Source organism: Canis lupus, chromosome 35 (assembly GCF_011100685.1).
Source record: "Canis lupus familiaris isolate Mischka breed German Shepherd chromosome 35, alternate assembly UU_Cfam_GSD_1.0, whole genome shotgun sequence".
NCBI lineage: Eukaryota > Metazoa > Chordata > Mammalia > Carnivora > Canidae > Canis > Canis lupus.
Genome location: NC_049256.1, coordinates 13,145,907 through 13,279,629, shown reverse-complemented (window position 1 = coordinate 13,279,629; position 133,723 = coordinate 13,145,907). Strand labels below are relative to the sequence as shown.

The window sequence follows — 133,723 nt, the reverse complement described above, 5'->3', positions numbered from 1 at the left end:
ATAGCAGGAAATGGTCACCACAAAGGATCAAGGTCTACAGGACACTGGGCAAACCACTTTCAGATTTTGGGTTTTATTCTTCATGCAGTGGAGAGACACAGCAAATAGTTGAGGAAAGGAATGATGTGTAACCTCACATTTTAACAGATCATTCTGGCTCCCACAAAGGATCAAGAGTGGAATTCAGGAAGCTATGATGATGAACTTGATGATAGATGAGGGAGTTCAAACCAGCATGGCAGCAGGAGAGGCAGTGAGGAGTCACATGCTCTCAAAGGTTGAGACGGGATATCCTGAAGGACCAGATGTGAAGTGTGAGACAGTAAAGAGTGAAGATGATCCAAAGTTTTGGCTTTGAGCAATTGGAAAAATGAATTACCATGTCCTGTGATGAAGAGGCTGCAGATAAAGCTGATTTCTTCAGATGGGGTGAGGGTGGCTTCAAAATTTTAATTTTAGAGATGGTTGAGCATGAAACGCCGATTACACATCCAAGGGGAGATGTCAGTTGGCTCAGTGAAGCTGGGGCTTAGGAGAAAGTTGGGTCTGGGCTTATATAATTGAAGTTGTCATCATAATAATGACATTTGGGATCCCTGGGTGGCGCAGCGGTTTGGCGCCTGCCTTTGGCCCAGGGCACGATCCCGGAGAACCAGGATCGAATCCCACATCGGGCTCCCGGTGCATGGAGCCTGCTTCTCCCTCTGCCTGTGTCTCTGCCTCCCTCTCTCTCTCTCTGTAACTATCATAAATTTAAAAAAAATTTAAAAAAAATTATAAAAATGACATTTAAATCGGTGATCACCATGGATTTAATACACAGAGGGGCAAAAATGACTGATGCCCTGACTGGTCCAAAATTTGGTGTCTGGGAAGAAGAGGAGGGACCAGCAAAAGAGATAGAGAAACAGTGGCCAGTTGGGTAGGAAAAAAAGCCAAGAGATTGGAATGTCTTATAAACTAAGTAAAAAATGAATCAAGAAGAAAGAAATGCTGATTGTGTCACTGGTAGGTCAGGCATGATCATGATGGAGAACTGGCCATTGGATTGAGCCAGACTGCAGTTTCAATGAAGTGATGGCATGTAAACCTGCCTGGAGCTGGTTTAAGAAAGAATAGGAGTGGAGGAACCGGAGACCAGGAGAATGGATGACTGTTTTAAGGAGATTTCCTGGTAAAAGGGACCAAAAAATGGCTCAGTAGCTGTGAACGAATGGGGCCAAGAAAAGGTTTTCAATTTTGTTTTGCTTTGTTTTCAGAACAAAGATTTAGTAGAGAGTGAAAAATAGATTCTGTTCAGACAGAGGGCTGGCTGGAGGCAAAATTTTGAGGTAAACAAAGATTATGTTTTGTGCTCCACAGTCTTCTTTTTTCCTTTCTTCACAACAACACAAGAAGGTAGGAATTTCTATGTTTACAAATGAGGAGAATATGATGTCAAAAGAGGCTACATAACTTGCCTAGGACACACACTATCCTTGTGCCCTTTGGCAATGCTGTCAATGCCCTCCTTCCCCCAAATGCACAACCACTTCTTCAAGCTCTATCCTTTCTACCATCAACTTAGATTTGCTGCTGCTACTTCTAGGTTCGTCTTTCCATTTGCCATCAATATTTAATGGTCAAATGTCTTTGCAATTTCAGCCAGGAAAACAATATCTGTAGATGGTGTGAATATGTTGCTCTTTGAGGGGAATTTAAATTTGAACAGTTATTCCTAGAAAAAAAAGTGTGAGAGAGAAAGCTGCTTCTAGAGCTCTGGGTGTAATTGCATGCCAGGTGTACCATTTCTAACCGTGGGTCTTATGGCAAGTTATTTAATTGCTCTGAGCCACACATTTTCTGTACACTATAAATTAGAAAAAAAGAATCTCAAGAAGAAACTAAATTAGACAGAATCTCTACCTATAAATTAGAAGGCTACAGATAGCACATAAAAATACCATTGTGAATTGTTCACAAATTCAACTTTTTTCTTATTATCAGAATTGGTTAAACTGTTGTGGAAGAATGGCACGGTATCATGACATGCACGTGAAGAAGATTCTTTGGACAAGGAAATATTCCAGTTTTTTTCAATTCCTGCCACACAGCAGGGTTTCTTGAAAGTAAATCTAAGATCTGGAGTCCAATTGTTAGGTGAAGGACCCTGGATAAGTTACATACTCTCTTTGAGCCTCGTTGATAGAAACTGATGTTACAGAAGTGCTTTGTACACAATAAAGTGGAGTGAGGAAGGAGAATGGAAGAGGAGTATGGCAGGCTAAGTAAGAATTAGAGACTAGGCTTCAAGCACCACCTCTCTCCCTCTGGGGTCCCAAAGCACTTAGCAATTGACTTTGTGCAAAGTGGATTTTTTTGGACAGAAGATGGGGTCATCCCTGAAAAGGTCCTTTAAATCAATCCATCTGATCATTCAGGGGAGGCTCTATGTATTTTTTTTTAATTTATGTAGGGTCCATGCTCAGTGTGGAACCCAACACAAGGCTCCAACTCAAGGCCCTGGGATCAAGACCTGAGGTGAGATAAAAAGTTCCACCCTTAACCAACTGAGCCCCACAGGTGCCCCCTTCAGGTCTCTGGCTGTGATCAGTTAGCCAATCGTTCCTACCTAAAGAGGATACTCACTTTCCTTTTGCTACTGGTGAACAGCTTTTTTTTTTTTAACTAAAGAGAATACTGCATCTATTTCAAATTCAGATCCTCTCATTGTTGTAGTTGTGAGACATTAGACTAATGTTTCACAGCACTTTTTATGGTATATGAGCAATTTGACTTGCTCTTATCTTTTGAGCCTTCATAACAAACACCAAGTAGTTAAAATATTGCATTTTTCATTGAAATTTTTCCTTGCCAACACTTAATATCAAACCTTTTCTGTTAATAGAAGTTTCTATGTCTGCATCTGTATCTGTAGAGCTCAAAACTAATTCATCTAGCCTGGACAATATAAAAGCAAACACTACACCTTTTCCAGTAAGCTGAATTTTATGTTTCAAATCATCTTTAGTTCCCTGTAATCTGAGATTTGTGGTCTACTCTGGCTTGAATTGCTAACAGAAAATACTCCTTTAAAAAGGAGCACTTAGCAGTCAAGTTCTGGTTTTCCCACGCATCTTGTGTACAGTAGAAATATAAGGGGGTCTTGGAGAATGGGGAGGTTAAGTCAAGTGGGAAAGAGAATTTGGAGAATGGAATGATAAACTCGGTGAACAACATCACTAAGCATTTGCTGAGTAAGATAGACATGTATATTCTTCGAGATTATTTACTTCCCAGTAAAAAGTGAACTCTTATACTCCTTTTGCTTAGTCAGATAAATTTGTAGGAACCTCTAATGTAGTTGTTTTATGCTTTTCACTGCTTACATATGTGTGAAATCTTTGGCTCGCTTTCAAGAATACTGCAAATATGAAGCTGTTCCTTGTGTTAAATATTACAACAAAAAGAACCTGGTAGAAAGAAAATTAAATGCATGATGGTTTTTTTGCTAAAACAGAAGGTTATGCCTGGTAATGTAAAATTATGTTTACAAAAACTCAGTGATTATGTCCAAAAACATATATTAAATGAAAATAGATGAAATGATTCTAAAATATAAAATTATCTAAACTTTTTCACATTTATAGGTATAGCTCTGTACACATATAAACATTTGTATAAAAAATTGTATATAAATGTGTACATATAATAGGAACACATATAAAGGAAAACAGTTTGGAGGGCAATCAACATAAATAACTTTATTGCCATTTTTGTTGGGTTGTGGTATTAGAACTGTGTTCATAAATATACATTTCTGGATGGATATGTCAATTTAAAAAGGTTATTAATGTGTATTTCCACTCATTTATGTATGAGTATATATTTACTCGTGTATATTATGAAAAGGATTTAAAGTAGCTAGTTTTGGTCGCTAGAAAAATCTAAATTGAACACAAAAAGAGTAAAATATTTCATAAGTTAAAAAAAAAAATGTTTCCAGGCTTTCAAAGACCATCATCCCAATCCCCTCCTCCTCCAACACACACACACACACACATACACACACACACACACACACACACACACACCCAGAACACACATAATTAGAAGTATCCTCAAAAAACAAGCAATCCCCTCTTCCTGGGGTATTGCAAACTACTGCCTGTGGGCCAAATCCAGCCCGTGTCTGCCTGCTTTTTAAAGTGCTGCTGAGATGCAGTGAAGAAGCAAAGCAATGAGGAAGACACAGGAGACGGTATATGGGCCTCATAGCCTGAAATATTTACTCTAAGGTATTTTGCAGAAAAAGTTTGCCAACTTCTGCCCTATTTTCCAGCACATTTCTGGAATCTCTGCTGCAAACCCTAGAAAAGTTTTTTGTTCCAGGGATTGTTTCAAAAGAAGGAAGGAAGGAAGGAAGGAAGGAAGGAAGGAAGGAAGGAAGGGAGGGAGGAAGGAGGAAAGAAGGAAGAAGAAAAGAAAGAAAGGAAAGAAAGAAAGAAAGAAAAAGAAAGAAAGAAAGAAAGAAAAAGAAAGAAAGAAAGAAAGAAAGAAAGAAAAGGAAGAAGGGAAGGGAGTCAAAGAAAGAAAGAGAGAAAGAAGGAAGAAGGAAGGAAGGAAAGAAGAAGAGAAAGAATAGAACAAAGGGGGATCCCTGGGTGGCGCAGCAGTTTGGCGCCTGCCTTTGGCCCAGGGCGCGATCCTGGAGACCCGGGATCGAATCCCACATCGGGCTCCCGGTGCATGGAGCCTGCTTCTCCCTCTGCCTGTGTCTCTGCTTCTCTCTGTGTCTCTCATGAATAAATAAATAAAATCTTAAAAAAAAAAAGAATAGAACAAAAGAAGGAAAGGAGAAAAAAGGAAAGAAAAAGAAAGAAAGAAAGAAAGAAAGAAAGAAAGAAAGAAAGAAAGAGAAAGAAAAAGAAAGAAAGAAAAAAAGAAAGTCATTGAGACCTGCAGAGTTCCCAGTATAAGTGGCTACAGCTTTTCCATTGTCCCTGTATCGTGGTCTTTCCATTCCCTTCTATAGACTGTAGAAGCTGTGGAAATTAATAAAGGGAAACCTCACTAACAGAGGAGGGAGGCTGGAAGGTAAGCCAGAAGTGGGGAGCTGCTCAGCCCCAAGGCAGTAGCTAGAGGAAGTGTCTGTCCATCACAGACCCCACCAGAGAATCCTCCACAGGAAAGAATCATCAAAGACAGGTCCCCACAGGGAAAGGAGTACCTTGCCTCCCCTACAAGACATTGACCACCCCTGCAACTCAGCCAGTAAGAAACTGTCATCGCCCCAAACTCTTGCTCTTCTCCAAAGGACTTTTGTCCAAAACAACCCCTCCCAGCTTCCTCCTCCATAAAATAATGGTCCTCTTTGTTTGCTGGACTTGCCTATAGTTTGGCTATAGCTTGCACATCCCAAATTGCAATTCTATATTACTCCTAAATAAACCCATTTTTTTTTTGTAAAATAGCTGACTTTTATTTTTAAGGTTAACAAGGCTCTCACTTAGATTAATAAAAGGAGAAAAAATCCATAAGTTCAAATATTCATCATAGAAACATAAAGATGCATATTTATTATTTTCACACATACAAAGGTCTGCAGACAAATGTAGCAAAAATGCTTCCAGATAGAAGTCCTGTTCATGATTGAAGAGAACACCTGGTTAACAGGATTCATTTGCTTTCAAACAATGATTATATCTTCTTCCCTTAAGTGGATTCCCTATTTCTTTGAACTATTTTATTCTTAATGTTTATTTAGAAAACTTCATATTCATGGAAGGCAATGGTAGACTTCAGCCAGACCTGAACTTTCTTAATCACCAAGCAAATGGAATTCCACACAGAGGCCCACATCACTCATATTATACAAAGAAACAGACAACATGATCATAGCACTAAGTGGAGAGAAAGAAAACGCACATGTGGCACAAAGTGCCAGGAGTGACAATTAGAATTACAAACCGATGCTATATATAGGAATAAAGTTAATAGTCAAATAGACAAACACACATCATTCTTTTCAGTGTGAGCAACATTTGTCTCCAAGCTAGAGGCAGAAAAACAGGCACACACAGATTATCTGTCACTTATTAAGAAGACTAAGATGTCTTTATTGACTCCTCCACTAAAATGATGGAAGAGAGCATAGTCTAGTACAGGGGACTAAATGTTCTTAATCCATGTCTCTCGTAAACAATCACCTCACCAGAACCCCCACACTGACAGATCAGGCCTTACATCTCCCTTTGAAAGAAAGTCCCCAAGTTGCAGAGGGAAAGAAAACTGTAGATGAGGCCACCAAGCTCGCCACAGAAAACTTTTTGGAAAACGTAAAAGACAACAGAGACAAATTAATTAATCAGACCTAACAGTATCCAGGAATATGTCAGCAGGGTTAAGCAACCGTGTTGGAAAAAGCAAAATCGTGCCCTGAGAAAAGCAAGTGATCGTCCTGGAAAGATTCTACCCACAGAGACCCTTAGGCTAGGTCTACACTCACTGCCATTTATTACTTTGAGTTTTGACTCACACTGTTGTTGAATGTATGAATGCATGACTGAAGTGACAAATCAGTTGGAGATTTTTTTTAAAGATTTTATTTATTTATTTGAGAGAGAGAGCTAGAGTGAGAGCACGAGAGGGGTGAAGGGCAGAGGCAGAGGGAGAAGCAAGCTCCACGCTGGGCATGGAACCCGATGTGGGGCCTGATCTGAGGATGCTGGGATCATGAACTGAGCCATAGTCAGATGCTTACCTGTCTGAGCCACCCAGGCACCCCACATTGTTTAATGTTTTGAGGACCCCCTACTGTTTTCCAAAATGGTGCACCACTTTACATTCCCACCCACAGTTGTGTAAGGGTTCCTTTTTCTCCATATCCTCACCAACACTCATTATTTCTTATTTCTTTTTTTTTTTTAAGATTTTATGTATTTATTTATGAGAAACACAGAGAGTGAGAGAGAGAGGCAGAGACATAGGCAGAGGAAGAAACAGGTCCTATGCAGGGAGCCCGATGTGGGACTCGATACTGGGTCCCCAGGATCACATCCTGGGTGGAAGGCAGGCGCTAAATCACTGAGCCACCCAGGGATCCCCTATTTCTTATCTTCTTGATGATGGTCATCCTAACAGGTGTGAAGAGATATGTCATTGTGTTTTTGACTTGCATTTTCCTGATGATTAGTGATGTTTAACACTTTTTTAATATACCTGTTGACAATTTGTATGTCAGTGGAAACTTATTAAGAGTTAACCATGTCCCCGTGGGCACCATGTTAAATGCTGGGACCCACAGAGATGACAAAGGACAACACCTTCATCTGAGCAGCTCACACTATAATACACGGTTATGTTATACAAAAAGCTATAACCCTATATCAAAATATTACAGAAAGTACAAAGTGTTATGGGATTATAGAACAAGGACCCAGAACCTCTTGTTTGGGGTGGGAATCTAAGGGAAGTCTTCCTGGACTAGCTTAGTAAGTTGAGTTGTGATTAAGGTTTCCCAGGTGAACAAGTGTGGACTGAAATAGCATAGAAAGTAAAGAAAGTCATGTGTTTCTAGAATAAATAGTTGGGGTCATATATACTTTATGAAGACCTGAAACAAGTCTGTCTATGCAGGGAATTTTGTACAAGTGTGACAAAGCATCATTTAAAACTTAAAATTCAATTTTCAAAAAGAAATTTGGCTGAATTCAAAATGGCTGCTTGGAGAAGAATCCTAATATTTCACTGCTGCAGGCACATTGGTGCATGTGTGAATGAGTATAGCAGGGTGTGTGTCCAATCTTTATGGTGCTAGAGATTGTGTGTGTATGTGTTTTACTGCAGGTGTTCATAAGAACATGAATGTGCAGGAAGTAAGGATTACATCTTGTCCTAGGATTTGGGACAATGTTTTACCTTATGAGAGACTGCTATTTGTGCTCATCCCAATGAGTTTCCAGATTAGACTGAATTAAAATTCATCAAAATAAGGACCTATGCATGAGTCTGGCTCATACAGCAGGCAAGAAAGAGCTAATGCTCTCTGCTAATAGACGAGGCCCAGCTAATAGACGAGGTTCCTGAGAGGAGGCTGCGTGTCTGCCAGTAGAGGAGTTTTTGAAATTGGGAGCAAGGAAAGGCTATATAAGGAGTGAGAATCTATGCTTCCCAGGAGAGCAAGCCTTCATGGTGCCTGACCGCCAAGAGGCTATTTCTTTCAGCTCAAAGCTGCAGGACAAGACAAACTGCTGTCCAGCCTGCTGAGAGCTGCCAATGGAGCCACAAAAGGCCCACAGAGATCTGAGACTCAGTATGTGGCTGTCAGGGTCCCAATGCCAAGCTGCACAGTAGGGACTCTGGTAAGGCAGGCTGCAGAGCCAGGGTCTGCTCAGTCGGACCGGGTGTCAGAAAAACCCCTAAAAGCCACCAGGATGGACCAGAGAGAATTAGGAATGTGATGAGTGAAGACCCTGGCGTGTGGCACAGGGTGGAATCGCTCAGAGGCTGTGACTTAGGGACCTTCTCTTACAGTGCCAACAAGAAAGTGTAGCCCTCAAGGCCCAGAGGAGTGCCGGGCAAGGCGGAATCAGGTGTGATGCAGAACAACACAGAGCACCACTCAATTCAGGCAACAACTAGCACATTTCACAGAAATGAGAGCCCATAATTATAGTGAAAATATCAGGTTTCCAGCAAATTCAAAAGGTGCAGAGTTCTGACATCAAAACAGTAAGAACTACAGAAGTACCCAAGAAGGTGGCAAGGCAAAATCAGGGTGCTGTCATCAAAGAAGTAGGTCAGAGACTCAGTACCCCTGTGGCCTGGCTTGAATGACCCCATTTCTTAATGAGGAGAGATGGGCTGAGGGAAGGAGGAAGGAGAGGGAGGGAGAGAGACAGAGGAGAAGACAGAGGTAAAAGTCACAAATAATTGGTCAGCATTATATAGAAGAGATGAATATAATCCTGCAGAGTAAGAAAAAAATACCTGAAGTGAGAAGCCCATATGCAGGTATGGAGTCAGGGCCTTGATACTCACTGGGAAATTGTTGTAGACATGGCACCTGACTAGCAGGACAAGACAGATGGAGCCTGAGCAGATGCTACCTTTGATCTGGGATTTCTGGTTCTACATGTTGGAAGCTCCAAATGCCATTTCAGATCTCACCATATCCTGAAATTACAATAAGTGCTTAACATCTAAAGATCTCAATTTATTCTTTATGAAAAATGAAGGGAAATGATAAAGCAAACAGTGGGGTCTAATCAGGAGAAAAATAAAAATGTACTACTTTTATGACCATGCTAGCATTTAACTAAAACCCCTTAAAATGGACCAACATATGCATGGATCAATTATAATCTGGGGAGTCCAAAATCATTTCATTCTCATAGCTCCATATGATTTTTTTCAGGTTTCACATGCAGAGATTCTGATGTAAGAATTTCCTTATTTTTTTAACTAATTTACTCTGAAGACAGAATATTATTTTTTTTTCATTCTTAATCTGCAGTTCACTTAGGCTCCTCGTTACATCTAGTCATGCAATGGAATTAAGTAGGAAAAGGAGTCTCCAAGCACGGACAGCAGCTGATAGGAAGAATAATAGAATAAGAGACCAGAAAGACAGCTTTGGTTAGGGTAGGAGTTCCAGTATTTTCCAAATCTGTCAGCCTCACAATGTGGTGTTTCGGTTAAGGGTTGAGTCATGACTCCATTTCAATTACTCCACAAAAGAAAGAAAACTGTACGTGACAATAGACATGAACACTCTGTAGCCACTAAATCTACGAAAAGAGAGAGCAAGAGTTTCGCACTTTGTCAGTAATGTGGTAAAGAGTGTCCCCAGTGTTTGAAAGCCAGGTATGAGATGTGGTCTCTCTGTGCATTTATGTGTGTGTGTGTGAGAAATGGGGTGCATGGAAAGAAAGAGGAAAAGGAGATGAAGAGTAGAAGGAGAAAAGGTAAAGCAAAGAGACACAGAAGCAAAAGCAGTTCTAATGACATCATACAAGTCACGTTGTCTCTAATGATCTCCAGGCCCCCCTTCTAATGCAGGGGGAAAGGATACTGATTAGTAGTAGCAGTAGTAGTAGTAGTAGTAGTAGTAGTAGTAGTAGTAGTAGTAGATGAATAAGACAAATGACTGGACAGAGGGTAAACATTATGAGACACTGAATGTAAGTTGATGTGGATATTCATGAGGAGAATTAAGTGCTAAAGGAATCAGTGTACCCAGTCTGCAAACTATGGAACAGTTAGTTTTCCTTCTGAAAGGAGAGTCTACTTCATGCAAACTCAGTGATGCAAGCAAGAGTTTCCATTTCTATAACTATGCCTGGTGCAACCTTGGTGCTCAATAAATAATTGGTTTTTCATGAATTCCTAAACTGGAGGGAAGCATCATCCTGATTCTCCCCAACCTGGTAAGAATACACATGTCCAGGTAACATGCTTCATGCTGCCTTGCTTCCACATTCTTTCTTTAACATCGAACTTAAAATCACCCAAGGGCAGATCTGCTCTTCCCAAGCCAGGAGTGATAGAGCTCATGTTGGCTAGATGACGTGAAATGTGGCAAAAGACACCCCAAGTGTTTATTCAGGCCCCAAGGAAATCCCTGGAGAGCCTCTCAAACTTTGGAGCAAAATGCTCTTCCCTGGCTTGGGACATTCACAGGGAGCAAGAGAGAGAGAGCTTTTCCCTTGACCACTGAGCTTTTCCAAGAGCTTTTTTTTTTCTCTCTGCTCTGGGAATCTGACATTGAGCTGCCATGGTGAAAAAGAACAAATCCCCACCTATTCACTGGATGTTCTTTCTTTCCACTTACTACTTTATGTTTTTTGTTTGTTTGTTTACAACTCCTAATTCTGCTGACTCTCAGCCAAAAATCTAAGGAATGTATATGAGAAAGTTGAATATTCAAGGACAGGAAAAATAAACAGGTTGAAATACTTGGCTATAGTTTGAGGTCTGGGCTCTGTGTCTATTCCACACTCTTCAAACATATAATTTAGTGTCGTGCAGGTCAGATCTCAACACTCAGTTGTAGACTTGGCTGATTAGGACATTGATGAGCATTACAATAGAAAAGAGGATCATAAATTAGGAAAGTCTTAGAAATGGTGGCAGCTTAACATGAAGAAAAGACCCAGCTGTAATACCCTTCTAAAGGAAGGACTTCCTGTGCATAAAAACAATGGGAAAAGTCACAAAGAAGGATGCAATTTGACAACATGAACAATTAAAACCAAAAAGGTCATTACAAAATCAATGAGCAAACAGTAGACTGTACAGTGTAACATCATGACAATCGGCCAATACCAATATCTTCAATACATACGGTGTGCTTACAAATCAGTTTTAATAAGTAACTCTGAGAAAGCTCAGAGGTGTGCCTGTGTGTGTGCATGTGCAACTATCATGGGCTCAAATCATGGAACCCAAACTAGAAGCTGTCCTACTTCAATCCTAGTACATGTCCTTAGTATTGTCACTTTCCCACTCTTCAAAAGGCCTTTTGCACTCTCCACCCTCCTCCCTTTGTGTCACCTACATTTCCTCTTCCTGACTCACTCTCAACTAATGGCTTTGCCTCACTCGCTACAGAGGAAATTGGAAGACTCCAAAAACAAAACAAAACAAAACAAAACAAAACAAAAAACCATCACTCCTTTTCATTGTCATATCTCAAGCTTCCTGCCTGTGGATCTAGCAAGTCTGCCTGTTTTCTGGTCTAAGATCAGAGATGTGTCCAAGGATGTGCTACAGTGGACAGTGTGCTCCTGTTCCAGTCAAAGGTCAGTTGTAGCCCTTCTTGTCTTCCAGAGGGTGTAGCTCCTGCACTTGACTTCTCTCTGTTGTAAAATCAACCTCTGTGAAAGATCTAAATGTGAGACAAGATTCCATCAAAATCCTAGAGAAGAATACAGGCAACACCCTTTTTGAACTCAGCCACAGTAACTTCTTGCAAGATACATCCACGAAGGCAAAAGAAACAAAAGCAAAAATGAACTATTGGGACTTCATCAAGATAAGAAGCTTTTGCACAGCAAAGGATACAGTCAACAAAACTAAAAGACAACCTACAGAATGGGAGAAGATATTTGCAAATGACATATCAGATAAAGGGCTAGTTTCCAAGATCTATAAAGAACTTATTAAACTCAACACCAAAGAAACAAACAATCCAATCATGAAATGGGCAAAAGACATGAAGAGAAATCTCACAGAGGAAGACATAGACATGGCCAACATGCACATGAGAAAATGCTCTGCATCACTTGCCATCAGGGAAATACAAATCAAAACCACAATGAGATACCACCTCACACCAGTGAGAATGGGGAAAATTAACAAGGCAGGAAACCACAAATGTTGGAGAGGATGCGGAGAAAAGGGAACCCTCTTACACTGTTGGTGGGAATGTGAACTGGTGCAGCCATTCTGGAAAACTGTGTGGAGGTTCCTCAAAGAGTTAAAAATAGACCTGCCCTATGACCCAGCAATTGCACTGTTGGGGATTTACTCCAAAGATTCAGATGCAATGAAACCTGCACCCTGATGTTTATAGCAGCAATGTCCACAATAGCCAAACTGTGGAAGGAGCCTCGGTGTCCATCGAAAGATGAATGGATAAAGAAGATGTGGTCTATGTATACAATGGAATATTCCTCAGCCATTAGAAATGACAAATACCCACCATTTGCTTCAACGTGGATGGAACTGGAGGGTATTATGCTGAGTGAAGTAAGTCAATCGGAGAAGGACAAACATTATATGTTCTCATTCATTTGGGGAATATAAATAATAGTGAAAGGGAATATAAGGGAAGGGAGAAGAAATGTGTGGGAAATATCAGAAAGGGAGACAGAACGTAAAGACTGCTAACTCTGGGAAACGAACCAGGGGTGGTAGAAGGGGAGGAGGGCGGGGGGTGGGAGTGAATGGGTGACGGGCACTGGGGGTTATTCTGTATGTTGGTAAATTGAACACCAATAAAAAATAAATAAAAAAATAAAAAAATAAAATAAAATGAAATAAAATAAAAAGACATTTTCTGAAAAAAAAAAAAAATCAACCTCTGGTGGCATAGAATGTCCCATGCCTTAGTGTTTGTGAATAGCAAAGATCTTTCACTGCTATCCCCTTAAAACACTCATCTCTCATCTTTTAGGACACCAGACTCTCCTGGTTTCTCTTTGCCTTTATCCAGGCTTCTCCCTTCTCTGTTTAGTCTCTAAATGTTGGAGCACCCCAGGGCCAGATGTGCGGGCCTTTTTTCTATCTAACTTTCTCTCAAGGAGTATCATTCAGGCTCAAAATGCAAGGACCATTTATTTGCTGTGGGTTGAATTATGCCCTCCCCCCAAAGATTTGGAAGCCCTAAACCCTAGTCCCTGTGAATGTGATCTTATTTGGGAGTAGGGTCTTTGCAGATGTAATCAAGTTAAGATGAGGTCATTACTGTGGGCTTTAATCCATTGACTGGTGCCCTTATAAGAGGGTGCTTTGGACATGGATGAGTAGGGAGAAGAGTGCCAGGTGATAACGGAGGCAAAGGCTGGGTTTATACAGCTTCAAGTCAAGGAATGCCAGTAGTGAAGGGAAAGGCACAGAATAGATTCTCCTCTAGAGCCTTGAGAGAAGATGGCCCTACCAGCAATAGTTGATCTGCTTTCTAGAGTCCAGAACTGTGAGACAATAAACTTTCTATTGTTTTAAGCCATTTAGTTTGGGATAATTTGTTACTGAAGCTCTGGGAATCTAAATTTTCCATCTATTGGGTATTCTGATTCTAAACCCCACATTACATATTTGACTGCCCAATTGACGTATCATTAAATATTGGACAGGAATCTCAATACAGAAATCATGATTCCCACCCTGCACCCTGACTTTCCTCTTATTTTCTCTCATATTAGTAAATTTCCTGTGATTCACCCAGTTGCTGGATATAAAAATCAAAGAGTTGTTCTTGAATCCTTTTTCTTTCATCCCTATGTCCAATAAGCAGAGAAGAAAGTCCTGTCAACTCAGTTACCAAGAGAGATTTCAGATTTGTCCAGTTCTTGCCATCTGACTGCTCTCACCCTAATGCAAGCCATCATCATCCTTTCCCATCTGGACTTTTGCAATGGCGTACCATCCGGTGTTTTGCTTTCATTGCAACCCATCCCCCCAAAATGTGATTCTAAAAAATAAATAGCCCAAGCAAAGTTGGTCCCCTTTTTAAATCCTTCAATGCTTGAGAGATCAAAAATTCTGTAAGTTCTCTATGTTGCTTTTTATGAACCTGCAGGTCTGGCTCCTCTGAGCCGCTCTGTTGTCATCTTGTACTCTGCTTGTCTCTGTCTCAAGCCTCCAGCCACTCTTACTTTCTTTCCACTATGCAAGCAAGGCTTTTTGCCATCTTAAAGCCTGTGCACTGGTTTCTCCCCCTGCCTGAAACCATTTCCCCCAGATCTTTGCATTGCTCTCACTTCCTTCCTATTTAGGATTTAGTTAAAAGTCTATCATACTCTCCTGCTAATTAATTGTCAGATCACTAGCACTACCTAACATGTTTGTGTTTATCTACTGTCTCTCCCTACTGTATTTAAGTTCCATGAAATAAAAGATCTTATTGTTTTCATAGTTATAGTCCCAGGTCCTTGAATAGCATCTGGCCAAAGTATTCAATAAACAGCTTTTCTATGACTAAACTGTTTAACCCACTACAACCCCTTATTTTATTTTATCGGATCCTTATTAGAGAAGAAAATAGAAATAGGGGATTCAGTGCCTTCCCCAGGCCACACAGGAGTCTGGTTGTGGTCTTCCCTACACATGTCTATGGTCCTTCCCAAAAGATACTCACTGTTACATCTGCTTGTCATCCTCTTCCTCCACCCTGGACCACTATTTAATGAAGTGAACCGGGAAGTATGAATCTGTTCATTCAGTCAGCCCATCAATTCATTATTCACAGTGAAGTACCTTCTGCCTGCCAGACACTCTGTTCTGTTCTGGAAATACAGAGCCAGATTTCAGAGGCCCCCCATCCTTAGTGATTCAGACATGTAAACCTAAATAGATTGAAATATAAATATAAGCATTGTAGCAAAGACTGGAATAAAATGCTGAAAGAGCAAAAATAATGTCATAGAGAATATTTTCTCCTTATAACTACATAGCTAACAAAACCCTCCAGCACATTTTGCACACAACAAATTCTAAATGACTGTCATTCGCTAGTAAGCGGAAGGTTTGGTTAAACTCTTCTCTCTGAGGAGCAAAAGCATCTTCTTTTGGAGGAGATCATTTATTTTTTTTTTTTTTTTTTTTTTTTTTTTTAAATTTTTTATTTATTTATGATAGGCACACAGTGAGAGAGAGAGGGGCAGAGACACAGGCAGAGGGAGAAGCAGGCTCCATGCACCAGGAGTCCGACGTGGGATTCGATCCCAGGTCTCCAGGATCGCGCCCTGGGCCAAAGGTAGGCACTAAACCGCTGCGCCACCCAGGGATCCCTGGAGGAGATCATTTAAAGTAGAACAGATTCCCACTAACTTAGATGGTTTAGATAATAATGGTAATGAATAAAAACAGAATATTCCAAGCTCCATGCCTGCTTTTGGCATGCCCTGTGACATGGAACTGTATGAGCTTTCTGAGGCTGTTGTGACAAATTATCACAAATTTAAAACAATGCAAATGCATTAAATCATAATTTTAGAGGCCTGAAATATGAAATATGTTTCATTTGGCCGAAATCAAGGAGACAGGGGGTCCGTGCTCCTTGCAGAGGTTCTGGGGGAGAATCGGTTCCTTGCCTCTTCTCTCATCTGGTGACTCCAGGCCTCCTTTGCTGAGAGCAACCCAACTCTGCCTCCATGGCCACACTGCCTCCTTCTTCTCTGACTACAGTTTTCCTCTGCCTTCTTCTGATAAGGATGCTCATGTTTGCATTTAGGGCCTATCTGGATAACTCTGGACAATCTCAAAATCTTCAACTCAATTATATTTGCAAAGTCTTTACCATATAGTATTCACTGATTCTGGGCATTAGGACATGGACATCTTGAAGGGCCATTATTCAGCCCATCACAGATACTATTACTAATACTGGACTATATCAGGTTAACTCCATAATAGATTTTCATAGCACCCTGTTCTGTTCTGCTAATTCATAGTTCTAATCACAGCTATAGTACATACATTTTTTCTTGATTATCCATTTAATATTTCCCACCACTAAACTAAGTTTCTGGGAAACAGGAAACATATTTGTCTGCCTTTCTGTTTTTTTTTTATTTTATTTTGTTTTTGTTCTTGTTTTTATCATTATCTCTTCATAGCCATGCTTCGTCCCAATCTAAGACAGTTGCTGACACATAATAAATGCTCAATGAATGGTTGTTGAATTACAAATAGATCTCCATTTTACAGGTGAGGAAAGAGGTGAAAATGAGTTAATTTCTAGGAAGTGATCAATTGTCTACAAAGTGGCAAAGCAGGACTTTGAGTTCCAAACCTATGAATTCTGTTGTACTTTCCTCAGCCTGGGTCTGACAATATTCATTTTATATCTTTCTGGTTCAATGATTTTGATTCTCAAATCTCATGACTTTTCCTTTAAAAGAAAAAAAAAATTCCTCCTGCCTTATTTTGAATACAAACTTTGTTATGCAATAATGTAGGACTATATTTAACAACCCATAGATAAGAAGTAGGTTTAATGAGGACTTTGTCAGAGATATTGTTGGATATAAAATATCTACAAAATCTTTTTTTTCACTTTGTGATTACTGTCAATTCCCAGAACTGCAAGACTTTGCCTGAAAACCTTGATACAAATCCATGTTCAGCCTTGTTTTTCATTCTCAGAAGCTGGCCTTTTTGCTATTTATGTCTGGATACTATAAATGCAAGCCATCCTTGAAACAGAATTGCAATAATTTAAAAAGCTCTCCTTCTAAGGTGTCACAGGTATTCTAAGTCTGTTTATAAAGTTAGCTCAGGTAATGCAGAGTGAGGACTGATGTCTGATGAGAGGCAAAAGACCATTAGGTCTTTCTATCAAGTCTCAGATCAGCAACTAGGATTCTAGATCTCTTCCTCCCAAGAAGCCATGACTTTAGGAGGGAAAACTTGGCTATTATCAGGAGTGTGTGATATCCATTTGCCATGCACACTGCTGTCTGTAAGCATGAAATGTTGGCTGAAGGACTGAGTGTTGATGCGGGAAAGAAAAAATTTGGGTGATATTTTCAAAACCTTGATTATACTATATTAGTCCTGTGGAAAAATCTTGGGACCTAAAACAGCTAATATATCTCTTCTTTTTCTCCCTTCTCTAGAATAAAAGAATTTCATTCTGTAATATTTTTAAAATAAGGGAAACCCTGAAATAAAGTGTTTTCACGTGTCTGGTTATATAAAATATGTTCATATGTAAACCACAATAATAAAAACACAGTCCCTAGAGAACCAGGATTTGAGGACTGGCTAGACAAAAAAGAGAGGCTGTTAGAGGAATAATTGAGCAAAAACCCAAATGAGGATTAGAAGGACTTCTGGAAAACACAATATGTGTCACATAGGGAAAGGAGGCAAAGAGGCATCGAGATAAGGAAAAAACTCTTAAACTGTTTTTGCCTTCATAAAATTAAAGACAGTTCAAAATTTGTCAAGGCAAGGAAAGCAAGTTCTTACAGAAATGAGCAAATACATAATTATAGTTTTCCAAAGAACAAGAAGTAAAACCCATTACACTTATTTTAAATGATGATATTAAATCAACTTGGCTTTTCTGATTCAGGAAACTTTTTTTTTTTTTTTGGTCCTCATTGCCAGGAGATAGAGAGAAGGAAGGTACCTGAAGTATATTTAGAAAATATTTCAACAGAACATAGTTAGGAGGTAGTTGTGGGTGACAAAGGCAAATCAATGTTATGGGGAAAAATGCATGGGTGGAAGTACCACTTATTGGGATGGAGAAATTAGAGATGGTTCATTTTGGATTGTGGAGAAGGCAAGCTTTTGAAATTTTAAGTATGAGTTGACTATAAGACATTTGGGTGTATAAATCTAGAACTCAGAAGAGATATTTTTAGCTAGAGATGGAAATTGGGAATTGTCAATATTTGGGTGGTATTTGTGCATGTGGGAACAGATGAGGTTGTCTAGGTAAAGAATATACTGAAAGAAGGCCTGGTCCAGGGACCCAAATAACTCTGATGTTTAGTAGTGAAAGGGAGGGAATGAGGTCAGCAAATGGGATGGAAAGGTTTTCCCAGAACAGAGAGTGCTGTCTTGAGAAAACCAAAGTTGGTATTTTTAAACAATCTCACATGAGTTTGAGTCCCAGCTCTGTCACTTATCATCTTTGTATATTTGGGGAAACTATTTAGCTTTCTTAAATTCAAGATCGCTTTTGAATTTCGAAGAGTATCACATACATTCAAAAGGCTCAAAATGAGCCACTTGTAGTTCCCTAAGGCACTTATGAAAGCAAGAGCAAATTCTTCTTTTGATTTGATTAAAATAACTTTTATTAAAGTGTGAGGAAGTCGATGAGACAAATAATACATGGATATGGATCTAATAGATTTACATAATGCTCACAGGAATTTTTATTCCTATTTCAAATGCTTTCTTTCTCAGGAAATGATTGACATATTTGCATGGTAGGTTGGACAGGTTAATACGTAAGTTGTTTTATCTGTTCATACCTAAGAATGATTCTTCTTACCTGAGGCACTTGAGATACCTCGCTCACTAAATCTTGAAGAATTTTAAAAATGACTTTGGAAAAGCCAACTTGTCAGCGGAGGGATGTCTGAAAAGATTTTTCAATCAATTCCTATTTGAACATAAAATATGATAAATGTCTCCGTTATGGAGAAAATTCATCTAATTATACCCATCCCATGTAATTTATAACAAAACACATTAATGAATTTATCTTGATTTCTGGATAAGGTTTTCAAACCTTTTAAAATACGTATTGTGTATGGAGATCAAATTTGTTGTCCAGAAAGAAAGTTACAACATCCATTCCTTTAGATTTGAATGACTCTTAACTTCAGCCATGTTTTAGAATCTTCTTTCTTACTGAATTTAACAAAGTCAATTAAAAAAAAAAACTTAAAAAAATGTTGTCTCTCTTTAGTCTATTAGGTTCATGTGGCTTTAATTTATTAATATATGTTGCACTGAACAATAATGTGAGCTGCCTACAGTGAGTGATACATGGACATTAATTTTATACACAGGATCTCAATTCCCATGAGAGTTCCCATTATGGGCCCAGAATAGTTTTCAAAAGCCACCAAAGAAATATAGTTTATCCACACAGAGATAGTGACAATTTATTTTAATATTAATGAAATTCATATAAGTATCATTAGTGGCATATAAATTACACTAACATGCCTTCACGGTGCCATAAGTTAGATCCAGTTATCCACCGGGACTCCCTGTGCTTTACAGAGGGTCATTTATCTATTTCTTGCAGGGAATATATGTAAGTCAAGTTTTCATCTTGTCTCTGAAAATAGAAAAGATGCATTCTTGCATTTTAGTTTTATTCTCTTTAGAGACTATAATTCTCCATTTGAAAACAGAGTATGTTTGGTTTGGAGCAATTAAAACTCATTCCTGAGTTCCAACTTTAACAGAATGAGCACTCTTCTTAAGTCTATAGCCATGTGATTGGGTGGCAGTAACTGATATGATGTTAAAAGATATAATTTGCAGGTACAACTGTCTGAAATAAATGAACACATCCAAATTAGAAATAAATGAACAAATTCTTTCAAGAAATTGAATTACAAACCCATGAGGTAAATCAGAATTAGATATACTCTTCTTTAAATTAGCCTTCCCTTTATATGATTTCTCACTTGCTTGTGCCTCTCTAACATATAGCAAAAGGCAAGCCAGTAGAAGAAAGTGGAAGAAAGGTTACACAGATCGGTCAGGTTATCATATAGACTCTGAACACTCCAGCAAAAAGGAATTCACTTCCCTACTTTCTTCTTAGAATGCATTCAATACAAGAAAGCCCTTCTTTATCGTGAAGCAAAACTACTTCCCAGGACCTTCTAGATACTAGTTCTAATTCTTTGAAATAATACCATCTACTTTCTTAGCTCAGGCTGCTATAACAAAATACCATAGACTGGGTAGTTTAAACCACAAACACATTTTCTCATAGTTCTAGAGTCTAGGAAGTTCAAGATCAAGGCACCAGCAAATTCAGTTCTCAATGAGGGGTTTTTTCCTGGTTTGCAGATGTCCACCTTCTTGCTGTGTCCTCATATGGCCTCTCCTTGGTGAGTGCTCTTGGGGTAAAAGGGAACTCTCATATCTCTTTCTCTTTTTATTAAAACACTAATCCTTGGATGCCTAGGTGGCTCGGTCAGGTAAGTTTCTAAGTGTCTGCCTTCAGCTCAGGTTATGATCCCAAGGTCCTGGGATCGAGCCCCGCATCCAGCTCCTTGCTCAGCAGGGAGATTACTTCTCCCTCTGCTTCTGCCTGCTACTTCCCCTGTTCATGCACTCTCTCTGTCAAATAACGAAGTAAAATGAAATGAAAATAAAAACGCTAATCCTATCATGAGAGTGTAACTCTCAGAACCTCATCTAGACTTTATCACCTCCCAAAGATTCCACCTCCAAATGCCACAATGTCACACTTGGGTTCCAACGTATGATTTTGGGATGACAGGGAGACACAAGCATCCAATCCATAGCATCTTATAGTCCAGGCAATTTATTAATATCTGTCTTATAATCCTCTCAAAGTCAGCACGTTCATATAGGAAAAAAAATGTGTTCAGCTCCACATAGCTAGAAAGTGGTGTGATAAACACAGTTCTGACTTCTAAGTACTTGATCTTTCCTTTTTATCCCCTGCTGCCTCTCTAAATCAAAGAGCCCCATAGAATAAGTCCTTCTTTGATATACTAGCCCACCATATTGTTCACCATTTCATACCCTTCCGAGCTCTTATCCAAGCTAAATATTTTTTAATTTATTCAGTTTTTCCTTCAAATGACTCAATTTTTTTTTTTTTTTTACTCTTGTGACCATGTTAACCTCTCTTCTCTGGATATACTCTACATAGTCACTGCCTTCATAAAGCCCAGCACCCAGAACTGAGCCCATAACTTCACAGGAGTCCTGACTAACACAGATCTGGGTGAGACCCATAGGTACCTTACCAGGAGTTTTCTATTTCTTTTAACATGTTTTAACCATAAAGTAGTTTGTGCACCAGTCACTAAGCATCTTGTTCATAAGCATAAGATTTTGTCAAATGTCCTGCTAAAATTCAATATCCAAATCGTATGAGAACTTCTAAATATCTACCCCAAGCTAAGCTTATTAGCTAGCTCTATCATTACTAAATAAAGGAAGTTAGTTTTCAACTTTTCTGGAACTCAGGCAGGCTTCATTTTCTTATTTGTCTCCTCCCAGAGCATAGGCCATGTCACTGCATACAAATTGTTTTCATCCTGGAAAGAGTCATCTTTTTAACATAAGACACGCTGTGCATCCTGCTGCTCATTTGAAAAAAGGGAACAATCAAACAGAGGGAGATGTAAGTGACAAAGTATTTCAATAGTTGAATCAATAATACAAAGGTTTTTGAGCAGAAAAATGCCATATAAAGGTTTTTATGGGTATTTTTTTTTGGTTGTTTTAGACAAATAACTGATAAGAACAGAATTTACTGCTTTTAAGTCATCGGGATTTTTTGGCTTAATCCAAAAGACATAATCCTACAATGGTCAAGAGTAATACCACACTTAAACAAGAACCACAGGAATAGTTTTATTAAATAATCATTAGTTTACCTGGCAAACAGTTTTGGCAAGAAAATAATAATTATTTCACTTATTCTCAGAAGCCTAAAAAAAGGGCAAGATTCTGGACTAACATCTTAAAAGTTAAAACCAATTACCTTCAACATACTGGTTATCTCAATTAACACCAATGAAAATAATCTTGAAATAAAGTTCTTAGTTTCACTGTATCCATTTGATCCAAATGATTGAAATAAAATAAATGAATCCCACAGGAGTTCTAATTGTCTGTTAAATTCTAATAAACCAGTGCTGCAACCTGAAAGCAACTCCAATGAGGTCAATTTGTCTAATATATTACCTACTGAGGTGACAGTCCCAAAATTCACCCCAGAAAATCCATTTTTGGAAGCCATCCCCCAGAGTCGTGTTTACACTGGGATAGACAGTGTGTTTCAAAATCTATAGGAAGATTATGATAAGAAAAGATCACTCCTTTGAACAGAAAGAAAACAATCTAAGAATTAGATGTCATGTTGCCAGTCATGCCAAAGGCTCTTTCTGAGTTAACGTGCAGCCTGTCAGCATCATCCACCCAGAGTACATTGTCTGAAAACTCAATCTGGCCATTCTGTTCTGCAGGAACAGGAAACTCTTCAACAGTATGCCCTATAGGATATCTTGATAACATCAGCAGGCAGAGTATTGAGCACACGCCCCCTGGTCACATACACATACCCCAGATGAGAAAGTAAGGAAGACAGGAATTCTTCTGTATTCTCATCAACAGCAACAAAAAAAATGGCATTTATAGGCAGAAGAATAATAAAGATACCCTTGTAGGTCACTGAGCGTATGCATGGGGAGAAAATAACTTGGATCACTGTAGTCAGGAGGAAGCAAGTCACAAGGAACGTTTACAGCTTGCAAAGCATGCGGTGTCCACTGTGCCATCCTCTCTGTCCAGCCATTTCTGCACTAGTGTGTCCTCTTGTGCAAAAGAGACTTAAGAAAGTAGACATTTTGATGGATAATTCCCATTTTCTTTTACCTCACAATGTCTTAAAACAGTAAGTAGACCTATTAATCACTGTAAATGCTCAGAAAGACACATAAGTAGTAAAGATCTGAAAGAGAAAAGTAGAGAAGCCAAATCTCCAAAAACTGCCCCTGGATTACCACTAACATTGAATTATATGGAACTGTTTTGTTCCTGTAAGTGAAAGATATACTTGCCCTGCCACCTGAACTGAAGCAGAAAAAAAGAAGTACCATGGAATTCAGACCCTAAGCCTAATTTAGTGTTGACAGTGGGATCTTCCCTCACTTATAGGCATTATCATATTATAGTCCTGAATACTATCCTTTATACAGACTAAGGAGACCACCAAACTTATAACTTGAAGAAAGATAATTAGCTAAGACTTGGGAATGTCAAGTAACAGCAAAATAAATTAAAAAAAACTCAAAGGAGTATTTATAGGGTACTTTTATTAGTTCCCCAGGGCTTCCCTAACAAATGACCACTGACTGGTGGCATAAAATGATGGAAATGTATTCTCTCACAGTTCTGGAGGCTAGAAGTCTGAAATCAAGTCATTGGAATGGTCATGCTCTCTTTGATGGCTCTGGCAGAGGAATCCTTCCTCATCTCTTCTAGTTTCTGGTTGCCAGCTAGATTGCCAGCAATATTTGGTGCTTCTTAATTTGCAGATGCATCCCTCCAGTCTCCACTTCTGTCTTTACATGGCCTTCCCCACTGCGTATCTATGTCCAAATTTTTCTCTTGTTATAACAGCACTAGTTAACCCAGTTTGACCTCATGTTAACTTGATTACATCGGCAAGTACCTTATTTCCAAATAAGGTTACATTCGCAGGTTCTGGGGGTTAGAACTTCAGCATATCCTTTAGAGGGACACAATCTATAATGGTGCTCATTTAAAGCACTGACTCATTTGAAAAAACTACAACTAGCAGTATTGATATAATTCTTGGATGCTGGAGGATGGTAGATGTGGGGGAGAAGGGATATGGCCCACAGAGAACAACCAAGTCATGGTGTGTATTTTCGTATCAGGACCATGGACAGTAGCTCATGTTCCTCCCACCCCCGCCCTTATCCCACCCCAGTATCAGTTTATGCCCATGGGGAGAAATGCCTTGCACTGAACAAGGCTTATCAAAATACCGTTATTAGATTTTCTCTCTGCTATTTCTAAATTTGTATTCTTTAAACTAATTTATCTTACTATAATTTTGCCTGGTATAGAGGAAAGATTATAGTAGTAGAGAACAGTTTGTTGGCTTATGAAGACTGTCATTATATTTTTTAAATATGGGGTTTTATCCTCATTGTAAAGTCCTGAAACCTAGGTGGTTAGCTTAGCGAATGATGATCCAGTGGAACAACACAGCTCTTACCACTTAAACTTATTCAGAACTTGTCTGTTTCAGAGAACCCATAAATTATTTTAAGGTACCTATACTATAAAATGATCAGCATTTATGTTGCTTTTCTAAGATGAAGTGTATTAAAGCAATGTGTAAGAAAATACAAATGAATTGGATTTGATATGTTCTAAAGGAAGTGAGTAAAGTGGCCATATCAGAGGGGGTTAGATGACATAAGGCTTTATATACCCTTCTGAGGAGGCTGGACTTCTATGGAAGAAAGAGAGGAGCTATTTAGGGCTTTAGGCAAAAGGATGATACAGTTGAATTTGTATTTTATTTAGATAATCTGTTGGTTGTGTAAAGGATGATTTACAGGTTGGTACGACAAGAGGCAGGCAGAGACATTTAACTAGGGTAGTAGTAATAAAAACAGGAGAACAGAATGGATTTCAGAAATATTTAGGAGATAGAATCAGTAGGTCCTAGTTACTCATTAGGGATGGGAGGGGAGGTTATATTCTTGCTTGGGTGACTTAGAAGAATTGGTTTGAAGGGATGGTGGATAATGAGTTTGGTTGCTGGTATATTCAATTTGAATTGTCTTTGGAGTTCAAAGTCTGTATCCCTGCATGCTCTACTGCAGAAGCATTGCCCTATTTCCTAAGTCCTTGGTATTAGCACTTCAAACTGTTCTTTCTTTCTTAGATCATGAGCTCAGTGAAGTTGATCTTCTCATGTGCAACCTTGTATCACTTACAGCCTGAGAAAGTGCTTGCTTGATAACCATTTCTGGTGCCATCCTCAAATCCTTAACTGCTTTGGGTAGAAGAATTGAAGAATTTTTCTTTCTTTCTTTCTTTCTTTCTTTCTTTCTTTCTTTCTTTCTTTCTTTCTTTCTTTCTTCTTCTTCTTCTTCTTCCTTCCTTCCTTCCTTCCTTCCTTCCTTCCTTCCTTCCTTCCTTCCTTCTTCTTTCTTTCTTTCTTTCTTTCTTTCTTTCTTTCTTTCTTTCTTTCTTCTTTCTTTCTTCTTTCTTTCGAGTTTATCTATTTGAGAGAGACAGAGAGAGCACAAGTGGGGGGAAGGGCAGAGGGAGAGGGAGAAGCAAACTCCCCCCTGAGCAGGGAGTAGGACCCTGAGATCATGACCTAAGTGAAAGGCAAATGCTTAACCCACTGAGCCACCCAGATGCCCCTGAAGAATTTATTTTTAACGTGGTGGATACTTAGTGTCTTCAAGCAAAGAGGGACTCTTAGATGTGCTTCCATCTAAGATAAGGGCTTTCTTCTTAGGACTTTAGGCAGAGAAATCTGAGAGCACTAGCTTCCTATAGTGACTAAATTATTGACAGCATTTAAAGGCACATTTGATTTGACACAATGTGCATACATGCTGTCCCCTGTCAGCTTATTTGGTTTCTTCTGAATGGCAGAGATTAAAACACTTCTGACAGAGTAGGGCCTGGTGGTACCTTGCTAAGGAGGACTTAGCACCTTAAAACAGCAACCTACCCATTGTGAGATTTAGACATAACAATCCTGTGTTGTTCTGGAAGTCCCTACACAAGGAACAGCCTTCTTACACTCATTCAAAGAGTCAAGGTTGCCATGACAGGTGGCTGAGGAGATAGAGACCAGGTTTCCTGGTCATTCATATTCTCTTCATATCTCCACAAATTGTAGGTAGAGGTGGGTAAGGGAATTAATTGGTAAGTAAGTAGAGACCATCTCCTTTTTACATCTTCCCCAATTCTATGAAATGAGAACAAAGGAAGTGGAAATGGCTCTTCATAAATTTTACTGTTGGAAGACACCACAAAACCCCTCTGGTTCTATTCTTTTATTTTAAATAAGTGGAAACTAACCCAGAAAAACACATGGAGCTTAAGGTCTTTGAAAGTTCTAATCAGAATCCAATTTCTTTTATTTACAGAGCAGAACTCTCTCTTATATCATGTTACTTCTTATGGCTATCATTTATTGAATTTGAATACAGGGCAATATAGTCAGAAGGACCTCATCTGGTTATTTTAGTAATGCTTTGTCTTAAGAAAGTTCATTGCAATAAATCCTGAAAGAACTCTTAGAAATTGACTTAGCTTTTTTATTATTTAAAATCAGTTTTCTGGATGACTAAGGCTATGCTTCATTAAAAATTCAACAGTTCCCTCCTTGATCCTTTTGATATGTAAATCTAGATCCTATTTACGCGCAACACAAATTTTTATGTCTTCTTATTGGATCTAAGAACTTATTCCTGGTAGAATGCTTATCAGTTTCTGAAACACTTACCCACACATGGCTTTCTTATCTCTGGCATTTGCACAAATAATTTTATTCTCATGATACTAATGAGAAAACAAATACTTTGAGAGTTTAAGTGGGTTGTTCAAGTGATGCTGTTAAGACTTACGCTCTCATCTGTCATTCTATAACAAATCACTGCTTCTATTTGATGAACACTCCACTTTTCACTCAGTTATAATTCTATGGTTATATCAAGATGATCCAGGACCTGTTGAGAGATGAAGGATGTTTGCATCAGACTTTTGTGCTTTTCAATAGACCTACATGAGCTTTTAAAATAAATTTGCAATCCTGTTTCTTGTCTTTGGATTTTTGCTTATTGCTACTCTTGGTACACCTGATTAATGTCATATCTTTCTATAGTTACTATTTCAGGTTTCTGTTTCAGAGCTAATAATATTATGGGATGAATTGTATCCCCCCAAATTCATACGTTGAAATCCTAATCCCCACCCACTACCTCAGAATGTAACTGTATTTGGAAATAAGGTTTTTAAGGAGAGAATTAAGTGAAATGAGATCTTAAGGGTGAGCCCTAATCTCATATGACTGGTATTCTTATAAAAACAGGAAGTTTAGACACAGATTATACACACGCCTAAAGGACAACTATGTGCAGACACAGGGAGAAGACTGCCACCTGCAAATCACAGAGAGAGACCTCGATATGGAACCAACACTGCCCTACTCCCTGATCTTGGACTTCCAGCTTCGAGACCTGAGAAAACAAATTTCTTTTGTTTAATCCATCTTTTGTTTCATAAGCCTGTGGCACTTGTTATGATGGCCGTAGCCAAGTTTTACAAACAAAAAATGAATAGGAGATAGCTTTTAGAATTGTGCATGAACTACAGATGAATAGGTCTTGACCTGGGGCTTGCTTCCGACTTAAGGTCCTGGGCTTTAGTGCATGGACACGGAGATGTTGATTTTAGCTTGCAGCACTACCTTTGGCTAATTTTGTGATTCTGGGTTATGTTCTGAATGGGAGGAGTTATAGGATGCATGATTTTCAGAGAGGTGAGGTCAGAGTTCCAAAAAACAAGGGATTATAAAACAGACACCAAATGGTCTTTTAGCTATAGAAGATTTTTTTACTGACTTAGAATGCTGTTTTCATATGCTCCCCTATTGCCTTTAAAATGTAATTTAATTCCCCAAACCTTAATCTATAGGTTTTGATTTAGAATTTACCAGCTGTAAACATCATAGCATATGCATATGTATATTCACTTCTTATTTTCTTCTCCTAGGCTGCCTGGGTAGCTATAGGCATTGCTAATGTCTGAAGTTCCCAATAAACGTTGAAACGGAATCTGTGGAAGTTCAGAAATGCTGACTAAAGTTCACTTACAAATGAGTTTGCTCTCCCTTTCCTCCCCAGGTCAGCTTCAGTGTTTTGGATGGAAACTAGAGCCCTCTGTGCAACAAGGGAAGAACAAATGCACTAAGTATATTTCTGTAGTAGTGATGTAGACCATTAAATAGACCCTAGCAGACAGGAAAGCCCATATGGATTTCAAAAATAGCACCCATCTGTCTGAGAGCTGCTAAAAAATGAATTTTAGGACTTGGAACGTAGCCTGGAAGTGAAACCTGACTTAGGTTCTGGAAAAGCTATAGAGGAGTTCCTTAGAGAATTACAAAAACATGTACCTTTTGCATTCCAAGAATAATAACCAGGCACAGGAGGACACTCAGTGCCAAGTTTCACATTTAAATCAAGCAGCACACTGAATTGAGAGCTGAACTTTGGCCCTTCCACAGTTGAGTGCTGGTAAAACAGAACTCCTAGGTTCAAAGGTCAGCACTTAAACCGTTGTCTTGACAAGACACCTCAGGCACAGAAACATTTAATCAGGACATATAATTAAGCACAAATGAATAAAGAACACAGTTTAAATCGTGTATGTAGGTATATTGGTATATACATATATGCATTTATAGAATTTAAAAGTCCATGGGTAAGCTCTAAGAAAACCTCCTGACTGGGGCAGCCTGGATGGCTCAGCGATTTAGCGCAGGTTTAGTGCCGCCTTCAGCCCACGGTGTGATCCTGGAGACCCGGGATCAAGTCTCACATCTCCCTGCATGGAGCCTGCTTCTCCCTTTGCCTGTATCTCTCTGTCTCTCTCTCTCTTTCTCTGTGTCTCTCATGAATAAATAAATAAAATCTTGAAAGAAAGAAAGAAGAAAGAAAGAAAGAAAGGAAAGAAAGAAAGAAGAAAGAAAGAAAGAAAGAAAGAAAGAAAGAAAGAAAGAAAGAAAGAAAGAAAGAAAGAACCTACTGGCTGGTTTTTACTAAGTCCAAGGCATTATTTGGGGGAAAATAGGTAAACCTGTGATGTTTTCTCAGAAATGAAATGCCATCATCTTCCTATTCCTGGCAGTTGAAGACAAAGAAAAAAAAGATTACATTTTATATCTGTTTTGAAAAGGACATGTGCTAAAAAATAGCGTTCAAGATGTGGTTCCAAGTCATTTGCAAATCCAAACTTCCTTCAATTTTATCTTTCACCTTCATGTACAGAAATAGGAAGCACCATATCTGTTTTATGAAGTGTAAAGGTTGCTGGTGATAAAATATCAGAATTTACATGCTATGCCTAATGATTCAAAGCTTTCTGATGTGGCAAACATCCAGGTAAAAATTGTGTGGATATTTTCCCATGTTATTGAAAAGCAAGATGGGGGTGCCTGAGTGTCTCAGTTTGTTAAGCATCTGCCTTTGGCTTAGGTAATGATCTCAGGGTCTTGGGATGGAGCCCTGTCTCAGGCTCTCCACTCAGCAGGGAGTCTGCTTCTCCCTCTCCCTCTGCCCACCCCCCTGATCCTGCTCCACCACTCTTGCTCTCTCTATCTTTCAAATAAATAAATGAAGTCCTTTTTCTTTTTTTTTTAAAGCAGGATGAAGTATCATTTTCTAACGAAATAACATGTGAGGCTTAGGAAACACCTTTAAAGGCAAGTTTGCACAGAAAGTTCTTGTGTCTCCTATGTGGTAATAAAGTCTATGAGAAATTACAACAAAGCACTGCATAATAAAATGCAGCTCTTGCTTTTAAAAACTGCACAGTGTGATATTAAAGTTCCTATGGGGATGTGCATAATGGAAAAGGAATTGTGACAAAGTTAGAGATGTAAGTGGCATTCATGTGAAATTATGGTCTGAATATTGAACTCTTTCATCCCTGGTAGTTTAGCCCATTAGGACTTTGTATGGCTTTCAGGATTTTAAAACCCTGAAAGACTCCAGTTATCCTATTTATCAGCTTGGAGAAATAGAGACTATATTTATTTTCTCCACTCTAATATCTTCAGCTACCTGGCACATTTGCTGGTACATGAGAGATCCCCAATAAATATCATTGAAATGAATGGAAATTGATTCTCTGTGAGACGAAATACAGAATTGAGTTATGGATACAATTGGATTGAGAATGTGGATTGAGAAAACAGATCAGCTCAAGAGATGCTATCTCTTTGGGGAGAAATTTCCCCATAAGTCTCTTGCATTTTTGTGTCTTTTGGGAGCAGAAGTGATGATTCCCTTTGTTTTGGACTCTCTTCAATTATATTTGTACAGCAAACAAGGGATAAATAGTGTGTTCATCACAGCAAAGGGCACACCTACCTAATGCCAATTATAAAATGTTTGGTTTCCTTAAAATCAGGGCTTCCCTGTAACACAACCCACTGCATATGCAGGGATCATCTGGCCTTCTGCTTATTGCCCTCTGGGATTTAATGCTTGGGAAATGGGCAGAATGATATTCTGCTTACCCTAATTGCTATGAATAATAAACTAACCTTTGTCTTATTCAGGAGCCCTATGTCTTTGGCCAGCATGCCTGAAGCAGAGGCAGACTACTTTAGTTAACTTGCAAGTAGGGTAAAATCTCAAACCCTTCATAGGTTTGACAGCTTCATATACCAAAGAGATACTTATTTGAAGTGTCCAATAAAGAGAGTTCCACTTCCTTCTAGGAAACAGTGCTGCTTCTACTCTGATAATAGAAACAACCTAGGTAAACTATGATACCAGAATTTTCCTTGAGTGCCCTAGGGAGCTGAGATTTCAATGCAACCAGCAGGTATAAAATGTAAGGAGAAATAAGCTCTTCCAAAGAGACGAAATGTGGACATTGGCTGAAAAATAATGGCTGAAATTTTTGCAAAAAAAAAAAAAAAAAAAGACACAAAACCACAAATCCAAGAATCCTAACGAACTCCAAGTAGAATAATCCTGAAGCATCACAGACACACATAGCTAAACACATCGATACAAATTTCTGAAAACTGAAGATGAAAAGCACATCTGAAGGCAGTAAGAGAAAAAAAGACACATTGCAAACATAGGAACAAAGATTAGAATTACCAGAGATTTCTTGTCAGAAACCATGCAAGCCAAGAAACAGTGAAGTGACATCTTTAAAAACTTCAAAGGAAAAAAAGTCAATCTAAAATTCTTCAGTCAGTGAAAATACCTTTCAAAACTAAAGACAAAATAAGGGCACCTGGGTGGTCAGTCCGTTAAGTGTCTGACTCTGCTCAGGTCATGATCTCAGGGTCATGAGACTGAGCCCTGCATTGGACTCTCCACTCAGTTGGAAGACTGCTTGAGATTTTCTCTCTCCAACTCCCTCTGGCCCTCCCCTCCTCATGCTCTCCTCTATCAAAAAAAAAAAAAAAAGGCAAAATAGACTTTTTCAGGCAAAAAGAAAAAGATTGAGAGAATTCATCTTCAACAAACCTGGATTATGGATTACAAGAAATGTTAACATTATTTAAGCAGAATGAATATGATAGCAGAAATTTGGATCTAAACAAGAAAATGAAGATTTCTAGGAATGGTTAAAATGAAGATATTAATGTAAAATACATCTTTTCTTATTTTTCATCACTGTAAAAGATTTTACTGTCTAAATGAAAAGTAGTAGCAATCTACTGTGGGTTTATATCATATAGGATATAAAATGTATGACAATAATAACACAAAAATGAGAGGCAGAACTAGCAATATACTGGTTTAAGGATTTTACACCTTACCTTTAGCAGTACTATATTATTTGAGAATAACCTATAATTGATTAAATATGTATAATATAAATGCTTGGACCGACATTATTTTTTAAAAGATCTAGAAGTGATAAACCAATAACAAACTTTAATCATAAAAATACTCAATTCAAAAGCAGTCTGAAAAACAGGGCAAAAGGTATAAAGAATAGATAAGGCATTAAGGAAACAAATGTTAATGTTGCAGATTTAAACCTGATCATATTAGTAATCACATTAAATGTAAATGCTCTAAATATACCAATGAAAAGACAGACATTGTCAGATTAGATAATAAAGTGAGACTCAACTATGTACTGCCTATAACAAACTCACTTTAAATATAAAAACAAAAAAAGGTGAGAGGTGGCAAAAGATATACTATGAAAATACTAATCTAAAGAAAGCTAGATTGGCTATCCTGATATCAGACAAAGTAGATTTCTGAGCAAAGAATATCACCAGGAATAAAGGCCACTTCTTAATGACAAAGAGCTAGAATAATCAGGAAGACATAATAATTTTATATACTTATTAGCAGGTCTTCAAGTAAATGAATAAAAACTGGTAGAACTACAAGAGGAAAAAGACAAGTACATAATTTTAATTGGAGACTTCAATAGTTCTCTCAGTAATTGATAAAAACAAGTAGGAAGAAATTCAGTAAGGATGTAAAAGACTGGTAAAATGCTGTCAACAATTTGAACTAATTGACATTTGCAGAATATTCTATCCAACAAAAGTAGAATATACATTCTTTGCAGGCACATATAATATAGACCACATTCTGTACCATACAACACATTTTAAGGAATTGAAAGCATACAGAGTATACTTTTTAACCACAATGGAATTAAACTAGAAATTAAAAATAGAAAAATTCCCAAGTGTTGGAAAGTTAAATAACACTACTAACTAGATCATGGGCCAATTAAGAATTCATAAGGAAAAATAGAAAATATTTTGAATTGAATGAGCATAACATAATATAGCAAAATGTAGAAAATACAGCTGAATTAGTGCTTAAGAAAAATTTGTAGCATAAAACACTCATATTAGAAAAGAAGAAAGGTCTTATAGCAATGATCTAAGTGTCTACTAAATAACAATAAGGCCAGAATATGCTAAGGCATTTTAATTTTTAAAAGTATTGAGATATAACTTACAAATGTGGTGTACCAATCTTAAGCATATACGTCAAAAATTTTTTACATAGGCGTGCACCCATGTAAACGCTGATAAGGAGATTAAACATTTCCAACTCTCTGTGCCCCTTACTAGTCAATAACTGCCTGCCACCAAATACACACATAGAAAGGTAATCAGTATAGTCAGGGCATTCTAAAATCAGTTTCAAATATTTATACACTCATTCCACCATGTGGTGAAATTCTCCATTGTTACTGGTCTTATTAAAATATCTTCTTCAAATAAACACATTTTTCAAACGTATGGATTCATTTTCCCTCAATAAGTCGGACTTAGCCACCAAAACATTTACAATGTCAGGAAATGTCCTCATTTGGCAATATAATATTGGCTTAAGAAACTTTGTATCTAGCTAGATCTAGGTTCAAATAATATCCCTGACATTTTAATTCTAGGTCGCTTACCTGACTTCAGTCTTCTACCTACCTCGTAGGGACTGCTATGACAGTATAATGAGATAGCGTATATAAAATGCTCAGTAGACTGATTTGTAAATCAGCATGAACACTATTGTTTTAAGATCTTTTCTGTTTGTTTATTTGTTTGTTTAGACAGAGCATACAAGTGTCAGCGAGGGGCAAAGGGAGAGGGAGACTCTCAAGCTAACTCCACACTGAGGGGAAGCCCAACACGGGCATCCATCTCACAACCCTGAGATCAAGACCTGAGCTGAAATCCAGAGCCACCTAGGTACCCCAGCATGAGCATGATTATGATAGAGTTACTGATCCACCAATGTTAGGCTTATTACCTCTCTTAAAAACCAGCAGGTAATTGCTAAGCCCTCAACTTACAGGTCAGCATGTGAGGCTATGCCAGAAATCTAATGTTTGCTCAGGCTGAGTAACAAAACATTGGAAGCAGAGGTTCTCCTCAAGTTCCTCAGTCTGTGGATCCAAATTCCCTCACATAGCCTTAGGCTCTCTGAAATGGCCGTTGAACCTCATTCCAGAATAAATCTCCAAAGCATGTCAAGAATGGTCTATTTTCCTCCTTAATGGACTATGCTGGGACTGTGGCCCACAGCAGCAATGTCAGCATTTAAGCATTTGTTGAATAAAGGATTGAAAAAGGGGTAATGTATTTTGTAATGTATTTGGACTGAAAGCCTGAGTTAGCTTAGGCCACCACCTAAACATTATAATAGGCTGACTTATAATACATCAAAATCTATGTGGTCTGCACTTTGAAATAAATAACAAGGCAAGTTAAGAGTCTATGAATACATCTCATTTTAAACCATAAAATTTGTATTTTGGTTATAAGGCCTTTAGGATTACCAATTACAGGGCCTTTAGAAAACTCAAATCAAAATTGCCAGATGAGGAAAGAGCTAGCTGTTTCTAGGGATTGTTTAAAAAATGCTTTATGCATAACTTATTGTAAGACTTGCCCTTGCTGGATCTTATTTTCTTCAGAGCCCACTAGAATGTTCCCACCAAAGAGAAAGCAGTTGCAATTAGTGTATAGAACAACCAGATTTCACATATTGGGCATCAGTCTACAGCATATTTATATAGAAGAGCATGGTGCTGGAAGTGGTGTGAGTGAAGCTTTTGCCATGTGGCTTCAAAAGGCCCAGCAAGCCTGAGGGTAGTTAATGCTTCCTCTACAAAGGAGGAGAGACATCCTGAGTCTATGGCATTCATATAACATGACAAGTCAGCATGGCAAATGTTCCTTTTTACACAGAATATTAAATTAAAAACACAAAAAACGGCTGCTATTTGCAGAGGTCGGTTCTATATGTAGAGGGAATATGAAGACCTAATTTCTGTGCTGAACTGAATAAATATGCAAACACAAAAATGTAACTAACAATGCAGGGCAGTTCATAGTAAACCCTGAATTAACAATATACATTATAGATATTATAAAGAAGAAAGAAAACTCTGAGTTGAAAAGAGATATCTCACAAATGTAGGGAGCACAGTTGGCCTTTTAAGATGGGAAGGCAGGTTCCAAGAGGGAAGCTGGGTGTGGGCTGGGGAAATAGGTGGAGGGGATTAAGGGCATAACCATTGTGAGGAGCCCTGAGCATTGTTGAATCACTCTATTGTACACCTGATACTAATATAACACTGAGCATTAACTATACTTGAATTAATTTTTTAAAAAAAGATGGGAGGATAGAGTGAGTTAAGATAAGCATATGCAAGTAGCAGTTTTAACTAAGCCAAAGGATGAGAATGAGCAAGTCTGATTTAGGACAACTACTAACATATATTCCTTAACTGCATACTTTCCATGTGCACCCATTCATTCGCTCTTTTTACATTCCATTTATGATACTTCATTTAAATAAGGTATTTTCTTTATATGCAGACTAATTCAAATGAGGACTTAAACAATTAACACATATACTTACATTTCATATTTATAATGCTATTACTTTCCAGCTTTTACAGATAAAGAAAGTGAGGTTCAGAGACATTAAGCTACTTGTTCCAAGTCACACAGAGATGAGATTGGAAACTAGATCTGAAGCTAAACTGGGTTGGTAAAAAACAAGACATGCTTCTCTCTCTCTCACTCCTCCAAATCTCTCCATTACTATGCTTGAAATGAAAGCTGAATGAAGTTCAGCTGATGTGATAGGACTATTCTAAGTATGTGACATACGTCAAATAATTTAATCCTCTGACAAATGTATAGGATGGATGCTATAATTATGTCCATTTGGTGGATAAGGAACGGAGGCACACAGAGATGATCTGACTTGTCCAAAATGACATAATAAAGAGTAGAGCTGGAAATCCACATAAATGGCCCAGCTCCAGAGCCTGCACTCTTGCTCTCTACCCTATACTGATTAGCATGGGTTATTCATGGCCAAAGTGATAGCAATGAGAGAAAAAGGGGAAGATGGACATAAGAGCCATTGAAAGGAAGAATGTATGTGGTTGAGTGGCTGGTTAGTTAAATAGGTGAGAGATAGTGAAATATTAAAGATAATTTTTCACTTCAGCACCTTGATTTCCCAAGAATGAAAATAAGCATGTCAAGAAAAGGAGGCAGTGTTGTAGGCTAAGATGGTGAGTTCAGTTTCAGAATATGTTGATGCCATGGTGATGAAGTATGACACCTGATGGCACTGTTCAGAAGGCTGTTGGAAACAGAAAGCTCCTGATAAGGCATGTGGGGGTTGTGGGGTCAGAGATGGAGTGACAATTTTGGGGATTGTGAAGCTGTGGGATGTTTGACTGAGATCCCAGAGAGAAAGCATAAAACAAAACAAGGGAAGGCCAAGTTCTGCAATTTGGAAAAAGCCCATTGGGAAAGATATAGAACGAGGGGAGGAGAAAGAATGACCATAGTTAACTTCCCAGAGACAAGAGAGGTCTTCACAACAAAGGATGTTATCAACAGTGTCAAATGTCAGACATAGCAGAAGGAAAGTGACCGTGGAATGTACATTACAGATATTATGTCTATGTTATTACAGGACTTCTGAAAATAGCTTCTGTAGAGTTTAGACTCTGGAGCCACGTGGGAGGGGTTGCAGAGATGAATGGGTTATGATGAGACAGAGACATTACCGTGATACTAAGGAGTGATTGTTGTGTTATACATCACAATATAAAGAAGCACAGATGTCATTTCAGGTGGGTAGAAGCATAAATGGAGCATTTTCTGGAGTATACAGAGGATTCAAGGTAATTCTAAAGGCCCTGTAACCACCATCAGCTAATTCAGGCTCAATCTACATTCATTGCTCTGAGAGTGACATTCATGTGGCTGTTGAGCAGCAGGGAGGGGTGATACTTCAAGACTCTGCAATAGCTGGCTGCATTTTCTTGCTCAAAATGGCTGCAGGCTCAGCTCCTGATAGTCCACATAGACTGACTTTGACTGGTGCCATTGGAGTCATGCTATTCAAGGTTCTGCATCCACATGACCATCTGCAACTTCAGCAGAGAGACTATGACTCATTCATCTTTATATGCTTATCACTAGGACAATGCAGGAACCTAGGAGAAAATTTGTACATAACTGTTAAAAGAATTATTAAACAAATTTGTCACAGTCCATATTTTCTCTGCATCCCCATCAACATCCTCTAAATGTGGATCCACCAAGATACAAACAATAATAATATTCATGAGGCAAAAATATGATATCATTTGTTTTTGCATACCACTCTATTATAGGCACCATGTGCTTTCACATATTTTATTCAGCAAACTTTACAAGTTGGAATGGAACTTGAGGATCAATAAGATCTCAGAAATTCAGTTACAAATTTTAGTCCAAATCTAACCAGAGACAACAAACAATAGTGAAATATCCACTGGTGCTCTAAGTGGATGCATCCAAATGTACTCACTATCGAGCCATATCAGTAGACCAACTTACACTTTTGAGTAATAAAGTGGGGAAAGGAATGTGCATTTTCGTTTACTGAAATTCTTCAGGCACCGCAAGCAAGATCCAAAAGAGATGGCAATGTGTGGAATTTAAGAAACAAAACAGATGAACATAGGGGAAGGGAAGGAAAAATAAAAGAAGATGAAAATTGAAAGGGATACAAATCATAAGAAATGAACTCTAGGGAACAAACTGAGGGTTGCTGAGGATAGATGGGTGTAGAGAAGGAATAAGTGGGTGATGGACCTTAAGAAGAGAACTAGATGGAATAAGTACTGGGAGTTATATGCAGCTGATGAATCACTAAATTCTACCTCTAAAACTAACTTAAAAAATACTAAAAGAGAAAGAGAAAGAGAAAGATGACAAAAATGCATGCTCTGGCAAAACCTGGCTCTTGGTCACCCGTAATGTAGGCATCTCTATGATAGGTGGCTCTTCACAGGACTCTTCCGAAACTTCAGCATGCCTACACATTTGTTAACATTTAGACCTTCATTCAGTAGGACTGAGGTAGAATCTGAGATTTTGCATTTTTAACAAGCTCCAAGGTAGCGTGATGATGCTGGTCCAGAGGCCATGCCTGGAGCAGCAAGACTTCATAGGGGAGATATTAGGTAGAGTAACTTCTTAGCTCCCTATTGACCCTGGATTGCCATGTTTTATTCATAGAATGCATTTCAACAAACTGGTGTTTGCTTTTTCATTTCGTATCACTTTACAGTCACCAACTTGGTTGGGGAAGTGGTCTGTGTGCAAGGGGCAGATTTTACCAGGTTAGCTTGAATGAGGCAAAGAGGTTCCTGTACACACACAGGCTTGGTAGGAAAAAAAAAAAAAAGTGGGCTGCAGTTCCTCCAAAATTGGAGGCATCACCTTTATATAAAAGTCACCTCAGGCCAGAACTGGCTCTAATCACATTTCGTGCCTAATACTATAAGCATTTCTTTTTTAATAAGTGAATTTGGCAATGTGGACACCCTCTTTAGTGAGATTTCCAGAGCTCGTTGGCCTCAGCCACGCCGATGTCTGCACTGATGTTGTGGTTACATAACCTGCTGAATTGAAATAGAATTTTACAAGGGATGTGTAGAGATAGACCAAGGCAGGAACACAAGGCAAAGAAAGAGCTTGAACCCACTGAGGGAAAAAGGACAGTATGTGGGAACTGTTCAGTGTGATAGGAGAATTGCTGAGCTGAGCAGTGAAGAAAAATATTGACATTAATGATGTAACCCAGGGATATTAATACTATCTCCTTTGCAGGGTTGTTCTGAGAATCAAACTTGTTGAAATTTTTGAAAATGCACTGAACATGTTAAAGGACTAGACCAATGTTTAGAGATGTTATAAGAGCATCACCATTTACAAAATGCTTTCACTTACTCTGCATGCTTCAAAAGGATGTGCGGCATAGCATGATCATAAGACATGCGGTTAGAGATGATTCATTGGTTAGTTCACAGACTAAATAGGTCAGCATAACAACCCAAGCCTTTTATATATAAATACCAGTTTTATCTGAGATGAAGAACCTGAGCAATGTATTGGAATAATAAGAATTTTCAAACTCTTCAAAATATTAATAATCAGGTAAGTATGTTAGGTTTCTGACCCATGAAATGGTGAGCTGTCTTCACTCTCCATCTTGTTCTACAAGTACACTAGTTCAGCTATCTAAACGCAAAGCAAAAGTAATAGAATAAAATTTGTTTGGGGGATCCCTGGGTGGCGCAGCGGTTTGGCGCCTGCCTTTGGCCCAGGGCGTGATCCTGGAGACCGGGGATCGAGTCCCACGTCCGGCTCCCGGTGCATGGAGCCTGCTTCTCCCTCTGCCTGTGTCTCTGCCTCTCTCTCTCTCTCTGTCTGTGACTATAATAAATAAATAAATAATAAATAAATAAAATATTTAAAAAAAATTTGTTTGGGGATGGGGAGTGGATTTGTGTTAACAAGGCTCTTCCTCTATCTTGAGAGTATTTTGTTTATGTGGTTCCAGTCACAATAAAGGCTAGTGCCAAAGAAGAAGGAGAAGGAGAAGGAGGAGGAGAAGGAGAAAAGTAGGTGAAGGAGAAGGAGGAGAAGAAGGAGAAGAAGAAGGAGAAGGAGGAGAAGAAGAAGAAGGAAGGAAGTAGGGGTGGGGGTGGGGGAGAGAAAGGAGAAAAAGGAGAAGTGCAGCTTGAGGACCCAGGTTAAGGTTGCTCTGTTATTTGTCCTTCTGAGCCCCAGTTTCTTCATATACAAAATGAGAATATGAAATCAATAATGTAAAATAAACAATTGATGTCATGTCTGTGTGAAATCCTGATAGTAAGCTTAGGTGGAAAGAGTCACCACATAGCAATGCATTTGGCCGCAAGAAAAAGAATCTCTGACTAACGCAGGCTTAAATACATTGAGGGTGCATGGTGTCTTCCTTACAGAAAGGGGAAAGGAGAAAAAATGAGTGGGAAATATCAGAAAGGGAGACAGAACATGAAAGACTCCTAACTCTGGGAAACGAACTAGGGGTGGTGGAAGGGGAGGTGGGAGGGGGTGGGGGTGACTGGGTGTCGGACACTGAGGTGGGCACTTGACGGGATGAGCCCTGGATGTTATTCTGTATGTTGGCAAATTGAACACCAATAAAAAATAAATTAAAAAAAATAAAAAATAAAATAAAATAAAATAAAATAAATAAATAAATAAATAAATAAATAAATAAATAAATAAAATCTTAAAAAAAAAAAAAAAAAAAGAACAGGAAATCAGGTTAGCTCTCGCTGAAGTCAGCTCAGTGCCTCAGTAATATCTTCCAGGATTCAGATTCTCTTTTTCATTCAGCTATCTTTAGCACATTGGATTTTGTCCTCTGCTGGTCACCTCATCACTATAGCGTGATTGTGACACTTTAGCTATCACAACTTCATTCAAGGAAGAGAGGAGAAAATGAGGATGAGAAGTGGCCCCAGCTGAGTCTGTGCCATTCTATCTGGAAAGTTAATGTTTTCCAGAATTTTCCACCTTACCTCAACATGCATCTACTCGTGTCTTATTGGATACTTACATCTCTACTTACATCAGCTTGCTTCATGACACAGCCATCTCTAGTTGCAAGACTTGCTGGAAAATTCGTATTTAGCTTTGAAAGACTATACAAGAGGCAAGCAAGGGTAAAAGAGAATGAGAATGTTAAGTCAACACTGCCTGCCACAGAAGGGTGGGAATTAGCAGCATTTTACTTCAAGTGAAGGCTCGGTGGTTTTAAATGATCCACATAAATTCACTCGGTAAAGCTAGAAATTGAGTCTTGCTTTGGGACCACTATAAACTCAAAATACTACTGGCCTGGTTTAAAACATGGCTTTCACTTTAACTTATAATTCATGAGAGTGCTTTGCAACATGTCTCCTATTATATGATGATTTTATGTGTCATTTCTACAAGGAAATAGAGCAATTGAAATATTCTAGACTTAGCCAAAATTATTGTTAGGATTTTGATGTGGTGCATTATTTCTCCAATACCTACCTGATTAAGGAAACACTAAGTAAATAATTTCATTCCCTTGGGAATGAAACTTTGCCACCAAAGGGCCCTTAGCATCTGGGATAGTACTTGGCACCTGGTATATGTTGAATAAGTATTTGCTGATTACTTGAATGGATATAAACCAAACCTGTAATTCGATGCATTATTTTTCTTTTCCTGATGATTTTTTCTTTTTTCTTTTTTTTTTTTTTTTTTGGAAGTACATGCTGAAATCCCTCTACATCCAAGGCTCTGGATATAAGAACATGGTGCCCCACTCCAACAAGCAGGTCCTAATGTACTGCTGGTCATATAAGATTACATAATGCCTCTCATCTAATATGTGGCTGACACCAAGGAGTGATGGTAGGTAATAGGAGGCTGAGAGAAACCAAGCAACTCTCAGATGACATTTGACACTACTCAGTGTTTTAAACCAAATGCATCTACTTCTCTGGTCTTGCCCAGAAATGCAGAATTAAAATGGTAACCAGGACACCTGGGTGGCTCAGCAGTTGAGGTCTGCCTTCCGCCCAGGGTGTGATCCTGGAGTCCCAGGATCGAGTCCCACATCGAGCTCCCTGCATGGAGCCTGCTTCTCTCTCTGCCTAGATCTCTGGCTCTCTCTCTCTGTGTCTCTCATGAATAAATAAATAAAATCTTTAAAAAAAAAAGAATTTAAATGATAACCAATTATTTAAAACCAATTATTCTGGGCAGCCCTGGTGGCTCAGCAGTTTAGCACTGCCTTCAGCCCAGGGAGTGATCCTGGAGACCCAGGATCGAGTCTCATGTCCGGCTCCCTGCATGGAGCCTGCTTCACCCTCTGCCTATGTCTCTGCCTCTCTGTCTCTCATGAATAAATAAATAGATAATCTTTTAAAAAAAGAAATAATTATTCTTTTTTATTCCATTTTTTATTATGGCAAAATATACATAGCATAAAATTTACCACCTTAACCATTGCTAAGTATACAGTCCAGTGGTATTAAAATCATTCTTAATTTTGTACCATCATTACCACCAACCATCTCCAGAACTCTTCTTATCCTGTAAAACTGAAATTCAATACTCATTAAACAATAACTCCTTATTCAGTCTCCTCTCCCCAACTTCTGGCAATCACCATTCTACTCTCTGTCTCTATGATTGATTAATTACCTTACATAAGTGGAATCATACAGTATTTGTCTTTTTGTAACTGATCTATTTATCCATTCAGCCAATCTCTGTCTTTTGTTTAGGGAGTTTAATTCACTTACATTTAAAGTAATTACTGATAAGAACAGGCTTATTTCTGTTATTTTGCTATTTGTTTTCCACATCTTATAGCTTTTTTCACCTCTCTTGTCCTGCATTACTGTCTTCTGTGTTCATTCGATTTTTTTTTTTTAATAGTGAAACATTCAAATTCCCTCCTTATTTCCCTTTGTGTATATATTATACTGATTTTCTTTGTGGTTACTATGGGCAATCCAAAGTTACTTACACTCTGGTTTGAATTTATGCCGGTTTAATTTCAATAAACCACAAAAACTCTGCTCCATTACAGCTCTGCCCCCTCTTTAAATTGCCAATGCCACAAAATTACATCTTTACACGTTGTATAGCCCAAAACGTAAATTCTTTTAAATGCATTAATCTCTTAAATTACATAGAAGACAAAAAGTATAGTTACAAACCAAAGTGACAATAATATGAACTTCCAGATAATGATTTTAAAAATGTATTAGTCTCTTAAATCATGTAGAAATAAAAACTGGGAGTTATAAATTAGTGCTGCAATGTTATGAGCTTTTAGAACTGCTGGTATATTGACTTTCAGTCTTATATTTCTTTATATAGCTCTGAGTTTCTTTATTTCTTCATGTAGCTCTGAGTTTCTTTCACTGTAACTTGCAGGGTTCCCTCAAGCATTCCTTCCAGGGCTGGTCTAGTGGTAAGAAACTACCTCAGATATTAGTGACCTGGAAATGTTTTAATTCTCCCTCATTTTTGAAGGACTGTTTTGCCAGATACAGGATTCTTGGTTTACAGGGTTTATTTGTTTGTTTGTTTTTCCTTTCAGCACTTTGAATATATCTGCTCATTCTTCTGGCCTCCAAAATTTCTGTTGGGAAATCTGCTGACCAACTTACAAAGGATCACTTATAGGTGGTGATTCACTTTCCTATTGTCTATTGTCTATTGACTTTTCTATTGTCAAATTTCTCTATCTTTTGAAACTTTGATTATAATGTCCTATTGGTTCTGTTTTTCTGGAGAACTCTGATCAGTATGCCCACCCTGGCTCCTACAAGCTGCATATTACCTGCCCCTGGAACACATGGACAACTGCCAAACATGGAGCTGGAGATAGGGGAGGGGTAGAGGCTACTGTGCTAAGGGCTGAAATTGATCAAAATTAACCACAATTTACCATCTAAGTCTTCCCCTGAAAGTTGAAAGTTGCATGCCTTCAAAAGATTCCAGAGTTCCAAAATAGTTACATCAGACAGACTCCCCCAGTACAATATTTTTTTAGGTGGGGGGACAGATTCCTCATGCTTACGACTCCACTTCTTTCCCAGAAACCAAGGAACGGTTACTATAACTATGGAGTCCAACTGTCCTTTTCAAGCACTCACCCTTGACTCATCCCATATTTCTTTTTCTGGGAAATAATGATAGCTCTACTTTGTTAAATAAATAAATAAATAAATAAATAAATAAATAAATAAATAAATAAATAAATAAAAGGTGGGAGTCACTGAGAGACAGACTGAATTAAGGCCAGCCACTCAAAGAAAACAAATTGAAATCTTCCCTTAAAAATGTCTGCTTTTTCTTCCTGATTAATAACAAAATTATTGTATAATCTTCAAGAGGAAACTTCAGTTTACATTACTCATTGTCAATTAAGAGCCCAGCACTGAGATAAAATGTCTGCACAAAGTATAATAAATACAATAAGGAAATGTGCTTATATATTATATCAAATATATAACCATCTTGAAAAATGGTCTTCATAACATTCACTTTAAAAATTGATTACTATAATAACAAATGCTTTGATCCAATTGGTAATATTAAAAAGATATAATAGATGTGAACCTTGTTACAGAAAATAAACTCAAGCTGCCAATAGTAATTACTAAGGTATATCCCTCTCCATTGCAATATTCCATTTTGTGTTCTTTTTAAATATCAAACTTGAAACTATTTGTATAAAATGGAATGATTTCAATTATATTTTTTTTTCCAAAAATAAATTTTTATTGTGTGGAAAATCATGCTTACTACTTCCTGTGGTGTCCTGACATTCAAAGTCCTGTGAGTCTCCCTAATTTGGTCACTCAAGTCTGTCTGCTGACATTCTATCCTCTTCACCTCCCCAAATACTAAGTTGCTTAGTACATCTGTCATTGCTGTGAATTAATCCTTTATTTCTGTGGTTTATATTTGATAATGAAATTTTATAAACTCTTCTAATTGTAAGTTCTTCAAGGGCAAGAACTATGACTTTCATTTCCTGTACAAATGTCCCACATTACCAAATAACAATCAATAAAAAAGATGGTGTTGATCCAAATTACTCATCTGGGGGTTAAATTAGATATCAGTTTACAGCATCTATAAAAATAATATTTATCCCAGTTTCTTGACAATAGTTGATTACAACTTTCTTTTTTTTTAAGGTTTTATTTATTCATGAGAGAGACAGAGGCAGAGACATAGACAGAGGGAAAGCAGGCTCCCCACGGGGAGCTCAATGCGGGACTCCATCCTGGGACCAGGACACACCCTGAGCCGAAGGCAGATGCCAACCGCTGAGCCACCCAGGGATCCCATGATTACAACTTTCTTGAGCTTTATTTCCTCCCTCTTTCTGATTGCCTGAACCAAGCATGTATAACTAAAAGTTTAATAAAGAAAAAGAAAGATATTATAAATAACAGATCATACAGCATTGCACAGATCTAAATATATCTGAATAGATAACTAACATTTATTTAGTTTTTATTAGGTGATTTGCAGTATTTCAACCCAACTTTGGCTGAGTCTGATTAACATGGTCACTTCTCTTTACCTCTCATTCTAAGAAACAGAGGTTATGAAACCGATACCTTTCTTTCTTTCTTTCTTTCTTTCTTTCTTTCTTTCTTTCTTTCTTTCTTTCTTTCTTCTTTCTTTCTTATTGAAGTATAATTGACATACAATGTTATATTACTTTCAGGTGTACAACATAGTGATTCCACATTTCTTTTTTTTTTTTTTAAGATTTATTTATTTATGATAGACAGAGAGAGAGAGAAAGGCAGAGACACAGGAGGAGGGAGAAGCAGGCTCCATGCCGGGAGCCCGATGTGGAACTCGATCCCGGGACTTCAGGATCGTGCCTTGGGCCAAAGGCAGGTGCTAAACCGCTGAGCCACCTGGGGATCCCCTAGTGATTCCACATTTCTATGTATTACTCAATGCTCACCACTAGCGTAGTCACTCTCTGCCACCACACAGTTATTACAATATTATTGATTATATTCCCTATGCTGTACTTTTCATTCAGTGACTTATTTTGTAACAGGAAATTTGTATCTCTTAATCCCTTTTACCTGTTTCATTTTACCCACTCGCCTTCACCATGGCAATCGCCAGTTTGCTCCCTGTATTTAAGAATCTGGCTTTTGTATTTGTTCATTTATTTCTTAGATTCCACATATAAGTGAAATAATACGTTATTTGTCCTTCTCTGACTTATTTCACTTGGCATAATACCTTCTAGTTCCACTCATATTATCATAAATGGCAAGATTTCATTCTCTTTATGGCTGAGTAATATTTCATTTTATATATATATACACATATATACATAATGGAATATTATTTATGTTATATACACACATACATGCCACATATTCTTTTTTCATTCATCTACTGATGGACGTGGGTTTCGTTCGTATCTTGGCTATTGTAAATAATACTATAATAAACATAAATGTGCATATACCTTTACAAATTAGTGGGGGGTTTGTTTTTCTTTAAGATTTTTTATTTATTTATTCATAGAGACAAAGGCCGGGGTGGGGGGCAGAGACACAGGCAGAGGGAGAGGCAGGCTCCACGCAGGGATCCCGACTTGGGACTCGATCTCGTATCTCCGGGACCATACCTCGGGCTGCAAGCAGCGCTAAACCGCTGCGCCACCGGGGCTGCCCACAAATTAGTGTTTTTATTTTCCTTGGGTAAATATCCAGTGATTTCTCAAAAATTTAAAAATAAGAACACCTAACTAGTTTTCTTAGGTGATGTATGATAAAATAGTTATTGGGGTCCAAAAGGCCCATTTGCCTTCCTTTCCATCCGTACACTCTTCTTTTATATTCTTACTTCTCATTTTCTTATTCCTTCAAATCAGGAGTTCATCCATCATGGGGTATTTGGCCAAAGTTGTCATAGCTCTGTGTCCATGTTTGCAAGCCAGCTTTGAGATTCCTGATAAAAGGTGCTATCAAAAGTTCAACGTGTTTTTCTTATATTAATAGGCAACACAAACAAAAATTGTCCCCAAGGCTCAGAAAGATTGTAATATAAATGCATCAATAAGCTCCACAGTAGGGGGAGATAAATAATCTATGGATGGACAAATCTACTATATTCAGTTCATTAAGAGTCTCAAACTCAATTTTAAAAAGGGGATTTGAATATTAAAAACAAACAGGAAGTCACATTTTTGGCAAATGTGGAGAAATTCAAATCCTGAACAGTAGCAAAATTCTGCATTCACAAAAGTTGAGTGGGTTCTAAACTTGGCAGACATGCTATTTGAACCCCTTTTCAAAGAGGGAAAAATGCTTTAAAAGGCTAAAAAGCAAAGGCATCTTGGACATTAAAAAGTTTTTTTTTTCTTTTCAGAATAAAGACTCTGATGAGTTATGTATAAAGGAATCAGAAACACATGGATTAAGCTTTACTTAAAACAAACATAGGTTTAAATGTGGGGAGAAAGCTATGAGCACAGTTTGTTAAGAGCTTCCCTCAATCCCAAATATTTGCAAAAAGAGTTGATTTTTCCAGAACGCAAGCTTTCTGTGTCTAGTTTGAGGGTATCATTCACTGGAAATTGCCATTCACCTAGTATTCTTCTGGCTCAACTACAGCTGCCATTTGCTCTTTCTTGCTTATCTGCCTCAAATTGTAATTGACTGTTTTCTATGCCATGTTAATGCTCATTTACAAAAGCAGACTCATAGAGCAGCAAATAGGCAGCTCTGTGTTCTTGAATTGGAGCATGTTCTCTGCCTGAACAGCGCCTATAAACATTACCAGGTGCATCTTTTAGGCATTGTTTCCAGAGTGGCCATCTCACAATGCTTCTGATGCCTCTCCAACCACTTTGGCTAAATTGGTTTCATGTGCCATTCACTCTAATTTCGTGGAAGGCTGGTTTTTCTCTGGCAATGGGTGACATTTTCCTGGCCCGGCAATCACATGCCTAGGAGGTTTCTACTCTTGCATGAAGGCAATTTCTGGCCAAAGGAGCCTGGCTGACATGCTGGAGGCTCAAATCCTCCAGACACAGCACAGTCAGAGAGCAACTGGCGCCATGCTGCACATTCCCACCCATCTTCAGCATTCCCAGCACATTAGGGTGAGTCAAAGGTCTTCCCTTTGTTTTCAACAAGTGAAATTAGGTCTCCAGGATTTAAATGCTGAGTTAGAGTTCAGCTCATAGAGTAAATAGGGAAATTGGAATATAATCATCTAAGTTAAATAATTGAAACAGTGGGTATCTAACTTGACTAGGAAGCTTCAAAAAAATATTGATGCCTGAGTCCCGTGCCCCAGAGATTCTGACATAATTGGACCACTATGTAGTCCAGGTATTTAGATTTGTTAAAGCTCTCCAGATTGGGCAGCCAAGGTAAAAAACCTCTCCTCTAGGGCTTCAGGGTTGATGATCATAATGAAGCTAAGTATGGGGATACAGTTTTGATACTCAAAGCTGGCTGCATATTAGAATCAGCTGAGGTGATTTTTAACCTACTATTACTAAAGCCTAGACTCACCCTCAGATTTCTGATTTAGTTATATATTTACTATGGTCTAAGCTTTGTTCTAAATGTGAAGTGTATATATACACACATATAATATATTATATAAGCCCTGGTCTAAGTGTGTTCTAAGTTATTGGTCTAAGCTCTATTCTAAGGATATATATATATATATATATATATATATAAAACAGATAATATATAAAGCCTATAAACTAGTTACTTATAGCAGCAAAAAGCCTATAAACTAGTTACTTAAAGTAGCTATACCATAATAATGGCCCCAAATGATCCTTGCTTCCTGGTACAAGGGTGTTGTCTTCTCCCACATTGAATCAGGGCTCATATGTGTGACCAATGAAATACTGCAGAAGTGATAGTGTATGATCAAAGCTAAGTTAAAAAATGCATTACAAGTTGCACCCTGGTATCTTGGGTATCTTTATTTTGGAGGAAGTCAGATGGCATGCCACATGACTCCCAAGCAGTCCAGTAGGGAGGCCTTTGGGGACAGAAAACAAAGATTTCCACCAAGATTAAGCACCATATTGTCATTCATGTGAGCAAGCCACCTTGGAAATGGATCCTCTACTCCTAATCAAGCCATCAGATGACTGCAGCCCTCATTTAGAGAAACCCTGAGCTTGCCAATCCAAGTTGATCCTGCATTCCTACCCGGAAAACCTGTAAAAAATCTTTTTTTTTTTTTTTTAAATCTTAATCTAGTATGTCAGCTTAATTTTTTGTAGCATTAAGATGATACTATTATTATTCCTATTTTACAGTTGGGGAAACTGAGTCATGGAGAAGTTAAGTTGACAAATGTAAAATTGCAGAGCTATGGAGAGTATATTTGGGGACTAAATGAGGTGATTTGTTTTCAAAATCTGTGCTCTTAAAAGTGGTGCAGTGACGTGGCTCATGCATGTTGTTATGTATTGCTTGAAGGAGAAGGTACAATGGCAATAATACACCAAAGAAGGTAGATTCACATGGACATCTTACCTGTTGGGCATGCATTGCCAATTGTTTCAAAATTATTAGACCATCAAAATGCTATCATTCCCCTAGTCATTTTCTATACCTTCCGTTCTTTCCTGTAGCACATTTCCTATAGCACACAGCTTTGAAGGAGTTTTCAGAGGATCATCCATTCCAGCCATATGGTTATTGTTTTTCTTTTGTTTTGTTTTTGTTTTACCAGTACCCCAAAACATAGTTAGAAAGTCCATGTTGCAGATGGATCAACAAATATATCCTCATATCTAAAATTTTTTCTGCCTTAAGTTAAGCCTTCATTTAGATTTTACAATCTTTGAGAACTAGGCAGCTGTTTATATTTTAAAGAATCCTTCTATGTAGTGTAAAAAAAAGTCCAGATGTTTAAGAAGCAGAAACACCTTGGCTCTGTCTCTGTTGTGTAACTGGACAAAGCACTGGATGCCCATTTGCTACTCTCAGGGATTCTAATTAAACTGTCCTTGAATGGGGTCTACCCATGGGGTTTTGTAAAGCCCTCTATATAATCCAATGTGCATCCAGAATTGTAAACTATTGATACCATTTCTTGTATTCTGACTTTCCTCACTTGTTAAGTGCAGGTAATAATACTAGGCCCTAGGTGTTGTTTTGTGAGGATTAATGATAAGTAATTAAGATGAAGCTCCAAGAATGGTATTTAGCACATAGCTGGCACACAATGAATGCTACCCATTAGTATTTGGGGTTTGTTTTAAAATTTTTATTGTATTATACAAAGGTTTAATACTTGCTTAGATACATCCATTCATTTATTTTTCCCTAGTGAGTCCTAATGCTTTCATATTTAGAAATCCCTTTCCATCCATACAGCAAGTAAATATGCATCTCATTTCCTTCAAGTCTTTTATGATTCCACTTTTACGTTTATCCCACCTATCTGGAATTTATTTTAGCATATAATGCAAAATGAGGCTAGGACTTAAATTTTTTCCCAGAGTGTCCATTTTTCCCCAACATGCACTGAATCCACTTCTTGCCCCACTCATTGGTAATGCCTTCTTAGTTACATATTAGATTTTTAGGCATAAACCAGCAGCTATTTCTGGAAAAGTTACTTTTGTAAATGGATCGTTTTGTTATTCTTGTCCTAGTTTTTTCAATGTTTAATTATTAAGGCTTTGTAACACCATTTTTTTTGGAACACCTATAATATCTGTTGGATTAATGGAAACATTTACCACTTTTCTTTTTTTTAATATTATTTATTTATTTGACAGAAAGAACACAGCACAAGCAGGTAGACCAACAGGTAGATGGAAAGGGAGAAGCAGACTCCCCATTGAGCAGAGAGTCAGACATGGGGCTTGATCCCAGGACTCTGGGATCACGACCTGAGCCAAAGGCAGATGCTTTACTGACTGAGCCACCCAGGCACCTCACTACCTTTCTTTTATTAAAAATTTTTTCAGTATTCTTGACTGAAGTACCTTTAGAAAATGTCAAATTCTTACCTTGCCTAAGATCCTTCAGTGATTCCTCATTAGCTAACAGAGTCCCTTAATTTCTCCCTTAAGTTACCCCAAATGGAAAGATAAGTAAATTATTTACTCAGGATCAGGGGGCGTAAAGAAGCCTATCAGAAGGCCAATATTCCACTTGCCTAATGTTCCATTTTTAAAATAGCAACTTTACAATCTATTTTCCAACACATCTACTTTTTTCCCAAGTACACTTTATTTTTAGAGCTATTTTAGATTCATAGCAAAATTGAACAGAAAGTAAAGAAATTCACCATATACTGCCCCGAGATCTCCCCCATTATCAATATTCCCCACCAGAGTGTAACACTTCTTAGCATTCATGGACCTGCACTGACACATCGTTATCACCCACAGTCCATAGGCTACATGAAGGGTCACTCTTGGCGAACCCTCATTCTATAGGCTTTGACAAATATGTCATAACCTATACCCACCATTATAGTATCATACAGAATAGTTTCACTGCCCTAAACATCCTCTGTGCTCTGCTTATTCCTCCCTCCCTTCCTCCTTCCTAACCCCTGGCAACCACTGACCTTTTTACTGTCTCCATAGTTTTGCCTTTTCCAGGATGTCATCTAGATGGAATCATACAGTATGGAGCCTTTTGACATTGGCTTTTTCACTTAGTAACATGCATTTAAGTTACCTTCATGTTTTTTCATGGCTCGATGGCACATTTCTTTTTTGTGTGTTACTTTTTTTGTTTCTTCCAATAAAGTAGCACTTTAGTAGCATATCTAAAGTAGGTATGATATGTGTTTATCCTATTACTTTAAATAGCACTTGTCCCTTGTGCCTACCTAGTGTGCCCTGGGGGTAGCCCAGTTTGAAAACCAAGGACTTATTGGAAAAATGCAAGTGCTGTATTATGACATACTAAACCCATTTTTAAATCTATCTCCTGTGTGTCTTACAGACTCAATTTCTACCACGCCTCACCTGAACTCAAAAGGCACCACCATAAAACAATTTGCAGTTCCTTAATGACAGTGCTATGGACAATAATGATGATTGTGATGATACATTGGCTAGTAGCTTTTGTGTTCTTCTTCTTTGATGTCCCAGTTACGTGTAGGACATACATTAAGACATGTGATTGTTTTAAAATAAGTCCGCAAATTCTTTGTTACTTTTCTTTTCCAAAGGCAGGGACTGATTTTCCTTCCCTTGACTGTAGGTTACATTAGAGACTGGCAGAAATGGCAGTGTGAGACCTTAACAATTTGGCCAAATGGCATTACAACTTTCTCCTTGCATTTTTTTTTTTTGGATCATTTGGAGACCATGTTATTAGGACACTCAAGCAGACTTGGAAAGAGATTCACGTGGTGAGGCACCTAGACTTCCTGCCAGGGTCTAGCAATGACTTGCCAGCCACATGAATGATCATTCTGGAATCAGATCCTCCAGCCCTAGTCAAGCTTACATGACCACCACCCCAGAGGACATGTGGACCACAACTTCCTGGGAGACCTTAAACTGGAAGCACCCAGCTAAATCACCCCTGAATTCCTGACCCAGAAACTGTATGGGATAGTAAGTGTTTAGTATTGTTTTAAGCAGCTGAATATGGGGTAAGGTGGTGTGCAGCAATCCATAACTAATAGAGCTATTAAACCTCCATAATAATCTGAGATAGTTTACATTATTAATCTCCATATTTCAGAAGAGGAAACTGAGGTATAGATAGGTTAATTTACTTGTCCAAAGACACCTTACCAACACACAAAGTCAGGTGGTCCAAGTGCAGACCTTACTTCATACATGCATTTCATGTTTCTGTGCTTTTCCCCACAGTGAGTCTTCAGACCAGCTTATTCCTCCACCTTGGTTCAACCTTAATAAAGACTATAGACTGAAATAGAAAATTACTAAAGTCACTACACAAAGGGGAATAAATTTATTGGCAAAGTCAAAGTAACCATGCTACTAAGTCTGAGAGAACAAGTGACAGTATATGCAGGTCATTTCATTTTACCTTCATATGAAATTATAGTAAATAATCCTCATTTTTAAGACTCTATTGGGTGCCTGGTGCTTGGTATATTCTGTATATCTCATTTTTACCGCAACTCTAGAGAATGCTTATTCTTACCTTCATGTTACAAATGAGAACACTAAAAAATGTTAATATATTCCACATACTGAGGAAGAAATAGATTTCACACAAAGGCCCTATTTAAAAAAAAGACTAAAGAACAAAAGTAAAAAGTGTCATAGAAGTACTAAGAGTTAATAATTATTGGGAGAGGAGAGTTCTATTCCAGTATTCAAGATAATGAAATTTAAAGCAACAGATTCCTTACTAGTCCAATTAGCAGAAAATATTTTTAGCGAAAATTCTGAGTCCTGGGATACAGCGCTGATTTTTTAATATCAGGTGAAACTAATAAATTGCTACAACATTTATGGGAAGCAGTTTGATGACATATATTAAGAATATCAAAAAGTTAATGCCCTTTGATCCAGTAACTCTATTTCTACATATATGTCCTAAAATAATTGTCAAACAAGTAGACAAATACCTCCATAGCAAGATGTTTATGATAACTCTATCTAGAAGAGAAAGGGAAAGGGATAAAAATGAAATAAGTTGAATACCTCACAGAGAAATAATAAAATAAATGACTGAGTCCACAAGGCAGAAGATTATGTGGCCCTTAAGGAAGATATTTACCAAAAAATATATTTTTACTAAAAATACTTGACAGATATTGAGACCAAAATAGTCATTATGATGAGATTACTGCATTTAATTGAGAGATTAATTTTTATATTCCAGTGTATCTGCATTTAGGGATCTAGAGTGGTGTATTAGTTTCCTACGGGTGTTCTAAAAAGTACAACAACCTGATGGCTTAAAACAACATAAACCTATGGTCTCACAGTTCTGGTGGCAGGAAGTCTAAAATCAAGGTGACAACTGAGTCATGCTATTTGACTTCTTCCAGCATTTGGTAGCACCAGGCATTCCTTGGCTTGCAGCTGCATCACTCCAATCTCTGTGTTTGTCTTTTCACGGCTTTTTCTCTGTGTCCTGTCTCCTCATAAGAACACCAGTCATACTAAGTAGGACCCAATATACTCCAGTGTGATCTCATTGTAACTAATAACATCTGCAAAAACTCTGTTTCCAAACAAGATCAGGTTCTGAAGTACTAGAGGTTGAGATTTTAACATATCTTTATTTTTTAAGGGGGATGGGCATAATTCAACCCATAACAAAAATTAAGATATATGAGACAAGACATACTCACAGATTTTGGTTCACTTAAGAGATGTGATAATAGATGGGTATCTGTCCAGAGATGTCCCCAATCGTCTCCCTTTATTGTCCTGAATGAATTTGGGAGGCAGCTAGCCCAGCTACTAAAAGGCATCCACCCTTTCATAAGAGTGTGGTATCAACAGTTGTTGTGCAACTAGCCTAGCATCTGTGTCCTCGCTTTGCCTTACTTTGGATTCTTGGGATCTTTGTTTATAAGCCTTTGAACTCTCGGTTAATTACATGAGAACGTAGGACCACACATCCACTGTCATTGCAAATCAAGAAGAGGACTCATACACACCCCTGCCTCTCACCCTTTCAAAACATGAGATTTACACACATTGCTAGTATCTCCAACAATTTGCAAACTTCCCCTCTGCATTTCACAAACTCTTAATAAATCAAAAAGTTTTGTACACATGAAACTATTTTGGTAAATTAATATCCTATTCTAAAAGAGGGCTTTTAAATACATAAGTCCTTCACTAGTTTCCCTTCCTGAGAATAGAGAATATCTGAAGTTATTTATAATCTGAAGGATCCATCAGATCTGCCCAGAGTTTACTAGGATCAAGATGAATATTATTTTTTTGCTACTATGGTATGGATCTTTATTTATGCAAAGTTAAAATGACTTGTATACTCTTCCGAGAATACCAAGAGTGATTATTTGGGCTGAAAGTGAATGAAGGAAATGTTTCAAAAACACATTGAGACCCAGGACAATTTAAAAGCTTTTTTCTCTTTGGAGAGCGTGGCAGAAATAGAGGCTCTTAAATTCAGTCATCTTACTGAATCTTCTAGAGGTGCTATTTTGCCAAAGCAATCAACAAATTGAGTTCCTCTACCACATACAATAGCTAAGAAGCTTCTTTATAAACTTTAAAGCAATTCTTATGAAATATCTGAAGGATTACTTGCTCTTCACTGTGTCCTTACTTCAGATTGCTTTGCCTTTAGTGTTCTCTGTTTCAGGAAATTGACAACTACCTCCCAGACTTTTTTTTTTTTTAAGATTTTATTTATTTATTCATGAGAGACACAGAAAGAGACATAGGCAGGGAGAGAAGCAGGCTCCCCTCCCCGCAAGGAGCCCAATGTGGTACTCGATTTCGGATCCCAGGATCACACCCTGGGCCAAAGGCAGACATTCAACCCCTGAGCCGCCCAGGCATCCCTACCTCCCAGACTTTTAAATGAAAACTTTGGAGAAAAATTTTCAGAGCTTCTAAGACCATTTATGTTCTGGCCCCTAAATCACATATTTGCCTCATTTCCTACTACTCTCCTCCTTCATTTGTATCGTCCAATCTACAGACAGAATGTTCTGTCATTTGTAAAATAGGGTATGGTACATGTCCATGTCTCTTTCCAAACTACCACCCATTTTCTATGACTAAGAGGGGGAAAGGAAATTATCCATTAAAATGAAAAGTGTTCTACCTCTATGAAACTTTTACTGAGGGATTCCTGGGTGGCTCAGCGGTTGAGCATCTGCCCAGGGTGTGATCCTGGTCTCGGGATCGAGTCCCACATCAGGGTCCAGTCCCACGTTGGTCTCCTTGCATGGAGCCTGCGTCTCCCTCTGTCTATGTCTCTGCCTCTCTCTGTGTGTCTCTCATGAATAAATAAATAAATCTTTAAAAAAAAGAAAGAAGCTTTGTTGTTAAAAAAAAAAAAGAAAGAAAATTTTACTGATTTTCCCAGAATTAGTTTTTGTTTTTGTGTGTGTGTGTGTGTGTGTGTTTTGTTTTGTTTTTTTTTTTTTACATTAAACATTTTAGAGTGGGTCTAAGTAAAAGAAAAAGTCCTCCACCTGTTCCTGGGATCCCTGGGCCCCGTCCCCAAAGATAACCATGCCTTAGATCTGTTGTTTATTGCCACATTTCCAAGTAAGGTTGATTTCTCACTGTTCTGCATTAGTTTTTGACCATTATTATGAAAGAGGCAGATTTGGCTCTTATACTTTCCCCTATTTCCCTAATGGTCCCAAATTTTTCAGATACATTGTTGATGTTTTTTTGGTTTGTCTACTATCTATAACTTTAATATGTGTAAAACCTCTATTTTCAGTTCCAACTTTCAGTTTCAACTTTAGGCAGTATATTCTGAATCGCCGGTTTGTAAAATGAAGAATTATGACTTGAACCAGAATGTTCAAGTTGGATGGACCCTGGTAAACTACTGAGACTTTAAGTTAAGACTCTGAAGGGCGATACTCTAGGGAAAGCAGTGAACCAGAAATAGGATGAAACTTAAGGCAGGCTCTGGAAACATCTCAATCTTTCAGAAGTGGACACCGAATCGTCTCTAGAAAAATAAAACATTACCCTAGGCCTCAAATTAACTCTGCAATTTCTCATAAACAATGCCTCGCATATAAATAAAAAATAACCAGAAGTAAAAGAGGCAACAATTGATTGAAGGCAAAGGAGGAGGAGGAAGAGGAGAAAGAATACGACAGGGATTCAGAAATAGTTATCAGACACAAACTTTAAAATAATTATGCTTAATATGTTCAAAGAATTAAAAGACAAGAAAGAATTTCAGTAGAGAAGTGGAAATCATAAAAAAAGGAAAACCAATAAACAGCACTTAGAATATTTTGATTGCAAAATATTGCTTGCTATAAAATCAACTAATATGATTGTAGGTAAAATGAATTCTACGCCTTTAAATCTGTGCCACTCAAAGTGAAATGAAAATAAGAACAAGAATAAATGAAACCTCTTTTCCCTCACCATATGTGAATTTTTTCACCAAGCTTGAATTCCTCTAAACCACACGAATGTTTGTTTGTTTCATATTTAAATTATAATTAGCTTATTGGTTCTTCCTATAGTTTTTTACTGTCTTTTTTTTTTTGTCCTGTTTTTGTTGAGAAGAGATATATGTCACCTCTACTACATAAATGAGATATCCCAACGTCTTAATTATACCATGCAGCTAAATGGACAGTATTTTCATTTTGAAATGATTTTTTTTTTTCTCAGACGAACAGATACTCATGTTGGAACTTGGACCTGATGTTTTCTTTGTCTGCTGCATAGTTACCTCCCAGTAATTCTTTTGCACACCCCAGTTAGCTCCCCTTCTCTTCAACTCCATGTTCTTTTTGTGTATTCTCTTGTATTATTAGTTTATTCTTATACAATTTTTACAACTATGGTGCATGGGAGTTAAACTTTCTAAATCTTTGCATTTCTGAAAATTCAGCATGCAGACTCTGAGAATCATCTTATTACCTAAACTACTCTGCGATTTTAACATAATGTGTCCGGTTTTGCTATTTTTAGAAATTTATTCAGCCTAGCACTTAATCTGAAGATTGAGGATATTGTGATATTACAACCTTTTGTTTTTAGATCATTTCTTTCTTTCATTCTCTCCCTCCTTCTCTCTCTAATCCTCTCTCCCTTTCCTTCTCTCTCTCTCTTTTTTTTTTTTTTTTTTGGAATTTTTATTAAGCAGATGTTGGGCCTATTAATTAAATTCATCTTTGAAATCTTATCAGTTTTCTTAATTTTTCATTCCTTTATCTTCCTATGTTCTTCCACCCTTCTTTTAATTTTAATTTTTATTTTTATTTAACAATATTACTTCAATGCTTTTGTTTTCTGAATTACTTTTTGTCAGAAAATTGTATTCATAATTAAAGTAAAATGGAAAAAACAACCCCTTTATATTTCTCTTCTCTTTTTTCTGTCATTTGTACTATTTATCATCTGTACCATTTATCTTTATAATTACTTATTTTCTTGCTATTGGTTTTCATAAAATCTCTATTGACCTTAGTTATCTGATTATATATGTATATATATTTAAAGATTTTATTTATTTATTCGTGAGAGACACAGAGAGAGAAAGGCAGAGGGAGAAGCAGGCTCCATGTAGGGAGCCCGATGTGGGACTCGATCTCAGGTCTCCAGGATCACACCCTGAGCCAAAGTCAGATGCTCAACCGCTGAACTACCCAGGTGTCCCTGGTTATTTTTTTTTTTAAGTTTTTTTTTTAAGGATTTTATTTATTTATTCATAGAGATGCAGAGAGAGAGAGAGAGAGAGGCAGAGACACAGGCAGAGGGAGAAGCAGGCCCCATGCAGGGAGCCCGACGTGGGACTCGATCCAGGGTCTCCAGATCACGCCCCGGGCTGCAGGCGGCGCTAAACCGCTGCGCCACCGGGGCTGCCCCCTGGTTATATTTTTGAATGAAGATTACATATTGTTTCACATTAGAGAACATCAATTTTCTTTGCCATCATTTAACCTTTTGTTTAAACGCACTATGAAATTTTACAATCTTAGTTCTCTAGATAATGCATTCCTTGAAAGCAAGAACAGTGTCTAATTCATTTTTTATAGCCAATACCATGCAAATGTATGGGTCATAGTGAAGACTTAATAAATTAAAAATTAATAAAGAAAGAAAGAGGAAAAGTTATGTAATTTCCCCCCACAAGCTTCCTAAATGTGCTAGGATAAATTTAATTATGCTAAATTCCAGACTGACCTGAAATCTACTTTTTCTTATCTCTCTTTCCTCTGATTATTGGAAGATAAAGCATAATTTATTTTAAATTACAATTATCTGAACCCTGTATTATCTTTTTGAAAAATATTCCACCTCACTACTAAGAGCCTCCTTTAAAACAACAAAGAGAAAGAGAGAGAAAGAGAGGCTTTGGGTTCTTATAGTTTTGTTCCAAAGAGAAAACCATTTGGTGCATGGCTTGCTAAGAATGGCATTTAAAAGAATCAATAGACAAAACAAGAACCTTGATAATGCCCGTGATATTATTTTCTTTAAGTTAGAAATGTTAAAAATAAAATATTTTAAAAGTTTTCACTTTATGAGGCACCTGGGTGGCTCAGTCAATTAAACATTTGCCTTCAGCTCAGGTCATGATCCTAGGGTGCTGGGATGGAGCCCCATATTGGGTTCCCTGCTCCATGGGCATCTGCTTTAGTCTTTCCCTCTGTCCTTCCCCCATTCCTGCTTTCTCTCTCTCTCTTTCTCTCTCTCTCTCAAATAAATAACTAAATAAACCATTTTTTAAAAAAAGTTTTCACCTTATGATCTAATTTTCACACTTATTTTAATATAAAGCAATTTCCAGATACACTAAGAAAATTTTGGGAAAATACCATGGATACAATTTCCTTAGTTGTATAAATGATCTCCCTAACTATCCAGCCCAGACAATTTATAGAGATTAAAGGTTGTTCTTAATGGACACAAAGTTTCATGATTTAGAAAATCTAGATAAATTAGTTTAACTTTGGCCACTAAGACACCTTTCTCAACCCTTTTTAAAGGATTTATGATCATAACTATTTAAGTTGAATTTTCAAAAATTCTACTAAGAATATTGAAGCTTATTAAGAGTGCATATTTAGTGGAGCACCTGGGTGGCTCAGTGGTTGAGTGTCTGCCTTCAGCTTGGGTCGTGATCCTGGGGCCCGGGGATGGAGTCCCAGAGAAGGCTCCCTGCGGGGAGCCTGTTCCTTCTCCTGCCGATATCTCTGCCTCTCTCTGTGTGTCTCCAATGAATAAATAAATAAAATATTTTTTAAAAAGAGTGCATAGTTAGAAAGAAGGAGCTAATAAGTCTCTAGTCAGACTTGAGAGAATGGAACCTAGAATGTTCTGGCTTTAGTCATAAGGCAAATCCACTGTCCTCCCCCAGGTGAAGTTCTGATGGGTATTATCTCATTAGTCACCAGGTACATCTCTAGTAGTCGTCTTGTCCCCTCCACTCATTCTCCTTTTAGATCACCAGAATCATCTTTCCTACTTGAAAACTGAGTCTTTTTTCTGAAGAGTGAGTGAGTCATAAACTAGGTCTAGAATAAAGTATAAAGCTTAGTTTTAGACCAATAGTTCTCAAAGCCTAACAAGCATCAGCTCACCTTAATGGGAGAACAGAGCTAGCTGAGGACAAAGCACAGCTGATATCCCACGGATTTCCCCCGCCCCCCCCCCCCCCCCACCGCCACCGCCACAGCAATGTGTGGCATTCCTTAGGAAGCTTCCAGTTGTCTTAATGTTAATGCTTTGTTAGAGGAAAAAACAATCTTTAACTTGACCACTGCAAGGCCTCTAGTATCTTGTAGGTCCTCTTTAGCATTTGAAAATCCTCTTAAAATCTCCCTTTTCCCTATCTCACCCAACTCCCAGGTATATAATAAGCCACCCCTCACAAGTCTGGGGCAGCAGCTTTTCCTACCCATGGGTCCTGTCCCCATGCTTTAATAAAAGCACCATTTTGCACCAAAGACATCTCAAGAATTCCTTCTCGGTCGTAGGTTCCGTACCTCAACTATATTCCAAAATTTCATCAACCTGGGTTCATTAAAACACAAATGGTTGCCCTTCACTCCACCCATCCACCCCCAAATTTCTGAATCAAAGGGTTTGGTATAGTGCCCAAGAATTTGATTTTTCTTTTTTTTTTTCTTAAGATTTTATTTATTTATTCATGAGAGACACACAGAGAGGCAGAGACATAGGCAGAGGGAGAAGCAGACTCCCTGTGGGGAGCCCCATTTGAGACTCAATCCTAGGACCCCAGGATCACGACATAAGCCAAAGGCAGATGCTCAACCACTGTGCCACCCATGTGTCCCAAGAATTTGTATTTCTAACATGTTCTCTGGCGATGCTGCTGCTGCAGCTGATAGGGGATTACATTCTGAGAACCAGTGCATTGGAGTCTACCAATATGATAGATTTGGACAACAGCTAAGTTTGAAACACTGCCCCTGAGTACCCTGAAGGAGTAATAGATTTCCAGTAGGTCATTGAATAGACATGTTAGGAATTAGAAGAAAAAGTCAGGTTTGGAGATAAGCATTTGAATGTCAGCATATAAGAAATACTATCAATAATGCCATGGGGACAGATAAGATTGTTCTGGTTAAATGTGGGCAGTGAAAATACATTAAAAAGAGAAGAAAGATAACTACTCTTCCTGAAAAATTATGTTCATCATGTCACTTTTTGAACAAAAACTATAATTGCTTCCTATTTTTGGCTCTGTGGTTCTCAAACCTTTTAATCCAATATCTAGATTTTAGAGTGTTCTTTGTAGATACGATAAAATGCTTATACGTTTAATCACAGTATAATATTGGGGACACGTTTGCTATAAAATAATCATAGTTAATACCTATTGATAGCTTCTTCTGCTCAAGTACTATTCTAAAAGCTAGCTAGCTAGATGATGATAGATAGATAATAGAGATATAGATAAATGGATAGATAGGTATATATTTAATTCCATGAAATAGATATTATTATTATTATTATCATCATTATCCTCACCATCCTCTTCCCATTTTGTATATGAGGAAACTGAAGCACGGATACCTAAAACAACTCCTTGAAGGTCGCATATTGGTAAGAGGTTGAATTGGGATTCAATTCAATCTTACTCTGCCTCTAAGGTCTGTGTTCTTGTTTATTCTGCTTAACAGCTGCCATATCTGACTGTAATAAATATACATAACAAATTAGAGCCCCAAGCACAAGCCTTCCTTAAAAATAAAGCACAAAGCAAGCTGTCAGATTTCAAATGGTTGAATGGCTCTTTGACTCCTAATTTCTTTTCAAATTGGACTAGAAAACAATCATTAGCAATCACTGAAAGTTCAAAACACATTATGGATTAAACAAGCAAATTTAAAATGAAATATCACTTGGAAGCATCACTTACAATGAAATGATGTTATCTCCTCACCAACTTCCATAGCATAATTGAAAAAAAAAGCCACATCATTTTATACTAGTTGTGAAAGACCTTGTCCAGCTGGGGTTTCTCCAGTGTTAATCAGGATTGTACTGGAGTCAAGCATCCAACTTATCACTATAGATTCTTCTGTCTAAGCTTCAAAGCACACCTTTACTTGGTCACCTTTTAGCTACAGATTCATTTGTGTCCGCTCTTCCCCCACAAGGATATCTCCACTTTAGTCAGGAAGGTTTATTGGTTTGTTTTTATTTTTTTTAATTTTATTTTTTATTTTATTTTTAAGATTTATTTATTGATTCATGAGAGACACAGAGAGAGAGAGAGAGAGGCAGAGACACAGGCAGAGAGAGAAGCAGGCCCCATGCAGGGAGCCCGACATGGGACTCGATCCTGGGTCTCCAGGATCAGGCCCTGGGCTGAAGGCGGTGCTAAACCCCTGAGCCACCTGGGCTGCCCTGTTTTTAATCCTGCCTTCTGTTTCTTTGTTTGATCAAGTGATCGTTTCTCACTGGCCATGAACAGAATGGCCTTTTTCCCATGTTTGTTGCCCTCAAACCTGTCCAGAATGGAATCTATCTCAAAGACTACATCACATCATACTTTCTCCTACACATTCCCCTGGGTCTGATTCCCATTTATGCATCTCTAATGCTTTTATCACTCTGAATCCCTCAAGTTAGATATTATTGCCTAAGTAGGTCACTTGTAGGAGTTTTCTTTCCCTAGCAAGATGGGAAGCACTTTGAGGGTCTGAACCAAGGCTCACTTCTTTATACTCAAAAGAGTAATTAGCACCGGGCTGAATATATGCTTTATGGATAATTGTCATCGGTTTAATTTTCCCCAAGTGTATAAAGTTGAGTGCTTGTTATCTGTCGATTTTGCTTTTTTCTGCCTTGTCTAAAATAGTAGGACAAACAAAGCTACTGAAACCCAGTACTTAAAGAGCAGATTAAGTAAGTGGGGAGCTAATCTTTTTAATCCTAATAAATGTTTCAAATAATTAATAGGCCAAGTGAAAGCTATTGTTCTATCATGAAACCGGTTTATAACAAATATTTGGATTCTAAACAATACTTTTATACTATCAAAAAGGTTTCAAGAAGGAGAAATCTTCTACCAAAATTGTATGAGATTAAATAGAATTGTGTTCATTTATTTAATAGTAACAGAATCTTAGTCATGTTCTGTCACTGAATCTGGATTACTTAAGGGACACTGGAATTTTGTGCTAATAGAAAAGATGGTGCATATGGTGAACAGAAAATGAAGGCGCCTTATGTTTACCAAATGTTACAAAATACAGGAAAAAAAAATACAGAAATACAGTCCAATCCCTGAAATTCTTCCTTATTATTCACATCATGTTAGAAGGGACCATACTAGCTATTCTCAACAATTTTAAAGTGTTGCAATCATGGTCTCTTTGTTGATATTGACCTAGAAGGTATGAGGCAATAATTTGCATCCAGCTGTTTCTTTTTATTGTGGTGACTGTTCTGTTGAAAATACTTGAGCTTAAACTGAATGAATGAAACCAAGATGTGAAATCATTGATATGCGTTGTCAATAAACAACTTTGTCCTCCCATCACATTTACCTTTTTAAATTCTAGCTATCCTGCAAATGTACCTCTGTATTATCTTTTATGTTTATGTTTTATGTTTCTATTCACTTTTGTGATCATCTGACAGACATAGGGAGCAACAACCAAAACTATTATTCTGGACTGTTTTTTTATTAACCACAAATATACAACTAAATACAACACAGGTAAAAAAATTTCTTCAAAGGGGACAGATCAGATACCACTTCCTTAATGAAATATTTCCTCAGCATTACAGTGTGGAATGTTCTCTCCTTGATATGAACCTCCATATCACCTATAAAGAGTTTTTGGCTAAAAAAAAAAAAAAAAAAAAAAAAAAAAAAAAAGAGTTTTTGGCAACCATCTGCTATTTAAAAATTGATTTTCTATCTACTTGTGACTTGTTTCCTCAATAAATATTTCTGTTCAGATATTTAGTTTCTTGCTATCCAAAATGCCTGGTATGGTGCCTTATGTACAGCACACACACAATAAATACAGTTGATTAGAAGACCATAAACAAGGGGTTTGTTTCAACCAAGAGACGTTCCTACAGTTTGGCACATAACTTGAAATTTCCTTAATTGAATTATATGGTAAATATATAGGGATGCTCTTATTGATTGATTTTAATATTTATTTATTTATTATAGAGAGAAAGAGCATAAGCAGGAAGGGCAGAGGGAGAAGGATAGAGAATTTCAAGCAGACTCAGTGCTGAGAGCATGTGGAGCCCAATGTGGGACTTTATCTCACGAGCCTGAGATGAAGACCTGAGCCAAAACCAAGAGTTGGACACTTAATCCATCAGGCCCCCCAGGCACCCCTGGATGGATTTATTTATTTATTTATTTATTTATTTATTTATTTATTTTTTATTTATTTATTATTTATTTATAAAAGGTATTATTTTATTTATTCCTTAGAGACACAAAGAGATAGAGACAGGCAGAGGAAGAAGTAGGCTCCCTGTTGGGAGCCTGATGTGGGCCTTGATCCCAGGACCCCAGGATGTGACCTGAGCCAAAGGCAGACACTCAACCACTGAGCCGCCCAGGTGCCCTGGGATGGTCTTATTTAAGGGACCCATGGAAATATCGGATCTTAGTGTTCACAATGAAAAGCCAGGTGGTGTAGTTCCCAGCCCACATTAACATACTCCCCCTGGATTGTACTTGAAAATGGTCATTGAGCCTCTGTTGAAAACATCCAGTGCAAGACAAATAGCTGAAAAATTCCTATCTTCTTTTTGTGACTGTTCTATAAAACAAAGCATCACTTTCAATCTACGTTTTAGAGAAGAATACAAATTTCCCACACATGTATATTCAAATCTATTCCTTCTTGGACACAGACTCCATGGAACCTGCTCCCATGTTTCTTAATCAAATAGATTTTCCCAAAACACAGAGACGGTTCAAAAATCCTTTGACGACCAGAGATTTATAGTCGCCAGTTAGTCATGTGAGAATTAGCTAGTTCTAAGACAATGTCTGCAACAATGCAGCAAAGTGTTTGCGCCTCTAGAAATGAAGGAACAATGTCCTCTCTTGGCAAGGAGTCTGGGCTAGCTCCATGGAGCCACAGGTAAAACGCAGATTTGGAAAGTTGTGCCGCCAATATGCTTCAGCTGGAGAAAAATCTGTCGTAAGATCCTTATCAGACATCCTTTTATTGTCTCCCTAACAATGGAGAGCAGTGCCACAAGCAGTCATTTCGCATGCCTTTCTAGCTGAACAGAGGCTGCCAACTAATAATAAGAAGAAGAATATGGGTTTCCCCCACTGTCTGAAAGTAGGGTGTTCCTACAAAAGCTTTCACAAACCGAAATAGCAAAAAAGCAAAGAAGCCGTTAACATTCTATAAAAGTGAAAATCCTCTGAATTTTATTGGTTAGTGAAAACATGTATTTGAGGTAGATCCTATGTTGGGACGCCTGGGTGGCTCAGTGGTTAAGCATCTGCCTTTGGCTCAAGTCATGATCCCGGGGTCCTGGGATCTAGTCCCACATTGGGCCCTCTGCAGGGAGCCTGCTTCTCCCTCTGCCTATGTCTCTGCCTCTCTCTGTGTGTCTCTCATGAATAAATAAACAAAATCTTAAAAGATAAAATAGAATAGGTCCTTTGTAAAAGTGAAGCAGCCTAAAGCAAACTTCCCAATAGCAAAGGAGCCTGCCCAGGGAGTGCATAGCGCAGAAGGGGAGGGGACCCGATGGGAAGGTGATGGAGGGCTAATGGGGCCACAGTGAAACCCTGGGGACAGTGATGAGGCTATTGTCTAGTTTGTGCCCAACCTCTTTGCTGATTCATTCTAAGTCATTTGAAATAATGCCTGTTTTAGATGTGTTGTATTAAAAACCGTGAGTGTTATTGTTGTTATTGTTTTGGCTAACAATTTGCTTATAGGACTCTTGTTCCAACCCTATTTGTTTATAAGCTGAAAGAGGAAAAATGGAGCGCAGGGAAAATAAACTCTCAAACCAGGATAAGTTTTGGTCTTGATATCTATATGGTGCTAAAACATCAAGGTACCTTGATGCCATCTTCCTATTTTGTTCTGATGCCATTAAAGATTGGGTTCTCTCACAGTTCATTTATAACAAGAAGCTCTCAGTGCTTCTTGTCAGCTCGCTGGGGGGTCTTCAGGAAGCACTGATCTGTCAGCCAACTTCCAACTCCATCCTAGCACAGAAGGACATGCTGCACTATAATAATACTGCACTTTGGTATGTCTTTACTGCCAATATGTCAATACACATTCTTCTAATTTAAGGATTTTTTTAAAGATTTATTTATTTATTTATTTATTTATTTATTTATTTGGTGGGAGAAGGGACAGGGAGAAAAATAGGCTCCCTGCTGAGCAGAGAGCCTGATGCAGGGCTTGATCTCATGATCCTGAGATCATGACCTGAGCCAAAATCCAGAGTTGGCCATTGAACTGACTGAGCCACCTACGCATCCGTAATTTAAGGATTTTTAATCAATTGGACAAATAGCAAAATTTCTTGTTTTACTGGGTTTTATCAGAGGAAATTGTTCAGCTGTTTTCAAACAATCTTTGTTAAACATCTTAGGAGCTGGAACCTCAAGTATAAAGATTAATACGTTGGTCTGATGCCTGAGTGGACTCCTGATTCCACGAGCAAGGGCCAACATCGCTGTAGTGTGGCGGGTGCTGCAGTGATGGGTTTTCACAGGGAGCTGTAGGACAGGGTATGCAGCCAGGTACAGGGAGGGAGGGTGGCTCTTAGGGATGACTTCTTGTGCTCTCAGTCCCCTTCCATCCCCAAAGAGACAGGGTTAAGGGCAAAGCAGACAGAGATTCTGACAAGAAACACAGCAGATCATTTACTTAGCAAGACAGGATTTCAGCGCTTGGCCCTCACTTTTACATCAACTGCTCATCATCCTTCTCATAGCTTCTCTCTTTCCTCTTCTCTTACCTTGTGGATTGCTTATCTGTTTCTTCTCTCCTTGTCTTATGAAGTGGAGACAACTCTGAACCAATTTAAATAAAACAACAAACACAGCTGTCTGTCCAGGTGACTTTAGGCAGCTTTGATTTGTACCTTAGGAGATTTCCTTTGTTTTGGAGTGAACCTTTCTGTCCTTTTCTCCCTGCTGAGAGTGTGCAATTGCTTAGAAATTTGCTGGGGATAAGAGAGATGGCTGTGGCCACAGATGGAGTAGGACAGAGTCACAGAACTGGGAATATTGGCTGAATCCTCTTAGGGACATGACCTTCCATGTTTCAGGCTCTTTCCTGTTTGTTAACAGTTTGTCACAAGGGTGAGAATAAAAATCACCTTGTTTCAAATTCTGATGCTCATGCTGTTTGATCCGATGTCACAAGTACATTGGCAAAGATCCCACTGGGACTCGGATGGTAAGTGGTGTTGTTGACCTGTTCTCATCCTTTTTAGGCACAGGGCAAGTGATTGGGAGACTGCAAGGTTGCTACCACGCTGTGTGGTGCTGCCGGAGTTATATGAGTTGATATGCAAGCCCTTCCTCACCCTCAGCCCTCAGGCAGCCATCCTGGGTCCTGCCTGGTTAGTAGAAGTGGAGGTAGTGAGAACGGAAGGGTGTTGATTAGCTACTGCAAAAGACTGAATGTTCACGTCCCCCAAAATTAGGATAGTGAAAGTCTAATCCCTGTACAATGGTATCCAGACACAGGACCTGTAGGAGGTGATCAGATTGCAGGGGTGGAGCTCTCATGGATGGGATGGGTGCCGTTAGAAGAAGAGGCCAGAAAGCCAGCTAGCATTCTTTCCATCATGCTGAGGATACCAGAAGTCGGCTGTCTGCAACAGGCTCTCACCAGACACGGGATCTGCCAATACCTTAATTGTGGACCCCCCCCCCACCTCCAGAACTATGAGAAATGAATTCTGTTGTTTATAAGCCACCCGGTCTATGGTATTTTATTAGAGCAGCCCAAGCTAAGACAGAGAAGTAATCGCATTAACTGCAGACATTGGAGTGGAGATCCATGCAAGAGGATCTCCACGCTACCCTAGGCTCCGGAAGACACCGACATACCTGGCCTCCCTTCTCAGATGCCAGGTGAGGCTGCCTTTCCAACAGTATATCTGCAGAAAGAAACCCTCATCTGGACCCCTGTGACTAATCTCAGTAAACAAAGGGAAGTATGGCACTGGCTAAGAGGATAACATCCCTGGAACCTCCCATGCTGGCTTTAGGAATACAACAGAAGATGCTGGAAGCTCAAGAAGCTGAATCTAGGGCACCTGGGTGGCTCAGTCAGTTAAGTGTCTGCCTTTGGCTCAGGTCATGGTCCCAGAGTCCGGGGATCGAGTCGGACTCCCTGCTCAGAGGGGAGCCTGCTTCTCCCTCTCCCTCTGCCTGCCATTCTGCTTGGGATCTCTCTCTCTCTCTGTCAAATAAATAAATAAAATCTTAAAAAAAAAAAAAAAAGAAGCTGAATCTAGCAGGATAGATAGACACAGAAAAATATAATTTCAATATTAATGCACAATGTATACACTAGGACACCCATCAGCCAAAACAGCTGTGACTGAAATGTACGTTGGTTTATTTAGATTTTTGTGGATTGAACTCACATTACCCGACCCACCACATCCTCAAGCTTTGCCTTGCCTTTTCAACCTTTTTTATCCTCTGAGTATTGTGTGCTAAGAGAGAACTTGGTTCTTGGTTTGGGACAGTGGTTGACACGTGACACAAAGCAAACCTAATAGGCAGAAGTACAGGGTGATCCAAGCCAGACAATTAAGTGGTTGCGTCGGAGGAGGAGAGGGAAGGAAATGCATCCGTGCGCTCGTGTGCTCTGCTGGACTGACTGAGAACTACTTCAAGGCCAAAGAAACTTCCTGGAGATAAGTCCCTGCCGTGCGGGTCCCGAATTGCACAAAGTGAGAAAAGATGGCCTGCTGCTCAACCTTTATCCTTTCGGTTTAGAAATAAACAAAAACAACAACCTCACCTTTGGGCCTGAGTCTAAAGTTAGATGGTTAAGTCTTTACTCCTCAAGCCTCAAGGGTGAGTCATCATGGCCCAGGTGTGATTTCTGGGTGTCCAGCCTTTCTACACATACTGTCACATTCAGCTCTTCAGCTTTCCTAAAAGATAATACTATTTTTGTTATCCCCCCATTTTATAGATGAGGCAAACTGAGGCAAGGCTAATTTAGGCCACTTGCCCAGGTGCTTCCCTAGAGCCAGGGGAGTATAAGTAAAGACATGGCAGGGGCACTTCTGGATAGGCCCAGTTTCTTTCCTGAGAGGAAAAAAAAAAATCTGAATTCTTTGTTGGAAGTCCTTTCAGAGCTGGCAGGAGCCAATGATCATTTCCAGCTTGAGTTTGAACTTTTCAAACATCCCCTCAGGAGCAGACCTTATCTAAGGAAGGAGCAATCCTATCAAGTCCGGGAACCTGAGAAACCCTCCTGGTCCCCCAAAATATCACTCCATTTCTGTCAGGGGACATGACCTTCTCTGCACCGTTGGAGGACAATGTGAGCATGACAACTGCATTCAGAAAGGTGGTAGTCAGGGGTGCCTGGGTGGCTCTGTTGGTTGAGTGTCCGACTCTTGGTTTTGGCTCAGGTCATGATCTCCGGGTGGTGAGACCGAGCCCTGCATTGGGAATCCATGCTCAGTGGGAATCTGCTTGGGATCCTCTCTCTCCCTCTCCCTCTGCCCCTCCACACATACTCTCTCTCTGAATTAAATAAATCTTTAAAAAAAATCTTTAAAAGAAATGTAGTGGTCAACCTAAGTCGATATTTACAGGACAGGCAAAGATCAGCTCCTTTTCTGAGTGCAGGTAGCAGTAGGAAAAGAGTAAAGAAACCTTGAGAAGCTCAAAGAAGCCACACAGAGCAGAAAAGACAGTAAGAGGGAGGGGCCAGAAGACAAGTCTCACTGAGGTCCAAGGGAGCCAAGGCCTGACTCATTCTGACTGGGAGCCCTCAGGGATTACAGGCTCCCTGCACCAGGCATGGGTGACCAGGGGCGCCCTCAAGTCTGCTAACCCTAAGTAGCCTCAGAGCCTGGCTGTGCAACACACAGCCAGAGCATCGGCCCTTGTCATCCTGGTGCCCATAAAATCATGATGCTTCCAGACCACTGCTACTGTTCCAGTATCCTCTGTCCCTGGAGGGAGACATGTAAATTGTCAGGGCCAGATGACATCTGACAAGCCAAACCATTTTTAAAGGGAGGGGTTTATGCAAAGCACTTTCAGTTTCTGGAATTCACATCCTCCACCCATTCCACAAATCACAGCTAATTCTTCAGCCCTCTGAAGACCTGGACATCACAGTGCCTGTCTCGCGATTAGGTTCTCTAGGTTTTCTTCTTGGGCCCAGTCTGGAATGTTCTCGTGATCACTAATTCCCTGAATGTGGAGGCTATTACAGCTGTTCCAACCTCTTGTCTTTGTTTTTAAAATTCGAAAGCTCCCCCCTTCTTTCTGTAGAACAAGGGTGCACAGCAATGGAAAAGGAAAGTTATTCCAGAGATGAGAGATGGCCTGTTTAAAAAGAACCAAAAATAAATGGAAAGTCATCAGAAAAAAAAAAAAAAAAAAAAAAAAACACTGACATGGGATGTCCTCCACAACCGATCTTCTATTTCTTTTTTGGATGGGGAGGGGAGCTCAATCTTCTATTTTTGTCACTACTCAGACCTTGAACCAGGAGAGGGACATAGAAAAGGAAGAAAGATGGAACAGAAAACAAAGAAAAGCTGTCTGGATTTTTGTATACTCTAGAAGAAGCTTCTTCTTCTTCCTCCTAACTCCTGGGGCCAAGGTTTAGAGGCCCTGAGTTGAACCCGTGAATCAGATGCTCACCCATTTCCATACTTCACGTTGATCAAGAATCCCCTAACTTCACAGTAATCTAAGCGACTAACTTGGCACAGTGGTGGCCTTCAGACAGAGTGTGGATTCTAAAATGAGAAGCCTTTCCTAAATACTCGCAGGCAGGAGCACTGGGTGGCCACTGATTTCCATTGTACATAGAGCCAATCCGCTAAGGAAATTATCAAAAATTACACAAACTTCATACCATAAACCAAGAATAGTCTATTATTGGATTTTACTGAGGGAAAATCTCTCATAGGCTACCAAAAACTGGAGCTCTGTGGCCACATTGCCCAGGTCCAAAAGTGTACGGGTTCATGCCATTATTTGGAATTCCATAAATTTTGGGAAGGTGACTTTCAAATCAGTTGCCTCATCATTTTTGTTTTGGTTGGAAGGAGTTTTCAATAGCTGTCATTTTTGCTTTTCAGTGATAAATTGTTCTTGGTCTAGCTTCATTATCACCAATCTGGTTTGATGTAGTTTATTTGATTGGCCCTATAGTGTGTAATGATGCATTTTTGTATCAAGTTATTTTTGGTCTATAATTTCCCAATTACTAAACTAAGGTATGCCTGTTCTGGCTCAAATATGACTCACCCACACCCTGTGTTAGAGCAGATACAAGCCCCCAAAATGTGCTCGGATGGTAAAGTCTCCAGGTGTTCTGTACCATTTATACATCTATTCTATGCAAGTAATTTGCAACCTACTAATGAGATAATAACATTGCAAGGTTAGTTTTAGGTTTATGTCACATGACTTTATTTTTTTAAGATTTTATTTATTCATGAGAGACAAAGACATAGGCAGAGGGAGAAGCAGGCTCCCTGTGGGGAGCTTGATGTGGGACTCGATCCCAGGACCCCAAGATCATACCCTGACCCAAAGGCTCAACCACTGAGCCACCCAGGGGCCCCATGTCACATGGCTTTACAACGTAAAATCATGTGGATAAGCTCGTATGTTTTTCACATACAGTAAGTGATTCTTACATATTGCCAGCAAGCAGTTTGCTGCAATGTGTTTTATTTTGTTTCTCACCAGTTCTATATGACCAATAGAAAATGGAAATAGACAGAGGGGTAAGTCATGAGTTTTTTTTCTGCCAAATTGCGTCTTTTTTTAAAAAAGATTTATTTATTTATTTATTTATTTGAGAGAGAGAGAGAGAGAGAGCAGGGAGAAGGGACAGAGGTAGAGGAAGAATCTCAAGCAGACTCCCCACTGAGTGCGTAGTCCAACATGGGACTCAGTCTCATGACCCTGAGATCATGATCTGAGCTGAAATCAAAAGTCAGATGCTTAACTGACTGAGCCACCCAGGAACCTCTGATTGGGTCTTGATCTAAAAAAAAACGTTTCAGGGACATCTGGATGGCTCAGTGGTTGAGCGCCTGCCTTTGGCCCTGGGTGTGATCCTGGAGTCCTGGGATCGAGTCCCACATCGGGCTCCCTACATGGAGCTTGCTTCTCTCTCTGCCTATGTCTCTGCTTCTCTCTCTGTGTGTCTCTCATGAATAGATAAATAAAATCATTAAAAAAATTTTAAAAGTGTTTCAGATCGATTTCCTTCAGGGAGTCTAGAATAAAACATTAAAAAAAATCTTAAAAAATATTTTGTGCCTGATGATGTTTACAATGGGCTTAAAGGACTGGAAATACTACATATAATTAATCTGCCAAGTATGATTCTCTCCTCTTCTCACCACTGTACCCCCACTTAAGGTCTAGAGTGGTATCCTACATCTTTAGCTTATTGGGACATTCCAGAAGTATGGTAAAGGACAAAATCAGATTTTAAATAATTTTGTCTCATTACAAAAATGATATATGTCCATGTTCAAAATTTTGGAAAATTCAACAAAACACAAAAGCAAAAATATTAATGCCTCAGCCATTTTATCACCCGCTCTTGATATATACAATATCTAATCTGAGTCCTTATTTTAAACAAACAAAGGTATAAATATAGTTTTTGTTACAGAATTAGGATAATTCTATAGTCACTGTTTTATGAAGCATTTTTCCTGAGCAATGCATCAAGAACATTTCCCTCAGGTTATTAGATGTTACTTTCTAAAACATCATTTTTTAGCTATATATAAATATAACATCTTTATTTAAATAATTCTCCTGAGTCCAAGATCTTGTTGTTATAAAAACGATGCCATGTCCTCGTGGTAGCTAAAGCTCTGCTCTTATCCAGATTCTTTCTTCATGATTAATTTCTAGGAGTGGAATCATTAAGCTAAAAGTCATGAATATTCACTGAGCTTCTGAAATATATAGTCAAATGCCCTTCAGAAAGGGAGTCAGTCTTTTTTGCTTTTTAGAGAGAAATATGAGATGCTGAGTGTGAGAGAGCCTAGTCTCTTGCCTCTCAAGGGAAGTATGTCTCATGGCCTGGCTGAGGGAGAATTGATAGGCCTGCTTTGTGAAGGCCGCTCTAAGTAGTCCTGCCATGACCTTGAACTATAAGGACTGCCTTTACTTCATACCCATTGTTGAGAATTTAGAATGCAGTGGGAAGGGTACCGGGCTTGGAGACAGAATGTCTGGGTTCAGGTCCTGAGTCACACACTAACAAAGTGATAAAATTAAGCAGATAATCTCATACCTCTGGCTTTGTCTCCTCAACTATAAAATGGATTCATTCAAAACGATCTCTGTAAAGTCTTACAACTCAAAAACCAGCAAGGCAGCAATGTCCACAATAGCCAAGTAATTCAAAAATTATAGAATTCTATCATGCATCAGACAATCTATCCACCAGCACAGGTAACTTGGAAGAGCATGAGCTCAATCTCTGAAAAGGGCCAAGTCTGGGTCAGCTGAGATTGTTGACCATAGACAGGGCACCGGATGGCCTTAAGATAAAAGATATTCCATGTTTCATGAATGTCACATGAATTTCATCACTTCCAATTGGTAATATTCACAAATAACAAGACTTGGATACTCAGAAAACAACGATATTGCCCACATGGGATTCCTCTGTCATGGAGTACTCCAAAAGCTCTGCACGTACCCACAACATTTTATGCTGTGCCTCAGCGTCATGACCTAAAGCAGAGGTGAGAAGTAGGATCCCATTCAGGGTAGTGAATTGTCCTAAGTTGGTGGCCAACTTACTCAGCCTAAACAGAGACATCATGTTCTTTAGTTTTTCAACTGGAAAACAGCCCAGAAATGATACAGTCTCTTAGATTAAAGTAGCAGTTTGAAGGAGATGTATATGAGCTGAGATCAGTTTTTGTCCTTCGCTGTGTGTGCTAATTTATGACTCTTACCTAATACCTAGTTTCTCAGAGAGTGGGTGAGGACAAAGATGCAGCCTGCTAGAAGGTGGATCTCTGTGTTGGTTTACCAGCCATCACATGGCTTGTTCTACACTTAGGCTTCCTAAATTAAGAAAGGAAAACTTTAATTCTCTTCTAACCATGAGAACTATAATTTATTGAGAGTTTACTATGTGCCAGGGATTGAGTTCAACACTTTACATGCATTAGCTGATAGAGTAAAAACAACTCTGTATGCAACATGCAGTTATCCTAATTTTAAGAGCTAAGGCAACCAGCAGAAAAAGGTTAAATGATTTCCCTAGTCATACATCTAGGGAATGGTGGGACTGGGATCTAGATGAAGTTCTAATTTCAAAGCCAATAACAAAGACTACAAAGACAAAACAAACAAATAAAACTTACAAGATGAGAAAATGTTGTAAGTTTAAAGGCAAAAAAATGTTGGTATGTGTATGAAATAGAATGTATTCTATTGCTGCAAGATGATTAAGTGTGTAATACTGGTTTGTCTCTGTGTGAGTCTTGCCCTACTTCGACCAGATCTTAAACCACAATTTCTATATTAGCATGTAAATATCTTAAATATTTATTCCTAAAAGTAATATTTGATTTCTTAGACGAATGTTTCTCAAGATTTTTTACCTATATGTACAGTTGGAAATGAATTTTATATTGTGATTCAGGACATATTTCCACACACATATATAGGAAACAAAATTTCACTAAATAATATTTCTTATTATATGAAACATACCTGTTTTCTATTTTACTTTAATTGATTAATTAATTTGCTTTAAAGATTTATTTATTGAGAGAGAGAGAAATAGTGAAGCAAGGGGCAGAGAGAGGGAGAGAGAGAGAATCGCAAGCAGACTCCCTAATGAGTTCAGAGCCCTGCTCAGGCTCTGTCTCATGATCCTGAGATCATGACCTGAGCTGAAATCAAGAGTCAGATGCTTAACCAACTGAGCCACCCAGGGGGCCCTACTTTACTTTATTTTTAATGACATTTATGATAAGCTGATTTCATGATCAACTAATGGGCCCTGCATTTCAACACAGTGCACGTACACTAAGCATTTGATTGACAGTGGCCATTTGCTCTGGGACTAGTGGCCAATTCCTTCATCATTTCCACTGTCTTTTCCCAATCATTCTTTCTCTGATGCTCACCCACCAAGAGAAGAATCCAATGCTTCACATCAAATATTTTAACTTCCTATAACTTTTCTTCATTTCCTACTCCAAGGGAAGTCTGCCCTCTAATGATGCAAAAGCACTATTGATTTCAGAGATTCATCTCCTAAGACATAGGAGAGGGGATTCTGATTCTCCACTGAAATCTGAAAAAAACCTTAGAGTTAACCGAGTCTCAACTTTTTATAGAAGAACAAGGAAACTGAGTCCCAGAGACGCATAGGTTCCCCGGGTCTCATATGGAGCATCTGCCCATAAGAGAGAAGCAATGTCTGCATCCCACTGTGGACCAGCAGGGCTTCCTCTGGGACTCTGAAAATGGTCTCCGAGGGAGAAGTGCTGGGAGCTATGTGCCAAAGTCCCTGCTTGGTGATGGAAAACAAAATCTAATCCATATTTTAAGAAAGACCCTTTAATTTGGACTAAAGGAGCAAAGCAAGAGGATGGATTTAGCCTTGATTCTGAATATTTTGACCAAAATTACATCAGACAGTTCTTCTAAGAGGCGCCAAGAAGTACATTTGATAAATTGCTGTGAAAACAAGAGAGCACTTACTCTACCTTTCAGCGAGGAAGAGCCCAAGGAGAGGCAGCGTGGAATTTCTTTGTCCTTCTGCTGTGTGCCGCTAAAGCACGCTGCCCATCTCGCCTACTCCCTTTTAGTTTATATCAGACTGTGTTATAATTGTAGTCCTTAAACAACCACATCATAGTGTAATGAAAACGAGGATGTCTGTCTTATTAACCATTATCTCCCAGGTGCTTATGTAGATTTTTCTGGTGAATAAATGAATGAATGCATGAATGAATGAATATTTAAGCATGCCTATTCTGTGCTAGATGTATTTGGAAAAAGAACTTTTGTCTGCTTGTTAGGACCTACCCACTTTTTAAGATCTTTCATATCAACTCACCCTTAACTTACCCAGAAAGAATCAGAAATTGTTCTACTGGTATTTCTTTCTGGTTTATGTACGCCTTGCTTACAGCCACTAGATTATTCAGGCATTTCTGACTTTTTATGTTCTACTATTTAATGTCACAAAACATAAATACAAATATAAGTTAGTGCTAAGTCTATAGCAGAAGCAGAAGGTGCTTTAAAAGAGCTACCATTCAGAATCCTGCCCAATGTCTAATTTGTTGACCCTATTTTTCTCTGAGGTCCCTGATTGGCTAGCTGTCTAGGAGGAATAGATAATATACAAGGAGTACATGGGAAGTACTATTTAGACAGCGCCGGACTTACCCCCTTGAAACCATTTTTTAAATCATTAAAAACAAACAAACAAACAAAAAAACTCCCCTGGGATCCACTCAGCTGCTGTCTGTGATTGATTGGAACAACAGGCATGCTCGAAATGGATTTTATCAACTATCTTTCTAAAACAGGTATAGGGACATGAAGGTATGTCCTAACTACCTGGGAGGAAGGGAACTTATCACTGTAATCCCTGCAAAACTGATTATGCTGAGAAATATTCCATTGTGTTGCACTCACAGTAAATCTTCCTTTCCTCAGCCCTTGTACAGCGGGAACTTATCCACCCCCTCCCTGATAGAGCCTTAGAAAAGCAAAAGGCATTTGGTATTATCAATGTACTGGTTTATCAGATATGAATTCATTTGTTTTTCCCAAAATGACTTATCAGCATGAACAGAGCTGGCTGGCCCAAGTGTGAATTGTGCTCCAAATACCCTTTCTGAGCTCCCCTGAACTCAAGAATGTTTTATCACCCGGTTGTTTCCCCCATTTGTTTGTGTTTTTTTAACTTCTTACCTATTGAGATGCATTTCTGGGTCAGGATCCCTGTAAAGACACCAGGAATTAGCACTACCAAAGGAAATGCCCAGCTCAGGCTGTCTGGTGGCCAGCATGTTGGTTAGGGTTTCAGGTCTCATTGAAAAACACTGGACAGTTGGAAGTGAGATGAATTGCCTGAAGGTGGCTCCCAGGCCTGAGTACCTGGGGTTCTTCTTTGTGCAGTGTTTTCTTTTCCTGTCTGAGCACAATAGGAAATGTCCTACACGGAAGGTGGGAAGGGCCAGGACCCAGGTGCTAAGCCAACACCCCAGGAGAAAGAGAAAGGTTTCCTTTAGCCTCATCCCCTTAACCTGCTTCATTGAACCTCTGGGGTGTCCCGTACATCTCACAGTGGCTTGATATGGGGAAGTCTCACCAGGGCCTCGTTTTTCCCAGACTCTTGGATGTCTGACGTCATCTTGTTCTATGTTTTCAAGACATGCTCTCATCTTGCACCTTTCTGAGCCAGACCCCTTCCATAGAAGGCTCCACAGCTATCTCCTTCCCACAGATGTGTGCGGGGAGGCTAAAGTGAGAAAGCCCTGGCTTTTTTTTTTCAATCCCTTGAACAGAAAGCAAGCCATGACAATTTAAATAAAAATGTCTCTGTGTGTTCAAAAATCTCTCCAAAGGTGAAATAAATGATAAGGGATGTAAATTTAAATTTCTTGCTAGAAATATTTAATGATTTGGGGCAAAGTCAAGTCCTTCATGGTTGTGGTTCTTTCTGAGTTTGATTTTCGTAATTCCACATTTCTTGAGGATCTGTATGACTTACATCCATATGTTCATGACACGTCTCACGTGAGAAGGACCTGAAATTGAACCTAGAGAGACTGTCAGAATTTTTCACTAACCTACAGAAATCCTTTCTTTTTAGCATGGTGCTGTGTGGTTTTAGAGCAGTAATGTTGATAAGGACCATAGAATTATAAGGATGTCTCTGAGTCCAAGGCTAGACTCATATACCTAAGCAAGTTTATTCAGCTTTTCTTATGAAAACTTCCCAAGGAAGTGACTCCACAAACCTCCTTAATGAGGTCTTACAGCCACATAGTATCTAAGAATGGCAGTTCAACAAGAAAATCAAAGTCAAGATCAAGACCTGCAAATCTGACGACTCTATGGGAGTGTACTCCTGGCTTACTGCAAGCATGAGTCAGGTGTCCAGAGTTTAGGTAGCCAAGGTAAAAGACTCCCAACGCTTGCAGTTATCAGAGGGCAGAGTGGAGAAAGAAAAGAAAGGATCCAAGGTGAACAGTCATAGGTCATTGGGAAGACCAATATCTGAGGTTCGGACAGGAGAAATATGGAAAAGCTAAGAAAAAGTCAAGTAAAGCCACTTGCAAGTAGATAATGCTGATGTACACCTGGTTCTTAGACAAGGTCAGCTTCAAATAGAAGTTGCTTCTGTGGTTCTTGATGTGGGATTTCCTGAGGATGGGAAGGATTGTCATCTGAACTACCTGGGCACACAGGTTTAAAGTATGCAAACTTATTTTTTATTTTATTCTATTTTTACTATTTATAAGTTCAAGTATATAACTCTGAATGTATTTACAAACACCGAACCTCACTGGAGATGTGGAAGTCACCCTGTCTCCTTTAACATCCTGTGAGGACATGCTCCTCAGTTTTCATCTCTTTAAGTTACTGAAGTCATTAATGCCAAGTTCTGTCATGCTTCAATTTTCCTAGAATGGTGGCTACCCGAGGTCATGACATCCTCTTAATTCACAAAGTTGTGAGACTGAACAGCACAACAGGGAAAGTTATCAAGTTATCTTAGCAGGAAAAAAAACTCCTTAACTTTTCTCCCATTGAAATTCTGAATCAACTCTATTTCTGAAGTTTCCTTTTTTTTTAAAGATTTTGTATTTACTTATGAGAGACAGAGAGGGAGAGAGAGAGAGAGTAAGGGAAGGGGCGGGCAGAGGGAGAGGGACAGACAAGCAGACTCTGAGCTAAGTGTAGAGCCTGAGGTAGGGCTCGATCCCACAACCCTGAGATCATCACCAAAACCAAAAATCATACACTTAACTTACTGAGCCACCCAGGCACCCTCTGAAGTTTACTTTTAAAGCAAGTTACAATTTTAGTAAGAGCCGAAGTACTTCCTCTGCAAACCCAAGCAAACTTAAATACGTCTCTTCTAACTTGAAAGTTAGAAGACTGTGGTTATAGATTTGGGAAACAGCATGTATTTTTTTATAATTCATGCTTAAGACATTGTGATAATTCTCTTCATTGCCCAAAATTAAATTGGTTACTTATTGGTTCTTGCTACTCCCTAAGAGGGGGTCAAAACAATGAAAAATATTCTGCTTGTGGACTTCATTTTCACAGTCAATAAAATATAGAGAAATATTAGTTATTTTCCATCATATGTTTTGATTGAAGGAGAGACAATGCTGATGTTATATGTTAAGTGTTGGGGATATGATAACTTTTTCCTATGATTTTTTAAAACCTTGAAAAAAACTTATAAGTTTTCTGCATGATTCATGATAGACTTGGAGCCCTCAGGAAACACTAGTAAGTAGTGCTACTGAGGCTGTCTAGTGGGGGCGTGTGTCAGATAGGATTTCAACTCTCTTGGAAAAACACTGGAAAATGAATTGGATTGCCAGAAGATGGCTCCCAGGGCTGCACATCTGGGGGGCTTCTTCACACAAGCATTATTTTCTTACTCTACCTGAGCACAATGGAAAATGTCCAAAGTGAAAGACAGGGCTTGGCCTCAGCAGCCCTGCATGCTTAGCCAGTGTAGGTAGAATCAACCACCATACCCTAACTAAGATGAATTCTATAACTGTAGAGTCTGATGCTTTCTATAGGATAAAGTCTAAGCTCTTTCCTTTGGCACTCGAAGCTGCATCTCCTGCTAATTTTTCCTCTTCACTATGCCCAGAGCCTACCTAATATAGGCCCATCTCTATGTCTTTCCCTCCATCACCACCTTGCTAGGAATATTCTAACATCTGCTCTGGTTATTGACATTCTACTCATCATTCAACATACAGTTCAAATCCAACTTCTAACCAAGAGGCCTTTCCACCATTGGAGTTAACTAGGAGGTATCATCTGTACCACCTGTTTGGCCTCTACTAACTGATTTGATGTTTTCTTCAGATCATCCCCTCACCTGTATTTTAAGACATTTTAGGGACAGAGATCATGTCTCTGATGCTCATTTATAATTCAATCTTTCATTTATTGACTGACCCATTCATTTAAGAAAACTTGACTGATGATCTATCACAGGGAAATGCAAATTTGTAAGGGAAAAAATGAGCTAGGTACAGCTAACTGTAAAAATGAGTTAGGTACAGCTCTTGGCATTGAGGATCCTAAAATTAGCAAGAAAGCTCTTCCCACATAACAAATCCCAAAATATAACAATTAATTACTAATTACCATTAAAAGAGGTCTGATTTCTCCATTGATAAAGAATGTAGAGGTATGCTGCACCAGATTCATGAAAGCAAGATTACATTTCTTTTTTTAAGATTTTATTTATTTGAGAGAGAGAGAGAGAGAGAGATAGTGAGAGAGAGCATAACCCAGGGGGAGAAGGAGAAGCAGGCTTTGTGCTGAGCAGGGAACCTGATGTGGGACTTGATCACAGGACCCTGGGATCATGACCTGAGCCGAAGGCAGACACTTAACCAACTGAACCACCCAGGCACCCCAGCAACATTACATTTTAAAAACTTAATCCATGCATGGTATCCTGAACAGCGGAATTTCTGCCAGCCCAATGAAGCTATCAGAATAGATTTATGTCCTATAACTCATATCTCTACCAGAGTAAAGTCAGAAACAAAAGTGAGGCCAATTATGCAGCGACCCTCGGATAACTTGACTCTACAGGAGCTGCTGAAGAATAAGATGCCTGTGCAGGGTCTTTTTAGGGCAGACAGAAAGTAACTACTTGGTTCATTTTTGCAGTATCTCAGCATGCCCTGGAAATGTGTGACTTCAGGAATGTCCTGAGAGCTGTGTGTGTAACTGGTGATAACTGGTGTATGACCTCTTTCCTGAAGGCCTTTCTTGTTGATAAAAGAGTGGGACTAACAGAGCAGAGGAAATAACTTAGAGGCACCATCATCCCCATAAGTTTTTATTTCCTGAAGCACCTTTGGGCCAGAATGAGATTGATCCCTAAGAGAAGGTATCAATACCAGTGGCAGTTCTGCTTAAGGGAAATATTTTCTGTGCAGATTGGTAATAGCTCTGATTGCATTTCTGCAGAAGTGCTTCCATCGCCCCCTGACTTCTGCCCACTTCCAAAAGATAGATAGATTATTTTATAAGGAAGAAATTGCTCCCAATGCTTGCTGCTTTCTCAAGTGGATGTTACCCTAAATGCTGTCTCTCTTCTCTACTGTTACCATAAAATGTCTTTTTTCCCCCTGGTGGATTTACCCAATCATATTATGTCCTAACTTATTCTAGGGCACTCCTGGAATTTACTTTTTCCAAACATGTAACATCTTGATGATACCATAGATTAGTTTCCTTCTATGTACTTTTATTATGGCAATAGAGAATCAATGAAATTTTTTTTTTGTATCTAGTATTTCCAATTCGGCATTCATGAACTTCCCCTCTGTAAGGACCCTATCAGAAACATGCTTAGATCCTTACTAAAAAATTTCTCCATAGAGTCCTTTTAATATTCCAAGAAATAAATTTGTCAAAAGAGAATTCTTCTCAATACATTCTTGGAATTTTAAAAATGCATACATCTCCAAAATTAAATATTTAATATATTGAAAGTCCAAATCATTTCTGGTGAAACATTTTGTCCTCCTCTCAGATATGATGCATCTAAATGATAGTATTGGTTCCTTCCAAGAAGTCCTAGTCTCTGAGCAAACCACCCTTCCCTTCTGTGTGTTATAAAACTAGTTAAATCATACAATAATAGAGTGATAATTTTATCACTGCCTGATGTGTGCAAAGAATAAGGAAGCCAGTGAGGGTGGGGATGATTTTAATCAATGAGGTTGAGAGGGGAGAAGAGGGAAGGGAACCCGTAGGACTTTGAAGGCCATTGTGGGGATGTTGATTTGATGGGAAGTCAGTGGAAGGTGTGGAATGGGGATGCAATGTGCTTGGCCTTATTTTCACAGTATTACGATATTAAGATGAGGTCAGCCCAGCCGGCATTTCCACTTAAAAGGGAAAAAACAGAATGAAGATGCCATCAAAATGAGGAGAATTCTAAAGAGAAAATCATGAGAGGACAAATACAGAAAATCAATTCATTTTTACTCATTGTACAATGATTTTTAAATGTTCTTAATTCAAATTTGTGTAGGAGCATGCTGCATTTTCATTCTTCACTCAAGGATATTTGATATTGGATTAAATAGTCATTGTTTTTGCCTCCTACTTTGGCCAATGAGAGCTTATATGGGACTCAAAAGAGTCAGCTTCACTACTTTTTCCCTTTTGTCAGTATTACCAATATTATCTTAATCAGCCATCCCTTCCAGCCATTTTTGTATGCCCTTTAATCATATTGGGAGATTTAATTTAGGAAAGCCAGATAATATCTGTAATCCACTGAACCAGGCAAACACAAATGACAATATGTGCCGCTATGCTAACAACCAGTGACCAAGTGACTATCAAGCCTCTAGTAGTACTTTCCTCAGGATCCCTCATGAACCATAGGGTCATTTGAACAAAGGGCAACAGTGTCAAGACACAGAGCAGAGACCATAAAGTTTACGGTTTACTTCTCTTCTGGTAAAACAAAAATAAAAATAATAGTTCAATATTTTCTTCCTCTGCTTCCAAGACTGTCTTGCTCACTATCCCAACTTGGAGCCCTCTGGATAGGAACAAAAGAGTTGCTAAGAACAGCCTGGTATACCTTCAGTATAGGGATGCATATGAACTCATTCAACCAAATGATAGGAAATTTTGTCCTAGAGAAGGATAATAGCACTTAAACCCTAGTCATAAAAGACAGAAAAATGGGGATACCATGTTGGTTGGAAGTTGGATGGGTATAGGCAGGGATTTTCAAAGTGTCAGGATCTGGGCTTCAGAAGGCTAAATTCTGACTGATGATCACTGAAATGAAAACACGGAGGGGGAAAGGACCCAAGTATAGGAGGCAAATTTCCCAAAGCAAGAGCCTAAATCAAGTGAATACCAAGAATTCAGGCATGTCTGAGCCTGTTTGAAGGACCAAGAGACCCCAGTAGACATGCCAGGATGGACGGTTGAAACCCAGCAACAGAGCTCTACTGGGAAAGAGGCCACTCTTTATCATCTGGGCCTAGATCCTAATGGGGAGGGAGAGGCAAAGTGACTAGGTTGGCTTGGGGATCTACATACAGTGTGGGCCACACACTCAGATTATCTTCTAGACTGCCATCAAGGAGAATGAATTTATTGACTAGAGAACTAGATGTCCTAGTTTTCCCCATAAAGAATGGGAAATAGACTGCTGAATTGCTGAAAGAACAGTGAGAAACTAGGAATTCAGAAAGCTCTCTGCCCCAGGAGCCAAAGTACGAGAGTAGTATCCACCCGGTTTAGGGAGCCAAGCAGAAAAGCAGTGAGGGTCATAGCAACATCATCACCAATGTGGGAAATGAGAAAAAAATGTTGCCAACCTGATGGCTGTCATGAGTGGGAGCACTGGAGAAAGCTGAATCCCAGAGACCCACATGAAGGAATGAGAGAAGAAAGCCATCTTGAGAGGTGGAAGGACAAGTAAACCTCGCCCAAGGAAAGTTTCCTAAGGCACCTGGGATTCTAGTTGTTATTCTAGTTATCTCTTGATGGGTGCTAACTCTTGATAGGTTACTGTTTTATTGCTGTTATTTATCGTAATTATATTGAATCACAAGTTGATGTGATTTTTGAATTCAGGTTTTCTGTAAGAAAATTTACTCTGGTTATTCTAGAGGATAGCCTAGTAGAGAAAGTTAATGAATATGTAAGTTTTTCTCTCTTTTTTTTTTAAGATTTTATTTATTCATTCATGAGAGACACAGAGAGAGAGAGGCAGAGACATAGGCAGAGGGAGAAGCAGGTTCTTTGCAGGGAGCCTGACATGGGACTAGATCCCAGGACTCCAGGATCATGCCCTGAGCCAAAGACAGATGCTCAACCACTGAGCCACCCAGGTGTCCCTCTCTTTTCTCTTCTTAATTTAAATTTAGGGTGGGATAGTGCCAGCTAGTGCCAGCTAGATTTAAGACTGAGGCCAGGGTAACCTCTCTAATCTTCAATTTCTTCAACAGTAGAACGGAAATTACAACAGTATATAAACCTTAGAATAAAAAAAAAAGAAACAAAAAAACCCTGAGGATTGCTCGAAGGGAGGTGGGCAGGGGGATGGGGTAACTGGGTGATGGGCATTAAGAAGGACACTTAACAGAAGGAGCATGGGGTGTTATATGCAACTGATGAATCACTAAATTCTACCCCTAAAACTACTAATACTAATATATTAATAATATTTTAATTAATTTGAATTTAAATAACATTTTTAAAAGAATAATAAATAATAATATGCTCTAAGTATATTACTATATTATAAGTATTGTAATTAACTCTATGGAGCATACAGGGAGCCAGCCATCACAAGAGGGAAGCCCGGATAGGTGGAGTAAATTTCCAAATAGTGCAAATCAGATTCTTTTTTTTTTAAGACTATTTATTTATTTATTCATGGGAGACCAGAGAGAGAGAGAGAGGCAGAGACACAGGCAGAGGGAGAAGCAGGCTTCCTGCAGGGAACCCGATGCTGGACTTGATCCCACAACCCTGGGATCATGACCTGAGCCAAAGGCAGATGCTCAATCATTGAGCCACCCAGGTGCCCGTGTGCAAATCAGATTCTATTCAGTGTCAAGGAAGTACATTCCCAGAAAGTCAGTGAAGCAGACTAAATGAGCGAGGAACATGGGAATCCCATTGCTGTCTGTTTGCTCCTCACAAGAAAAGATCTTCTATTTTATCTTTTAAGCAGTCCATCTTAATCATCTTCAGGGAAGACTCCTAAAGTTCCACTCTTCTCCTCAACCCCTTCAACTGAACCCCTAACAGAGCATGCATATAGCACAAGGTATATTTGGGGAGAACTAAATTTTCCTACCGCCAGCCCCTGAAATAGTGCATGTTTGTATAAAGACACGTGTACCTGTGTATACTTGTGCTCATAAATTCATAAATGTCTGCTTGTGTTGGTAACAGTGAGTGTTTCAGAGAGCATCTTTAATAGATTTGTTTTATATCCTGCAATAATCCAAGATATCTTAATACTTCAATAAGGAAAAATAGGAGAGAATGGGATTCTATAATCCCCACAGGACAATTTTAGATTCTTTCAAATCTTAGATTCTTTCAAATGAGTAAAAAATTAATTAACTAGGATAATATGTCCAGAACAGCTGTAGGGACAACTGGGTGGTTCAGTCGATTAAACGTCTGACTTCAGCTTGGGTCTGACTTCAGGATCTCAGGGTCCTGGGATCTAACCCTGTGTCAGGCTTCCTGCTCAACAGGGAGTCTGCTTCTCCCTCTGCCCTCCCTCCACTCATGCTCTCTCTCTCTGTCAAAAAAAAAAAAAAAAAAAAAAAAGGAATAGCTGTAAACATTGAAAGAGTGGATGATATACCAGCAAAGAGATAAATTCCCTTTGATACAGAAATGCAAGACAGAAATCTAAGGTATTTCCCACTGGAGTTTGATTTTTCCATCTTTCTAACTTTAAACGTTGAAGAAGTTACAATGCTCTCTCCTCAATGTTTCACGTCTCTGTTTTTATGATTCATTTACGTTTGCATTTTGTGCTCAGTACATTCATGTATTGTCTTAGCCCCTCATTAGAGTGGAAATGGAAATAATACTCTCCCAGAGAATTGTTCCTCTCATGGAGTAGTGTGTGTGTAACAATGAGGCAGCATTGGCTGTTTTACAAGACCCCAGCCCCACCCAGCAGCCTCTTGCCTTCCACATGGGCTGGAATGAATATGCAAATTTGTATGCACTTTAAAAAAATAAATTTAAAAGAAACTAACCGAGAAATGCTCCTGGTTACACTGGATTCTTAAAAATGCATATTAGTTAGTATTGTGCAAGGAGGCTGTGTGTCCCACTACCTCCTTTTATGAATTCTCACACCCAGTAGAATCACAACCTTGTTTTTCTCAAATGTCCTCTGGGACAAAGGTACAAGTCCTGAAAGAAACCAGAAGAGGGCTTATATAAAAATCAGAGTGAGTTTAAATATGCAGTTTGGAGAACAATAATGGTACAGAATTATTACTTTGCCAATTATAGGGAAAGAGATCATAACAGGACCTAAATTCTTGTTAAGTGTTTGGGCTGCTACTACAGATCGTAATTTATCTAGGTCCCAACAATTTGCGACACCTCCTGCTCTCTTTATCATTTCTAAAAAAGTATTACACTGACCACCGTGAGAGGAAGGCATAGCCATAAAAGTTGAAGAGTAAGATCACTTGAAATTAAATGCATAGAATTTTTACATTCTATAAAAATTTAGATAAAAATAAGACTCACCAGGCTTGGATCGCCATGAAATACTGACATAAGAGAATGAACACAGCAGTGGAACTGTACAGTTCTAGATTTTTGTTTGGACCATGAAAGCATCTAAACATCTGTAATATGATTTTAGATATCGAGAATACCTCGAAATGAGCGCCATTACAACTCTGACCTCAACAACCAAGCTTCCAGGAGAAGACAAAATTGAATGAAGCCTTTTTGTGAAAACACGAGGGTTTCCTGATTATGCTGGCTCTTTCAGCTCAGTACTTTACAAATGACCCTGACTTGAACAAACCAGTAAAAGGAACCAGCAAGGCTGCAATGTCCACAATAGCCAAACTGTGGAAGAAGCCTCGGTGTCCATCGAAAGATGAGTGGATAAAGAAGATGTGGTCTATGTATACAATGGAATATTCCTCAGCCATTAGAAATGACAAATACCCACCATTTGCTTCCACATGGATGGACCTGGAGGGTATTATGCTGAGTGAAATAAGTCAATTGGAAAAGGACAAATTATATGGTCTCATTTATTTGGGGAATATAAAAATTAGTGAAAGGGAATAGAGGGAAAGGAGAGAAAATGAGTGAAAATATCAGTGAGGGTGACAAAACATGAGAGACACCCAAATCTGGGAAATGGGTAGTGGAAGGGAAGGTGGGCTGGGGGTGGGGGTAACTGGGTGATGGGCACTGAAGGGGGCACTTGGCGGGATGAGCACTGGGTGTTATCCTATATGTTGGCAAATTGAACTCCAATAAAAAATTTTTTTTAATTAAAAAAAAAAGGAACCAGCAAGGCAAATTGTCAGGTGACAGTATGACACTGATGACTAGGCCAATGGTATAATTCATACTTGCCATTTGGCTGTCAAATTTGGACATGCCCATGCCCATGAAGAAACGGGAGAGGGTGTTGGAGAGAGGGGGAGGTTAGGTGCACATGTAGCTACAACCAGGGACATGGCTTCCAGAATGATTAGATATCACATCCTGAGTCCACACCAGCCTGGGGAGCAGCAGGAGAAAAGAATGTCTCAGTCATCAGTGGACAAATCTCCATCAGCTGAATGGAATGAGGCTGTGGGGGCAGCAGTGAACAGCTCAGCACTTCTCCCTGGATAGAGTCTGCAACGTGCCATGATGGCATGAGGTACACTGCCAGGGTACATTGGTCCTCCTCCAGCAGCTGGATACAGACAGATTGTGGAAACATTCCAGATGTGTGAAAGCTGGTCATGCTTTATACAGAGACCCCTTTATGTCTTCCTCGCTGGAGAGAGCAAAAACACTCACAAAGGACCCCCTCAGAGAGAAGAAGGAAGGCCTGGGTGTTTCAACATTTGATATCCTGTGTCCTTTGTGGATGCTATGTTGTCTGCATCTTGTAAACAATCCAAACCATCTCCTTTGATATCTTCCTGGCACTATGGCAAATTTAAGGGAGACAGAAAATACTCCAAATGTTGGGTCTGAAAGGACAAGTGTCCAAGACAAGAGTGAAGGCCGTGGTGTCAACCTCACCTCTTTTCCAGAGTTTTCCCCCCAGATACACAGTGGAAATATTGATGGAAGAGATGCCAAGGAGCTTTGGGTGGGCTGGGAGCAGGGCGGGGCAGTGGTAGGGAGGTCCCTGCAGGAAAGGACAAAATGAGACTGGCTAATATAAGAAGAAGAAAATGTGACATCAGCTTCACATTTTGGAGCATATAACTCAGCCAGCAGAAGTTTGTGTCCTGTTCCAGGACTTGTGTTAAAAAGTACTGTGCCCTGAAAATGTGCAAACAGAAATGACCAATATGGCCGTTACAGTGTCATCTCCTTCTTGAGGCAGGGGTCTGCACCAGGGTGACCCTGATGCTAAACTAAATGTGTACAATCTGTTTTGCCCATCGGTGACCTTTCCAGCATTTTATCAGGAGAGTTGTGTCCTACATTCTCTATTCTGGGCAACAGGTCATCTCCAGTTTTTTGCACTGTGGAAAGAACACACTTGAGAGAGATGTTTTTAACAAAATTTTAGGTGTGCAATATGATACTGTTAAGTATAGGCACAATGTTGTAGAGCGGATCTCTAGAACTTAGTCATATGACATTAGTGAAACTTTGTACTCATTTGAACACTAACCCCCCATTTACATGTCCTACCCGGCCCTGGCAATCACTGTTCTACTCTCTGCTGCTATGAGTCTAACTCTTTATTTTAGAGACCTTATATAAATGGAATCGTGTCATATTTGCCCCTCTGTGACAGGCTGATTTCACTTAGCATAATGTCTTCCAAGTCCTTCCATGTTGTAGTATGATACAGGATTTTATTCTTTTTATGACTGAATAATGTTCCTGTGTGTGTGTGTGTGTGTGTGTGTGTGTGTACCAGATATCCTTTATTCATTCATCCATCTGTGGACATTTATATTGTTTCTACAACTTGGCGATTGTGAGTAGCACAGAAATGAACATGGGAGTGCAGATATCTCTTTGAGAAAATACTCAGAATAGAGTTTGCTGGATCAGATGGTAATTCTATGTTTGTTTCTTTGAGAAGCCACCATACTGCTTTCTAGAGTGGCTACCCCAGTGTACATCTCCACCAACAGTGCACAATGGTTCCAATTTCTCCATATCTTCACCAACTCTCTCTCTCTCTCTCTCTCTCTTTACAATAGCCATCCAAACAATTGTGAGGAATTGCCTCCAAACTTCACCCTACATGTTTCCTACATTGTACTAAAAAAACTCATCATGGTACAGAGTCAGGACACATCTTATAATAGTCTTCAATAGAAAATAGTTTCAAGACTCAACATTTTGCACTAAAAATACAGAGACCACCAAGAAGACAAAAAGGTGTGGAGAAAGGAGTCTGGCAGTTAGAGTCATGCTCACACACAAAAACCCACAAACAAACACAACCAGGTTTTACTCCAAGCTCTGTCATTTAATAACGGTGTAGCACTTGGTGAGTCATATCCTCACTGGTCGGTTATAAGAATTATAGGAGAAAATGTGTGCAAAAGGTCTTTGAGGACTATAAGATGCCACAAGATGGAGGAATATATTAATGGTATAGAGACGATTGATCGTGCTAAAGTCAATTGTATTTGACTATGGGATAAATTCCTTCATTCTTCCCCACTTATGTTGAATTTTGCTTGACACTGAAAGGGTAACTAGAGATGGGAGACACATGGTTTTCAGTGAAGCCCATCTCAAAACTATTAATCCAAATGTATATTCAGAATAAAGATGTAAATAGAGTATGGGACATTAACTCAATGTAGAAAATATATATGGAGGATCTATTTTATATATATACATGGAGATGTACTGGGTGTTAAGAATAAATAGATGTCCAGTGTATCTCTTCCTCCAAGGAGATGAGAATTAGGAAAACAGGTATGCAAGGCAGAAGAGGCCAAGCGAGGACCATGCACACATACATTTTATTCAATATATATTTATTAAGCATTGGTCTAGTTGCTTTGCATACAATATTGAATCAGGCATAGTTGCTGGCCTTAATAAGCTTACAGTTTACTTAGGGATGCAAATATGGAAACAAATAAATCCAACAAGACATTGTGGACATTATTACAGAGAACTATTTTCATGACTAGATATTTATCCCAGCCCTCTAACTCCAGGTATATATATTCAACTGTCTACCTGAGATCTCCACACAAACAGCTCAAATTTATTATATCCAAAATGGAACTTCTCATTCCCTGCCAAAAGCTGCACCTGCTGTTGAACTCCACAGGGCAGGAGAGAGCAATCCCAACCTGTCAGTTGCTGAAACAAAAACCATGAAGTCATTCTTAACTCTTTTCTTTCTCTATCTCTCTGTCTCTGTCTTTGCATGTGTGTGTGTGAGGTCATGTGTGTATGTGTGTATTCATGTGTGTGTGTGTGTATCTCCTTCATATCTAATCCTTCAGTACATCCGTTGGCTTTCCTTGCAGGATATAATCTGGATTCAAGCATCTCTCACCACCTCCACCACCACTGCCCTGGTCTACATCACCACTATCTTCTGGATTACTGCAACAGCCTCCTATCTGGCCTCTTTGTCTCTGCCCTAGGCCAGTTACAGACTACTGTCAGCACAGAAGAAAGTCTGTTTTTGTTTTTTGTTTTTTGTTTTTACAGAGAGAGAGTTGTGGGGGAGGGCCAGAGGAAGAGGGAGAGAGAGAATCTTAAGCAGACTTTTTGCCCAGCATGGAGCTCAAGGCAGGGTTTGACAGGAGGCTGAGATCACAACCTGAGCCCAAATCAAGAGTCGGATACTTAACTGACAGCACTACCCAGGTCCCCCCAGAGTCATTTTTAAAAAACTTAAGTCAGATCACATTAGCCTTCCACTTAAAACTCCCCCAAATCTCCCCATCATTCCATGAGAAAAACCCAGGGTTCTTCCAAGTTTTATAGCTCTTTCATCTTAGTTCCTACAATCCTCTACCTCACTCATATCTTTCTACTGCGTTGGTCACCTTGCTGGTCTTTGAAAGTATTAGGTGCACACCTGCCACTGGACTTTTGAGATCACAGGGTTCTTTGCCTCACACGATATTCTTTCAGTCATCCAAATGGCTTACTCTCTTCATTCTGGCCTCTGTTCAAATATCACCTTATCGATGAGACTTGGCCTGACCATCCTCTATAAAATAGCATTCCTTCCAGGAATCCCCAGCCTCTCGACTTACTTCATGTTATTCCCTAGACTGAATCTCAAACGTAAATGCAATATATTTAACTGTTTCTATGTGTATCTCTCTACTAGATCACCAGCTCCAAGAGAGTAGAGATTGTTTCATTTAGTTCCATATCTTCAGTGACAGAATAAGTGTGTGGTATAGGGTGTCTGTAAATATTTACGAAAGGAGTGAATGTAAGGTAATGACATAAATTCTATGTGATTTTCAAGTTAAGTCAAGAGAGCATACCTATAAAAGTTGATATTTGAGTTGTGTCTTAAAAAAATGATTTCATATTTCCCAGGTAGACAAGATCAAGAAGGGCCTGCCAAGCAGAATAATCAGTACACACAAAGGCATGACGACATGAACCAACCTGGTCAGTTCTCAGAAAGTCAATCCACTCAGTATGTCCAAAGCATACTGTGTGAGGGAAAGAAGAGAGGAATAGGCAGGTCCAGAGCTTAAAGAATCTTCCATGTCATTCTTAGGACTTTGGGCTGAGACTGTGAATGAGGAAGCAATATGAAAAGGTTTTAAGAAATAATGAGATATGCTCAATTATGCATTTTTGAAAAGCAACAACATGGAGGATGGACAGGCATAAGACTCAAAAAAAGAGTTGTGTTAGAAGACTTGCAAATATTGAGTTATAAAGCTATAGTTGCGGGCATAATAAGTATTAAAAATTTGGTTTTTAAAATTTTATTTATTTATTTATTTGAGAGACAGAGAGCATGTGAATAACCAGAGGGGAGCTCCAGAGGAAGAGGGAGAGAGAGAATCTGAAGCAAACTTCACACACAGTATGGAGCCTGATGCAGGGCTCAATCCCACAACCTCAGGATAATGACCTGAGCCTAAACCAAGAGTCAGACACTTAACCAACTGAGCCACTTGGGTGCTCCTAAAAAAATGTTAAAGAAAGAGACTTGGTTGTGAATAAGCCATGAGGAATGAAGAGGAAAGAACACACCAGGATATCACCTAGATATTTGTTTTGGGTAATTGGTTAGGTGGTAATGTCATCTGTTAACATTAGGAATGCATTAATAAGACAAGTTTTGAGAGAGATATAAAATGCTTGTGTTTCAAGCAGAAAACATGGCATACCCCAAATGAGTAATTAAGAGGAATTTAGTAGAGAGTCCATTACAAAGGTCTGTGTAAGGCTTGGGAAACCAACAAGGGGTAGTGCATTACCCCCAGAACAGAAGGAGTTATTCCCACTACCAGACCTGAAGGAGGCAAAGAAGGAGTAGGAAGGTCTCCTACTAGGAACTAATCCTTAAGTAAAACAATGTGACCTACCTCCAGGATGGAAGCCAGAGGAATAAATACCCTGAATTCTCTCTCTCTTCTTACCCTCTGGACTCCTTCTTGGAACATCTTTTGGTCAAACCCAACAGGAAGGCAAGTGAAGATGCCCATTAATACAATTCATAAAAGTGGATTTTCTGGGCATGGAGTAAGTTGGAGAAGGATGGAGAACATATTCAATGGGCAAAAGAAGATATTTGGTCCATGTCTTTTGACCCTCAACATCTACTCTTGTTCTTTTTTTTTTTTTTTTATTCTTCAGAGACACACAGAGGCAGAGACATAGGCAGAGGGAGAAGCAGGCTCCCCACAGGGAGCCTGATGATCCAGGACTCCAGGATCACAACCTGAACCAAAGGCAGATGCTCAATCACTGAGCTACTCAGGTGCCCCTACTCTTGTTCTTTGGATGAAAACTTATGATCCCAACACAGGAAACACACAAAATCTTACCAAATGTTGTATCCTCTCAGGATAAACTCAGTCATACTGCCATCAAAAACTCAAAACAGAGGATCCCTGGGTGGTTCAGCAGTTTAGCGCCTGCCTTTGGCCCAGGGCATGATCCTGGAGACCTAGGATCGAGTCCCACCATCAGGCTGCCTGCATGGAGCCTGCTTCTTCCTCTGCCTATGTCTCTGCTTCTCTTTCTCTGTGTCTCTTATGAATGAATAAATAAATAAAATCTTTAAAAAAAAACTCAAAACATTAGTCACTCGAAATTCTCTCCATATAAGGTATAAGACAGCAGGAGCAAAAAGAATCAACTAATATAAGACATACTTCTACTTACTTAGATGGTCACCAAGACCAACTTGATAATCATACCATCCTTCTTTTATCATCCATCCCATATTTCCTTACACTAAATTTGGCCTGGCAAGATTCTCTATGAAGGTATAGCTGAACCTTCACTTTCATGGGATATGAGTGGTTGGTTATCCTGTTTATTGGGTTGTCGTGGTTTTCCTTTCACCAGAGCTGTAGGTAAGATAGCAGCACTAACAGATTTCCCAGTGAATCCACAAGTTCCAAACTTAGCCCCTCATGCCCTCAGTACTCATCAGTGCAGGACGATGGGAAAAGAGGCTGACTGAGATCCACAAGGTCCACAAGGTGACATCTTAACAACTTGATTATTGAAAGTCTCTAAAGTGGACACTGTCTTGGGTATGTATTTATGTGGGACATGAATATTTACATACTCTATATCCATTCCAAAAGCACATTCCCTACTACTCCCCCTCAGAACTTCCTACACAAAAATTTCAATTTTATAGGTCCCTATCCAGCAGGTCAACTCATCGACCACTTGTAGGTCCATAGCAGATCATCCCTCCTTCCATGCAAAGTGGACAACTAAGTATAGTGTATGAAGTTAGGCCCTCTGGGAGACTTTCCCTTTACCACTATCATTCAGGGACAGCCCTGCATAAAACTATAAGGTAGACAGTGTGCAGATAACATCTATAAACCAGGCTCACATTATTTCCTCCCCCATTGGCCGGTCATAAGAAACTTTCATGTGGTCGAGGGTATGAGTCAAAACAGAAGTTAGAAACTGGTAGGAGCAGGTGCCATGGGAGTCTATGTTGTCTGCTTATACAGTGTACTTGTGCATTCTGGACCTACTGAGTTTCGGTTTTCTGTATACAGTCTTTATTTTACAGTAGGATCCTATGATTCATTGGATTAGATAATACTCAGTTCATTAAGAGAAGTTAGAGTTGCATAGTCATTTCATTTCCCATGATCAAGCATAATCTGGAGCTACTTTTCAAATGGAGAATGATTCACAGAAGAGAACATAGCCATACTCCAAAACCTAGAACTTTTTCTCTGAATGTCTTCTTAGGGTTTTCCAATACTATTGGTTGTGGTCAGACAGCTTGCAATCTGGCCAGAACACTTGCAGTGTGGCATGAACCTGCTTCAGAGCCTTCCCTTCTGACCCAGTATCCTTGTGGGTGACCTGATAAATGGATTGGAACAGCATCTTAAATATGGCATATATTGCCTTTATAATTCAAAGAGAACTATCCATCGTGTGCCTTTTTCTTTAGTGAGTAGTGTAAGGAGATATCCCACGTGTTCCCAAAATTAGTCCTTTGGAGATTTCACCAATATATTTAAGCCCCTGAAAATTTCTGGTTATTTTCTCTCACTTTGGGGCACTCTTGTGTTTTACCAAGTCATCTAGAGCTCCAGAAAAAAAAAAAAAAAGATAGTGGGAAATAATTTGTATTCACACGACAGAGACAGCAGCATACTGCTGTTTAACTGTTTTTGCTTTGAGTCATGCCAATTCTGTTATTTGTCATAGTATCGTCCAAAAGGAACCTGATACCTGGTATGCCTCAAAACATCATGCTGGCACAGACATTTGGTGCCATTATGCCTGTTGGACCTGGCTGGCAGGAAATAGCAAGAGCCCTAGATGACTTTGTTTGAAATTATGTTCTGGATAAAATACAAGTCCTTTGTCAGATGTATGCATTGTGAATTTTTTCTTCTTGGCTGTAGTTTGCTAGTCACCTAATGTTTGTTTCTTGTGCTGAACAGTTTTACATCTTGATGAAATCCTATTTATCTTGTTTTTCTGCTATAGTTAAAGCTTCTTGCATTCTAAGAAACCTTTACTTACTCTTCCTTTTTTTTTTTTTTTTCTCCCTGGACTATGCTATGCAAGATGGTATTATTTCATCCCTTAATATCTTGAAGAAATTCAAAGATGAAGCCATCTGAGCCTGAGTTTTCCTGTGAGAAGGTTTTCAATAAAGAATTCCATCCTTGCAATAGGTATAAAACATTCATATTTTCTCTGTTCTTCTACAAGATTTATTTTTTGAGGATTTTTATATATTTCATTCAAATTAACACATTTTAATAAAACTGTATGTAATATTTTCTTACTTTTTTTTGGATGTCTCTAAGATCTAAACTAACGTTCCTTTTTCATCACTGATAGTTGTAATTTGTATTTTCTTCTACTTGATCATTTTTATTAGGGGTTTATTAATTCTAGTGTCTTTTTTTTTTTTTTCCAAAGAACCAATTTTGGCTTTGTTGATTTTCTCAGTTGCTTGCTTCTTTTCTGTTTTATTCTTATTCACTAGTATCTTTTTGGTTTCTTCTACTACTCTAATCTTAAGTTTGCTGTTATTTTTATAGTTTCTTGAGATGGAAACTTAAATTTTCAGGTTTTTTCCTAATATATGTACTTCAGGGAACCCTTTTCTTCATTAACTGCTTTAGCTGGATTTCCATAAGTTTGCTGTATTGTGTCTTTGTTACCATTCACTTAACATCTTTTATAATTTTCATTTGGATCTTTTCTCTGGCCCATGAATAATTTAGAAACATATGTTTAATCTCCATGCATTTCAATTTTTCTATTTATCCTTTTGTTATTGATGTCTGGTTTAATTCCATTATGGTGAAGAAACACATTACGAATAGTTTCAATCTTTTGAAATTTGTTGATGTTTTCTTTATAACCCAACATATGGTCAGTTTTAGAAAATGTTCTTGTGCCCGTAAAAGTGTTAATCGCTTTTTGATGCAATATTCTCTATTGTCAGTTAAATCAATTTAGTTAACATTCTTATCTACGTAACCTGTATCTTTACTGAATTTTTTTGGTTTGCTTTTTCTATTGTGTATTGAAATAAGAGCCTTAGTATTCCACTATGATTTTAGATTTGTGTTTTTCAATTTTGCTTTGTATATCTTTGTCTTAAAATATAACATGTCCAATATTAGTATAGATTAGTACAGCATTTTTTTTTATTGATACTTACATTGTGTATCTTTTTCTATTCTTTTACTTCAAACTTTAGGCTCTTCTAAGCATCATATTTTTTATTGAGTCTAGCAAAAATATTCTTTTACTAGGAGAATTCAGTTCTTTTGTATTTTACATAATCATGGATATATTACAGGATATATTGGCTACCTTTTCTTTTCCATTTGACTTATTTCTATTTCTCTTTTGTTCTTTTCTTGCTTTCTTTTGAGGCAATCAATTTTTAAATTTAACTTTCCTTCTATTAACCTGTTAGTTTTAAGTTACTTTATTATTCTGTTAGTGATTACAATAACATTCTTGGATTATTACAGTACTAATATAAATTATTACTTCCACCACTTTCCTGACATTGCTAGGATGTCTATTATGTTCCATTTACTTCCAATCACTGTTGCATTACTATTGCCATGCATTCCTAGCTCCATCAGACATTAAGATTATTGTTTTGTACAGCCAGCATTTATTTAATTTCCATATATTTTTCTCATTATATTAGTCTATTTCCTCCAATATTTCCATGTTTCCATCTGGAATCATTTTTCTTATATCTGAAGGATGCAGCTCTATGTTTTTCCTTTAGTATGGTCTATTTTAGACTAGCTATCTAACTCTGTCTTTAAAGCATATGCATTCCACCTTCATATTTGAATGGTGTTTTTACTGGATATAAATTAGTTCTTACTATTTTTTCAATCCCTTAAAAGTGTTACTTACTCACCTCTTGACTTTCATCACTTCTGTTGAGATACAGTTTTCACTGTAACTACTGTTCCTGTAAAGGTAATGTTCTTATTTTTCCTTTGGCTGCTTTTAAGACTTTGATTTTAAGCAATCTGACTACAATTTGCCTCATTAAGGTTCTCTGTGTTCATCCTATTTTTCAGTTTTAAAGTTTTTCAGTTTTAAAATATCTACTTAATTTCTTTTTTATAGGTTTATCTATTAAAATTTTCCATACTCTCATCTACTTTGTACTTCCAGTTCTCTTTTCTTTAGCATAATAATTATAGTTTGGATAAAGCCTTCATCTGCTAACTCCAATACTTTGATCATCTGTGGGTCTGCATCTATCATATTATTTTTCTGTTGTTTATCAGTCAGTATTATTTCTTTGCATGATCAGTAACTTTTAATTTTTTTCCAGATATTGCATACTAAAGAGCCATTCTAGAAGATGTTTTCCTACAGCAGAGGATATTCCTTTTTTCCTCTGTTAGGCAAATTGAAGGCTGATCAACTTGATTCAGTCAGAAATTGAGCTGGGGCACTGCTGGGTTGCAATGTAGTGAGAATCATCTCCTCTCCAGCTTAATTCTGCTCTTCAGCCCTGGACCTCTGATCTGAGTGAAAGCCTGAAGAGTCTCCTTTTTATCAGTACTGAAAGATCAAGGGATCTAAATTTACTCTGCTTGGGTTCCAGCTTCATACTCATGTGTCTTCACATTCTGGCAGATACCTTGAGAGGCAAAGTAGCTATGTAGTGAGGTCAATGTTGTCTCAGCAGTTTTTTGTTTCCCAAGCACACAAGACTGTGAGAGGTTTTACTCTGTTGTTTAGAATCCTCCATTTTAGTTCCCCTGTCTTCCACATAGCACCAAAACCCAGGAAACGTTCCATGGGAATCTGGTGGCACAATTAGGTCCCTGTGAGTTTTCATCCTGTCACGCCAGCTCTGTATAACTGCTGCAGCTTTGCTGGTTTCCATTCCCCTAAAGTCTCTTTACTTGAGTGAACCCAATGCTTAACCTATGCTCATAGTCAAAAAATGCCCCTAAGGTTTAAGAAAAATATATCTGGATGACATCAATGTCATCAGAAACATTTCCCCTTACTGAAAATTAGTACATTGAATCCTTCTTGTTTCTGTGGTTTCATGGTTTGTGATTTTCTTGAAGTAGAAGGATTAGCCTATATCCAACTTGAAAGAAGAAGCCCTGCTTATTTAATTTTATATATTTCTTCATGGTTTAGTTTGGAACCTCTAACAGGAAACTTTACTACTATTACTACTATTTTTGATTTTTTATTTGTCATATATTTTCAATAGGTATTAAACCAGAACATCTGAATATTGCAATCAAAATTCAATATATAGTTATTAAATCATTATGGAACTGCTGCATCAATACACAAATCAGTGGATCATAGTAGAAAGTACAGAAATAAATCCAATGTGATATCCACATTTAGAATGTGATAAAATAGCATTTTGAGTTCATGAGGGGAAAGATGGATTATTAAACAATGATGTTGAGATGTAAAAAAATATTTAGGGAAAAAAGTAAAGTTTTACCCATGCCTTACCTTATATCCAAATAAATTCCGGACTGATCACAGATTTAAACACAAAAATTTAAATAAAATTAAATTATACAATATTAGAAGAAAACAAGAGATTTTTTAAATGTAATCCTTAGGATAAAGAATACCTAAGTATAAATCAAAAGCCATCTTGTATTTGAACCTTTAAAGGAAAATAGTAACAAATTTGAAATTTTTTATATGGTGAAACCATAAGAAGCTAAGTCTCACAGTGAACAATGAATTAAGAAAAAACATTCATAGTTTATATGAGGCAAAGGACTAATTCTCCTGATATAAAAAACTCCTATAAATCAATATAACCAAGATCAACAACCAAATGGAAAGAAGAACAAAGGATGTAAATAGTTCACAGATTCTTAAATGTATAAAAAGATGCTTATCTTCACTTGCAATAAAAATAATGCAAATATAAATTTCATTGACATACCATTTTCAACTCTCGGGTCCACAAGGATCAACCAGTCTGCTTATATACAATCTAGTGAAGCTGGGAAAACTTAAGTGCTTTTATTGTTTTGGTGAGTGTAAACTGGTACAACTTCTAGGAAGAGCAATTACCAAAAGCATTTTCTCATTTAACAAATATTTATTATTATACCGCTTTGTTACTGGGACAATGGAAATTCTGAAAGACCTTATGGATTAGGTCAGAAAGCAATAATTAAATGAGCATCTAGAATAAAAAGTAATAATAATAAAATGTTAAAAGCTAAAAATATTAAAAGATAAAAGGTAAAAATAATAAAATAAATTTAAAGAGAGGACCATAATTAGATACCATAGCAACATCAGGAAAAGTATTCCAGAAGAAATGATGTTTAAGATGAATCCTGAAAAGAGAGAATTAGTTGAATATATAGCTCATTCTCTTACCCTTCTCTGCCTTGTTGTGTATAGGAGGGACTCAGACCTATTCTCCTGTGGTTTCAATGTAAATTCAGCTAATGAGAAGCATTGTGGGGTTCTGGATGATAGGAGGAGAAAAAAGCCTTGGTATTTGCTCCTTCTTCCATCTTCTTTCATTAGGGTCTCAAGCAATGGCTGCATCTTCTTAATGGCTCTAGTTCTTACAGGATATCATCTCTCCATTGCCTCAGTTTCTGCTCTGAGTTTAGTATTTACCTGACTTCTGGGATCAAATAAACCATCTTCTCTCTTTATCCCCCAACCCCAAAAAATGGGATCTATTTCCCATTTGTGGCTTTGGAGTTGTATCACTCCCTTGTTTGCTTTCTCAGTTTCAGTCATCTATGTGACCAATGCCTGGTATTAAATTTCTTTCTGCCTGAAACTATAGTGGTTTTCCTTTTCCTGACTGGACCTTGACTGATATATGAGATGCAGAGGGCTATCACTCCAGGAAGAAAGAATAGCATGTCCTAAAAGCAAGTCTAGCTAGAGAAGAAAAAAAGAAGTATGATGGAGGAAAGAAAAAGAAAAAGGAAGCGATGTGATTCGAAATCAAGTGCTTTCAGGTGAGAAGATCCATGATGAAATTTTTCTCTAGAGGATCATCCTTGGAGGAGATGGAGAGTAGGAGTCAAATGAGGATACTGCAATAGCAATCTGGGGCAATGAGAATGGTAGCCTGAATGAAGACAGTGGCTGTGGGAATAGGGAGTGAATCGACTGGAAGATATTTAGAAATAAGGATGGGTAGAGTTTGGTGGTTATTTGGATGAATAGAGAGAAAGGAATGAAGATCCTTTCTTTGCTTTGAAGATCCTGCCCTTTGCTTCACTCTTTCCTCATTTGATTACATAGAGGATGTTACAGAATAGAAATTTTTCTAGTACTTTCATCTGGGAGTTCCCCATTGCGTTCTTAAAATGCTGCCCTTATGAAACAGGTGAAACATTAGGGTTTTTCCACATACATTTTCAAGTCTTTGATACCTGGGCTTGTGAGCGAGATTATCATACTAATTCAAGTCGGCCACCTGAGTTAGGTTGGCGCTACTGTGCCAGAGATAAATGAAGCCTCTGTTTGGCACATTGGTTTATTGAGCTTGGTTATACAAAGAATCTCTTTGTATAATCCAGACAAATCCATAATAAGGAAAATACCAGTCGCTACTACAAAGCTCAATTTAAAAAAAAAAATTATTGCTGTGTATTCAAACCAGTTTCTAATCATTTATTGAAATTATTCTGGGAAATTGGAGTAAAATGTAAAAAAATAAAAAATTAAAAAACCACATAAGTAGATAAGAATTATTCACAGTCCAGCTAAGAAAGGAAGGAAAAGGGGCATTCTAAGAGAATGGGCTATAAATCTTCATCAAGCTTCTAACGTTTGAAAGTTGAAGGTCTGTTGTTTACAATTTGTCTCTCTTTTGCAGTGAACTGTTGGAAAGAGGTAGTTTGGAAGGATGAAGGAAGGACAGGGAGGAGTAGTCAAAAACCACAGAAATCCTGCTTTTCCACCATAAATCACCATTCTGAGGGCCCTTGAAGGTCTACTCCTCTTTCTGCAGTGACAATACAGTGGGGCACTTAAGAACACAACTCTGAGATCAAGCAGTTTGAGTGCAAATCCTGATTTCACAGTTTGGTGGTCCTATCGCTACTACTACTCATGGACCAGGTAACTTAATGTCTCTGTGCCTCAGTATGCTCATCCATAAAATGAGATATTAATAGAAAGATCAGATAACAATTGCATTTACAATAGCATCAAGAAGAATAAATTACAGAAGAATAAACTTGACCAAGGAGGAGGAAAAGACTTGAACACTAAAAACTGTAAAACATTGTTGAAAGAAATTAAAGACAGAAATAAATGGAAGGACATCCTGTGTTCATGGATCAAAAGACATAACGTTGTTAAGATGGCAGTACTACACAAAGTGACCTACAGACTCAATGTGATTTCCATCAAAATCCTAGTGGCAATTTTTGCAGAAATAGAAAAATTTATCCTAAAATTCCTGTGGACTCTCCAGGGACCCCAAATATCCAAAACAATTTTGAGAAAGAACAACGTTGGAGGTCTCACACTCCTGAATTCAAGACTTAACCACAAAGGTTAATCAAAAGAATGTGATGGTGGCATAAAGTTGGGCACTTAAAGCAATGGAATCAAGTAGAAAGCCTAGAAGTAAACACTGGAATACAGAGTCAAATGATTTTTGACAATGGTGCCAAGATTATTCAACAGGGAGAGGATGATCTCTTCATCAATGTATGTTGGGAAAACTGGACATCCACATACAGAATAAAGTTAGACACTTGCCTTACACCATATACAAAAACTAACTCAAAGTGGGTCAAACATCTAAGTGTAAAGAGCTAAAACTATAAAACTATTAGAGAATAGTAATATTAAATTCATGTGAGCCATGTCTGGGATTGAGTAAATGACACAATCTCTGCCTGGCTCGTACATGAATGGCTCCATGGGGCAAAGAATGAACAGTTTATTTAGCAGTGCAGCAGAGAGAGGGCTTATTCTCTACACTCATTAAAAACAAAACCAAATAGTTGAAAACAAAAGTGGGGAAGTCTAAAGACACAGAGACAGCTGAAATCAGACTGCAGTAATTAAATCAAATTCTGTAATTCTCGCTGTTAGTGGCAAGACGTCCCTCAACAATATCTGAAGAAACTCTAGTGAAGGAAAAGTTACCACCTACTAGACAATCCACTACCTCTTTTAGACTCTAGTTTCTTGTCTATGTTTCCTTGTAGTTATTTATCTTTTTAAAATAGTTACTATTTAGTGTAGTTCCACTCTCTCAAGACTATTTTAATATGAATCTTTTGACAAATATCTTCCCAGTCACAGACAAAAGGAGATGGACTTAGCTAAAAGCAGATCACAATTTTGTGACAAAGATGCTAATGAGGAGCAAGCACACATTGAGCCTACTTTATTGAAGGTGCAAGGAAAGTAATAGTCCTCCTGCACTCTGTATATTTCATAAAATACACAGAGCATTGTATAAATACATGATTGTCTGGTGAATAAATGAATGCATGAAGAGCATCTAGCGTAAGTAGATCTAGAACCATATATAAAAATCAATCATTTACATTCAAGCGTAGAAGAGAACAATAATTAAGACAGGTCTTAATATCTTTGTTTAAATGTTCACAGGAGGGCAGCCTGGGTGGCTCAGTGGTTTAGTGCCGCCTTCAGCCCAGCACCTGATCCAGGAGTCCCAGGATCGAGTCCCACGTCAGGCTCCTTGCATGGAGCCTGCTTCTCCCTCTGCCTGTGTCTCTGCCTCTCTTTCTCTCTCTCTCTCTCTCTCATAAATAAATAAAAATCTTTTAAAAATAAATAAATAAATGCTCACAGGATTATTGTTGGAGTCTTTCATTTTTAAACTTATAAGCAAAACTATTTCTATAAAGAGTGTGAAATGGCTAGAAAAAGAATTGATCTTATATAGTATATTGCTTTAGAGGTGAAAACTCTGTGTAGAACTTAGAATGATACAGACATAGGCTTAAAATAAGGAAGACCGGTTTTAAAATTAGAACCAACAAAGAATGACCTTCCCCAAAGTTCTGAACCCTTCACTCTTCATGAGGCCTGGAGGATTTTCTGTAAGGAGGCTCGCATTAGGTGAGACCCATCCAGTTGGTATCCAGTGCTGAGATCCTATGACTTCTATAATCTCTCAAGGCAGCTTCTTCAGCTATTTTAGCAATGTAACATGTTTCATGCTGATCAAACTCCTGTTCTTCAAAGATTACCTTGGAGCCCACAGCAGAATGAATTTCATTCTTTTCTCCTGGGCTTTAGAGCTGAATGGCTGAAGGACAGAGAAACGTGTCTTGGAATACATGTACTCTTCCTGATTTGTATTCTTGCTATAGAGATCTCTAAAGGCTGTAATCACACAGAATATCTCAGCTTTGGGCATTTTAGAGACTTTTAGACCTTGGAAATGTGAGCGAGATGGGCAATCTTACCAAAAGTTTCCTTTTCTGCATGGGGATCGTATAAATAATACTGCGGCACTGATTCAGGCAGTATCACCAGACTCCTAGATGGTATGTGTCCTGTCCCTAAATACTACTCCAACATCTACTAGCCATTTCCCTGTTTATTGTTCTATAATGTGGAAAAGGTAGCGTCACTAACAAACACTCGCCAGCATACACAGCCCATGGGCATTCTTAACACTAAGCAAAAGGTCAATGGTAGCAGTCAAGTTTTTCAAAATGAAAAACTAAATAAATACTTAAGGCAAATACAAAAATTCATTATCCTTAGAATCTATATGCCTGAAATAGACTTGAGATCCTCTAATGTCCCATTCAGAAAAATTAAGGAAACATAATACACAAATCCCTTGTAATGAATTTAGGAAGAGGGAAATTGCGTCACTGAGTACACAGGCTTCCACTGGGAAGAGAGATGATCTGGTCCTATTCTTCTATCCCATTGCTGAATGACTTTAGGTGATCAATTAGTTCTTTCATGCCCTAGTTCTCTAAGAGTAAGGAGGTGATAATATCCTTCTCCCCCCATTTTGTGAGACTGGATAGATTTTCTATCTCTTAATCTCATCAAATAACTGTAGTTTGGCTCTCCATGGTCCTTTACTTGGAGTACCCATAGCCTTGGTATTGAGACCTCTGTACCTCCATGAGAAATCAATGTAACTTTCTGGTTTTCATGATTTAAATTTAAAATGAGGAGTTAAACAAGATTATTGGTGTACTTGCCATCTGAAGTCCCAGATTTGGCAAGGATGAAGTGCTGCCTGTGGTGAGTTAAGGCCTCTGATATGGTCTCAGGTTAGTAATGAACCAACCTCAAGGTCATTTCAATGTCTGAGATGTTTATGGCATTTCTCTGTTGATTATTCACCTTGATGATATCTTAGTGAGCTGCAATGACCTGAAAAGATAATACAGTCAAACTGATGATTCAGCCTTTTGGAGGCATGGAATGAATTCCCTAGGTGCCGTAGACTCTCCTCAAGCTCTGCTTTTAGGAAGGAGGTCTGAGTTTCTTGAGCTTGCCCATAATTTTTCAGTCAAAGTTCATTTTAGAAAACAAGAGCCAGATAAGGCATACTTAAAGATACTCTCTTCTTTCTCATGGAAAACTCTGGTCTATTCTTACTTCTGCTTCTTGTCTCACCTGAAATAGAAAAATAGGTGAAACTGAATAGGCTTCCCTGTGGTCATTCATTCAACAAGCATTTACCAGCTGCTTTCTTTGTGTTAGACATGTGCTGACATTGAGGATAATTTATGGGGGGGAGGGGGTGTGCACAAATAAGGTAGAGATTACTCTCTATTGGGTTGTCAGGAAACCTGAAGGACCAAAGGATGAGAACGCATCTTTTCTGGGGATTTCCAGGGAGGTGATTTCAGAGAAAAAGGAAGAGCTTGTGTGAAACCTCAAGGACAGGAAAGCTTGACACATTAAGGGATAAAGAAACTATTTTTTCTTACTCAAAGTGTGGTCTGAAGACCAGCAGCTCCCTGGGAACTCTAAGAAAATGTAGAGCCCTGAGCTCCACCCTAGACCTAGTGAATCAAAATTTGCATTTTTAACAAAGTGTCCAGGGGATTCACTTTCACATTAAAGTTGAAGAGCACTGTCAAAAAACACTGGTTCCAACCTCAATTGCACATTGGAATCTCCTAGGAGCTTTTTTCTTCTTTTCTTTTTCCTTTTCTTTACTTGAGAGAAAGAAAAAAAGAAAGAACAAGCCTGAGTAGGGGAAAGGCCAGAGGGAGAGGGAGAAGCCAACTCCCTACTGAGCAAGGAACAAGACTTGGGGCTGGATCCCAGAACCCTAGAATCATGACCTGAGCTAAAGGCAGACACTTAACCAACTAAGCCACCCAGGCACCCCAAAAATCTGCTAGGAGCTTTAAAAAATTCTGTTACCTTGATCCCCTCCCTGGAGATTTATTTTATATAGGTTGTAACAAGAGCATCAGTATTATTTTTAAGCTCCCCAGGGGATTCTGAAATGCAGCAAAATTTGGGAATCACTTTGTAAAGTACAGCACCTGACACACATAGAAGGCGCTCGATAAATATTCGTGACTCAAATGCTTGGCTCTCTAGCTTTCCCAGAGAGTCCCAAAAAGTGGCTGCAGGCAGGCACAAATGTTACCCTCTTCTGACTTCGTGCATTAGAAGGGCTACTCTCCCTAGCAAGATGAAGCCAAACACTGAACCATTTGGAAGAATGAGTTAGAGGATGACTATTCCAGGGACTCATTGAACACTTCCATATGCTGGGTAACTATTAATTTGGACATCTTTATAAATTTGTTGGAGTCTTAAAAGACCATATCTTTAGTGCCTGGGCACTGGGGAGGAAATGTAATCCTGAGTTGAACTCAGTATAAAGACAGCATGATTTTCAGATTTTCTGCACCACTGCAGAGAGCCCACACCAGAGAAAACCCTCTTCAGGGCAGTCTGGTAACATTCTTGACTAATGAGTTTGGAACAGAATGTCCCTACCCTGGCATTATCAGGGAAGACTGGAGGGAGGGGAGGTGTGAAGAGGGTACAGAATGTGATCAAGGGAAAGATATGTATGATCCAGAGCTATGGGGAAGCCCCCTGGGTACTTCTTGCACCTGTGCATGGTAAGAAATATGCAGCCAACAATGCTTACGTTAGAGAGCAAACCGCAACCCCCAAGTCAAGGACAATTTAGCGACCAGAGCACAGTCAGCTTCCCATTGCCCAAGGGTGGCCCAGAAACCAGAGAGAATTGAGAATATACAGAGCAACCCCTGCACTCACCACAGGAGGTTGCAAAAGATTTACAAAGCATGAAGCCCATTCATTTCCTCTTTGTTGGGGCGTAAGATTTTAAGAGCTCTCTGGAACACTGCTGTTTCAGGTAAAGGACAGTCATGGAAGTTGGGTAATAATGTAAGCCAACACAGTGGAGGAAGGGACAAAAAAGGAAATTTGGGTGACACAAATCTATCTTTACCGCCTTTCTCAACCTTGTGGGAGGAACAAAAAGTTTCTATTCTGAATATACAAAAAAAGCAAGATCCTGACATAGAGGAGATACCAAAAATCCCCAAAATAGCTGCTTTAAGGCTTTCAGGCTGTTCGGCAAACTATTGAGTCAGCAAAGCAAACAGATTTCCAGCTGGGGTTGCCCATTCTAGGGTGTAGGCACTAAATAAAGTCGCCATTTTTAAGGGTCATAAGAAGGCATAGGTGAACTTGGGGTCTAAGTGATCAAGGAATTATTGCATGAGTGAAAGAATATGTGAGTATGTCATTTCTCCAGAAATGAAAGTCATTGAAAATAAAAATATAAAAACCTAACGCAAACAGCACAATACCAGGGGGAATAACATATTCTTTGGGAGTAAATGAGTTATTATTATGCAAATAATTCATACCCAGTATACTTGTTGTGTGAGATCCCTAAGGAACTGGCATATCTAGTCTTTCCAGTGGCTATTTGCACGTGGCACCAAACCATGAGTACAACCTGGTTGAGGTACAATTCTTGGCCTATTCCACACCTGCACCCAGGTAGCTAAAAGGGACCAAAGAAAAACACTCCAATGTGCTACCCAGTCTCTCCTTAAACTCACGACCATAATGGGCAATGGACCTTTCCATAGTTGGGCAGGTGTTCTGTGTGTGCAGACCCCGTCTTCTCTCCCGCTCTCTTTGATGACTACTTCCCACATTCTCTCTCCTGAAACCTCCAATCTCTCCCCTTTATTCAGCTTCCTGAGCTGATATCTACCTTGTTTCCTATTTCAATTTTTTTAAGTAGCAATTAGATGAGAAATTCGTCATTCTCCCGCTGTCACATCTACCCAACTGCTGGCAGTTGTGCTCATCCATATATTCTCCTTTCTCTCCTTTCTCTATGGTGAAGCTGTCGCTGCTGCCAACCAGGGCCAATTGCAATACTGATGCATTAGATCTCACCCTCTCATTATCCCAAGGAGAGAACTGCCTCCCCCCAACCCTCTCATCATTTTTATCTCGATTGCCATGAGTATATGCACATGTGGTAATATCCTCCATATTTTTAATTTCCCTTGACCCACCTCTCAACTCCCTTCATGAACACCTAATTTCTCTGCATCTCTTGAGGGAAAACTCCTCAAAGGATTTTCAAACTATTTGTTCCTGCTGCATCTTTAGCATCTAGGACCAAATCTAGAACATAGTAAGTGCTGAAACCTTGATTGTCAAATGAGGGAATGAATGAATGTGTGAACTATAGCCAATTTAATCATTGCTGCAGTGAAAAAACATTAAACAAGTCAAATCAGTTTTCACTGTCAAAATGGTTATGCACATGAACAAAGATAATTTTGCAAAGCTAAGAATCTTCTGTATGCTGAGCACTGTGCTATATGGTTTTATAGGAAGATGGTAACCATCATTTACTTTTCCCTCAAGAAACCGAAAGAACTACAAGAAAGGTAGCAAATGCACAGGAAGAAACCAGATAGCACATTTAAAAAATATCATGGGGATCCCTGGGTAGCTCAGAGGTTTAGTGCCTGCCTTCGGCCCAGGGTGTGATCCTGGAGACCAGGGATCGAGTCCCTCCCACATCTTGCTCCCTGCATGGAGCCTGCTTCTCTCACTGCCTGTGTCTCTGCCTCTCTCTCTCTCTCTCTCTGTCTCTCATGAATAAATAAAATCTTTAAAAATATATATGTATCATAGCAATTTGCACCTGGGAAGATTTTAACAGTGTAAGTATTTTTAGAAGTCCTGCTGTATTGTATTTTTAGCTAACATTTATTGGGCTCTTACCATATGCCAGACACAATATGTCAATATGAGTGCTTCCCAGGTATTAATTCATTTAAAGCCTACAGGAATATTATGAGATAAATACTATTTTAAATCTCATCTTACAGAAGAGAAACTGAGTCAGTCATAGAAGGTCAAGTAAGTGACCCAAGATAACACAGCAGAAAAATGGTGCAATTAGACAAATAATAAAGCCACCAATGTACAGACTGAAAAGCAGGATGAAGCTAGACCTATCAATCATCAAAGCACTTGTGTTTGTTTATTGACTACTCAAGATCACATATAATAAGAAATGGTTCCTAATAGAGTATTATACGTTTGTATGTGGCCTCTACCTTCCAGAAAAGGTCACAAATAGGATGTTAAGCCCTTAGACTACTGCTTCTCAAACTTGAATATGAATAGGGATCACCAGGGGATCTTCTTAAAATGCAGATTATGATTTGGCAGGTCTGGGGCAGTGAGGATGGACGGGCGGCACTGAGACTCTATTTTTTGCAAACCTCCCAGGATATGTGGATTTAACTGGTCCAGACTTGTTGCTTTGAGTAGCAAAGAACTTGGACAAATTAGCGCCTACACATGATTGAAAATAAAATTGACCAATCTGTAACTGACAAGTAGAAAAGTCACCCCAAAGGAATAAAGTATGAGCTACAGGGAAAGCTAAGTGGCTTCTGCCCATTTTGACCATATATCAAGGGAAAAGTCAAGATTCTTGAAAAATCTCTTTTCAAGTGAACAATTGTTGCCAATCTTTATGTCATTTATAGTTTCCTAAAAAAATTACTCAGAGATGAAATTGGCTTAATCCCCAGGCCTTTAACTTATCTATTGTTCCCACTGGACCAACAGCTAGCTCTTAAAATACCTTTTTAGTTTATCTTTAACCCAGAAGCATGGGTCTTTTCCTGGTCTTTGGCTGGCTCCCTGCTTCCTCAGCCTAAACAGAAGCCTACCCTGCTGTGGTCACTTTTCCTGCCTGCTGCTAAAGGAATTTTAGGGAAACAAAAGCACGGAGTCCTCCCCACTCCCATTCCCTTTAACCCCCATCCAGGAGGCCTTTTTGTTTTGAGACCCTGCTCATAGACTCCACAGGTGAAGTTGTCCCAGGAGTAGGGTGCCTCCCTTCCACTTAACAGGCATGGTGAGGTTAGGAGGTTAAGGTAGCTTGCCCTTCAGAGCATCTTACAAAGATTAACTAATCTGGACAACAAGCGTTTGGCAGACATCGACAGTTACAGGGGGAAGCTGCCCCCAGGCAGTCAGGGGACTGGTATTTCCATAGATAGGAGGAAGTTTCAAGCACAAATTGGATAATATCTCAGAATCCTGTGTGTATAACTCATATGTACAGATATATGTATCTGCATAAGAAGTATAAATATAATACATTACATATAATACTTTGTGTATGTATTTATACATATATAATATTTTATATTTATGTATAGATACATACTGTTATGGGCTGAATTGTGTCACTCCAAGACTCATATATTGAAGTCCTAACCCTCAGTACCTCAGAATATGCCCATATTTGGAAAAAGTATCTTTATTTATTTATTTATTTTAGGATTTTATTTATTTATTTGAGAGAGACAGAGAGACAGAGAGCACAAGTGGGGTGAGGGGCAGAAAGAGAAGCAGACTCCCTACTGAGCAGGGAGCCAGATGTGGGACTCCTCCCCGAGACTCCAGGATCATCACCTGAGTTGAAAGCAGATGCTTAGCTGACTAAGCCACCCAGGTACCCCAAGAGAGTATCCTTAAGGAGATGATTAAGTTAAAATGAAACCATAAAGGTGGGTCCTAATACAATATGGTTGATGTTCTTATAGAAGAGATTAGGACGTAAACAACCCCTCAGAGGAAAGACTATGCGAGAACACAGAGAAGACAGCCATCCGTAAGCCAAAGAGAGAGCTCTAAGAAAAGACCAACCCTGCTGATAGCTTGATCTCAGACTTCTAGCCTTGAAGAATTGTGGAAAAATAATCTTCTGTTGTACAAGCCACCCACTCTGTAGTTTTGTATTATGGCAGCCCTAGCTAACTCATACATACATGCATGAGCATGTGCGCACACACACAAACACACACACACACACACACACACACACACACACATGGTGGCCACAAAGTCAGGAAAAGCAGACAAACACATTAGAAAAGATTTATTGTTATCACAATACAATAAATGATAAAATGATATTATCTAAGAGTCAAAACTTTATGGCCATCCTCTATAGGCATAAGCATGAACAAACATTTTGTCTCATCTTTGCACTGTGAGAGAGAAAAGGGTGTAAAGTAAATATAAAACAAACGGATCAGGCTGAGAAGAGACTTCAGAATGCCACTACATAGTTTTTTGCCAGATGTGGAAGTGGAGAATAATGTCTCTAGAGTTATTTTCCTCTGACAGCCACTGGATTTGCTCTGACTTCATTCCGCCAAGTAGCCTCCACCTGGCCTTCAGTGAGACACCCTTCATGTTGCCTTGGACTTCTTTGTACTTTGTGAGTGTTCTTCCCACATATTCTCCAGTGAAGTCTCAGGTTGGGGGAGAGTTGTCTCTATCTTGCAATGGTTAATCATTACTAAGAATTTATAAATTCTTTGCCCATTACTACTCACAGGAACTGAAGTGTAAAAGTGAAAACAGCACCCCCTTAGAAATGAGAATGAAGAGTCATTGAGAGGAAGAGAGCCAGCTTAACCAATCCAACTCTCAAAAGTATGTGGCTCTGGGGGGCAGGGAAGAAAAAATTCCTTTCTTCTGCCACAGCAGTGAAAGTAAAAATAGCAGTGTCACTGGTTTATTAAATGAGGAAGTCCAAAAATAAGTATTATAGACTGAGTTAACAACTTACCATAACATCTCAGATCACTTGAAGGGAAGCAAGGGGAACTTGTATATTTAAAGGACATATTATGTATGCCTGGAGCTTTCTATCGCTGACCTCAGGTGAATCTTCAGCATAATCATGTAAAGTAAATTTTATTATCCCTGTTTTGCATAGGAAGAACTAAAGAGACATGAGTCCAGATGTTGCTAGTTGAAGGATCAATCCTTTTATCTCTGGCTGCCTTTCTCTGTGGAAGATGGAAAAGGTGAACATATACTTCTCTACCTTCTCTGCAGCTAGGAGTAGTCTGTCTATATGACAAAGTAATCTGTCTATCATCCAGGTGATGATATGTAAGCATATGCGAAAGACTCCCAAAGTTACATCTACAGTGTGGACTTCAAGTCTAAATGCAAACTTATGTTTCCAACTGCCAGCTCAGCATCCTTGGCCAGGATGTCAATAGGACTCTCGGTCTGACAAATCCAATTTGTCCTCTCAGCCTTCCCAGTGTATCTGCTCACTGCCTATCTTTGCCATCTAAGTCAATGCCAACCCCTGTGTCTCCAGTATGCAATCCTCTCAGGCATAGTCATCATTGCCTCCTCTTCTTGTCATACTCAGTCCATATCCAGTCAATCCTCAGATTGTGCAATCTATGCTTCTCCTTACCTCGACTGCTGCCATTCTGCTCCAAATCACCAGTAGCTCTTGCTCTCAAGCTTTCTAATGGGACTCCATGCTTCTATCTTGACCCCTCCTTCAGCAAAATCTCAATACAGTACCCACAGTGAGTCTCTGTCATCTCCTTCACCCTCCTAGTATGTCAGCTTCATTTGGACAAAGATTTGTTCTGTTTTGTTAACTGTGAGAGAACTGATAATATCTGATCTGAAATAACTGCTCAATAAATATATGATTAATTAATGAATTAACTGATGTTTGGAGATTTAGGAAAAATCATTTTTTCACCTTATATAAGGGATAGGCATCAGAGAAGTCATTGCTATCTTTAAAAATACTGAAAAGATTTCTGTTGAAAATCGGGTAATGGGCACTGAGGGGGGCACTTGGTGGGATGAGCACTGGGTATTATGCTATATGTTGGCAAATTGAACTCCAGTAAAAAAATAAAATTAAATTTTAAAAAAGACATAAAAAATAAAAATAAATTAAACTAAGCTAATAATTAAAACAATGTAATTATCAAAAGCTATTTTAAAATATATGTTAAAATATTAAAGAATACCTACATGATGTTCTATATTTTAAGAACTCTACAGCAAAATACAATTTTGAAATAAAATTTTGCTTACCGCAAATTTAGAAAAAAGAAAAACAGCTGGTAGCCTTAAAATAATACTGAGAATGAAAGAGCAAAAGACAGAAAAGTCTAATATCATGTTGAGTCACTGAAGCATCACCTGCAATCTTATCTCTGAACACCATATGAGGAAATATTACCTTATCCACATAAGCCAGGTATCTGCAAACCATGCTCTGCAGGCCAATTTTGTCTTCCTGCCTGTTTTTATAAATAAAGTTTTATTGGAATACTACATATTAACATAATGTCTATGGCATCTCTCATCTTATAGCAGAGTTGTATGGCCCACAAAGTTTATAAGATTTATTGTCTACTCTTCTATTGAAAAGGCTTTTCAACTCCTGGTTTAAGCAAATGTCAGTTGAATATCCCTTTTTATTTTCCAAGTCAAAAGCATTGCAGTGGTCATGGATGCTTAGATGTCCTGCTGTGGTGGGGCATAAGTGAGTGACAACACCAACTACTACCCTTTGGATCCATGACCACATTCTCAGAAGCCACACTTCAGGTAAATGGCTCTTGCCCAATGGCTAAGCATAGATGCCATTCTTGTGAGATGCAAATTTTCTCCAATGGATGACTTTGGTTCAGAGATTCCCATCAACTCAGCCAAAACTGTCTTGCAATGGCACTGGAATCTCAGATTCTCCCTATCCAATCCTCCTACCTTCCTTTTCTGCTTCCCAGGAATCAGACCTACATCATAGTCCGAGGAGCCTTCCTGCATACTCCCTCTTCCTCCTTTATCCTTCACAGGTGTTTTCTTCAATAAATCTATTGAAGGTCTTGTTTTGCCTTTTGGTTCTCAAGGGACCCCAACCAACATAAGTATTCTTTACCAAATGCTTCTGTTACTCTAAATTCTTGACTTTAGTCACAAAGATGGTAAGAAGTGACTTTTAGATTTAAACCAGCATCTGCCTGACTCAAAACTGTGCTTTCTCAACACTGTTCTAGTATTGTTATTCCCCTAGCCTTTTTTTTTGTTGCATTGTAAAAAGATTTATTAATTTATCTGTTTGTTTGTTTGTTTGTTTGTTTGTTTGTTTGTTTAGAGAGAAAGAGCGGGGGAAAGGGCTGAGGCAGAGGGAAAGAGGGAATCTCAATCAGACTCCGTGCGGAGTGTGGAGCCCAATGCAGCGCTTGATCTCACAACCCTGAAATCACGATTTGAGCCAAAATCAAGTCTTAACTGAGCCCCCTAGGTGCCACCCGCAGCACTATTTTTTTTGCTTTCTTCCCTGTATTCATTCATTGAATAAGGCATCCACAAAAACTTTATGGTCATGCACTATATTTTATTCACAGGCATACTCTAACACCTAGCAGGGGTTGTTAAACAGTTGGCAACATTATAATGCTGGTTGGAAAAATGAATAAATAGATGACCAAACATTTATTGAATATCTATAAAACAACTCTTCCTCTAAGTCAGAAAGAAAAGATGACAACAGGTGTTGGTAAGGATGTGGAGAAAAGAAAACCCTCACGCACCATTGGTGGGAATGCAAACTGGTACAGCCACTCATTCGCTGGAAAACAATATGGAGATTCCCTAAAAATTTAAAAATAGAACTACCATATGATCCAGGAATTCCACTACTGAGTATTTACCCCAAAAATATGAAAATGCAAATTTGAAATGATACATGCACCCCTATGTGTACTGCGGCATTATTTACAATAGCCAGATTATTGAAGTTGCCCAAATGTCCACTGATAGATGAATAAAGAAGAGCCGGTATACACATATTTAAAGTCGAATATTACTCAGTTTTAAAAAGGAATGAAATCTTGAGGCACCTAGGTGGCTCAGTTAAAGCATCTGACTCTTGGTTTCAGCTCAAATCATGACCTCAGGGTCGTAGGATCAAGCCTCAAGTCAGGCTCCACACTCAGGGCAGAGTCTGTTTCTCTCTTTCTCTCTCAAATAAATTTTTTTTAAAAATCTTTTAAAAAAAGAAAAGAATGAAAGTTTACTACTTGCCACAACATGGATGAGGCTAGAGAATATAATGCTAAGTGAAATAAGTCAGTCAGAGAAAGACAAATACTGTATGATTTCACTTATATGTGGAATTTAAGAAATAAAACAAAAAAAGGGGGGGGAGATAAACCACAAAACAGATTCTTTAAGAGAGAACAAATTGGTGGTTACCAGAGGGGAGGTAGATGGGGGATGAGTGAAATAGGTGAAGGGGTTTAAGAGGACACTTTCCATGATGAGCACTGAGTAATGTACAGAGTTGTTGAATCCCTACATTGTACACCTGAAACTAGCATAATACGGTATGCTAACTTCACTGGAATTAAAAATTTTTTTAAAACAGCAAATAAAAGGGGGGGGGAGGAAAGATGAAACCATCTGAAGAAAAATTCCCCATGTTGTCCTTCTCCATGTCAGACCACAGCTGTATTCAGTACTACTCAGCATCAGAATTCCACTATAATTTATTTTCTACATTTACCAACCCTGAAAAAAAGTTAGATCTGATCTAAACCAATCTCTCATCTACATGCACTTATCCAACCACATTGACACAGAGTCTGATAGATGTATCTCTCTTTCCTGTTTAAATGTACTGTGTACTCTTGTTAAAAAACATAATGATCATCCCACAAAAACGTACATAACTATCCAGATGAAAGTGATAAAATGGAGAGAAGAGCAGTCATCACAAGTGAATGCAGAAATTGCCTTGATTACCTCAAAGGAAAGCACTGATAAAAAAAAACTGTAGGGAGATGAGCTACTTTCAACTCATCTGGATGATGGATTTCTGAGAAAGTCCTTCATATTTGCTTCTAAATGGTGGTCTCACTAATGAATTTTCTGTGGGCTGTTAGGAACAGACCTTGTAGTCAATGTCTTAAATAACTGCTTGTAGATTTCCAGTTACCATTGTAGAGTCTTGAAGTCATTTTAGTTGGGCAGCTCATGTACTGCTGAAAGTTTTAAGCTAACTTGGAAAGACCTCATTAATGCTCTTTCTCAAATAGTTGCTTCAATGGACATCAGCTTCTTCATTAGTCTTTTTCTAACCAACATTCCCCTCATTTTTCTGGTTTCTTGAATTATTATATTATAATGTGGAAGTGTGCCGAGTGATGCCACACGGAGTGTTATGTCAGATGGATTAACGGGGGCTGGAGGTAGGCTGGTGAGGAGGGAAATAAGAAATAAGACCTGGGAGAGCCATTGATATTGTTTATTCACATCAAGAATTTTAAAAAGTAAATTCCACCCTCCTAGATTCCTTCTAATGTTTCCAGTCAGTGGGGTTGCTCTAATGAGTTCCCATTTAGATTAAAGCAATAGCTACAATTTTTATTTCAAAAGCTCTTGCCAATAATGATGTCTCCATTTGGGGGAGATGAAGTGGAACAAACTAGAGGTTAAGAATCAAAACACTTGGATTGGATTCCTGGCTCTGACCACTTAGGCTTTTGTAACCTTGAAACAGTGGCTCTTCCCAGGCATGGATACACTCCACATGCTCCCCCAATAATTGAGAACGTGTACCCAGAAGCACTGCCTGAGGCAAATCACTTAAACTTTGTGAAATCTCATTTCCTTAACTCTATAAAGAGGGCATGGGATTCACTAGGGATTATGAATTCTTGCTGCACATTAAAAACGGTACCTTTTAAAAAATAGTGGTACAGGACCCCACCCAAGATCAATTGAATCAGAATCTCAGAGGGTGGGGTCCATGCACTGATGTCTCTTTAAGAATGCTCTGGTGGTGCTTATGTGCTTCCAGAATTCAGAAACACTGCACTGATATTCAGGCTCATTACTAATCCTCCAGTATCTAAGAATCACTTGCTCCCCTCAAGATTCACATGAGATGCAACAAGAATCCATTCAGATGGCTCTGCACTTTATGGCCACAAAAGTATCTCCAACCTAGGTCCTAGGGATCTAGGCAGGACTGATCTGGGGGGAGTTTTATGGGAGTAAGAGGTCATGCCGACAGCCAAATTTTTACTTTGCTTTTCTTCTTACAATTTTCCCTTATCATACACAGACACACAGGACCTTTTTAATCGAATTATAATATGTGCACAGCTTGATGGATTTTTATATATGTATACACCTGTGTAGCCATTACCAGACCAAGATATAGAAAACTCCTACTCCTAGGTATTCTATAGAAGACTGGTCCTACTATTTTGAGAGGACATAGAAGGTCTGCAGAATCTGACAGATGGGCTGTGTTCATGACCTGCCATGTTATTCTCTACCTGCATTGTTGTATCATGAAATAAATCATTAGATGTGACTTTCCCATCCCCCTTGCCACTTTTCATGAAACTATCACACTTGCTTTTTTTATTCCTTTGGAAATTATGTGCCTCATTTTCCTTTTATGTCCCAGAATATTAGCTCTATACGCCCACTGGCTTTTAAGGCCAAGGACTGGGTCTGTCTTCCTCACTCCTGTGCCTGCAGTCCTTATACATCTATGGACATTTGCTGAAGGCATGCTGAATAGATACATGTCTTTGTTGAGGGGGTGGCTTACATAAAGACAAGAGGAGACAAACATGTTCCTGACTTCAAAAAGTTTTCTATGACGTAGTTGAGTTGGGGACAGTTTGGTCAAGGTACACTCCAAATGTACTAGGAGTGCCTCGTGAGTAATTATGAAACAAAATATCATCAGGTCAAAATGGTTTGCTATTGACTCTAACGTCAATCACCTAAAACCTTCGAGGGGACAAGGAAGCAAAATGAAGAGGTCATCAGAATGGTCTACTGGTTAATGACAGTGATCTTCTGGAGCTGAAACTCGGGTCTTGAGGAGGGCAAGGAGATTAGGGGAAGAGAGAAGCTCTGACTAGTGGAAAGATTTGAACGAAGCCTTCAGGGCAAATATCTAGCCAGTTCTGTGAAGCGAAGAACAAGCCCATTATCTGAGCTAGAAACAGGCAGTGTTGAGGAGAAATAAGAGAGAAAGAAGAACTTAAAATAGTCAGTTGTCAGAGATCTAAGGCAATTGGCTGAACTTTTTATTGAATCACCAGATGGCACTGCCAACAGCACTTGTGGAAGCTTGTTCTGGAAGACACAGAGGAGGGGTAGGGCAGAGAGAAAGGCTGAATGCAGGTACACAGAGTAGGAGCTGCTTTCACAATCCAGATGTGAGCCTTGTTGTGGGTGGTCAGCAGTGGTGATCATGAGCAAGAGATGCCCCACGCCTTCAGCAAGTAAAGAAAGTCAGGTGTTCAAGGTCACACCGAGGGTACTGGTGTTAGTCACACAAATGGGACATTTGGGATTGGGTGACTATCTGAGGGAGAAAATGATGGTTTCAACTTGCTGTTCTAGTTGGTGTTGGGCACGCTCTCTGTCTGGCATTTGGGCAGCACCAAACTAACCTTTGGAATGTGAGAAACGGAAAGAAAAAGGTGGATAATCCCATTCCATTCTCTGGCCTAAGATATCTTGAATCAATAAGGCTCACTACTACCTAAGTTGAGACTGTTTTACACACACTTGTTATCTTCTTGATGCATTTAATTTATTTATACATGTGCCCTTGAGAAGAAGTATGATAGAGACAATTGGGATAAACCTGGAGAAACTGGGGGAGGAAGGGGTTACCACTTTCTGGCCAGGTAAGAGGAGCCTTTGCAGCTCAGGATCTGGCTGAGCTCTGGTCTGAAACATTTGATCATCCCTGATTTGGAGCCAATAGAGGAAAGCACTAGCACGTCTCACAATTGCATGTCAGACCTTAACAACACCAAAAGCTAGACAGCAGGATAATCATGTCTTTTTAAAAGGTGCCAGATGATTAACAACTGTGTTTTTATCTTATTTGTAGATGTGCCAGCAGTGGTAGACACAATCAGAACACATTCTTCAGGGCAGGAACCGATCACAGGCTGGAATTGATAAAATCCTGGCATGCCACGGACAACAATTATGTCATACCTGTCCAGGGGCATAAGTGGCGTTCTTTTCCCCTAAACTACCAAATCCTGAGCATTACTGGAGGCAGAGTAGCAGAACTGAAGGGGCAATAACAAGATCTGGTCTGATCCCTCTTAAAAAGAGTAGGAACATGTGCTCTACCTCTTAGGCCCCTAAGTAGCTGACTGTGGATATGGAAAAAATATAGCCTCATTAGACCCCCCTAGGCTCTGGAGGGTACACAGTGTTCTCATGGGAGCAAAACAGGGAACATAGAAGCTAGCAGGACTTTTCTTCTAGGAACTTCTCCAATAAATTTTTCAGACTTTATGTCACTGAACTATATGATTTTTCACCTTCCAGACAGCAAAAAACAAAACACACACATACCACCCCCCAAGGAGAAGGAGAAGGAGAAGAAGAAAAAGAAAGAAAGAAAAAAGAAAAGGAAAGGAAAAATAACTGAATTAGAGGTTGAAATATTCTCTGCAATATGGGACATTTTTTGCAAGACAGAGAGTGCATATGCTCATGAGAGAGGGCAAGGGCTGAGGCAGAGGGAGAGAGAGAATCACAAGCAGACTCCCCACTGAGTCTGGAGCCCAACTCCCAGGATATATCTCATCACCCTGAGATCATGCCGTGAGGAGCCAAAATCAAGAGTCAGATGTTTGACCAAATGTTCCACCCAGGTGCCCCTGCAATGTGGGACTTCCAATGCAGTTCGCCCCTATATTATGTTTGTGCCCATTCCAGAGATGTTAAAAAAGAAAAATCTTTCATTGTCACTAAGATCTGATTAGTACAGTTTTGATTTAGATATGATGTTTCATTTTTTGTTTCTTTTTCTTCCTTGTTTTTTCTTTTTCTTTTTTTTTTTTGGCTATTCATAGGACATATAAATGGTTCACACAGTGAAAAGTTGTTGCTTTCTCATGATCACGCCAGGGTTAGACACCTATTTTTGTGTCGAAAGTTAGTTTCTTGCATTTTAACCCAAGACATGCAACATAGAAACTTGAAAAAATATTAATCATTTCAGGTATACTTTGCCTTCCGTAGGTCAATTTTCAACCTAGTCAAAAATTCTGTTACAGTTGAAATAATATTGTTGTGGGGATTGGCAAAACTATGGCAGACACAAGAGGAAATCTGGTGAAGTATCTTAATTTAGAAGTAGTGTAACTAAAGTTGGGATTGGCTTTAAGAAATGTTGAAAAGAGGCAAAGGAGGCCTTTGGTGCTTCTCTCTTCCCGACAAGCATCATTTCCAGGAGCTCCAATTCATCTCAGTCTTAACCATGTGCATGCTATCTAACTCGGATGATCAGAGCATGAATTTAAGGCATTTCTCTCCAATGTTGGAAGAGAAGCCAGCCACCATCCTTCTGCTAGAGGACAAGAAAATGGTCTTGATTCATATGGGTGGCGCATCTGTGATTTGTAATAAGCCCAGTGTTATTACCACGTCATGGGGAAAAGAGGGCTGAAAATAAGCTTGGGGCTTGTTTTCTTTTTCTTTTTTTGTAGGGGGGGGGGGCTTGTTTTCAAAGATACTTTCAATGTTCTTATGTAATATACATGCAGTAGTGACCAGAAAAGACCAATGTGCTACCACATAGAACTGTGTGACATTGAGCAGAGCTATGGGAGAATGGAGCCTTGAAATAAAGAAGAAATGGCCACCATGGGGGTAGGGAGCATGCAGAACGAGAACTACATTTCAGAGGTATTAGGATAAAGAATGAAAGGCAAGGAAAAAGCAATGAGTAGACTATATTCAGAGGATCATTAGTAGAGAACACTAGAAGATAAATCACAAAGCTTGCTTGTCAATCAGGATAATATTATAATCTCTGTTTTCAACAACAGAGGATCATTGATTACAATAGTGACAACAAAATGCACATGTATCCATTCGTGTACCCACATACTCCATCATTCTTTGTTCCCAGGGATCTATGTTTCCTCCTTCTGTAGGGAGATTATTAAGTTGAGGTGGGGAGGAATGCATCCCTCAAGTCTGAAGCTGCAACAGAAGTATTTTCCTGCTCTGCTATTCTTGACATTCCTTGTATTGTCCTGGAATTCGTTTGAGGTGGCTAGACTGGGTAGGAGTCCATCACTTCTTAAGGCCAGGAATTCCCTCACAAATAGAGTTGGCCAGAGTCAACTTATGCAAGTCTATTGTTCCTTGGGCTCTAAGTGTTCAATGAGTAAAAGCATACTAAAAATACCTCTGCAACTAAGAATAAAACACCCATAAAAGTAAAATAAGTGACCAAACCCACTTTGCAGTCAGAGGTATTCAAGTTTCTTAGGGAAAAATAACTGAGCAGCAGGTTTCAATGCTTGCCTGAAAAGTTAAGGTCAGGAGGAATGTTCTAGATTATTGTTCACCAGATAAGCCCATTAGGATATTAAGAGTAATTCGGAGATACTCAAAATCTCATTTGAGAATACAGAGTAGCTCCTAATCTCAGCATAAATCAAGAAGTTCATGAATTCTGATCCCAAACTGCTGAATGCACTACCGTTCTGACTCCCCAAATCCATCCTACACCCAAAACCAGCCTCATCCACAGTCACACATTCTTTCATTGACTCATTTAACAAATATTTATTGTGCCTCCGGTGTGAGCCAGGCACTCTGCTATGCTTTGAGGGTGTAAAGATGAAAAGACACAGAATCAAGGGGGGGACATGTAAATCAACAAGCTGTAGTGTGATAGCACGCCCCAATGGAGGTATGCCCAAGGGGACCACACAGGTGGGGGTACCTACCTCAGGCTGGAGGCAGCAGGAGAGCTGGAGAATCGCATTCCACATAGGAATGAACACAGTCCCTTGAGATCAAGAATTTCAGGAGCACAAGGTATGTGTGGAGGAGCAACAGGACATGGTGCCGTCTCATTTAGCAGATCTTAAAGACCCCCATGCCTCCAAATGTTACCTCATTAACTCCACGCTTGAAATAGTCTTATCTCTAATGGCAGTGAATTAAGGTTCGGTGAACACTGAAATATTTCTTTGAAGAAGGACGATACCTTGCCATCAGCATTTTAGTTTACATCAGTGAGCCCGGAGAGAATAAACCATTAGATAAGAAAATGTTGGGAGAGAATAAAAGAAAGTCAAGAATAATCTAGGCAGGGATTCCTGGGTGGCGCAGCGGTTTAGCGCCTGCCTTTGGCCCAGGAGCGTGATCCTAGAGTCCTAGGGATCAAGTCCCACGTCGGACTCCCTGCATGGAGCCTGCTTCTCCCTCTGCCTGTGTCTCTGCCTCTTTCTCTCTCTCTCTCTCTGTCTCTCATGAAAAAATAAATAAAATCTTAAAAAAAAAAAAAAAGAATAATCTAGGCAGAAAAGGTTTACCACGGACCAATTCAGTAGGACACCCCAGATCCAGGGAGATGGTCCTAGATGCTTGAAGAAATCTGTACCCACAGAGAAAGGGAGAATATAGTAAGAGAGCAACTAGGTCCTTAGCCAGTGCAATTACTTGCCAGCTCACTTGGATAGATGCCTTGGCACCAGAAAGGCCTTGCCATAACTGAGCTGCTGAGGCAAAGTGCTCTTCCAACAGGCCACCTATTTCAGGATGACCGAGCAGAAGGTCAAAGTCATCATGTAGTGTTTCCTCATTCCCCTTTGCCAGGCAAACAGAGCTGAGGCATTGCTAAAGCAATGCTTCTGACATTTCAAGTGGGAGGAAGATAGGGATCCCTTGGGGATCTGGTCAAAATGCAAATTCTGCTCTCGTGGCTGGTAGGGGTGGGGAGGAGGCTGGGCATTTGCATTTCTCACAGTCTCCCTAGTGGTGCTGAGGCTGCTGGTCCAAAGACCAGGCCTGGAGTCACCAGGGCTGGAAGGCTGATCTCCCCAGCATCTCTCGCATCTGTTCTCTTGTCTTCACAAACTTCTAACTTCATAAGCCTTAGTTTGGGCCCTCTGCACAACGGGTTCTAGGCTCGATCCATTCTCCACACAGTGCCAGGGTGACAGTTTAAAAAATGAATATAGCCCTGTATATCCTTGCTTAAATGACTTCAAAAAATTCCTCTTTGCCGAAGATATTTTAAACTTATTTTCTAGTTGAACTCCTAATGCAGAAACTTTCCTGAAATTCATTATTTAAAACGTACACAAGTGACACTGCTCTGGCCAAAGCCAAGGAGAAACGCCTCGATTCTCTCTTCTCACTTACTCAGTTTCCCGTTTTCTGGTAGCAGCTCAGAGATACTTCCATGTAATCCTGGATTCTGATGAGCCAGGGGTCTAACAATGAAGTCCAGAAGCCATTTCAGCTTGAAACCATGATGTACCTTTAGAGACATTACTCTCATTTTACTCTTTGAGGAAGTGAGTATAAAACTGCCTCCTTCATGAGTTGTTTTACAGATTCAACTGGATCATGTGCACAGCATACCAGGGACATAGTAGACACTCAATACATGCTTGTTCCACTTCTCTCAAAACCTTACAATTAGATATGTTTTCCTTTGACTGAAACTTCTTTCTCCCCATATGGATAATATTCATGCAGGGGCACCTGGGTGGCTCAGTGGTTGAGCATCTGCCTTCAGCTCCAGGCATGATCCGAGGGTTCTGGGATCGAGTCCCTCATCAGGCTCCCCGTTGGGGAGTCTGTTTCTCTCTCTGCCTGTGTCTCTGCCTCTCTCTCTGTGTTTCTCATGAACAAATAAGTGGAATCTTAAAAAAAAAAAAAAAGGATAATAATCATGCCAATATTATTGGAAGAGGTAACATATTGGTTTTTTTAGTGTGAGTGGATTCGATTTAGGCTTTATTCCTATGAGCAGGCTTTGATTAGGGGTGGGGACTGCTCAAAAGATCCCTGAGCCACTACAGAGAGAGGGTGGAGAGCTGGCCAGAAGGGTCAAGAGATGAACCAAGTGTGGAGCCTCGGCTACAGGAAAGGGTGAACCAGTTTCCCACTAGTGTTTATCACTGGCACACTGGCTTTCATATCAATCAACACAGAATGCTTAGAAATTCCGAATGAGTTACAACCAACTATACAGGGATGTCTGTGGGTGTGTTCACTGGGGGCATGGAGACTCTAGGAAAGAGTTCAGTCTTATTTGTGTCTCCCAGACTTGCGTGCGACAAGTCAGGGAGGTGAAGCATGACCTCTGTGGGCACAGGTGCTGTCCCTGTGCTGGAGCTCTCACTACTCGAGGGCAAGCATGGGGCAGCTGTCCACAGCTCCCTCTCCTTTTGGCCCTCTAAACCCTCTCCCTGTCTCCCAGAGCCCACAAGGTATCTGCCCCAAGAGAACTCTCAATATATGGCCTCAGCCGAGGGACTGTGGGAGCCTTTCTAGAATCATTCTTCTCCCAGCTGTCCACACCAAGCAGGTGGCACAACAGGTGGCAGGGTGCCCTCGGGCGGTGCAGAGGAACGGTCCAAAATGTACGCGAACGGGCTGCTTGCTTTCACCAAACAGGACAGCTCCAAGTGAAACCCAAACCTTGTCGCCTAAAGGATTTTAGCTGCTTGAGGCTCCTGGCATGAGATCAGGAAGCCAGACTGGGGACAGAGGGCTCTCCCTGCCTTCCAGTGCAAAGCGCTTCCTCCTCCAGAAACTGGGTCAGTCCCAGTGTGGGGCCATGGCCCCATCCGCCGGTTCCCGGGAGCCCCCAGGAGAACTGCCTCCGAAGGTCTTATCAACCCGCGGCATCTCAAAGCCCCCTGCAATGTTATGAACATAAAACGATAACTGACCCCACAGAGTTAATAATTACTTACAATTTGTGAAAAGCCAAACACATCCCCAGGTCCAGTCAACAGCAGGCAGGCGAGGCGGGGGCAATGCCAGCTGGCTGGTAAAGCAGGTGAGAGGCAGGCAAATAAGGACAAAAGAAAGCATCCACCCCGAACCGCAGACTCCCAGGTTAGGAATGCCAGGAAGGTGGAAACCAACCTGCAGATCCCCACGCAGTCTCTCTGCCCCGTGTTAGCAGCTACAATTTGCACATAGACAAGAACTGTGTCCAAAGGTATCTTTAGGCACCGTGGGTCTGATTGCAGCAACGTCTACAGAAATTCCCACCAGAAGCATCTGGCTGTCTCACTACCCCCTTTAAAAAATTTATTTTATTTTATTTTATTTAAATTTAATGAATTAACATATAGTGTATTGTTAGTTTCGGAGTAGAGTTCAGTGATTCCTCAGTTGCATATAACACCCAGTGCTCATCACGTCAGGTGCCCTCCTTAATGCCTATCACCCAATTACCCCATCCTCCCATCCTCCCATCCTCCTCCCCTCTAGCAACTCTCAGCGCATTTCCTAGAATTGAGAGTCTCAATTGAGACAAAGAGGTTTGGCTCCCTCTTTGATTTCATTTTATTTTATCTTCCCCTCCTTTCCTCTGTTTTGCTTCTTAGATTCCACATGTAAATGAAATTATATGATCATTGTCTTTCTCTGATTGACTTATTTTGCTTAGTGTAATACCCTCTAGTTCCCTCTAGTTCCTTCCATGTCTTTACAAATGGTGAGATTTCATTTCTCTCTATATATATATCTCTCTCTATATATATATTTTTTTTTCAGTCACTGAGTAATCACTACCCTTTTGCAAACACAATGAAATCAGAAAACTTGCACAGAGAAAATATTCCAGGAGAGGAGCAAATGTAAGCGGACTCTCCTTTATGCTCTCCTTACACTTGCTTCTGACAATGCCCAGGGGTGGATGTCTAAGGCAATACAGTTCCAATAATTTGAATCATGCCAACTATTTCTCAAGAGAGCTGCTTTTGAATAAAGTGATAAGAAGCATGGAACTTGACATTTTAACCAAAAACTGCATGGATGAGCTCTGCGAGTTTTCTGGCTTAGAAGTTAACTAACAGTTTCCCAGAGGATAGTAGCCGTAGCCTGTTCTCTGCCAGTGGGCTTCAATTCCTTACTGTCCTAGATAATGAAATCTTGTGTGATGTATAAAGGTCCATCCTTTGAAAATGCTTCACATGTGCTCTCCCACCAACCACACACTACCTGTGAGCGAGGCAATGTGGGGCCTTGGGTTAGTCTCGTGTTATAGCCGAGGAAGGCCAAATAGGAAGATACTAAATGGCCTGAGCACAGTTCTCTTGATCCCTGGCCTCATGTTCTCCTCTGTTCGGGCTGCAATGATTTAACTCAAAGCAAGACAGGAAAACATGGAGCGTCACTGAACAGAATTAATCCAAAACCCTGACTCGATACAGACCCGAATAAACAGAAGCAACAGTGCAAGGATTTGGAAAATACCAGTGAAACATGAAGAAGGAAAATAATGCTTTCATCTTCCCCTTTTCGTCTTGCTAATTTTTCAGCAGAAGGAGACTTCAGAAAACCCCAAGTTATGCAATGAGGAGCTTTCCATTTTATGAACTCAATTTACAGACAGACTGGCTATTCCTCTGAATGTGCAAATTTTTTTTTTTTTTTTTAAGTCAGGAGTCAAAGTCGGAAGAAAGGAAAAACTTTTGGAAGCTTTGGAAAGAATGTAAAGAATAAGGTAGTACGGGGGTCCCTGGGTGGCTCAGCGGTTTGGCGCTTGCCTTCGGTCCAGAGAGTGATCCTGGAGACCCAGGATCGAGTCCCGCGTCGGGCTCCCTGCATGGACCCTGCTTCTCCCTCTGCCTGTGTCTCTGCTTCTGTCTCTGTCTCTGTCTCTGTCTCTCCCTCTCTCTGTCTCTCATGAATACATAGGTAAAATCTTAAAAAAAAATAAGGTAGTACATTCGAGAGCATTTTGTACATTTCAAAGAATAATTGCTGAAGAAAATCAAACTGGACAGCTTTTTGCCAGCATGAAGTGTTATTCCAAAAAACTAAACAACAGCTCGTAAGTTTTTTCTTCAAAGCTCCACCCAACCATGCTTTTCAAGCTTTAAGGTTTTCAGCCAAGGACCCCAGCTTCACCCAGAATGTCACCTTCACCAACCACTCACCTGCACCATGTTTTATTGAGTGTCGCGGACAGAGCAGACTGGTGCTTGGATTACTAACTGGATGCTCACGTATGAGATTCATTGATCCTTTGATTTAAGAACAGGTACTCCTGGGCACAGAGACAAAACCATTTCCCAGTGTGGTTCTGAGGGGCAGGGAGGAAACAGCGCCTTCTCACTCTTGCAGGTTTGGGAAAGACTCGAGTAAGCACCAGGGAGCTTCCCCGCCTGTTACTGTTAAAAGGGTAAAGCAGCCCTCCCTAAGCATTTGGTTGTGCAGGGGAGGGAAGCTGATATTGTGGGAAGGGAAAGGCTCAGACTCCCGTTTGTAAGCTTACCTGTACCGGCTGTTGCGGCTCCATCACCTGATACTCGGTGGAGGTTACAAATGCACAAATGCTTCATTCATTTGTACAACTGCGGAGTGACCAGTCCCCATAAATGGAATTCCCGGACAACTGAAATGTGTTCTCTGAAGCACTAACATTTTCATATTATAATCATCTTCATGGTATTTTTTTTCTGACATATATCGCACCTGTCCCTGCCTGATTAAGCAGTGCCCAGCAAACCTGAGTAGCCTTTACGTGATGGCTTATTAAAATGATTGTTTCATTGCGGCAATGAAAATGTTTGCTCCACTGGAAAGAAATGCCCCCAGGACTAAGGGGGATTATGAGAACTTTTGTCTCTCTTTTCATCCGTTGCTGCAGGTGGTTGTGACTTTTAAATTCTCCCCCTCACCTGCTTGCTGTGGGGTTGGATCTTTCCCCTAGTCTGAGCTGTTACTTTTGATCTGTCCCTTGGCTGGAAATGGAAAGTGCCAGGCTTGTCCCAATTGTGTTTAATAGGTGCAGACCAGCCTCCAAATAAAGGACTGGGTAGCTGAATACATGCCAACCATGTCTACAGTATGGATCTAATGGCATTGACTTTATATATTTGGAAATGTTCTTATTCTCAGCTCTTTGGTGTCATCGTCGAGGTTACCAGACAAAACACCTTGGGATGAATGGGATCGTGCTGTGCATTCCTGCTGGTGAAATGGTAGAACCGGTTCTTGAACAAGCCAGAGTGGAAGTCACTAGAAGTTTAAGAGTTCCAAGTATAACCGTGGAAGATCAGGATTCAGATATTCAGCTGGTTTGGGGAGAAACTGAGGTCCATATGCTGTGCCTCTGGGTTTCCTCATGACTGGAAGGGGAGTGGTGAAGGAGGTGGCCCCCAAGGACATCTGACTGCTGGAGCTCAGGGCCATTCTCACTCACTGTGGGGTGGAGACTAGGGTGGTAGAAATTACTGTGCATTTCCTTAGTTTAAAAGAGGAGGAAAATAAAAGACAAAGTGTGTCACTCCTGTATTTGAAAAAAATAAAATAAAAACAAAACCAAAAACCAAAACAAAAACCAATAAGACTAGGCAGTTTCAGGATAAAGTCCAAAGTCAGTAGGCAATTTGTGGTCTAGCCTGTACCCAAGCCTTTTTTTTCACCACTCCCTTAACTAAATGATACCACCCCCTCTCCCTGGAACAACCCTCTTAGCTCACCACCAGCCCCTTCCTCTGTGCCTCAGGCGCCACCCCCAGAGTGATGAATTCCTCCTCTGGGGTCACAAGCTCATAGGACCTGTGACTGTGGTTCACATCCTGCCATCAGACTTTTTTTTTAAGATTTTATTTATTTATTTATTTATTTGAGAGAAAGAGAGAGCAAGGGAGGAGGAACAAAGGGAGGGGGAGAAGAAAAAGAAGCAGACTCCCCTCTGAGCAGAGAGCCTCATGCAGGACTCCACCCCAGGACCCTGGGATCATGACCTAAGCCAAGCAGACGCTTAACCGACTGAGCCACCTAGATGCTTCACATCCTGCCCTCAGACTGCACATTTACTTAGCTGGCCCCCGGGACTATGAGGGTTTGAAGACAGACACCACTTTTCATTCATTTTAGTGCCTGCTGCAGAGATACTTGATCAGCGTGGACTGAATAAAAAAGCAATGCACATTTCCATGTAGGAAAGCAGCCCCAGGGAAATGTCTGGAATGAAGCTGGGCAGCCTTATCTTGGTGACAGGGCGGGGGCGGGGGGGGGGGGGTTGGGGGGGTGGTGTTGGTGGTGGGCAGAGGGCAGAAGCTGGGGCTGATTGGTTGCACATCAGACATGTGTCTCAGACCCTCTTGGTGCCAGGAGGGGATGGGCAGGACACTCCTTCCTCTCCATGTGCTTCCCAGAGGCACTCTGGAGTCCATACCAGTCCCCACTCCAAGGGCTGACCCTGAGATTGGCTTTGCCACCCATTGGTGATCAGGAGGGGGAAAGGGTTTAGCTTAGAAAGAAATTGCCAGCTGCAGAGCCTTTTCCAATGTTGCTGACAGTGTCCCTCAAACGAAGCATATCTGATTCAAGCTGGCTGCCTTTCTGTTAACTATATGGGAATTTTGAGTCAGCATTTTTTGTTGTTCTTCTCAAAGTTAATTATTTAATTGAGGTATAACTTAGATATGGTGAAATTCAAATTCTTTGTGTCACAATTCAGTGGGCTTTGACAAATGGATACACCAGTGTAACCTATACCCCTAATATTTCTGTCACCCTAATAAGTTCCTTGTTGCTCCATTCTAATCAATCTCCCCTGCAGGGAAATTTTGAAAAAGAGAAAGACTAGAATGTTGGCTCTCATGGAGCTTGCCTGCTGCTCAAAGCAGGCTGTATTATGTGACTAAAATAATTGGAAATCAGGGTGCCTGGGTGGTTCAGTCTGTTAAGCGTCTGCCTTCAGCTCAGGTCATGATCTCAGGGTCCTGGGATTGGGTCCCACATTGGGCTCACAGGGAGTCTGCTTCTCCCTCTTCCTCTGCTTCTCCACCTGCTTGTGCTCTTTCTCTCTGTCAATAGATAAAATCGTTAAAAAATAATTGGAAATCAATACAGTAAATGACATGATCCAGTACTAAATGGAATGGTTCAGTTTGCCACCATGACATGAATTTAGGGAAGTGAGATGCATTAAAATGTCACCTTGGGTATCTGTTAACAGTGCTGATACGTGGGCCAACCCCAGTACCATTGAATCAGAATTCTTTGGCATGAGATCCAGGAACACAGATTTTAAATAAATATTCTCAGGAATTCTGACAAGAGTGGGGGCAGAGGTTGGCACAAATCACACTTTGGAAAACCTACGTCTACTATAGCTGGGCAGGAGGATCATTATTGAATAGATGAAGAAGCCAAGGGCCCAAGAAGTTTAGAGGCCCATTCAAGATGACACAGTAAATTCATGGCATGACCTGCATTTCTGGGAGAGGAGTCGGAAAGGCCAGGAACACAGTCATTGACACTGGCCTACTGTGGTGTGTCTACAGCCCCGGGCTAGCCCCAGGGCACAATATCTCCAGGACAACATCCCACTTGAGAGTTTTGGGGTCCCTGTGGGTCCGAGGGAAAGGAAGGAAGCACCTGCTGACTCCTGCAGCTCCCAGGTGTTGACAGACTCAGAGCCTTGAGGATTCATTAGAGACACAAAATTTGCCCTCACCCTCCCCTGTCTTGGCAGTGAATTCCAGGGACTAAGATACTCCGGAGGATGGCAGGCTCTCCACCTCGCTGACAGAGAAAGCTTGGCCCACATGGTATTAGGCCCAGTAGAATGTCTTCTCCCCATTCACCCAAAATATGAGTAAATCAGGTGTCAGGATGACGGACACCTTTGACAAATGACCAGGTTGAGGCCCATCCAACCATCCAACCTCCATGGGGCCTCCACCACCATACAGGCAGCTTTTTGGTGACACCTCAAGGAGAATTCTTGTTTCTTTACCCACCTAGACAAACCCAAACAGCTGATGGATCACTGGAATGAACTGCCTTCCTGATGAACCTTTGATCTTTCCAAGTTTCAATTTATCTCGGAGGAGTGTGCTTCCCATTGATGTGCTGTGGAGAGAGGCAGGAAGTCAACACTGTCCGGAAAAGAACAGAGTCTTTTAGCACTCTGCCCCTCTCCCCTCAATGAAAGGTAAAACTGAATGAATGATAGGGTCCTCTGAGTTGCTTGCAAGCGGTGCCAAGACCAGAATCCAAGGGGAGACAGGACTTGAGAGCAGCCAGGAGGCTTGCCTAGGCAAGAGCTATGGCTCACGTCACAGACATTTATCATGGCAATGTGGAAGGGCCTCCAGTCTCTAGCTTCCATGCAGCCTGTCTTGAAGTCCCTGATAAGTCTTGTCCACTCGGAGTAGGGATAAGTGAGATGGAATTGTATGTTGAGGTCCCCAGATTCAGCCCAGCAATGCCTGAGAGCCTACAGTGAAAAGAGACAGTCAGGGGTCTCCAGTCCCTGTTGGTGTCCTGCTCCATGAAGCCACTTCATCCTCTGGGCTTCAGGTTTCTTATTTGTCAAATAAAGGGTTTGAATTAAGTTACCTTTTGGTTCACTTTGGGCATTGTGGGTTACAGTCTACCCCTCCCAAGCTAAGGACCTTGACTTTGTTTTGTTTCATTTCTTCCTGGGTGCAGGCACACAGCCAAGAAGGCCAAAGGTCTAGTAGTCATTCCAGATGGAAGGGTAGACACCTGGTTGTGAGACTGCTAATCTTAAAGCTCTTACTTCTTTCTCTTTGCATCCCTTAGGACAAAACAGGTGTCGGTAAATGCTTGAAAATTGGTTGTGCAACCCCTCTGAGAATCAGGGCTCCATGTGGCCTATTCTTGACTTGTCAGTCCACTCAGAGAAACACTGCATACTCATCAATAAAAACATAAAAGTAATTGCAATTATTATTGTGTCCCTTGAGATACTTTTAAGGAGGGAGGTCTAATTCACAACCCTGAGAAATTCTCCTTAAAACTCCTATCCTCTTCTCTCCATCTCCCTTCCATACCTGCTGCTGCTCACAAACTTCTCAGCCTTGGACGCCCTCTCAAAAGTCTCTGTTCCTGCCCTCTGCAAAGACATGGTCTCCTCTGGCCCCAGTGTTTTGGGCTCTTTCTCCCTTCCTCCCTTCCTCTCTTGCTTCTCTCTCGATTTCTCTCCCTTTTCTTTCTTTCTTTCTTTCTTTCTTTCTTTCTTTCTTTCTTTCTTTCTTTCTTTTCTTTCTTTCTCTTTCTCTTTCTTTCTTCTTTCTTTCTTCTTTCTTCTTTTCCTTTCTTTCTTCTTTCTTTCTTTTCTTTCTTTCTTTCTTTCTTTCTTTTTCTTTCTTTTCTTTCTTCTTTCTTTCTTCCTCCCTCCCTCCTTCCTTCTTTGTTTTCTTCCTTCCTACCTTCCTTTCTCCTTCCTTCCTTCCTTCCTTCCTTCCTTCCTTCCTTCCTTCCTTCCTTCCTTCCTTTTTTAGAGAGAGAGATAGAGAGCACGTATGTGAGCAGGGGTTGGGGAAGCAGAAGGAGAGGGAGAGACAATCTCCAGCAGATTCCACACTCAGCACAGAGTCCAACATGGGGCTCGATCTCAGGATGTTGAGATTATGACCTGACCTGAAATTAAGAGCCAGATGCTTAACGAGCCACCCAGGTGCCCCTTCCCCAACTTCTAAATAACACCCTTAAGACCCAACGCTCTACATATACACCTTCATTACTTTAACTCCCAGAGGCTTCATTCAGTCCATTAATATGGAAGCAGTGAGACCAGTCACCCTCTGTGTGACCCAAGGCAGTCCCCTAGTGTTCCTGCTTGGCTTAAGGAGGGCAGAACTAGGTGAGGAAGGACACCATGATTCTACCAGAATGGGGGAGAAAAATAAGTGGGCTTGGGAAAGTTTTTAACCACCATTTGTTTCAGTTCATGTCTTCTTTAAGTGGAGATCATTAGAGCTCTTGTGAGTTTTCAATGGAATAGTAAAACATAAAAACTTAGCCAAAGTCTTGACCCATAGCAAGTACACAATAAACGTTGTGTTATTATTATTTTTTTAATATTTTATTTATTTATTCATAAGAGACACAGAGAGAGAGAGAGAGGCAGAGACACAGGCAGAGGGAGAAGCAGGCTCCATGCAGGGAGCCCAATGTGGGACTCAATCCCGGGACTCCAGGATCACACCCCGGGCCGAAGGCAGGTGCTAAACCATTGAGCCACCCAGGGACCCCCTAGTTGTTATTATTAATACTATTAATTCTCCAATGTTCCTTTGAGTCCAAATGGCCCATGCATCTCTAGGCGTTGTCTGGATCCCACTAGAAGGTACCTACCCAAGTAAAACGGGCACAGGCAACCAGAGTTTACATGTGATAGTGTCTGGAATGGAAGAGGTCTCTTCAAGTGCTTGCTTGGTGAAATAATTCATCAATCTTAACTGGGATGAGAAAAATATATGAAATAGAGCGGCACAAGAGGAAATAAATATTCAACAGTAAATTAGTACTGGGGGATTCCCCGTTCCAGGTGTCAAAAGGCAAATTGTCCCTGCAGGAGAGTGACACAGGAAACCCCTTATCAGCTGACACGCCCCACAATACTGCTGAGATGAGGGGTGGGGGACGAAGGTCCAGACACAAACCCTACATTCTTTCATGCTTTGCTGGGGGCCAACTTTGCGGCCTTTGGCTAAGCAGGTGGAATTTAGTTGCCAGTCATAGTTTAAAGGACTAGTTCTAGGTTCTTCCAGGTTTAAGGCCAGCAGGGCTGCGTGACTGCAAAAGCCATTTGTGGTGACTTGTTCACGTCCAGCTGCTTCTCTGTTTGCTCTTTTGTCGTGGCTACTACTAAAAACTCCTCCTCTGTTTATTTGTTTCTCAGTTGGTATGTGAGATTATGTCAGCTGTCAGCCAGGCTCTGCCCTGAAGGGCTTTGCAAGGAAAGGGGTGACTTGACCACCCCTGGGCCTCCTGGAGTGTCTGGACGTACGTGGCCTTTCCTCATTCCTACCCAAATAAGCAAAAGGGGAAGAAACACACAAATCAGGAAATTTTAAAAAGCAGCAGGCCGAAAGCCCATGAAAATGAGGCAGTTGGAAAATCTGGGCTGCTCAGAAGAACGAAAGCCCTGAGCTGATTGCAGACTAGGACAGATCACCTTGGGTGGGATTGGCACCAGCTCACACTGTTGCCTCTTGGCTGTCTCCCGGCCAGAGGATGTGCTGTTTCACTATGAGTGCAGTGTGGTAAGGAGCCTGGAAGGACTCTGATAAAAACCCACTGTCACTCCTTGTTGACTTATCAAATTTCTACTACCAGGAGATACCTGGCCTAGTGAAGGCTTGGAATCTGCAGAGTTTTGTCTGTGTCCCTGTCTGATTTGCTAGTTCTGTGAGCTGTGGCAAATGATTTAAGTTTTCGTAGATGCTCTCTCATTACCTGTAAATAATGATAAATTAAAATAATCATAATACTGTATAATATAAAAAAAATGCTGTGTAATATAGGGCTATTGTGAACATTGACTCTGAGAGAACAGATGACAGTATCTGGCTCAGACGATCCTCAATAAAAGTCACTTGTTGATCACCAGTTAACAAACTGGACCTTTCAGCCTAGCCCTTTACTTCGAATGCCCCCAAACTTGCAAGAATATGTTTCAGTAGGATTTTACATGTGGCCTTCTAGAAAGAAAGAAAACCAGTAGCCTGTTAGCATATGGTGGTCCAGTTTCTGTGGCCAAGTAAATAAGTTGCTCACTGAAAACCTGATGTATGCTCTGGGAGCTTTCTGATTGCTGTTTGAAACTATGGGGATAATATAGCCATTGTCAGAGGAATAAACAAACTAATCCAGACAGATATGTACAACCTCTAGGGTTTTATTATTCACTTTCAGATAACCG

The 133,723-nt window shown here is 39.5% G+C and overlaps 1 long non-coding RNA gene across 1 annotated transcript; it reads right to left on the bottom strand.

Moving 5' to 3' along the window:
- Window positions 1-25,182: 25,182 nt before the first annotated feature.
- Window positions 25,183-123,898, bottom strand: LOC119877862. Its single transcript, XR_005384149.1, has 4 exons — window positions 123,768-123,898; window positions 40,161-40,245; window positions 26,586-26,687; window positions 25,183-25,219 (listed from the first exon to the last, which is right to left on the bottom strand). It is a non-coding gene; the product is annotated as an uncharacterized LOC119877862 (long non-coding RNA).
- Between the last annotated feature and the right edge of the window lie 9,825 nt (window positions 123,899-133,723).